Source organism: Rattus norvegicus, chromosome 1 (assembly GCF_021556685.1).
Source record: "Rattus norvegicus strain SHRSP/BbbUtx chromosome 1, alternate assembly SHRSP_T2T, whole genome shotgun sequence".
Taxonomy (NCBI): Eukaryota; Metazoa; Chordata; class Mammalia; order Rodentia; family Muridae; genus Rattus; species Rattus norvegicus.
The window spans coordinates 165,450,211-165,594,389 of record NC_141534.1 but is presented as its reverse complement, the minus strand read 5'-3'; the positions used below and the strand labels follow the sequence as shown (position 1 = coordinate 165,594,389).

The following is a 144,179-nucleotide window of genomic DNA, read 5'->3' as shown; positions in this document are numbered from 1 at the left end:
TCCAGAAAAAAGAATGAAAATCCGAAGAACCATTAAAAACCAAGTTCTTAAGGTCTAGGTCTATAAGACCACCAAAAATTATATAGCATCACTGAGAAAACATCTGTGGTGGTTTGAACAGTAATGGCTCCCACAGATCCATATGTTTGAATGCTTGGCCATAGGGAGTGCCACTATTAGGAGGTATAGCTTTATTGCAGTGGGTGCGGCCTTACTGGAGGAAATTTGTCACTGTAGGGTGGGGACTTTGAGGTAGCATAGCATGACAGTTCCCTTCTGCTGCCCGTGGATCGAAGTGCAGAATGGGCTCCTCCAGCATCATGTCTGCGTGCATGCTGCCTATCTCTCTGCCATGATGACTAAACCAGCCCCAACTACGAGTTGTTGTGATCATGGTGTCTCTTCACAGATATGAACTCTAACTACGACAACAGCTGAACAGGAGGTTGCATTTGACAATGACGTGAATATGGAGGACACAGCAGGGAAGGACAGCAGGTAGCTAGTGCACACACTCCAGTCAGAGCACTAAGGTGGCAGAGACAAGCAGGCTCCCTGATACAGAGCAAAGTCTAGTGACTGGGACTGCGCAAGCAAGCTGCTTCTAGGCATCCCAGGCTCTCAGAGCTCAGCAGGGCTCAGGGAGTCCAGGGAAGATTCCTCCTCTAGCTTTCCTCTCTCATACGCACCCAGAAAGAAAGAAGTTAACCTGGATGCCTGCCTTCCTTTTTGTCCTTACCTCCCCTCTGTCCTCCCTTACTCCACTTCCAATCAACTGAGCAAGTTCTGAACACTGTGCTCACTCCTCTGGGTTCATCTGAGACCTTAGGCTCTCAGAGTCCCTAAGAACATCTAGATGAATGGGGTTCTTTCTATCCAGCAGCTTGTTTTATACTACTCTATGCTTGTGTAGAACAGCTTTCCTGCCTGTCTTTGCTGAGTTTGTTTCCCATCGATAACAAAGGAAAACAGCATTACTTATCATGGAGCTACTGTGAAAGTTAAATAAAAGTACCAGAAGGATAGAATGGCATCAAAACTCATGTCTGCAGTAGCAAGAGAAGCTAAAGGAGAAATGGGGGCAACTGGTAAGAACAGAAACGACTTTCAGCCTCACCTTTTAATGGCCCACTTTACACATCAGCACCTACAGATTCTGTAACCATGACACCCAATGTACCAACTGTCTCCACAGCATTTTTCCCTTAAGCCAAGAGATAATTATGGACCACAAGGTACATGGGTGTAATTGGACTGGCTGGCTTTATTGGAGCCTTTCCTTCCCTACTGGAACACTCTGTGGTCTGCCACTACTACCACACTGAGAGCACCTTGAGGGCAGAAGGCGCTCCCTCTGTGCTCTGTAACAGCAATGCATAGGCAAAGGCAGAATGAACTAAAACTGTAGTCTCTAATAATTCCAGGCTGCAGGGTAGAGCCAACCACTCCTTTACATTCACTTTCAAGGGAGGCTGTGGAAATAAAACATATTTAGTTGTTCTTACCAGGTCAAGGCCTTCTTAAAAGGCCTTGAGAAGCTGAGTCATTAACACTATCACTTACTTTTTTTCTGTTTCAGAGTCCTGATTTCATCTTCACTCTAAAAAAGAAGAAAACATTTTGAGAAAATCATTTCTAGTAAATCATCTTAAACTTAAAAAAAAAAAAAGGCTGTTTTGAGAAAAAAATCTCATTCAAGAGTTTGAGGGGTACTGTTACTGTTCTTGTTTAAGGGAAGTGTCTCATGTATTCCAGGCAGGTCTTGAACTAAGTAACTGAGGGTGACCTTGAACTTCTGATCCTCTTGCCTTCATCTCTCAGGTGTTGGTTTCTGTGGTGCTAGGAATCGAACCCAGGACATCATGCTTGTATACAAGCACTTTAATCAACTAATCATTATCCTTAGCTCCAAAGAGCATCAATTCTTCATATGGAACAAACTCTTCAAACAGATGATAGGAAACCAAAACTGTGTAATGTGCTCATGATTACAAGCTAAAGTAAAGTACCAGAAGAGAAAGCACATGCTCTTTAACATGCTTTCTCCCTGAGTATCCTAACTAGACAAACATGTATTAAGTAATAAATGGGACGAAGGTACACCACACATAGCACTTAGTATAGAATTCAAGAGGACGCAGCAGACTCTTCTTCCAAATCTAGACTTAAGGACGTCACAAAACAAGAAGCCCCCTGCATCACAGAACCTACAAAAAACCAATGACAAGTGCCTAGGAAGCAGACAGCGACAGCGTCAGCTCAGACAAGAAATAAACACACAGAGTCTACGTACTCTATGCACCCCAAGCCTACAGTCACGGGTAGACCGGGGAAGGACTCCAGCTTTGTCTTTTACTCTCCTCTCAAGCAAGGCTCTCTCATGTTTGTATTACACTACTACTAACCGTGGCAGGAAAACAACAGTACCAAGGAGAGCCTCAGACAGCACAGACCTGGAGGCAGCTCTGGACACTGCTACTAATAAGAAACATTAGCAGGCTGGTTAGCGGGAACAGTTCCTCCTCATCCAGAGGGCACGCCACATGGAAGTTGCCTGCTATGAAAGGCAGAGTTAGGGATCCAACGGCTGCAAACACAGAGGCTGAGCTCTTCACCGTGGGACAGAGCACTCAGAAGAAAAGGGGTGCAGAGGACTGCCATGCAAGGCTCAGCACTCACCTACAACAAACGCCAGAGAAAGGTAGGAAAGTCAGGAAGCAAAACTAAGTGACGGCTTAAGTCACAAGATGGTAAAATGGTCAACAGACTGGATAATAAAGGAAACGAAGATACACTACAGCACTTGTTACTTTAAAAAAAAAAGGGTTGGTGGTGCTTGGGATCGAAGCCAATGCCAGGCAACTGCCAGGCAAGCACTGGACCAGACCAATCTCTGGCCCTGTTCAATAAAATGTTAATGTCCACAATAAGAAACTTTAGGAAGCCTTTAGGAAGACGAGAATCGGGACAGCACCAGACTTCAAGGACAATGGAGACTTACAAGATCCTCTAGGCATCACGTAACGTTTGGAAAAAAAAATATGAGGACTTTTTAAAAACAAAACAATAGTCGTAGTTAAAGAGCTAGGAGGAATTACAAAATACTGCCAGCTAAGCAGGGAGAACATCACACCTTCAAACTGGCTTGGGGTAGATATATGTGAGGCAAAACGTTCAGAAAGCCAAAAACGACAGACAAAGCAAAAGACAAACCAAACAAACAAGACAAAAAACCTTAAAAAGAAGTACAACCCCCTAAATCAAGAGAACACCAGTAAAATAAATAAATATGGTGGGTGCTGATTAACTACCCAGGTCAAAGCACTGCTGAAGGAGCTTCAGGAACAGAGAAAGCAAAGCACTAAAACATTCTAGAGGAAGATCACAAATTTTTGAAAACAAAATTAAACCACAAGAAGAGAGAGGAAAGGGAGAAACTGGGCAAGCAAAGAAAACCTCCCCACACCCATTCCAAGACCTGAGGACTTCGATGAGTCTCATCTAACTTCCAGGAGCAATATCTACAACATGCAAGTTTTTCTTGAACCAAATCAAACCAAACCAAACCGAACCAAACCAACAACAACCCCCCCCCCCTCAAAAAACACAAAGTAACTCAACCCAAGCCAAACCAACAACTCCCACCTCTCAAAAAGACCAAACCAAACCAAGCAACCCTCTGAAGAGCTAATTGGGTCTTGTCTTCAAAACCAGGTAAGGGGAGCTGAGCCAGCTTAGCAGGTAATGGCTCATGGCTTACACACAAATCACCGGGCTCCCAAGGAAGGAAAACCAATTCCTAAAACGTGTCCTCTGGTTTCCATACACATGGCCTGGCATATGTGTGTGCACACTAATAATTACATAAATTGAACCAAATTGAACAAAAAGGGTCTTGATAGTGGCAATGTGTCAGTAATTGTGTTCACCCAAGGTCGACATAAGCTAGGTCTATTTCTGCTATCAAGTCTAAAAGGTAGCAGAAGATTATAAAAGCACACAGGAGTCAAGCACACAACATGAAAAACTTTTAAACTTTTTCTACAACTTGTCAAAAATCAGTGAAATCCTGATCTCTAAAACAGTCCAGATCTCCAGTTCTAATACTTTCCTTTTCTTTACTCCTTTGTGCTAGATTCTGGAAACATGGCAGTTTTGTTCTCCTTGCTACCAAGCCCAGAAAAGCTATGAGCTAGGGACTGGCAATTAACAGCATACATCTACCCCAACTCAACAACTATCAACTGGCTATATTTAGAGCTTTTTCAGTTTAACCAATAGTAAGACAGACCGACTCTTAATAAGCATAGCATCATTTCCTAGCATGCCACCTGTGAGACAAAAGAACTTGCTTCCACACTTGTTTAACAGGATTATGGGAAGGGAAGGCCAGAGAGCCAGACATACCAATTCTTTTATTCGTTTTCTGTGTCTGCTATGTGGATTGTTCAAATGACTGGTAAGATCAAATATTGTGGGTATTGCATTATCTCGAAGAACTGTGCGATAAGGACTCTGAAAAAGAAAATATATCAATTCAGAGATGGTCTTTCAAAACAACAACAACAACAACAAAAAAAGGAAACAAAGTTCTATGCTGACTCCCCATTACTTCTTTACCTGTCCCCAAAGTACACACTTGAAAAGTTCGATCAATGCCCTTCTGGAGATCTTGGCTTTTCTGCTCTTCCTTGAGCTGCCAAATCTACAGGACTCAGGTCTCCCAAATTACCTATCCCCTTCTGTATTCAGTCACAATGCTCCCTCCTTACCTGCTGTTCACTCCACTGCTGTTGTTAGTACCGGGAAATATCAAAACACAGGAAAAATAAATAACATTAACTTGACCAATGACTAAGGGGCTCTAGTTAAATTAACTTACTTTTTAGGCCCCAGTTTCTTTTTCTAAATAGGAGGTTAAGTTCAACATTTTCCAAAATGAAATTATTAACAAACTAAGGATAACTAAATACATAATCATAAATCTACCACCATTCAACCAGGCATTTCTAAACTCCCTTCTTGTCCCAATGCTCTAATCACTGGAGAAGACACTTCTGCCCTACTACTTGTGCCTTGCTGGAAGCAGGACTCAAACCTACATAGTAACAGTCTTCCACAGTGAGCCAAGAGTAGCTGGACAACAAGAAATTAATTAAGGAGAGTAACTGATAAATAACCATTATTCCTGCTCTCTAATCCAAAGAGACAGTGGCTTTTATTTCTCCCTCTAGTTACAATGGAAAACACAGAGCACACTTTGAGAAAACTTTTGGTACTAGTGAAACTATGATCTCTTTAAATTTTTTCTCCTTGGTAAGGGAGATTGGGAAGATAGCACAGAAAAATATATCTATGTGGAACATACTCTTTGGGTTCCATTTAGAGATGCTGAAAACACTCAGGGAGAACTGCTACTCAGAGGCAGTGTTTTCTAACTCAATTCCATGCCAGAAGTTTGGGTTGAGATTGGTTATGGACAAAGCTACAGAGGAAAGCAAACTCTGATTCCCCAAGTTTCTCCACTTTCTCACTAAGCCAAAGTCTCAAAATAAACACAGTCAACACCAAATAGCTGGGTGATTGGGGAGGGATAAGACATTCTAAAAAATTTAAAAATTTTAAAAGTAGCAGACAAAGGAAACATCAGAAAAACTAGAATGTGAATGAAAAATGGGACATTCTATATTCATTTATAAATACATGTGTCTAACTTATGTGAAAAATTTTAACTCCATATCAAGGTTTACTCTCTGGTAATATAAAGGAACTACACTGATCTTACTCTAGCATCAAAGATAATAAAAATTGTGGTTTTGGCAGAACTACTCATGTATGTTAGTTAACAACATCTTAAATGCCAAACAAATGATGCCAAAGGGCTTACATATTTTAATACAATTATCGTACAAGCTGGCTTTCAGCAGCTGCTTGCTCTACATATACAGAAAAAAAAAATTTCTCACATTTGGGTTGATTTAAGATGAAAGAATCCTTTGGGATTTTTAAAAAAGCAAAACTAGCTAGTCTTTCTGATATAAACGCTGAATTATGTCAGCTACATTAGTGAGCTATATTTTAAAAATTTCAAATTTTTATCACTGAAATTATACAGTTAGATATTGACTAGACTTAAATAAAAAAGGCAAGTCTTGTATATTTCTAAATAATTTGTGATATTTTTTAATGAATGTCAAGAACACAAAAGTAGTTTGCCTTTTACACATATGAAACTTTTTGGCTGATGAGTATTAAACTTGTAATAAAACAAGGCAAAAAAAAAAAAAAGAAAGAAAAGAAAAGAAAAATCCCTCAAGTATTTGTGATTAAATTGTTGAACCAGAATTGGCTCACCTCCCAATGACTTCATAAGTATCTGCTTCAATTAATATTGAGAAATAAAATAACCCAATCATTCTTTAGTTTTCTGATGCCTCTGCAAAATGCATCTGAAAAAAAATACCAAAATAAATTGCCATAGTGATACACAGTGTACCCTCAAGTCAAGTTTGCTTCTCGAGCAAACCTAACACAGAACGTTAGCTCTATACAAGCATAACACTGCGGATCCAAAAGCTCTTCCTTTCTAGCTTCTACAGTGGTTCATACATGTCAATCCAATCTGTCTCTGGCTTTTATGAGTCACAGCAGTAACAGAACCCTAGAACATTAGAAATATTAAGATTTCAAAAAGGCTACTTGATCTGCTATCTTTAGAATCAGGGCCAAGAAAGGAAAAGTCAGGGTAGAACTATTTTTCACGCTCCTTGTGTGACACTGACTCTCAAAAATAAATAGTGGAAACAAAGTAAGTGCTGTTCCTTAAGAGGACATTCAAATGAACACAAAGACCGTGGTCTGGATGAAACTGTCATTCACAGGAAAGCTCTGAGAGGGGCAGGGACTGACTTGGTGGTAGAGTACTTGCCTGATAAATAAAAAACTCAGTTCTACCACTAGAACCACACTAAAGAAACAAAACTCTAGAAAAACTGCCTGAGATACATACACATAGTATCATACCCTTTTACACTGTAGGAGAGAAAGAGGCCAAGCTGATTACTTACAGTTCTACAGATCATAGAGGTCTCAAAGTGTTTGGCACATAGTCGATAATGTTTATTGAGTTGATCAGGTGTTTTATCTTCTAAGTCTGCTCTCCTACAATTTTCAACCCACTTCTGGCATCTGTAAAGAAAACCAAATATAATTATGATATATAAACTTAAACTTTACATGTTAGCATATGGGTTGGTCATAGTGGCACACACCTATACTCTTGGTATTCGGGAGGTTGAGGCAGGCAGACTCTGGATTTAAGACCAGTGTAAACTATATAGAAGAGTCTGTTTCAAAACATAATTTATGCCAGGCATGGTAGTACATGCCTTTAATCCCAGTACCTGGAAAGCAGGAGGAAGATCCCAATGAGTTCCAAGCCAGGCAAGGTCACACAGTGAGACCTCAAAACTCCAAATTTAGTTTTAAGGCAAATATGTTAAGAATGGATTCCTGAGGGGCTGGGGGTTTAGCTCAGTGGTAGAGCGCTTACCTAGGAAGCGCAAGGCCCTGGGTTCGGTCCCCAGCTCCGAAAAAAAGAACAAAAAAAAAAAAAAAAAAGAATGGATTCCTGAGCCAAGTGTGGTGGCACACGCCTTTAATCCCAGCACTTGAGAGGCAGAAGCAGGTGGATCTCTGAGTTCCAGGCCAGCCTGGTTGGTCTACAGAGTGAGTTCCAGGATAGCCAGGGCTACATACACAGAAACCCTGTCTCAAAGACAACGAAGACAAAGGAGACAAAGAAGGAGGAGGAGGGAAGGAGGAGGGATAGGAGAAAGAGGATGAAGAATGGATTCTTGCTATATGGATCTATAACACAATTTGGAGAAGTTGATTAATAATACAATCAGAAGAAAGAAACATTTGAAGACACTTAGACTAAACCCTTCAAACTAAAAAGTTAGGAAGTAACTTGCTCAGGCAAGACATCTACAAGTCAGTGAGAATTCAACTGGTGGCAGCACAGAGAGCTCATCAGCATCAGGGCCAACAGCCTGACAAACAGCTCTTCACTATTTCCCTCGAGCTAAGGAAACACCACCAGCAGGCAGAGAGGTAGCAAGTACATGTTCTACAAACAACTACCGTACCTCATATAAGCATGAAGGTCATAAGCACTTGCCTTATAACAATCATGATTTAGTTCACATAAAATATATGTACAAATGCAAAAGCAAGTTCCAAGAGAGACAGGATCTGCACACTCCACTATATTGAAAAGTATTGAAGATGCTAATCAAGGTAAACACAGTTTAGTGCTTAATTTCAGAAAAACAAATAACTATGTTTACTAAGCACTTATTAAGGGCCCAAGTCTTTCCAGAGATGAGTACAGATCAAGAAATAAAGAATTAAGATGTTTAAGTAATTCCCTGACCGTTAAGACTAGATCTTTCGGGTTGGGGATTTAGCTCAGTGGTAGAGCGCTTACCTAGGAAGCGCAAGGCCCTGGGTTCAGTCCCCAGCTCCGAAAAAAAGAACCAAAAAAAAAAAAGACTAAATCTTTCCTTCATTCCAGGATAAGAAAAATAAAAATTCTGCCATGGAAAAAGTATCACAAGTTTGAAAGCAAATTTATGTTCTACTTACATATTACACTGTATTATAAAACAGATATAATATTGTTACTAGTATAACATTATCAGCATACTCGTATTTATCCTCTTGGGTCTTTTATTTTTGAAACAGGGTCTCATTAAGTATCCCTGCCTGGCCTTGAACTCAGAGATAAACTACCTCTGCTTCCAGGAGTGCCAGGACTAAAGATGTGCAGCACCACACCCAGCTCTTCTTATGTCTTACTACTTTAAGCCTGGTAATTCCACTCTTAAATATGTGAACCACAGTGACTGTTATGATCTTCATACCTAAAACTAAAACGGCATACCTAAATTATATACCATTCCATTTAGCTAAGTATTATACTACTTAGTAACTATGACCAAGGTATCCATACTTTAACATTTTACAGTTATAAATTATGATTATAAACATTCTGCTTCAAAAATAAAATATTAGCCATAAAAATATCTTACTATGAAGCAGTTTACCAAAGTGCTACAGCTACATTTTTAAATTACTAATCTCTGGAGATCCCCCACACTCACTGCTGTCCACAGAATCTCTAAGGTAAAAGTGTTTTGATACCAATAGCAACCCAGGAACTGTCCATGTGATTAATCCTATACATTTCCATACCAGACATTAGGAATCAATACTGGGAAAGACGTTTAAGGTCTCTCTTAAAGACAAACAGAGGCACAAACTGATTTACTGATTCAATTGAATCCACAAAACAAAAAAACTTTTAAAAAACAAACAAAAAAACCCAAAGTAGCTTTGAACAGCAGTAAAGATATATTTTTTCCTTTAAACAATCAGTGCTGAGTAAGATATCTTTATGAAAAAACTAAGTCTTCACTAGTAATCTCACAACATAGACAAAACAAGCTAGGAATGGTGGTTCACGTCTCTAATTCCAGCACTTAGGAGACTGAAGCAGGAGGAATGCAGCTAGTTCAAGGCAAGAATAGTGGATTCTAGGCTAGACTGAATGAGAACTTGCCTCCAATAAATAAATTAATAAAATAAACATATTTTAAATAGGCAAAGATTTTGTTTAAAAGGCCACCAACCACACATACAAGATTGATTCAAATATATAAACATATTTGTAAAGAGACTTAAAACAGAAATCTATGCCAAACATGGCGGCACATGCCTTTCATTTCAGGACTTAGGAGACAGAAGCAGGCAGATCTCTGAGTCTACAGAGTAAGTTCCAGGACAGCCAGGGCTACATAAAGAAACACCTTGAGAAACAAACAAACAAACAAAAGACAAATATTGATGACGATGTAGAAAAAGAGAAAACAGTCATTTGAAAATTCATCTCCATATGAAATATTTATAATTCCTCCAGTATAGGGGATAGAACCTAGAACCTCACGCATGCTAATCAAGTTCTGTAGTGCTGAACCCCACCCTCTGGCTGAAGACACCTCTGAAATATGCCTGCCCAAGCCTATCAGATACCACATTATAAATCAAACCTATAACATCTTCGGAACAAACTAAGACTCCAATCTTTCTTATATCAGTGACTGTTTTATGTTACAAACCTCAGGAGTCTAGGGGAGATGGCTAAGCCAGAGAACACTCATTGTGCAGGTGCCTGGAACTCCAACACTTTGGGGAGTGGAGATTGCTGGGGTTGGCTGAACCTGCCTATAGGTTCAGTCAGACCCTTTCTTAAAGGAGTAGGGAGTAATAGAGCAAGACACTAGATGACCTCTGGCCTCCACACATACATGTACACATACACACATACCCCATTCCCATATATAATCTCAGAAGTTAACCTTGACCCTTTTATAACCTACATCCAAACTATTAGTAAATCCTGTTGGCTTCGTCTTCAGACCTTATCTAAATGCATCAGTTTACCTCTTCATCCTCTTCTACTGATCTGAATTATTCCAACAGTCTTTCTTTGGTCTTCCTGCTTGCTCTTTGCTTCCCTATAACTAACACTGTTGAGAACAGAAATACTGTTGAGAACCCTCGAAGCTCTAAACTCTCCCACTTCACTCAGAATAAACGCCAGAATGTCTTCCAGGGGCAACAATTTCCTAAACAATTTTTGTCTCCCATATACACCTCATTAGCAAGCATGCCTTGACTTCATTCTTAATGTTTCCAGATGTTTTTCCAACATGGCTGTCCCCTTCCCTAATTTTTTTTTTTTGTTCAGATTCACTGTGGTGAGACTTTTTTTTTTTTTCTGTTTAAAATAGAAATCATGCCTCCCTTTTTATAGGTTTAAAAAAAAAAAAAAAAAGGATCCTGAGACAAGATTGCCTATAGCCCTAGCTGGCCTGGAACTTACTTTAACCCGAGCCAGATTCAAAACTCAATTCTCCCTGCCTCCTCAGCTCTGGGATTATATAGATCATGTCCCAGTGCTCAGCTCCCTAGCTATACTTTTTATTTTTTAAATCTGCTTCTTTATATGCACAAGAGTTTTGCATTTCGCGTATACCTGGTACACATGAAGGCCAGAAGAGTCTCTGTAATCCCCTGAAACCGAAGTTAGAGGTGGTTAAGTCACCTCATGTGGGTACAGAATCCAGGTCTTCTGCGAGTGCAAGTGTTTGTTCTTCAGCACTGAGCTATCTTTCCACCTGCTTCCTGGCTTAAAGCCCTTCCGACCTCTGTTGTATTTTTCTTCGGGATATTTTTCATTATTGGACACGCCATTATAAATATTCTACTTGCCAATTTCCCAAGACTTGATCGTAACCTCTGAGAGGAGGGATTTTCATTGATTCATGTTACCTACTCTCGTACTCAGACCAATTTCTACCAATTGTCGACTTTCAATAAATATTTGTTCAACTAATTAATATCATGCTATATTCAACGCCCATTGATAGGTCTGTTCTCTCCGTGCTTTTTGCGGTCCGTGACAAAATTCACTCGAGTCACCAGCACCTGACATGAGTACTCCAAACATGGTTAAGCATTGATTTTTTTAAATGAATGAACCAACAGGAGAGCCCTGAGAACCACCTACAGCACATCACATTAAGTCACTATGATTCTCAAAGTACGACCCAGATTATAAACTACCTCAAGGAAAAGTGAAGTTGCAATACCTATTCCCACGCCTTCACACGCATCCTCTGTGGTCCCCACAATAACCAAAGGAGACAATGAGTAACGGTCGGCATTTGAACATTGTGATGACAAGTCCGAAGGAAGTAGCAGTTGTGACCTGATTTAAGATCAAAGAATGCGGCTCCAAACAGAAACACTGTCCTAGAAGAGACCGGTAACGCGGGGGAAGGCAGGGCCCCCGGGAACACAGCCCTGGAGCCTAACCCTTCTTTGACAGCTAAAGAACCGCGTCGGACGACCGAAGGCGCTGAGTGCCCACTTCATTCGCCTTTGCGCCCCCGGGCGGCACCCACCCGGCCGGGTGCTCGCGAGCGCACGTGTGCCGAAGTCTCCGCAGCCTTCACGCCCCACTCACCTGGCCGGGTCCCGCGGGAATCTGAAGAAGGCCAGGTCAGACTGCGTGCTCTTCCGTGTGCAGTTGGGGGCAGCGCAGAAGTTCGGCATGGTCCTCCGGCCGCCGGCCGGTCCAGCCCTCCCCTCCCCGCCTTGTCAGGGCAGCGCGGCCGCCCCGCGGGGCCGGGGAGGGGAGCTGGGCCGGCCGGCCGGCTCCGCAAGGCCGCGCGCGGAGGAGGGGCTGGCGCGCGAAGCCGCGAGGGGCAGGAGGGGCGCGCGGGCCGAGGCTGGGCTGGGGCCGCGGCTCCACAGTGCTGTGTGCGGCCGGGAGGATTTACCGCCGCCGCCGCCGCTGCTGCACCTCCAGCCCGCCCGGGACGCTGCCGCCTCCTTCCCACAATGCACCCGGGCGCTGAAGGGTGCCCTCTCTTCCCTCAGCCCTCCTCCCCCGCCCTCCCCGCAGGCGGGCATGCGCACCCGAGAGCGTCTGGCCGGCTGCGGTGTCTCTATGCGCACGCGCACAACTCAACCCGCGCAAGGAAGGAATTGCGCATGCGATGTAGTCTCCCGGGACTCTAGAGCACAACCCTGGGTTACTCTGGTAGGTTTGTTGTGTGCTGGTTTCTGTAGGTCCGGGGCGATCTTCACCGTTACTTCACGGCTGCGTCTTCCCTGCTTGTTTAAGTTGTCACAGTTCATGCATCCATTGCATGAGTCGCCGTAGACTCTTAAAGGCAACAGATTCGAGACGACTCTAGGAACTGCTTTGAAACTCCACGCACGGATTGGACGCACACATGGGTTGCAGAGGATTTATTTTTATTTTTATTTTTTTACCGGTTTTGCCTTTCGATTACTCTGTGACCGGGTTAGTGCTAGAATTCCAGCCACACACCTCGACTAGACGCTAAGGGCAAGAGCTCAGAAAAGCAATACCTTCCCTGGTGGCTTCCAGAGGGGCAGGAACAGTGAAATGATTAGGCCAGCAGCACCCTAGAGATTTTTACTTCAGGCTTCTCACAGTCGTGGCCTGATAACGTTCCTGTATGGTTTAGTGCCAAAAGGAGTGACTGCTATTTAGAACAAAGAATTAGTATCAAATTTTGCGTGAAATTGAACAAGTCTGCAAGTAAGACCCACCATCTTTTGAAAGAAGCTTATGGGGATAAAGGTGATGTCCAGGGCTTGAGTTTTTGAGTTTTAAGAAAGAGTGGGGGGGCTGGGGATTTAGCTCAGTGGTAGAGCGCTTACCTAGGAAGCGCAAGGCCCTGGGTTCGGTCCCCAGCTCCGGAAAAAAAAAGAACAAAAAAAAAAAAAAAAAAAAAAAAAAGAAAGAGTGGGAAGATGTTCGAGGTGATGCTTGAAGTAGCTGTCCATTCACCCACAGAATGGATGCAAATATCGGGAAGGTCAAGGACTTTGTTCGAACAGGCAGTTAATGGTGAGAATGATGGCTGAAGAATTAAATTTAGGTAATGAAACCGTTAGACTCATTCTGAAAGAAACCTGAACATGAGAAAAATGCCCAAATTACAGCAAGTATTTTGAAATATCATCCTAAACTTGGGAAATTTGAATGCCCAACTAGTCATTCAAAGGAAATTAGGAACACTAGCTTATGTGAGGAGAAAGCTAACAAGTTCTGAGACTTGGAGTTAACTGCAGCAGAGAGCTGCTGGGGAAATGTCTCTGCCTGCGTAGAATCCCAGAAGCCACTCCCCTGCCAGCCTGCTGCAGGATCCATCCTCAGAAGCATCGCCCCCAAGGTTGCTGAGGGTTAGTTCACATCCTGGTGTAATGAGCCTGAGGTAGTGAGAACCTGGCCGGGGGAACTGTCCTCAGATGCTTTTCATCTGTTTTATGCTCCTCCTTCAGACTTGGCAGTGTGAACTACTGAACTATGGGGTCCTCTTCCTTGCTGTTCTCCACCATTTTGGAGGGCTGTGGCTGTTGACCTCTGGTTCTAGCTTCTTCTTGATTTCTTTGGCTTAACAAGTTTGACTCTTGTCAGTGTCTGTGCTTGTGCTGCCCCAGAGGATCATGCCAGTGAGAAGCAGGATAGGAGTATTTCTGTCCCCCGGGAGTCATACTCTTCTGAGAGGACCCCAAAAGAAGTCTGACATAGTCAGCCTGCTTCATAGTCAGGGCCTGAGAAGTATGTTACAGAAGGCACAGGTGTGCTGATTTATTGAGTAGTGTGATCTAGCCCAAATGACTTGGGCTTGGCCACCAATACTTACCTTACAGAGTTCCTCAGACAGGAGAGCTAGGTTTGTTCCATTCCCCCTCACTTCAGACCACCACTCTTTTGGGTGTTCCTTAGCCATGAGACTAAGACCATGAAATCACATGAAGTGATCAGGTGATTCCTTAGCCCCTACATTAAGGGAGTCAGTGCCCATCCACACGTACATTTATTGACTGAGGCCCCAGTACTATCAGGTGTTTTGAGCATCAACAATGCAAAACTCCAAGTGAGATTTCTGGGTGTGGGTTGACTTTATGGAGGAGGTGGGGTTTTTTTTTGTTTTGTTTTGTTTTGTTTTTAAAAACCATGTCCATGAAGAAACGTGAGACAAAGATCTGGGAGATTAGAGAATGTTTCCCAGGGGTGGTACCGCATGAGGCTTGGGACCTGTATAAATAGAAAATGATGGCACTTTCAGCTAAAATTGCTAAGGCTACACAGGAGGGCAATGGTGTTGCAGATGAATACCTCGAAATATTTTGCTGCTTCTCTTCTGCCCTTAATTTTATGCCAGTCATTTATAAATTGCTATCCTGATGTCTACAGATAGATTTATAATAATGCACTTGTAAGAGTAGTTAATTTCCCATTACCCCCCACCCCACCTCTACCTTCCAAGCAGGCTGTACAAATTGAAACAGTCTCTTCCTACCTCCCTGCCAGAGTTCATGGGATGAAAGTTGTCATGGGTGGGTGGCAGGTACTCAGTACAGATTCAGTATCTCCAGGGTGCCTAAAAGAGAGGAGAGGAGAGGAAAGGGAGGCAGTAGCATCTCACAGCTCTGGCTAGCATCTGCCTTACCCAAAGGTTCTAACACTTGATGCCTCCTTATTCATAAAGAAGTGAATAATACTGGCTGATGGTCTTGCCTATCACTGGTTGTGATGGTTGGCATATGCTTGGCCCAGGGAGTGGCACTATTAGAAGGTGTGGCCTTATTGGAGTAGAGGTGTCACTGTGGGGGTGGGCTTGGAGACCCTCAGCCTAGCTGCCTGAGGATGCTTAGTTTGTTCCTGGCTTCCTTTGGAACAAGATGCAAAATTCTTAGCTCCTCTTGTACCATGCCTGCCTGGATGCTGCCATGCTCCCACCTTGATGATAATGGACTGAACCTGTAAGCCAGCCCCAATTAAATGATGTCCTTTATAAAACTTGCATTGGTCATGGTGTCTGTTCACAGCAATAAAACCCTAAGACAAGGGGTTGGGGATTTAGCTCAGTGGTAGAGCGCTTGCCTAGCAAGTGCAAGGCCCTGGGTTTGGTCCCCAGCTCCGAAAAAAAGAAAAGAAAAGAAAAGAAAAAACAAAACCATAAGACACTGATCAATGTAGTTCTTCTCTTTACTGTCTCTCTGGCTTTCAAGGTCGAGCATGGTAGCACATACCTTTAATTCCAGCACTTGGAAAGCAGACAAGGGATCTCTGAGTTTAATACCCATCAGTTTGGAAGTTCCTTGAAAACTAGATCTTGTCTCACAAAGACATTATCTTTTAAAAGGGGACTGGAGAGATGGCTCATCGGATAAGAGCACTGGCTGTTCTTCCAGAGGACCCATGTTCAATTCCCAGCAACCATATGGTAGCTCACCACTGTAACGCCAGTTCAAGAGGATCCAACATCCTCACACAGGCACACATTCGGGCAAAACATCAATGCACATGAGATAAAAGTAAATAAATTGAATATATATATTTCAAAACAAAACAAAAAAAAACCTCTTAAAACAAGGAGCAACTTATAGACTTTCTACTTGCTTAGTTTCAAGACACTCTATTAGACCATTAAATCTTCCTATGAGGTGAATCCTGGATCCTCCACAAGTGCTTGCCACCGAGGGAACCACGTTTTTAGAATGAAGTTACCACTATTGCAGCGTTGTTGATACATTTACTGATCTTTGCTCTGGTCTTTGTTGTAAACATTGCTGAATTGTGTGTTCTTGGGCACAGGCCAGGATCCCACAACCACCACTTCAGGTCTTCTATCCATCTTATTTTGTTTTACTATACTATTTTGAGACAGTAGCACCAGCTGACCTGAAACTCACAAAGATCCACTTGTCTTGGCCTCCCAAATGCTGGGATTAAAGGCGTGTGCTCTGACTCCCAGCTCTCACTTATTATAAGACAGGTCCTGAGAGAACTTCTTTCTGTGTTTATTTCATCCTGTAAATAGGGCTGGAGTGGACCTGGCATCAGTGAGTAAAATGGTCTCATTACAGTGTAGACCTAGAATACCCAGCATACCCAGAAGTGGGTAATTGGTAGTGTGGATTCAGATTGTTCCAAGTGGTTTCAAGAAAAGGGATGTACTTTATCACCTGAAGTCATGTCCCAAGAAGCTGTCAGTTTGAACTGCCATTTCAGCCCATTACTGCTTTGAAAGGCTTTCCCAGAAATAGTTAGCAGCAGCAGGGTGTCTCAGGTTTGAGGGAAGTGGAATTGCTACCCTAACTTAGTCAGGAGGAGCAAAGCATTTTGAAATGACTGTGTCTCGTCACTGAACTGACATAGTGGCCTAGGTACCAGAAGAGTTCCCACCTAACAGTGTTCCTGAAGTTCTTACCTGCTGTCCTGTCCTGCACCTTACTTCAAAGCTGTCTTGGGTTCCTAATCTGGTAAACTCAGATTGAGCCATGATCCCATATCAGTGTTTTCTCACTGTCCCTGCAGACACTCATTTTACTCCTGGCTAGCTTGTTCTTGGTTCTCAGATTCCCGGATGTTGTTCATTTTCTGATTCTGGGCCACCCCTCCAGGTGTGTCTGCTTTGGGCCTTTGGTGCGCAGTTCCACTCACACGACTCTCCTTTCTGACTTTTTGGCCCTTCTTCCTGCCCATGACTTAAGCTGTGCTCCAATTGGAGCAGAGAGTTCTTCAGCTCTGGCTCCAAATTGTCTTCCTATACTCAGAAACGGGATAGGCGGGGATGGCATGGGGGCTGGTGGCCAAGCCCAGCAGCCACTGTTAGCAAGCCAAATATAACCAGTATTACCAGTTCCTCAGGACTTAGTTACCTCTAGAACCTGAGTCAGGAAGCCTTTCCGAATTGCAACATCTATATAACAGCTGTATTTTTCCCTAGCGTGAGATCAATCGGGCCTGGCTGTCTGAGGTTGTCAAGAGAGCTGGCCATCTGCATACCTTGACTCTCCTCACGCTTGCTAATCTGAATTTCCAGTTGATCTTACTCCCCATCTTCACCTCCACTCCTATTCATGTAGTCTCCTGTGCCTCTGCTAACAGTCTAGGAGGAATAGATCCTGTTCAGGAAAGACCATCTATTTCTGGTCCTATCTGCTTTTCTCATCTTCCATCACCTCATCTTGCTCCCTATGCTCCCCACAATAAAGACCAAAAAACAAACAGACAAACAAAACAAAAACAAAACAACAACAAAAAAACCCCACCTCTTTACCAAATCTGTGACTTGGAAAAAACACAAAGATCATTCTGTAGTCTCCTGAACTTTATCCCTGGCCGAGTGATTGAAATGGCAACATCAAGATGAACACGGCAGTGCACGCCTGCAGTCCTAGCACTAAGAGGCTGAGGCAGAAGCATGGGTTTGAATCCATCCTGGAAAACATAGTAAAGACCCTGTTTCAAAAAAGAAAGAAGGGAGAAAAGGAAGCCCTCTCATTTAGGGAGAAAGGTTGTAGCCCACATCCTGTTTTCTAGAGGATTCCTTTTAGACCCATTTCCTGTTCTTAGTCCACATTTGCTATGGAGATTCCTGGAAGGATCTGGATGGAAAATGTCTTGAAGACACTTAGGAGAGGAGCAGAGTGCTGCTGGGGAGCTGCCACTGTGCTGCACACACTGCTCGGGCTGCCTGCGGTTTCCACACGTGTCGCCAGCATGTCTCGCTAGGCTCTGGGGACAGAGTCTCACCAGGTCCCAGGTCTTAGCTTTTGAAATGTGTGCCTGCTCACACTGCGGTCTCCAGATGAAGCTTCAGTTTGATCAGCCATCCTCGATTTTCTAGGCTCTCGAATCTCGTCCCAGGCAGCCATGCATTGTTCTGTGGTCCTAGTCAAGTGGGGCAGCTTGTATCACACTTCATCCCATATTAATATCTACAACCAAACCTGATGGGGGCCTTCCAAGGATCCACTTGGGCCTAGTGCAGTTGTCAGCAGACTATGTAGAGGGAACACTATATTTTGTGAGCCATCCAGTCTCTTAGTACAAAAGCAGACAGAGCTCATATGGAAACAGATGAGTGTGGCCGCGTTCCAGTGAAACTATAAATGGATCTTGGAATTGGAATTTCATAGTTTTCATAAAATATTTTGATTTCCTCCCCTAAGTCATTTTTAAATGTAAAAAAGAAAAAAATTAAGTGGGAACCAGAGGAAAAGAGTGGTAAAGCACATTGGCCCGTGGACCATGGTTTTCATGTCCTTGTCTAGTGTGCATAAAGTACATATCTAAGAATGACAAGTGAGTGATTGTTGTCTGTTAATAACACTGTCCATGCCGAGTCAGGCTGGCGGTCTCACAGCTTCCTCTCTAGAAAATATGGCCCATTGGAAAGAGTATGTGACCAGGAGACCCCAGGCTTGCCCACATTCAGAGTCACAAAATGAATTTTATTCTGTTTTTCACTAAAAATGGTATTAAACAGGCTACCATCTACATTATTCCTGTGTTTTATCTCCAAACCTATTTGGCAATGCCGAAAGTGATGTCATGTTGTAATGGGCAGCAAGAAAGAGAACTTTAGTCATTCCAGAAATGCCTTGACCATGGGCAGCATTAGAATACATTGATGTCATCACCTATTGAAGCATGTGCTGTAGAGGCGACATTACACCACGGTATATTTTTTGCAAACAAATTAAAAGAAACCCAACTGTATAAATACTTGTGACCAGTCTAGGGCGCGCCTTTATAGATGAGTCTGTTTGTGTTTATCCTAAGTAGAGCTTTACTGTGTTGCATTCATTGAAACTGTTTTTCCATTGCTGTGGTAGACTTTCAGGATTGAGCAGACCTTTACAAGATTGCTTCGTCAGAAAGTCAGTGTTCCCCAGGAACCAGAAGTGACCAAACCCTCTGGCAGCCATCTGAAAGAAGATTCTGTGTTAATTCACTCAGCAGATGTGTTCTGAGCGGTGCGTATGCCAGGCACTGCCCTCGAAGTGGAATACAGCAGTGGCAGAAGTGCGTCCAGCCTTAGACTTGGCCATATGACATCTGATTGTCTCCCCGCTGAAGTCTGCTGTCTTGAGTGCTCACACTAACTCACTGTTAACTGCATACCTGGAAATAGAGATGACCCCTGTCACAGGTCTCTGTGCCAGAAGTCACTGTGCCTCTCCAACTTCATTAATAACCCAAGGACTGTATGTCCCACTTAAATTTTATTATCCTTTACACAGATCCATATTGGTAGAGGGAAAAAAAACCATGCTGGCAATGCTGGAAGTGTAAATTGGCAACAGCTTTCTGAAAGGCAGTTTGGCAGTATCTGTGGGGAACTTTAGAGAGTTTGTGTCCCCTGATCCTCTAAGTCCACTTCTGGGAATCAGTCCTAAGGAAACAGTCTAAAAATCGGGCAAAATTTATGCTTAATAATCTGAAAGTCTAACAGTGGAAATTGGTTAAATAAATTACTGCCTGACTATAATAGGCTAGCATGCTGTCATGCTAATGAAGAGTATTCAGCAACATAGTGGAAATGCCTGTGATGCTTTAAAAGAGGTGAAACAATTATATGCATAAATCCAAAACAGTCGGGGTGTCTTGTTTTTAAAGATTCATTTAATTAACATGTGTGAGTGCTCTGTCTGCCAGTACACCTGTGTGCCCGAAGAAGGCGTCAGATCCCATTACAGATGGTCATGAGCCACTGTGTGGTTGCTGGGAATTGAACTCAACCTCTGGAAGAGCAGTCGGTGCTCTTAACCACTGAGCCATCTCTCCAGACGCCCCCACCCACACCCCTACCACCAACACCACACATATATAAAAATTTTAAATGCCTAGGAAGGATTTGTTAACCCTTGAGTTGTTGAAGGTTTTTGTTGTTTATAGGCTTTTAAAAGATATTTCTCTAACATGAGTACAACAGTTAAAATAGCATCAAAACTTGGCAGCTGAGAGATTGAGGCTCCACCGCTAGTTTGATTCATGAATAATTAACCGGCTTGGTCACATGGAGGCTGCATGGAGGTGTGGTGGCAGCCAGAGTGGGACAGAAAGGAAAAGGGCCCACGCCCTGAAAGGGTGTGACAGGGACCTCTCAAAAAGCCAAAGTAGTTATGAAGACACGAGGGTACAAGTGGCCCTGAAGAGGAAAGTCTCTGAGCCTCTCCCAGATCATCTTTAGTGCTAAGAATAGCTTTCAATGTGCTAATAAGTCTGCTGCCACCCTTAGGACGTGCAGGTAACATAGCTTTGAGCTGCGCATATGAGTATGGGTGCCTGTGACAGACAGGGTGTAAGGCCGAAAGGGAGGTCAGATTCTCTGGAGCTGGAGTTGTGAACAGGTGCTTGTGAACTGCGTGCAGTGGGTGCTGGAAACGGAACTCAGGCTCTCTGTGAGAGCAGCAAGCACTCTTCACCAGGGAGCTATCTCTTCAGCCCCTAGGCTGTAGAATTTTAAGTGACAAATTATGTAGCTAATGTCTGCCCAGGGATGAAATTAAATGTGCCCTTTGTCATCGCTCCAGTAAATACTTGTTATATCAACTTAGTGAACTTCCAAGCCTTAAAGGAGCACACAGCATAGAGCACTGTGATTTAGAGTTCTGCAGGTTATAGGTCCCGTGAACTGTATCAGTTCCTCACTGCCTAAGTATCAATCCTGCTGTGTCTAGAAAGAGCAAGGGTGGGGCTCAGGCTTTGATTCCGGCTCCTCAGCCGGCCCTGGACTGAATGTTTTATCTGCACCCAGAGTGCCTCAGTTACTCATTTGTGAGGGAAAGAATGCCATATATCTTAGGGCATTGTCCATTTCTCCCATTCAGCAAATACTCATGCTCATACGAACCTGACACTGTGCTAGGCAGGCATATGGTAATACACACACACACAAAAAAATATGTATGTGCATACATTTAAGCGAGGAAAATGAGTCAAAAATATAGCATCTTCATGGTTATTAGATGGGACTTTTAGGCTGAATAACACAGGAGGTGCAGGGCAGAAGACCTGGCATGTAGCTAAGTGCTCCATTGTCTTACAGCTCCTAGAAAGCAGCACAAAGTGTGACCCATTCATTACCACATTCAGTCTCTGGCTAGTTAGTACCTAACCCAGATTTGCCCAAGACAAATCCTTACATGCCCCATGATTCTGACTGTACTTCTAGAGTGACAGATGAATCCACGTGGGACCCGAGTCCCTAAAGGTGACCTTTTCTGGAGCTAGTTGTTAGGAGTCTTTGCATGGAACTAGATGGCAGGTGTTAGGTCCACAGATGCAGTGCTGTTGTCCTTTGAGCACAACCTATACAATAATTTTAATGATTGTTCTTTTTAAGAAAAACTATACTCTAGACACTGGAGAAGCAAGCAGTACTTACAATGCTAGAAGAACCGACTACTGTGTTATTTATGGGAGACAAGGGTGTTGACAGAAAGCCAGGAAAAAGATTTTAACATGTGCTTTGTTGATATTTTTGCTTGTTGAAAATTTAGAAAGGTAAGAAATGCTTACGGAAACAGAAGTTTGCCCCCTAGCACTGGGGGCCTTCATCAGCCCCATAACTGCCTCAGCTTCCTCCCTTCAAATTATCTAGCAGAGAGCCACTTACTGAATCTCTTTGGGCCTGGTCTGTAGACACAGACACTATAGCCCCTGCCCTTGGCTACTGCCTAGTTTTGTGGGATGGAGGAAAATGACCAACTGCGGCAAGATGTACCCACTGTGGGCTCTTGCCTTAGAAGACTAATCTTTCCCAGAGCACAATTATAAGAACCTAACTTTTATACTGCAGAAAACGGAAAGTTGGAATCGTCACATTTAAAGCGATTGTATAAATAAGAAAATGGATGTGAAGAGGCAGAGTACGCAGTGAGATGACAATAGTTAGGCTCATGCCGTTACTAGTTCCTCTTAAGTAGAACAGCCCCCAAGCACTGGCCACAAGGAACTGGTTTATAATATTACCTCCTGGAAGAAACTGGACATAGGCCTCACTTTAAGAACCTAGGAAGTGGTGCTGATGAGAGGTAAAGGGGCCTGTTGCCAAGCCTGATGACCTGAGGTCAATCCCTGGATCCCTGGAACTCCCATGATGGAAATACAGATCCAACCCCACAATGTATCCTCTGACTCTATATGTGGGCCATAGCACACAAAAGAACTTAATAAGTAACTTCAGAATTGAAGCCCAGGTTCGATGAGGAATAGAGCCAGGGGGATTGGACGACGTGTTGACACACACACCTGCCTGATGGCAGGCAGGGCTGGGATAACAACAAAGGATCCTGAACTTACCTAACTCCAGCCAAGCCAGTGAGGTGACTTTTGTTTGGTTCTGTTTTGTTTTTCCTATTGTGCCCTTGGTAATAATTCTCTTACTAAAATGTTTGTTCTTTAGGTACCTTGCATTGAATGTCTAATAAGAATGATTCATAGACAGTTTTTAAGGAATATGGTCACCACCCAGAACATAGTACAGATGTTTCCCACATTCCTCTGGGTGTCCAGGTCCCTAGTCCTTTCACAGATGTGTATTTATGAGGCCATGCTGGCATTCTGTCATCCGCCTTTTCCATAGGTCTTCCCAAGTTGTATGTTGCATTTTTGTGGTTTTAATATTTCTCATGGACATGCCCATGAAAAATTTAAAACCCGGGCACATAAATCTTGTAAAGTGCCCACTTATCTCTTCAGCGCTGGCTCATGTTTCCATGTTAGTACTTATGACACAGTATGTGAAGTCATGAATACTGTCACATAATTTTAGCTTTTATCCCCTGAATGCCAACATTGCACTTCTGCAGGTTCTAAAAATTCTTAACACTTCACTTATAAACCCCACTATATCGTGCCACAATGTTTCTATAGTAACATGTTTCAAACAGAAAAACAGGAAGCTGAGAGAGAGAGAGGGAGAGGGAGAGGGAGTGGGGAGAGGGAAGGGGGAGAGGGAGGGAGGCAGTCAGTATGAGGTGGTGTTGGGGCACAGTCTGTGGAGTGAATATTCTGCTCTAGTTAGAAGGCTCCTGAGTAGAGTGACCAGCCTGCTTACCACCGGGAGTTTGGGTGCAGAGATCAGTGTTTTCCTCAATTACTACCTTGAATTTTGAAACAAAGTCTCTCACTGATCCTGGAGGTCACTGACTGGCTCCCAGAGATTGGCATTTGACCGTCCTGGAGCTCACAATGTAGACCAGGCTAGTCTCAAATTCACAGAGATCTTCCTGCCCCTGCCCCTCTGAATTCTGGGATTGAAGGTGTGTGCCACCATACCTGGCTTACATACTATTTTAAAATTGCATTTACTCTGTGTGTGTGCACACACACTCTACAGTATGCATGTGGAGTTAAGAAGACAGCTTGTAAAAGTAGGTTCTCTTCCTTCACCATGTGATTCCTGAGGACCAAACACAGGTAGTTAGGTTTGACAAGCACCTCTGTACCCTAGAGGCATCTAGCTGACCCTATGTACACTATTTTTATTGTAACTATGAATATTACTTTTCTAATGAGACATTTGTGCATAATAAACACTACAATTACTTTCTTAGAAAAAAATGCACATTTTATGACAGGAAAAGTGATCTGCCTCCAAGGAGCTGGTGACTTAACCGGAGGGTGACATACACACACAAATAAGTTTCTTACAAGGCAATAAGGATGATAATGGAAATTTTACCAAGTGTGGGTGGAAGGATCAACTCACTCTGCCTGGGAGAGCTGTCCTTTGGTAAAATGAGGTGACATCCGCACAGACTCGTAAGGATGAATAGAGTTCTCTGGAGCTTTGTAAATGGTTAAGCACCCTATAAATGTAAGTTGGTCCTTGGTCTTCGGTTATTGCTGTCAAGTTTACCTCATAGAAAGCTCTCTTTCCTGTCTCTTTCCCATGCTCCCCAAAGCCCAGGATCCCTGGGCCAGGAAACAGCCACAGTTAAGCAGTCACACATCAATGCTGTAGCAAGTGAACTGAGGTGCATCCAGAAGATGCAGATTCAGAACCAGAGGCTATAAAATCACCTGGGAGCTGAGCCAGGAAGCTATGAGTGGGAAGCAGTTGCCCCCAGCCCCCAGCCCCCACCCCTCCCAACGCCACCCTGTGGAAAGGCCTCCACCCTGATTGATGTAGACATCTATACCTGGGGGATGGTAAAAACTAAGAACAAGTATCACACATCAGTCTGTGTTTTACCCTGGCGGGAAATGACGCATTAGATGTCTTAGGGCCTCCAGACAGGGCAGAGTGGAGAGCAGAGTATGAGCCAGGGACAGGATGGGTGGCTACAGATTAACATTTTCTAATCAAATCCTCCTGGTCCCCTCCCTGGGGTCCCCATCATGTCACACTCTTCTGCCTCAGGGTGAAGATTAGAGCCCTTCTAATAACCTTCACTTCAATTCCTCTATGGGAAAATAGAGCACCCTCTGTGTCGGTGACAGGACACATTAGCCTCTTGATTACAGTGTGGCTTCCTTTTTACTCACATAAACACATACTGGACACTCAAAATACGTTGTAGAAGATATGTTCTAGGTGTAGAAATGAAGAAAAAGATGGCCATGACTTCAGACTCCCATGGACTGGACTGGGCATTTATTTTATTTAGTGTTTTGTTTTGTTTTGTTTTATTTCAAGACAGGATTTCTCTCTGTAGCCCTGGCTGACCCGGAACTCACTCTGTAGACCAGACTGGCCTTGAACCCACAGATCACCTGTCTCTGCCTCCCAGTGCTGAGATTCAAGGTGTCTGTACTCTTCTTGGCTTTATTTGGTTTTTTGAAACAGTCTCATGTTGCCCAGGTTGGCCTCAAAGATTCCAAATAGCTGAGGCTGATCTTTTGTTCTTATTTCCCCTAACTTTTAAAGATTTACTTTTGTTTTATGTATATATTTGCCCTCATCTACCTGAGGGCACCATGCTTGTCTGGTATGAGCAGAAGCCAGATGGAGGCATCAGATCCCCTTGAGCTGTACTTATAGATGCTCATGAGCTGACCTCAGATCCCCTACAAGAGCAGCACTTGCTCTTAACTACCAAGCCATCTCTTCAGCCCCCTGAGCTACTGATCTCTTGATTCTTTTACTTCTGCCTTCCAAGTCCTAGAATTACAGTCATACTCCACTAAGCCTAGCTGGACCAGTGACTTTTGTTATGAGAAATATAGAATTAAATTAAAAAATAAGAAAATATCAGCTCATAAACACCAAGAAGGAGACAATAGGTCACTATTATTATTTCTGTGTTAGGGTTCAAACCCAAGACCTTAGGGAATGCTACACAAATACTCTTGGTATTTGAGCTGCTAGCCTCATCTCTTAAAGGTGTACCACCTCTAAATACATCCACACTAAGGGCTAAGTTTTTACCATGGGAACCTTTGGGGACCCAAAAACTCCAGCTACAGCAGAAGGGAACTGTGTGGTCATGCATGGGGTGCCTTTCTTTCTTTGAAATTACCGTATTCTCATATTTCAACTTTGGCTCAAGCACCACCTCTTCAGGAAAGTCTGTCCTGATTTCCCAGATGAAATACCTTTGTTTTTCCTCCTTGTTAACCCTGTATAGACTTGTGGCTATAGGCCTGTAATAATTTGCCATTATTTTTACTGACTGGCTGATTTTGAGACTGTCCCAGTGCGTACGTAGCCTCGGCTGGTTCCACACCTACCTCATGCTGGCCTTGAACTTGAATCTTCCTGTCTTGGTGCTGGAATTAGAGCACCATCACCACCATGCTCACCTTACTTTACTCACTGTGCTAGGTCACCACTATTCCCCAACAGGCAGGAGTCTCATTCAAGGGTGGCCTGAGGGTCCCATGTGTCTTAGTTAGGGTTTTGATTGCTGTAAAGAGATACCATGGCCAAAGCAATTCTTATAAAGAAGGCATTTACTTGGGGCTGACTTACAGTTTCAGAGGTTTGGTCCATTATCATCATGGCAAGAAGCATGGCAGCACACAGGCAGACATGGTGCTAGAGAAGAAGCTGAGTTAACATCTTAATCCATAGGCAGCGAGGAGGAAACATCACACACTGGGAAGACTCCCACAGTGACACACTTCCTCCAACAACGCCATATCTCCTAACAGGGCTACTCCCTATGGGCCAAGCTTTCAAACACATGAATCTATGGGAGCCAAACCTATTCAAAGCACCACATTCCACTCTCTGCTCCCCACAGGGCTGTAGCCATAACATAATGCAAAAATGCAGTTAGTCCAGCTTCAAAAGTCCCCATAGTCTGTCACAGTCTCAACAAATGTTTAAAAGTCCAAAGTTCGAAGTCTCTTCTGAGATTCATGGAATCTCTTAACTGTAATCCCCTATAAAATCAAAAAAGCAGATCACATACTTCCAAACGTATTATGGCACAGGATACACATTACTGTTCTAAAATGAAGGGAAAGGAGCATAGTGAAGAAATACTGGCCCAAAGCAAGACTGAAAATCAGCAGGGCAAACTCCAAACCCTGCATCCCCATGTTTGACGTCATGCTCTTCAGATCTCCAACTCCTTTCAGCTTTGTGAAATGCAGTACGTTTTCCCCTTGGGCTGGTTCTACTTTCTGTGAGCAGATTTCCATGGCAGGGATCCTACTGCTCTGTCATTTCTAACATCTTGGGTCTCCAAGATAATCCGGGTTTCACCTTCACAACTTTAGGCAGTGACCTCTCTAGGCCTTCATGCCTAGCATCAGCTGTTTTCCTTAGTCTCCAAGGGAAATTTCATCACCTTTTTCACTCAGTGACTCTCTAGACCTCTAAGCAGGGACCCCCCTGATACATCTCTGGCCTCAGCAGCTTTCCTAAGCCACAGAGGGAAATTCCATCCTTGATTCTAAAGCCAGTACCACATGGCCAGAGCTACCACGTTCTGCTGCTTGCTGGGGCCCTCATATAGTCCCCTTGTTCAATTACATCTTCCCCAGCTTTCTGTTTTCAATGGTTTCCTTCACTGCCTAAGGTTGACTGTTCTGGAACTTGCCCTGTAGACTGATCTTGAACTCAGAGATCTGTGTGCCTCTGTCTCCTGAGTGCTAGGATCAAAGGTATACGCCACCATGCTTGAACATAAGCTTTTCTTTAAGTCTTTTTCATTATAGATCTTTATAAGCACCACTAAGCCTCAAGGTCTGGATTAAAGGTGTGTATGGATCTAGATCAAAAGCCTCTGTCTTCCAGCCTCAAGATTGGGATCAGGGCTGGAGAGATGACTCAGCGGTTAAGAGCACTGACTGCTCTTCCAGAGGTCCTGAGTTCAATTCCCAGCAACCACATGGTAGCTTACAACCATCTGTAATGGGATGCTCTCTTCTGGTATGACTAAAAAACAGCTACAGTGTACTCATATAAATAAAATAAATAAATGTTTAAAAAAAGATAGCTTTACTCAGGAAAGCCAGAATTAACCTTGGAATATAAAAATAAGACCTTTAAAAAAGAAAAGATTCGGATCAAAGGCATGTTGCTCTCCTGCCTCAAGATCATGTGATCAGATGTGCACCCCATTTCTGATTTGCAGTTCAGTCAGATATAGTCAAGTCGACAACCATCTTCACCCATTATCAACACGGCTGACACACAATCATCTCCTATGTCTAAATGAAGACAAGAACCAGGTCATAATAACGCAGAGCTTGGTATAACTATCCCTCCTCTAACCACACACATTGGAAAGTCACAGTAGGTGACAATGCCCCATGGGGAGTAAACTTTTCACAAGATGGAAGCTTAACTGGGTAAGATCTTGGCCTGAAGTCATCACTTCCTTAATTCCATTTAATATCTTTAATCTGTTTATCTCCTTGGACACAGGATTTAGGTCCATTCCACTTCCTACTGCCATTTTGATCCTTGGGCCAAAATACTCTTCTTAAGAGTGAACCATAAAACAGAGTCAATGCTTGGCTGTTTTGAGATTTCCTTTGTCAACGGAATTAATCTTCGTCTTAGCTTTAAGCAGACTCTTTGTACAAGGGCCGAAAGCAGCCACGTTCGTTCTTCACCAAAATGTCACAAGAACGATCTCTAGGCAACATACTAACATTCTCCTCTGAAACCTCACGATGAGCCAGGCCTCCACAGTTCAAATCACCCTCAGCACCTCTGTCTTCCATGCGTCTCCTAGGATGGCCCATTCAGCTGTACTTAAAGCATTCTGTTGCTTTTCTAACCCCAGATCCCAGAATCGCACTCCTTCAAACCAAAACGTGACCCAGCCTATCAGAGCAAATACCCCAGACCCTGGTAAGAACTTTTGCCTTAGTTAGGGTTTCCATTGCTGTGGAGAGATACTATGGCCAAGGCAATTGTTGTAAGGGGCTGGTTCACACTTTCAGAGGTTTAGGCCATTATCCTCAGAGCAGGAAGCGTGGCAGCATGCAGATACACATGGTGCTGAAGAAGGAGCTCAGAGTTCTTGGTCCGCAGGCAGTAAGGAGGAACTGTCTCACATGGGGGGTAGCTTAAGCACAGGAGACAACAAAGCCACACTTCTCCACACTGATTTCAACAAGGCCACACCTACTCTAACAAGGCCAGACTTCCTAACAGTGCCACTCCCTATGTGCCAATCATTCAAACACGAGAATCTATGGGGGCCAAACCTTATTCAAATCACCACACCATAGAAGTGTCCAGTGTCTAAAACAGAGGCTAGCATAGGGCCTCTGATTGGTGCTTATTAGTTTCCTATCAGAACTTTACAGTTGGCAATTTTATTTAATTTTACATGTATTTTACATGCTTTACCTTTGGTATGTATGTGCATGATATGTGTGCCTGGTAATCACAGAGGTCAGAAGTGAGCACCAGGTCCACTGGGGCTGGGGTTATGGGTGATTGTAAGGCATGTGGGTGCTGGAAACTGAGCCCAGGTCTTGTGAAGAACAGCAAGTGCTCTTAACTATTGAGCCAACTTCCTGGTGTGTGATGGTTTGTGTATGCCTGGCCCAGGGAGTGGTACTATTGGGAGGTGTGGCCTTGTTGGAGTAGGGGTGTCGCTGTGTGTGTGAGCTTAAGACTCTCATCCTAGCTGCCTAATTCTGCTAGCAGCTCCTCCTGTACCAGTCCTGCCTGGATGCTGCCATGCTCCCACCTTAATGATAATGGACTGAACCCCTGAACCTACAAGCCAGCCCCAATTAAATGCTGTCCTTATAAGAGTTGCCTTGGTCATGGTGCCTGTTCACAGCAGTTTTTAAAAGCCTATCTAAGACATGGTGCTTATTTAATTTAGACCTGATCAGTGCTGAGCCTTGTGCTATGTACTTTCCAGCCTGCTAACTTTCCTGGACTTCACAATTGCCACATACAGGACCATATAATATACTATCATTAAAATTCAGTCAAGGGAAGGTCATAAATACAAATGAGAGACTTTAAAAATTCTTTTGTTTTTATTCATTTTTATTTTATGTCTATGGATTATGGGTGATGTGCCTGCAGAGGGAATCCTAGAACCAGAGTTACAGATGGGTGTGAGCTACTGTGTGGGTTCTTAGAATCGAACCCGAGTCTTCTGGAAGAACAGCAGTGCTCTTAGATGCTATGCCATTTCTCCAGCCATCTGAGATTAACAAGTAAAATGTTTTAAGATGTGTTTTTCTTTTTTAGTTATGTGCTCGCATATTTGCCTGTGTGTTACACATGCATATGTGCAGGCACCCAAGGATGCCAGGAGAGCCCACCAGATCTCCTGGAACCTGAGCTACAGGTGGCGTGAGCTTCCAAGTGTGGGTGCTGGGATTAGAACTCTTGCCTTGTTGAGACAAGAGCAGCAAGTGCTCTTGTCTGCTCAACTATCTCTCCTGCCTCTGAAAGCTGAGATTTAAACCCAAATCCTCCTGATACCATATTCTGATGCTTTGACTTCTATGTGATTTGAAGCTATTAGCTACATATCAGTTCCTTTTGTGGACCCACCGTCTTTTCTCCTGCCACTCCCCAGGGGAAGGCTCTATTTGACCTCGTACTCTATTTTCTATGGTACCAGAGCAATGCTTGCTATGTGGGATCTCTCTCTCTCTCTCTCTCTCTCTCTCTCTCTCTCTCTCTCTCTCTCTCTCTCTCTCTCTCTCTCTCTCTTGAGACAGGTTTCACTATGTAGCCATGGCTGGTTTGGAACTAACTGTGTAGACCAGGCTGGCCTTAAAATTCTGGAGTGCTGGGGTTAAAGCTGTGTCCATAATACAGGCAGCAGCTCTCTAGATGCTGAGATTAAAGGCATATGTCCCCATGCTTGGCTCACTCCATGTATCTTGAATTGAAAAGAGTAGATACTTCTGACATCAGTCCACAGGGCAGTGATAGGCTGGAGGCAGGGAGATTTTGAGGGTGGGTACCTTCCCTGTTATCTCCAGGTTTCTTCCTTTGGATGAGGAAGCCTGAGGATGCTCTCAGTGCCAAGGAACTTTTAGAACTTACATCTTTCGCTCAGCTGTATGCCTCAGTAGACAGGCATGCAGGCGGGTCGGACACAGGGGAACATGCCTGGTTTGCAGTGAGTTGGGAAAAAGAGGTTTTGATTCAGGTAATTATTTGTGTTTTCTGGGTCTGCATGGTCAATAAATGTCCAACGAGCAGTGATTCTGTCCCTCATCTTTCATCGCTTTATGGGACCTCAGGGAACGAAAGCATAACATCCTGCCTTCCCATAAGTTCCCTGGTCACTACCCTGGCACCGATCAAAGGCATGTCTATGTGATTAATCAAAACCCGGTGTGGAAGCACTCTGGCGCTGCGCCTCCGATGTGCTGCTGCTCAGTATACAGTAGTCCCTCAGCCTCCGTGGTGGAGCCAGCACATAGGGGCTTTTGATGAACTGGCTATGCCTTCCCCATGTGTTAACTATGTCATCTGACATGACTAATGAGGCTCTGGATTTGATTTGTGCAGAGCGGCCCTGCCGTCTAGAGGAGGCTTGGGTTCCACAGCCAGCCTGGGAAGAGGCTGCAGTGTTGGCTACACACCTCATCATGTCAGCTGGAGTCTGGGAGGCCTCTAGTGTTGGAGCCGGGAGTTGTCCACCAGGAGGGTGAGAGAAATGCTGTCCCGGAGTGAATGTGACTTCTAGCTCAGCCTCTGTTTACTGAAGTGAAACCAAGACCCAGTAAAAGTGAGGGGCTTGCAAGAGTCCTGAGCTTTGGACAGAGAAATAAAGGAGCGGACACAGGTAAACATGCATGATGTTAATGAGTGGGGCCCAGAGCAAACACTTATGAAAAGTTCTAGTCTAGCCTGCTTTCCTTCATTAGCAAAGTGTTATGGGAGGGGGATTAGGCAGAGTCTCTGTGACCCCCGTAGTTCCAGGGAAGGGGATGTGAAGTCAACAGAGCTGGGTTGAGACGATTTAATATTGCTTCATTTTTTTCTGAGGTTGGGTTTCCTCAGCTGCAACAGCCATATACTTCTTCCTGGGATACTTCCTAGAGCTTCGTGAGACTTGGCAGGGTTAATGGAGGTGAGAGAGGGAGCGCCTGCGGGTGTCAGTTATTATTCCTGTTATTTCCCCCTCTCAGGAGCACTGGCAGAACTCTGCAGAATATGGACCCACAGATACCTTTAACTCTTTTCCTTTTCCTGCTTCTTCCAGAATGCACAGGAAAGCAAGGTACATAAAACCAACTGCTCACTTGCCTAAAATCTCAATACTCTCCCCAGAAAGCCCATGACCTATAAAGAGGAAGAATACTCCCATTGTCGCCTAGTGACTGAGCACATACACATGCCAGACACGGCCATGCTGTGTGGGGAATTAGAGTTGGATAAAAGAAGTTCCTTGGCCACCTAGAGAAGCCCAGCACTCAGTGAAAGAACCAGACATGGACATGAATAACTATAATACATGGCAGAAAATACAACCATCACGAGAAAAATGCAAACCAAGAGCTTTTGGAGACAGAGGAGGGAAGAAGCGACTTATTCCCCAAAGGGAGGCTGGAGAAAGGAGCTGAACTGTGGCAGGAGGCAGGGGATTAGCCCTGTTGGTGGTGCTCACCTAACCTCGGAACCCTGCTTTCTACCCACAGTCCCACATAAACTGCCGTGGTGGTGTGGACCCACAGTCTGACTACTCTGGATGGAAGCAGGAAAACTGGAAGCTGAAGGCCAACCTGAGTTCCACAAAACCCTGCATTAAAAAAAAAAGAAAGAAAGAAAGCAAAAGGATGGGGCTGGGGATTTAGCTCAGTGGTAGAGCGCTTGCCTAGGAAGCGCAAGGCCCTGGGTTCGGTCCCCAGCTCCAAAAAAAAGAACCAAAAAAAAAAAAAAAAAAAAAAGAAATAAAGAAAAAAAAAGAAAGCAAAAGGATGAGGCATTGTAGTACAGGCAGAGGTTAGCTGTGTCAGGAACCACAAGAAAGAATACTCCAGGTAGAGGGAAGGGTGTGAGGATGGACAGCATCTGGAAAGTGTTGGTAACTGAATAAACATAGTTAAAACCGAGGGGCTTACGACACACAGGTGTTGCTGTAGTTTCCGTGTCTGCTGGCTGGGGCCACCTTGGTCCCTGTCCTTCAGTCATCTCACACAGGCCTTCCTCTAGCAGGGTCACACTGGAGCCCCCGCCAGGAAGATCCAGCAACAAATGACCAGGGAACAGCAACCACCATCAAGTGTAAAAACCCCTAGGGAGGTGCTAGGTCACAGCTGAACTTCCCAGCCCAGGTCAGAACTTCTCATTGGCTGTGGCAACCATTTAGACCATGGCAACTCACAACCCAATCCTCCCAGCCTGGACCACATGGTAACCTTTTCTCCTCTCTTTGTCTGGAAGCAGCTTCTTTTACAAAAGTGCTGCTGTCAGGATGGCTCCGGAAGATGGGTCTAATGCTTGACTCCAGGCATGCCATGTAGGAACTCATGTGTCCCCACACTTTCCATGAATTGTTCTTATTGTGCAAATAACACAGTGGTGAGAAAGAAAACTCAACTCACAAACGAAAGAAGAGCAGCCGCTCGTGTGTGTGTGTGTGTGTGTGTGTGTGTGTGTGTGTGTGAGCACATGCGTCTGCATGCATGTGCGAGTGTGAGTCTGTATGTGTGTGTGTGTGTTCCTCTTTGCCCTCCACCGTCCAGGAATAGCTTCTGCTTTCACTTGTGGCACTTGCACACTTGCACACTCTATGTTCTCTTTTTATTGCCCAGCATCATATCAATGTGGCCTCTCTTAGTTTTCTATCCACTGCTATCCACACAAGTTTTCCCTGAGACCACACCAGGCATTAATCCCACCACTTAGGAAGCTGAAGCAGGAGGGTGGCTAGATTGAAGCCAGACTAGCCTACATAATAGGGCACTGTCTCAAAAAAATAAAACAAAACATAATGTGAAGCTAGAAGAGGGATATGAAGGAGTGGCCTGGAAGAAATCGGAGCAATCATAATATGTGTATGAAAATCCTCCAAGAATAAACAGATGTATTAAGAAGACGTCCCACAGGGCTGGAGAGATGGCTCAGCGGTTAAGAGCACCGACTGTTCTTCCAGAGGTCCTGAGTTCAATTCCCAGCAACCACATGGTGGCTCACAACCATCTGTAATGGGATCTGATGCCCTCTTCTGGTGTATCTGAAGACAGCTACAGTGTACTTATATATAATAAATGAATAAATCTTAAAAAAAAAAAAAGAAGACGTACCACAGATGTATGTTATGGTTTGGGTGTGACATGACTCTATGCCCCCCCCCAAAAAAAACCCTAATTTATTGAATGACTGGTCTAGATGGTAGTCCTATTTTGACAGATGCTGGAAACTTTAGGAAGCGGACATAGATTTTTTTAAAAAGTTACTATGCTAGGGTCCTTGGGGGATCTTGTCCATGGTCTCTTATCTCTTTGCTTCCTGTCCATCAGGAAGTGAATGGTTTCCTCCTTCACATGTTCCCAGGGTCATGACGCTCAGCCTACCTCAGCTCCTAAGGGAGCCAGTTGACCACAGACTGAAAATAACCTGGTTCTCTCTTGACACTGGTTTCACGTATTTTGGTAATAACCCTGAAAGTTCACAGACATACACAATCTTCAATGTTGACAACATTATGTCACAGAGGCAAAACACTGCTCTGCCTTCACGCTAACTTGAGTCGGGATCTCAGCGTCTCTCTTCTGAGGCCAGCTGTTTCTAAGCAGATCATGCCATCTCTCGGAGTCTCTGGCCCCTATTTGTAAAAGGAGAACGGTATTAGTACCACCACCATGGGATTGCTGTGTCAGTCCTGACATCAGAAGGGGAGTGCTGGGGTTGGGGATTTCGCTCAGTGGTAGAGCGCTTGCCTAGGAGCGCAAGGCCCTGGGTTCGGTCCCCAGCTCCGGGGGGGGGGGGTGGGGGGGAGTGCTGGGGCTGGAGTGATGGCTCAATGCTTGAGAGCAGTCATTGCTCTCGTTGAGGAGTCCAGTTCAAGTCCCTCAACCCACATCTGGCAGCTCACGTTGGCCTCTAACTTCATCTCCCTCAGAATCCCACGCCCTCTTCTGGCTTGCACCGGTGCTGCACTCATGTTCGCACATGCACATAGTTAAAACTAAAAAGTTAAGTCTCCTAGGTGCTCCTCTACACATTGTCTTCTCTCCAGCCTCAACCAGTGCCCTGCCTGAAGCCTAGCCTCGTCATGCTGGCTGTTGGCCTCTCTTACTCACCACAGCCATACACTTCCAAGCTTCCTACAAGTAACCTCTACCCCAAGCTCTGCCTCCGTTGTCCAATCAACATGGCTGTTCTCATGGGTCACGTGACACGGGTGAGTTTGATGTTAGCCGGAAGACACCTAAACAAGCCAGACAGATACCTGGAGATTGAATAAAGGACTGAACCTACTCGTTGGCTGTGATCTGGTTCTCAAGTCCCAAATCACTGATGATACTTGGCAGGCATTCTGGAAGCATAATGATTTTGCTAGTCCTGCTTGCATTCTGGAGTTTGTTAAGGACAAATAAGACCTCATAAGGAAATCTACCTCTCTGGAACTGTGCCTACGAACAATAAAAGCCCCCTTGGTGGGCTTCTAAAGCCTCTATTGCCATTGGTATTAGATGGAAGCAACCACCTGGAAATGTTTTATTTGAACAAAATTGCCTTTGAGAATCAGACCGTGTAATAGTAAGTTGGACTTTAATAAAGGGAAAATAAGTTTGAATGGAAAAATACCCTTTAATTGGAAATGCTCAGTAAATGGGAACTCCCCTTGATGGGACTAAGAGTCCCCTGGGGTTTTTTCCTTCTTGCCTGACTTGAATTTTTCTCTTCACCACTAAGCTCAGCAGGTCTCCTGTGTGAGTCTGCCTAAACTCTGACTGGCTTAATGGTCATACTCATCGGTAAGCGTGCCATCTCTCACTGAAGTATTCCCTGATGGAAATTGTGTTGTTTCTTAGTGTTTTAGTGTTTCTAATAACGGTGCAGGAAATACCTTCAGGACCTGGCCCAGCAGTTAAGAGTGTTTGCTGTTCTTGCACAGGACACTGTGTTCCGCTCACAGTGCTCATGTTGAACAGCTCACGACTGCCTGTAACTAGCTCTAGGAGATCTGACATCCTCTTCCATACTTAGCGGGCACTCACATGCACATACCACCTGCCAACACATATACACAGAATTTTAAAATATTTCCTTAAAAAAGCAATATCTTAAGTGCAGTCCTTGCCAGGGCTCCAGAGCTCTGCCCACGAGGCCAGCATCTGTTTAGCTGTCAGCCGTTGCCAATCCCCAGCCTCTACAGTTTCTTTGGGGCTCTTGCCTTTGGCTCCTGCAGAAGGCTTTCTATTAGCTTTGCTTGCTACACCCACCTGTCCAGGTATCCTGTTTGGATACCGCTCAGGGCTTCTTTAGGCCCAGGAGCCGATAGCCAGCCTATCTCACCTCACATATATCAGGCTCTGTCCCTATGTGTCTCTCCTGCCCAGCAGGGCCAAGTGCAAGACCTTATAAGGAGACAGAGCCCTGGGCTGGGGATTTAGCTCAGTGGTAGAGCGCTTACCTAGGAAGCGCAAGGCCCTGGGTTCGGTCCCCAGCTCCAAAAAAAAGAACCAAAAAAAAAAAAAAAAAAAAAAAAGGAGACAGAGCCCTGGGAAGGATGATGGCATCTTAGAGGGCAAATACTTTCAATGATTATCCTTATTATAATATTTAAGTACTGTTTATGACTTAACTCAAAATGTGATATAATTATAGATCTAATTATATCGGCAGATAGAGGAGAAGGTGGTATCAGAAGAATCATTGTTCAAAGTCAGTAAATAATGTTTGAATTAAAATTAAGGAATAGTGTGCATATCTCATTTGGAAAATGAAATTACATATCAAAAGACAGCTGAAGAGATCAAAAAGTGGTTCAGTGTCTCTAGGATGGTGGGAGCCTGCTATTTACTATTATTGTTGTTGTTGTTGTTATTTGTAATAGTAGCAGTAGTAGTAGTAGTAGCAGTAGCAGTAGCAGCAGCAGCAGCAGCAGCAGCAGTAGTAGTAGCAGCAGCAGCAGCAGCAGCAACAGCAGTAGTAGTAGTAGTAGCAGCAGTAGCAGTAGCAGTAGTAGTAGTATTTTATAAGCCTTAGAATTTGACAGCTGGAAAGTATTATTAGTATCATTATTACTATTATTTATTTTAGGAGACTGCTGCAGGAATCCTGATAAGAGGTGTTGGTCAAAGGTAATGATTAAGACATTGCTGATCAGAGCTAAAGATATCCAGGAGATTGTATTAGTTATTTTTCTCATGGCTGTGACTGATTACCCTGACAAAATGGAGGAAAGAATGGTTAATTTATTTCAGTTTATAGTTCTACAGAATATAGTCCACCATTGAGGACAGGAGCAGGAGGTGGCTGGTCACACCTTCCCCTCAGTCAGGCAGTGGGAGGCAGCGAATGCCTGTGCTCTTCTGTTTAGGACCAGACCCATGCCCACGAGATGGTGCTGCGCACATTTAAGGTTGCTCTTCCTACTTCAACTAACCCAGTTGAAACAATCTCCACGCCCCTCCCACCCCGATGTAGTCCCAGACTTGTTTCTGTGGCAATTCCACCAAATTGACAATCAAGATTAACACTCGCAGAGATTAACTGATCAACCAGGTGGGGCAAAAGGGTAATGGAAGATGAAGAGAAAGAGAATCATAGAGACTGGTGCACATAACTCGGGTTAGAGGTGATTGCCCCTTAGTGAGGATTTGGACACCAAGAGTTCCCCTAGGTACCACCCACAGCAAGGATGACTAACCCTCCTCGGGAGGAGTTCATGAAGAGAGAGTGTCTGAACCGACTTCTGGACAAACGTGCCCAGTTCCACAGGGCTGAGCTCTATGGTGAGAGGAGAGCTTAACCGCAGGGAATTTGTGGGAAAGGTTGGTAGTAGGAAGTATAGCAGCACAGAGAATGTGAGAACGATGCTGTAGAGGGAGGGGAGGAAGTTGTTCCGAGTAGTCTGGGCGCTTGAAAGGCATGGGAGGAGAGGATGGCCGTGGGAAACGACGCAGAGACAAGAGTGTGTCACTAGATCCCAGAGGCAAGTAGTTCATGCAGTCCAGCTGCTCCTCTCTCTTGAACTGGTGCGAACCTTGTGAAGGAGCCATGAAGAGGACTCTAACCCATCTAAAGAGTCCCTTTCCAGAGATTGTTTCTGACAGGTGAGTTTTTAGAAGATCAGCGATATACACTGAGCTATTCTCTATGTGTTTAGAGGCCGTGTTACTATGTAACCTCGGCTGCATGGAGCTTGCTATGTAGACAGGCTGGCCTCACATTCTCAAGAGAAGCATCTGCCTCTGTATCCTGAGTGCTGAAATGAAAAGTGTGCCTCGGGTTCTTTAGTTACTGAGTCTGGAAGTTCTGAGATACAGAATCAGGGATACTCAGGTGAGGGAGCTTTGGGTAGCCACTAACTAACCAGAGAGACAGCTACTCCAGTTCTTTAACTAGCACAGCCTCACGTAATTAGCAGTCAAGCTGTGTGGAGCTGTATGATTTCAGTTCCATTCTTGTTTGGATTTTAGTTTTTCCTGGAGGTGATTATGTCTTGTTTTCTTTTGCTTAGTTTCTGTGTACCCATCACTAAACCTTTTTTTTTTTTTTTTTTTTTGACCGTCTGACGGGACAATGTACTGATTGAATCTGTCAGGTAGTTTATTATGTTCAGTTAATATTGCAAGTACTGTGCTGTGCTGGCTCTGGGGGATTTACCTAGAAACAAGACAGACAGGATCCCTGCTTTCACTGAGTTTATTGTGTAGCAAGGGGTAAGTACAAACTATTCCTTTGGTATCCGTGAGGGATTGGTTCTAGAACACCCCTGCCTCCCTAAGCAGTCACCCAGACCCACAGATGCTAAGACCACTTACTTAATATGGAATAATATTTACACATAGCTCATACACATCCTCCCACACAGTCCAGATTCTATCTAGAGTGCTTACAGTGCCTACCACATACAAGTGCAGTGTAAACACTTTTTACTGTGCTGCTTAGGGACTAATGACAAGAAGACCATGTCTGTACATTTTCAGTGCAGATGTTGCTTTGTTCCCTGTCTGTTTTCAGTCCTTGATTGGCTGAACCCGTAGGGGTAGAAATTATAAACCTATAATGTGAGTAAAAACAGAGACCATGTCTGTCTTGCTCATAGCTGAATTCCCAGTACCAGCCTTACATCTGACTGGAAATGATAAATTGCCCAACAGTTTCGGTCACCGTGTTGTTCTGTCAGAGGGCCAACTGTAATTGTAATTAAGTGTTATAATGAGAGAATGTGTGGTCCTCTGGGGACTCGAAGCAGAAACCCCTCACCCAGGGAGACAGGAAAGAGTGTGCATAATTGAAGAGTAGATGGAAACAATGTTTTCAGGCACTCCAGTTATCAAGGACCACTCTGAATGCTGAGAATACAGCACTTAGCAATACAAGGCAGCAAGCTGCCTGCTTTTTCCGAGCTTGCATTCTAGCGAGGGGAGAAGGAAAAGAAACATAGAAGATGATTTCCAATAGAAACAAAACGAGGAAAATCAACAGTGGTGTCGCCGGGAAGGGTGAGCAGGAAGTGCAGCGGGAGGCTATTTTAGGCATACTGGCAAGGTCAGGTCATGAAATGTCTTTCTGAGAAGAGAATGCTGAACATGTGATCTGGAACATGGAAGCAGCTAGCCCCAAGAAGAGAAGGAACAAGGAGTGCAAGATCCTCTGGAGGCAGGGCACGGTGAAAAGGTAAGAACATTCAGGGCCAAGGTAAGCGGTAGTGGCTACCACTGAGGAGATGGACAGAAGCTCCAAGTTGCCTGTCCTACAGTGTCACAGATAAACCCCTCCGCTGTTGGCTATTTGCCCACTTATTATACGGTTCATTCCCCATCCTTCCCAGAGGAGCTACTGGCAATGATGATTGCTGGGGGTGGGTGGTGCAGAAGGGTCATTTCTCTAGTGGTGTAACCGCTAGACTGGATGTTTGCTTATGTCCACACAAGTAACCCTAGATGAACTCACGGGCCAGAGAGAGAGGCATGGAGGGAGAGGTTCGGAAGAAAAAGTTCATTGGAAGTGGGAGGGGAGTGTGAAAGGGTAATGGGGTGAATATGATAAAGATACACTGTGTGCCTGAAGTTATCAAAGAATAGAAATACTGAAAACAAAAGAAAAATTCCTTTCCACTCTGTATCATAGGCAATGAGGAAAACTTGCAAATGATAATGTTCCTCCTCATCCTCTTGTAGACTATGCTTGTCAGGATACAAAAAGGCATATGGACAGAGAGGCTCTTGTCTTGACCTGTGTTTTGGTGGCATTTCTGGAAATAGCAGCAGCAGCAGCAGCAGCAGCAGCAGCAGCAGCAGCAGCAGCAGCAGCAGCAGCCCTGGGTTTCTCCTAAGATAGTGTGTTAGGAGTGGTGACCAGTGTTACTGGAGGCTGGCTGGATAGATGGATGGGCAGGTGGATGAATGATGGCTGCACCTGCCCCTTTCACTCTTTTCTAGCCCAGCTAAGTGCAACCCCCCTTTGGCTCCTCCTATACATCCAACATCTTTGCAAACTAGTTCCTGAACTAATTAATCTACAGCAGTGTTACCCAATAGAATGCTTTGTGGTAGTAGAAATAGCCTAACTGCTGACCAATACACTGCACCCTAGCCAGATGCAGACTGGGCTCTTGGAATACTGAGTTAGTATAAGGTACTAGCATTTCAGTTTCCTTTAGTAATTTCAAGGTGAGCAGCCACAATGGCTGCCATATTGGAAAACAGTCTACAGTGATTCATTGAGACAGACACTGGGTAGATAAAGCACAGGTGATGATCTTACCCTCAGAGATAGGACTCTGAGAGCGTGCCTGGTTGGTCTGGTCTTCAGAGACGATACCCTGCCAATGTAAGATGAAATGGTGGTTTGGGGAGGAGTCTCCAGTCTGTGAAGACACCATGGCCCTCAGCACACTGACAGTTTGATGGAGAAACTTTCCTCTGCAGCACAGTAGCCAGCAGGGCCACAGCCTGGTGGAGCAGTTTCACTGCCTGAAAGTCTTAGGGGCCAAGTCAATGGCTGGGATGGCAGCTCCCCAGGCAGTGTGGGAGTGCTGAGGTGCCCGGGGCCAAGAGCTTAGAAGCTTTTATGGTAAGCAATCAATTAGCCCGTTTCCTTCCTCTGTGGGAGTGAACTGTTGACATAGAAGCAATGCTATGGTGCCTTTGACCTGCCCCATTCCTTTATGACTAACTATAGAAGTGAGTCAGGTATAGCGAATGGCTAATTCCTACCCAGCTGGCATACTTGACAGGCTGCATACAGCAAACTTGGGACTCTTTTGGATGGCATCTCTCAACAGCTAATGCTCAAGCAACAGGAAAGACTTGCTTAACTACCTCTCCTGAGTACCTGGATGCTCACTGCAGACGAGCCTTTGGGAGACCAAGTGATGGCTGGAAGGGACTTTAAAGATAGGAACTGTAATTAATTATGGTGTATTGGGGGAGGAGTCTCCACTCTGTAAAGGATTTTAAGGTGGATTGACTTCTGACTGTTGAAGGTTTCACTAGGATAATATTAGAAGCTTACAGTTCTAAAATCCAACTTCTAGACACATTCTGAGAGCCAGAGTTTTATTAGTAGCTCTGAGTTCTCTCTCTCTCTCTCTCTCTCTCTCTCTCTCTCTCTCTCTCTCTCTGTGTGTGTGTGTGTGTGTGTGTGTGTGTGTGAGAGAGAGAGAGAGAGAGAGACAGAGACAGACAGACAGACAGACAGACACTGGGGTTGAACCCATGGCCCTTGTTCATAGTAGACAAGCTCTCTACCACTGAGCCACAAGCCTAACTCCAACCCAACTAGTAGTAGTATAATTAAACGCATACTAAACCTTGATCCTGCTGGCACAGAGTTATTAAGACCAGCAGAGCCACCAGATGCCTCAGGCTTCTCATGTGAAAGGACACGGGATGGAGAAGAATGGCTCCCAACATTTTAAAAGGAAGGCATTTAGTTCAACTCAGCCAAACAAGCATCTGGAAAGTTTAAATCCTAGGAGGAAAAAGCATTTAATTCATTTTTGGGCTTTAGGAAGCATGAGAGTATGATCTTTTTTTTTTTTTAAGATTTATTTATTTATGTATATGAGTCCACTGTAGCTGTATTCAAACACCAGAAGAGGGCATTGGATCCCCTTTACAGATGGTTGTGAGCCACCATGTGGCTGCTGGGAATTGAACTCAGGACCTACAGAAGAGCAGTCAGTGCTCTTAACTGCTGAGCCATCTCTCCAGCCCGAGTATGATCTTTTAAAAACATGTGGGCATACAGACATCCAAAACGTGGGGTCTGCATGTATATAAAGAATGAATGCGAGTCCGAGAACGATGTCGGGTGTTGGTCCTCAGGTACCTTCTACCTTTTGTTTGAGACAATCTCTCCGTGGCCTGGGATTTCACTGCGGTCACTATTTCCACCTCTCTCTCCATCTCCCGTCTCCCATGGCTAGGATTACAGGCACACACCACCATGCCGGGCTTTAGATGATGAATCCCCGGGCTAGGGATGTAACAGGTCCTCAGACTTGCAAAGCAAGCTCTTTATCCACTGATCATCAAATGATGAATCCCTGCATATTGGGACGGGGCAGAGGTGGGGGATGGGGGCACGCGTACATTCTAGTAACTGCAACTCTAAAAGGTCCTTGGAATGCACAAACTCAGAATTCTTTCCAAGGAAAATGAATATAGGTGCCCTACTTCCTCCAAATCATTCTGGCACTGTGTCCTGTCCTGTCTGCTAACTGGTCCGGAGCAGGCAGGGCCATGTGTAAACAAAATTCCTGGTCATAAATCTCTGGCTTTGAATGTCTTTCTTCTCAGCTTCTTGCCAAGTCGGATTCCATCCATGCTCCTCCTGGGGCCCTACATTTCCCCTCCCATTTGTTCTACGCTTTTATTATTTGTTTATTGAAATGCTCCGTTTGCTGGGATAGTCTTTCCAGGAAGGAAGTCGTCATGCTATCTCGCCGTGGTTGGATTCCAGGGATGACGCTTGGGGGCTCCACAAGCGTGCAGGGCAACTTCACTAGCAATGCAGAGTCTTGATGTACTGAGACGATCTCACCGCAGTGACAGCACTTTGGTCACTCCTGACCCACCTGAGAGTGAAGTGGTGCCCATGTGTTGAAGGATGACCTTGTTCTCAGCTCAAGGTCTCACTATCTAGAGGTGAAGACAAGAGTTAGAGAGAGTCACAGTCCTAGGAGACCATTGCAAAGTTAGAAACAAGAGCATGGTCTTTTAGGGTCCTTGTGCTGTGGAAAGGAGGCTGTGGAAAGGAGGTAACGGAAGAAGACCTTAACCCAGGAGAGGATGGGGTGGGGTTGACACTGATCTTTCAAAAGGAGATGGACAGTTGTGCAGGAGTAACCTGTCATTCCAAGTCACCACAGGCTGAGTATGAGAGAAAGCAAAGAAAGGTAAGGCTTCTTCCCATCTTGCAGGTATGGTAAAAGCTATTTATAGACTAGTAAAATGCTTCGCTTAACGTCACACAGATCATAAGCAGTGGAGATGGACCGGTCACAGGATCTTAACCCTGACATAGTGGTGGCTGCTGCGGAGGAGCAAAGAAAACAAAAAATGCTTTCTGCCCTCCAAAAATGAGATCTCCTCCCAGGATGGTTGGAGTTACTGGCCTTGGGCTATCAGAGGCTTCTGTAGGGGAAGCAAGATTGCTTTTCATGCTGTCTAGGGGCAAAGGCATCATGACAGTGGAGCCCTCTCACAAAGAGAAAACTATTGGGTATACAGGGTTGTGCTTACAGTATTACATGCTGACAAATTAACATGCAGAATTGCAGTTAGAGAATGCTAAGTATAAACTGTTCCTAGTGATCATTGAGTTTTGCAGACAGGGACCAACCCTAGGAACCTTTATAAGAGCTTAAGTATCCAGGCAATAATTAGATACAACTATTAAGTAGGTCTTTATTAAGCACTGATGGCTTTATATGTTATCTAATTTAATCTTTTTTATTTTATTTTTAATTTGTTTGTTTGTTTTTTCATGACAGGGTTCCTCTGTGTAGTCTTAGCTGTCTGGAACTAGCTCTGTAAGCCAGGTTGACCTTGAATTCACAGAGACCCACCTGCCTCTGCCTCCCTCATGCTGGGATTAAAGTCATGTGCTACCATCGTCCATCCCTGTTTTTTTTTTTTGTTTTGTTTTTGTTTTTTTGTTTTTTTTTTTTTTTATTTTGAGGCAGGGTCTCATGTAGTCCAGGCTGGCCTTTAACTTAATCTGTAGCTGAGGATAACCTTGAACTCCTGCCCCTCCTGTTTGCACTTTTTAAGTGCTGAGATTAGGGTGTGTTCCACTATTGCCAAACCAGATAATTACATCCCCATCCTTCAGGAGAAGAAACTGGGGCCTTGGATTTATCACCAATAAGTTCACGTAGTAAACTTACATATCCAGAATAATGTTTATCACACAACTACACATGTACCAGACACCGTTGGGTTCTTTCCCAATATCCACCCTACCCCTTCTCTGCTAAATGAATTCTGTTGTTCCAATATCTATCTCTTGGGCAATAAACTTGATCTCCACTATGATTAATCATGGTGATCCTAATCTCCCTTGTCAGCTGTTGGGTTAAAGCATGAGTTGTTACTCAGGTCTGGTCAAAGATGTGAGGGCAAGAATCAGTGAGGGGCTTCTAGGAAAGATTCTCTCACTCTCATTAAATGAGACAGAGCGCGCTGTGCTCTCTCTTCTGCTGCTGTGTAGTAGAGGTTGTGAATGTGATTCCTTGAACTGTGGGAATCCTGCCTAGCCAAGCTTCATGCTGAGGATAGCAGAGAATGGAAATAGCCTGGGTCCTTTAGGAACTCACCAATCCCGAAACTCCTCTACTTCTGGACTTCTTGTTAGGTAAGCTTATAAAATTCCCACCATGGTGGTAGCCATTTTGGGTCCTTGTTTATCACTAGAAGCTGAAGACTCCCTACCCGATGCCTGTGCATTTTCTTATTTGTCATAAACCAGTGAAACCACTGGCATTCTTTCTTTTACATACTATAAAACGAAGTCTCAGAGAAGTTGGGTGTTTTAGCCAAAGTAACGAAGATAGGGAATTACAGAATGCCATTCAGAATCTGTTCTTAGCCAGACAATGGAAATTGCACTCCCCACCTGGCTGGCTCCAAAGACCATGAACTTTATTTACATTTCATCTTCTCCCCCTTTCTGGGGTAAAATGGCCAGATTCCTGGATCTTTATATGTGGTGCTTAGAATGCCCCTCCCCTATGAGAATGAAAAGGGGCAGACATAGGATGCAGTGTAGAATGGTGACAAGTGACACACAGTGTCATGACCTTGGTCCCTTATTACCAGCAAGCTGAGCTTTTGTTACTTGGGCTTGAGAACACAGTGGGCAGAAAGGAAAATCTGTGCCATAAAGAGAGAAGCTGTTGCCTGGAGAGATGGCTCAGCGGTTTAGAGCACCCGACTACTCTTCCAGAGGTCCTGAGTTCAATTCCCAGCAACCACATGGGCTCACAACCATCTGTAAAGAGATCCGATGCCCTCTTCTGGTGTATCTGAAGACAGCTACAGTGTACTTATATATAATAAATGAATAAATCTCTAACAGAGAGAGAGAGAGAGAGAGAGAGAGAGAGAGAGAGAGAGAGAGAGAGAGAGAGAGAGAGAAGCTGTGGTATCTTGGCATGGGAAATTCATCTCTTGGTACAGGCATTGACTTCAACCTGGATGGGCCTGGCCACTTTCCCAGCTGTTCCTGTGGGAAATCACTTGGCACCATGTCCTCACCAGGGACACTCTAAAGAGATTCTTGTCATCAAACACAAGAATGGACAGAATGACACTTAAAAACCATTCCTATGCTGAAGAGTCTAAGATCGCAAGAGATACCAGGAAGACCTTTTTCTAAATCTACCAAATAATATGGCAGGATGGAGGGGGCAATCATTCTTATAAACATTTCTGAACATCTTTACCAGGCCTTGGTGTTTGTTATAGATGTTACTTGATTTCTGTGATCTAGTTTCTAAAGCACATGGCCAAATATTTAATAGATGATACCTAGGTATTATGTGTATATATGTGTGTGTGTCTGCCTCTCCCTCTCGCTCTCCCTCTTCCTCCCTCCCCCTCTCTGTATTGTTATATGTGCAGGTGGAAGCCATAGTTCAACATTAAGTATCTGTCTCTATCAATCTCCACATTATTTATTGGGGCAGAGTCTCTCACCAAACCTGGAGCCATGGATTCAGCTAGACTAGCTGGCCAGCTAGGCCCAGAAATCCACCTGTCTCTTCCTCTCTAGCCTTGGAATTACAGACTCACAGGATTATGCCTGGCAAGAGAGGAGGAAGGAGAGAGACAGGACAAGCTCCTTGTCTGAAAACCATAGCATGCACCATTCCAGATGGAGCATTTGTTGTTCATAGTGGTGGGAGTGGAGAAAGCCAATCAAAAGCATTTGGGGATTTTCTTGGGGAAGGTACCACAGGCTAACACAAATAGCTTGCTTTGAATTTTGTAGAAAAGGGGAAGCCACAGAAGAATTTTGAAATATGACACACAGCATTGCGCTGTTATACATATTAATTCTGCAGGCATAAGCAGAATGGTTGTGGGAGACGATGTCGAGCAGGGATGTCAATCTGAAGGCTTAGGGGAGCTCTTCTCCATGATCCCCCAGTGAAAGCATCGTTTCTAAGACTAGTAGGTCCCAGGCGGCTGGCTTTCTGCTGAAAGGCAGTCTGTGTGAGTTGGGAGGAAACTCACACTTCATTGAGGGTTGCCGCCCAGCTGGGGGCTCACACATGTCATAGTGTACACAGAAGAGGTGCTGACAGAACCAGAGGACTGGGATCAGTTACACGGGGAGAGGAGGCCAGACTGCCAGAGCTGCGCTGCGGAGAATCATCACTGAAGACAGGAGGTCCCCATGGGGCTGAGGCAGCCTCCTCTGCACAGCTGTTCAGAGCTCAAAAGCCGAATCTAAGACTCTAGGAGAACTGAAGGGTTCAGATACTTAGACGGGAAGGGCAGTGCTAGGATGTGAGGAGAGATGGCTAGCATGTGAATGGCTGGATCTAGTGACCATCTTGCTGAACAGCTAGCTAGGCCAGCTTTCAAGCCCCTGCGTTTAAAGTGCACTTCAGTCTTTTGGCCCTAGATAGGGGTGTGGGCGGATCTGCTCTTACATCTCCCCTGTGACTTTACTGGCTGCAGAGAACTCTGGCCATTAGCAGCCTTTGGGGTCCGGACAAACCCTTTCTCTGTGTCCTTTTGATTTCTTCCTATTTGATTCATTGCTTACTTGAGGCACTTAGAGTCAGTGTTGGCCTCTCTTCCACCGGCCCTGGCCAGACATGTTTTCTACACCTTTAAAACTAGCCCACCCTGCACATTCCTTCCTGATGCCCTGTGAGCACTAAGAGATTTAATGAAAGTGAGGTGGCCCCATGAAGTCATCATGCTTTACACAGCAAACCCTGCGGATGACAAACAAGCAAAGGGAACAGGCGTAGGAGAAATCTGCTCTCTCCCTGGGGACAAACTTCATTTCTTCCTTACAGAGGCCTGCTGTTCCCCATTTCCTGAAATGCCAATGGTGATGGTTTGACCTCTGTGTCAACCACAGTGAGACACTGATACTAGGAAATATATTTCTTTTTAACAACCGAGAACACGAGCACATGACAGAAGGGTGTGGCGAGTCTGTGGTCACAAAACACTTGTGCATAGCACGTAGGACAAACAGCCCTCAGTATAACCCGAATGAGAGCCTGAGGTGGCCAGGCCCGGATCTGAAATGTCAGCAAAACAAACCATTTAAAACCTGTTTGGGGGGCAAGCAAAGAGCATACGCTGAAGCGTGAGGATAACCTACAGCCTCTGTCCTCCTGGGTCAGTCTAAGCTCTTAGCTTGGAGCTGAAGGCTTTCACATTCTGATTCTGACTGCTCCTATCTTTGCCCTCAGCATTGCTGGTCTCTGTAGTAGAGCCTGTCTGCCCAGGAACCTCCTGTACCATCTCATGGACCCAGGCCACACTCTTCCTTCTGGTACGCGCCCTGCCCTCTGCAAGGTTAGGTCTTCTTTATGCGTTCTCGGTTCATACAATACTCTGGATCTACTTCATCCAGATACCCTGGGCTCATCCTTAGCTTCTGTCACGAACCATTCACAATATTGAACCCATCTGGATCGTCCTGGCTCCAGGCCTGTCACTGGTAACTCATTAGCTGCCCTCACTCCTACTGCTTCAAATCCCCAAGCTCCATCTCTGCCTTATTGCCTGACTGTCTTGACCTGCAAGCTTCAGAAAAACGACGTGGAGATCTTTTATTATTTATGAGTGCGTAGGCCTTATAGTTCAGGCCCGTTCCCACTAGCTCGTATAACGTAATATCCTGCTTATACTAATTCATCTTAGCCATATGGCCTGTTACCTCTACTTCAGTCCCCATTCATCCGACTCCAACTTCCTCCATGTCTGGCTGGCAAATCCCCTGTGCCTGGTTCTTTCCCAGAGTTCCTATCTCTGCCTGGAAGTCCCACCTTATCCTTTCCTGCCTGGCTTTAGGCTCTTTGTTAAACCAAGTCAAGGTGTCTTAGGCAGGTGAGGAAGGACAGGGTCACACCTTCACGCACTGTACGAGATTATCCCAACACTCTCTAGTCTGCGTTCCCATTTTCCCCACCAATCACACTACTTTTACTTTGCTGGCATATTTCCTATCTATGTTTTCAGGACAGAGGCTATGAAAAGTCACTCCTCTCTGGGAGCCTCAGGTTGGTGAGTGAGAAGGAATTCACAAGTTTCAGATCTGTGAGAGAGGTGTGGCGCCTGCGGAAGGAAGGGCTTCTCCTGACCCACCGAGGCCCACAAATGACCCAAGTGATCACACATCTGGCTAAGAACAGAACCTGGGGTAGAACCTAGGCATTGCTCTGCTTAGGGGTGTCCCATCCCTGTAATCTTAGCTCTCAGGAGGCTGGGATGGATCGACCTGAGTCTGAGGCCAGCCTAGGCTACATAGTGAGACCCAGTCTTAACAAACAAAAAATAGCAGGGCTATATGGGGGGGGGGGTGTCTTCTGATCATTAGTGGCTTTCAGACAGATGCCAGACATTTAGCTGTCAACCTACAGTTTTTTTTTTAAGTAATCTCCACCAATTTGCCTATTGAGACCCCTTTTATGCAATGTGGGTACTCTTGAATTCCGCTGGTACGTCTGTCTGGGGGCTCCATTGATATGGGCTTCCCTCTACCTTTGGATCAGCATTTCCTTAGCTGTAACCACAACTGTGGATGTCTGGATTCTTTGTTGTTGCTAAAGTTTTACTCATTTTTAAAATGAATGTGTGTCTTTGTGTATAGACTTGCTCATGTGACAGCAGGTGCCCTTGAGGACGGAAGAGTGTCGGATCCCCTAGAGTTGGACTTATGGCAGTTGTGAGTCATCCAACTTGGGTGTTGGGGACAAAACTTGGGCCATCTATAAGAGCAGGACACATTGTTAACTGTTGAGCCTTCTCTTCTGAGCCTTCTCTTCAGCCCCAAAGTCCGAATTCCTAAAATAATTCCATACATCTTAAGTCACAGTTGTTTTGTGTCCATAGCTGAACATTATGATTTTTCCCAATAACAGAGCTCAGAACGATAGACAAAAAGTCTGGTTTCACCAGTATCTCTGTAACCCCAGTGCCCTGAATTTGGATTTCAAAGAGTGGTGGACGAATTATATTGAGGTTTTAGATTACTTCCAATTCTGAACTGTTACAAAAGACACAGGCTATAGTGGCTTCTTAGATTTCCTTACTGATGTGTGCGCGCACTCATATGTGCACTTGAGTGTGTGTGTAAATCAGAGTGCATTCTCTGGTGCCAGTCCACCTTCCACCTTGTTTGAGGCAGAGTCTCCCTGTTGCTTGCCGTTGTGTATCTTTAGAAGATTCTCATCTCTCTGCCTCTAATCTTGCCATAGGGTTGTTGGGATTACAGATGTGAATGCAACTCTGTCCTGCTTTTATGTGGATTCTGGGAATTTGAACTCAGGTCCTCATGCGTGCACAGTAAATTTACCCACTGAGTCATCTATTTCCTCAGTCCTTCATCTATTTTCTTGGTTCTGTTTCCTTTCCAAGGATCAATTCAAGGATGTAGATAGTCTGCTATGGCGTAGGCTCTAAGGTTTTAAACCTAGGACATCTGTTATGTCGACTACATGTGTTCTTCATTGACTACAGTACAACAGGTTTTTTTCCTTCTGGCTTTGGTTTTTCTCACTTTCTAGAGCCTTCTATACTTGGGGGGGGGGCAGGGAAAAAGAGAGAAAAGAAAACTTCACTTGTGCATTTTTTCCAAGGAAAGCATTTTACTCTGTAATCAGATCAGCAGAAAAAGATATATCAGGTTACACTTTTGGGAATAAGAATGTTCTCATGGGATTATAGGAATGTTCTCTGGTCTGACTAGGCTGGAAGTGGAACAAAGACATCTGGAATTAGAGGCTCTGAGCATTTGGGCTGGATGGACAGCGATCAACTGCGAACCACTTAATTGTAGGGAAGTTTATTCCTTGCTGTTGCCACCATTCAGCACTATGCTGCAGGAAGATAAAACATGTTCGTCTGTCTCCTGGAAAGCAGGATTAAGTGTTATTTCAATTAGACAATCGATCAGGAGATGCCTTCCCTAAAACAATCCCTAGCTAGGCTTGTTTGAGATGATCCCTTGAGACATTTTCCTCTTACATAAGGGGATGAGTTAGAGGAGCAGTTGCCCTGGAGAAGTCGGAGGGGGTTCTGGATGACTCAGTGTTTGCTGCACAAACATGAGGACTCCAGTTCTGTCCCCAACATGCGCATTAAAAAGTGAATCATGGGTTGGGGATTTAGCTCAGTGGTAGTGCACTTGCCTAGCAAGCGCAAGGCTCTGGATTCGGTCCCCAGCTCCGAAAAAAAAAAAAAAAAAAGTGAATCATGGTGGCACATGTGTGTAATCCTGGAACTGGGGAGAGAGGCAGAGACAGGGGAATCTCTGGGGCTTGTGGACCAGTCAGTCTATCTGAATTGGTGGGCTCCAGGCTCAGTGAGAGAGTTGGTTTCAAATTAAGATGGGGAGTGGTACAGAAAGACAAGTGGTATCAACTCTGGCTTTCACCTGCCGGGATACACACACGTCTAAAGACCTAGGGAAAAGGCACAAGGCTGTATGGAATTAAAGTAGCTAAAGTTATGGAATGAAGGAAAGAAATAAGAGAGACGAAGAATGGACAGGGAGGGAGATGGACACTTACTAAGCTGGATTTCATAGATCGGTGAATAAATCAACACTTCCCCATGAATAATCTACCTTGTACCAATTACTGAGGTAGGAATTTTACATGGTTTGTCACGGGATATCATTTTATCCTTTTAAATCCCATATGGGGTGTTATGCGACACCATTCCTGAGGAGACATGAACAAATGTTTACTTACCTCAGGTAAAGAGCTGATGGCAGACCAAAGTAAGGGTAACATCAAAGTCCAACGTCATGAATCACTAAGTTTTATTGGTTACTTACAAAAATATGGCTGAGGGTTAGCCTACAGGGACAGGAGTGACGGTATCACCCTTGCCCACCCATGCATGGGCAACAGTTTAAAAAGCTGGAGACCCAGAGTGTACTATACAACTACAGGCACTGTGAGCCTCTTCTAGATAGCTTGGTTGGATTTTGTTTCTTTTGTCAATTCTGTTGTTCTCTACTCTTTCAGGGTGTTAGTCCAGTCTCTGCTTCCTCTAGGTGGTTTGGACTTAGCTGAGAGTCCATTTGGAGCTTGGCCTATCTGAGAGTCCCTCTTAGCAGTCTTTACTGCTTATATACTCTTAGGGAAGAAGGAGCCTAGTGAATTTGGTCAGTTTCAGGGACTTCCTGAAGTTATTTTGAGTTGCTACATTTCATCTCTGTAGGAAGGAATATTTTACCTCTTCTTAGAACATCCTGTTGTTTTACCTCCTTGGAAACATCTTGTCATAAAATATCATTTAACTTTCCTTTACATCCTATGTCAAGAAGTTGCCCTCTAAGATGGAATGTTTAAATTTCGGAAGAAACATCTACCCATCAGGAGGGCAGGCACTGTGTAATTCAGTGGTCTAGTTTTAGCTTCAATGAATATGATCCCAGCACAGAAAATTTCATATGGAGGAAAGTAAGGCACAAGAGAGGTGATAGAACTTTAAAAAAGCCTTCAAAATGGAAGGATTTGGATCCAAATTCAGATCTCTTTTGATTTCCACAACCATTTCCTACTCCTCATTTGTGCTTAGAAAACTGTGTTCAGTGACTGGAGAGATGACTCAGTGTTTAAGAGTACTTGCTGTTCTTGCAGAGGACCTGAGTTTGGTTCTCAGTGCCCACACTGGGTGCCTCACAACCCTCTGGAATGCCAGTTTCAGGGGGATCTAATGTCCTCTTTTGACCTGTCGGTACTGCATGTACATGGTGCAAAAAGAATTTCAAAGTGAGCAGACCAGTGCATATCCAGGCTAGCAAGTACACTTGGGACAGGAAGGTCACCCAGCTTTGAGTCTGATGCAGGTGATGACTCTGTCTTTTTCCCCACTGGCTGGGCTCTGACCTTGGAGTCTTTTGGTTCCTTTTAAAAGAACCAGTGCAAAGAAAATGAGGGAAGTGGGTAGGCCACTTACTTATTTCATATAAACGAAAGATTTATTGTGTGTGAGAAACATTTCCATGGAAGTCTTACAAGGTGGAAGAGATAAAATGATTTGAACACCTTGTCAGTACGTTTTACTCTGTAAGATGGGAAAGACTAATATGTGATGTTTCTTACACTTAGAAAGATAAGGGCTTGGGAGGAGGGAAAGGACAAAGGTACTGCTGGTGGAGTAAGAACGAGCGGGGAGGTGCAAGGCCTGCTGTAGAAAGCAGAGGTGGGTTCTGTGTTGAAATGCCCATGCTATGCTTTCTCAGATTCAACTTGCCCCTTGCAATGATTCATTGTTCAGAACAGATTCCAAGCTCCCAAGGTCATAGGCTCCGCTGTCAATCTCATTGTGATCTGCTGAATCAAAGAACTGCTTACCACTGATTGCCTCGTGATGTGTCAGGCCATGTGTGCACGCACATATGTGTGTGTTTGCACATGCTCAATTGAACATTATGTGGTTCATTTCCTTCCCACAACCAAGTCTCAATACACACTCCCTGGGCTCACCATAAGCCTGTGTTCCTTTATTACCGTAACCTTCAGTGAGACATGGATTTGAACCACTGACCTTAAAGTGACAAGCTTAAAGCCCATGGTATCACAACAAAGCCCTTTCAACCCAAGTGGGGCCTGACCTGATCTTCACTAGTGCACTCAGGAAACAACAGTGTACTCTGGGATTTGCCAGGGAAAGACCTTAATTGGAACTGACAAGAAAAAGGACACCTTCTATATTTCTCTGCAGACTTCACAAGTTCTCAGCACTTCTTGAAAGAGAATATGCCTCCAAGCCCTTCCTCCAGCTGGCTCCAGTGGAGTCTTTTTTTTTCATTTCATCTCTGGCAAAGTCACAGCAGAACGCCACGAGCAGCTGGAAACTCTCTGAGGTGAAGACAAGCTGGATAGTATGTTTGGATTTATCGTCCCCTCCCCCATGGTAGCTGATTTCTACATCTGACAGGGTTATTATTTCCATCTTTAGGAACCACCTTGGACCTCGCCTTGGATAATTGCAGACTATCATCAGTCCCTCACCTGAGGCATTTTAGCACTTGTGAGAACCTCAAAAAAATCCTTTTTCTTTTTTCCCCCAAAATGGAGTAAGGTAAAAAACTGAATGTGTGAGACTATGTCTTTGTTTCTATTTTCATTTGCAATCCTCCTAGGTTGTCGGATAATCGAGCCATTCATCAGTGTCAAGTCATGGTCTAGAGCACAGACAGTGCTTTGCCACTTGGCGTCCACTGTGGCTTAAATGGCAATGATTCGTGTTACTAAGTCTGGTACTCTGTCATGAGGTACAGTGGGAGTCACAGACCTAGAAACTGTTAGGGCAGAGACACCACCTTGGTGACCATCTAAGGCTTTCCTCCATGGTTGTTCATCTGCTTTCTGACATTCCAGAATGTTCTCCATGTTATTCTGACCAGCACTCCCAGTGAGGACTACTAAGATTTAGCGTCCCCAACTTTGCTTTTTGAGGTTGCTAATATTTATGTCCTTTTCCTCGAGACCTTGTGTATTTGGGGGCTGGTGGGTAGCTTAGTTAGTACAGTGCTTGCCTAGTATGCATGACGTCCTGAGTTGGATCTCCACTATCCCATAAAGCTGATGGCACTGTGGCATAAGTGTAATATCACTCAGGAAGTAGAAACAGGAAGACCAGTGGTTCAAGGTCATCCTCACCTTTGTAGTAAGGCCAAAGCTAGATGGGCTAAATGAGACCCTATCTTAAAACCCAAACAAAATGAAACTGTATGACTGCAAGCCAAGGATGGTGGCCCAAGCAGCCTGCAGTCAGTATTCAACAGGCAGGGCGACCAGGGGTTCAAGATTATTGATTATGTAGACCAGGCTGTCCTGGAACTCAGAGATCAACGTGCCTCAGCCTCCCGAGGATAAGGCGTAAACTCTTGTGCACAGCCTCAGCAGATTTTGTTTTTAATGGAGCTGTGGCCGCTCCATTACGTGGTTTGCTTTCATATTCGTCCCTTCTCCTTTAACTCTTCTGCACACCGATCATTGTGGGTTTTAAATTTAATACTCATCCATCTTGGACAACAGTATCATACTGATACAGTAAGAAAAGCATTTGTTTTAAGAGTTGGAACTGAGTTTAAATTTGGGTGTGATCATAACAATTTGTTCTTTCTAACTATGGCTAATGTTCCTGCCAAGTCCTACTCACATTGCAGATTCATGAGTGAAAATAAATCTTACTGTTTTTAGCCAGAAGTTTTTGTGGTGATGTTATGTAGTAGTTGATCAGCAGGTCAAATTTTGGGATTCAGAGTAGGATGCTATACCAGAATTTTAAGTGCGTTTTGGGGACTGGTGTTAGTGCTGATCTAACAGGCTTCAAAAGGGCTGTCAGCAGAAGCCTGAGGTTTCTACAGCATCTGTGAGAGCATAGAGGAAATGAAGAAAATCTTACTGGAAGTGGGATGAATGTGAATCTTAAATACATAGCAGAAGAAATTTTAGTGCTTACCAGGGATGTCAGGGAAACTAAAAAGGTACCTAATATGTTCCCTAGTGTTTTCCAAGCAGCGTTACAAGCAAGACCTGGCTTTTTGAAAAAGTAAAGAACCACCCATCAAGACCAAGAGACCTGGACTAAGATAATTTTGAAAATAATGGGGCTGGGGATTTAGCTCAGTGGTAGAGCGCCTACCTAGGAAGTGCAAGGCCCTGGGTTCGGTCCCCAGCTCCGAAAAAAAGAACCAAAAAAAAAAAAAAAGAAAGAAAATAAAAAGGTTTTGTTTTTCATCCCTAGTTTTTGCAGGTGCCAAATAATGTTAAAATCAAACAGCTTGCAGATAGAGGTGAAACTTGGCCTCTATCAGGTAACAAAGTCTAAAGACAAAGTTAAAGGTGACTATAAAACCCTTTATAAAGAGCTCAGATTCACCATGGTGCAAACAGACAACAGTTCCTTTAAACATCCCAACAGTATACTTCAACATCTTTAAAAGCAATAGAAGCTCAGGGTGGTGGAGCATACCAGGAAATAGGGAGATAGAGGCAGGCCGATCAGGAGTTCAAGGTCACACTTGGCCTCATCAACCAGCTGAAGGCTAGCCTGAATTAGATAGGACCCTTGTTCTCAATAAGTAAATATAAATCTGGGAGTATTAAGTTGATTACCCCACAGCAAACCTTTCTAACAGAAAGACTACAACAGGGAAGGGTTTCCTTGGATAAAGCTTGCTGATGTGGCTTTTAATTAATCAAACATATAAGGGAGAATACAATACTTTAGAAACTTTTAAACATTTAAAAAAAATCATGGGGCTGGACAGATGTCTCTTAATCCAGGTTCAATTCCCAGCCCCCACATGATAGCTCACAACTGTCTGTAACAGCTGTTCCGGGGGATCTGACTTCCTCATACAGACAGACATGCAGTCAAAACACCAACACACATGAAATAGAAATAAATTAAGAATCATATATTACAAATTTAGATGAAAAGAAACAGGATGGTTTAAATGAAAATAGGCCTTTGGACTCCTGAGCTTTGATGAGTAGGAACCAAGTGAAAAATTATTTGGCTTGAAAATGATTTTGTTTTGTTTTAAACTAGAAAAGAATGGGCAGGAAAGCAGATTCAGAGTCCTGAGGGTGGGGTCAGGGGCTAAGATCAAACACCCGAGCCTCGGTCAGAGAAATAATTTGAGGGCTGGTGCATGGCAATCCTAATTTGGTTTTCCTCCGGTTGTATTATGGCTTGTGCCATTGGTCTTCATTTTTTCCCCAGTTTGGAACGGAAGTTTGTGGTTGCCATTCTAAACCTGTTGCTGTCATTGACCATTAGACATACAGGGAGAACAATTTGCTACCTTGAGAGTAAATGTAGCTAGATCAGATTAGGATGACAAAATGTGGTCAAGAGTAAGGCTGGGCTGGCAAGATGGCTCAGAGGGTAACAACATGTTCTACATATGGCCAAGGAACTTTGTTTGACCCCCAGAACTCAGGGTGAAGAGTTACTCCCAAAAGTTGTGAGTATATCTCCACATGCCAGTACATGTGTGTGAATATGGTGCTCATGTGTGCACACACAGGCAAACACACACACACATACATGAAGTTCATTTATTTATTTAATTGAAAAGAGAGGGGAAAAAAAAAAAGGAACCAAACACAGAAACCTGTTTCTATAATGAAGAGAAGCTGGAAATTTTGAGTGGAGGAATGAGGCGTGTGGGAGGGATGTGAGTTGTTTTGACTGGTAACCAGGATGTAAATAGTTATGGACCATGGAAGTTGGGTATTTTCAAAAATGGCCAGTGATCACCCAGCTGCCAGTTTTGTGCCTGTAATCAGGCCACTTGAGGCTGAAGAAGGAAGACTGCCAAAAGATTTAGGCTAGCCTGGCTGTGTAGTGGGTTCGAGGCAAGCCTGCAGTATAAGAATGAGACCCTTTCTCAACCTTGCCCTTCCCCTCTCCCCCCAAAAATCACCCAGCTAAGTAACTTGTGACTCTTTTAGAAACTAAAAGTTGAATTAAAACAACATATTTATTGTTCAAGACTGGGCTTTGTGAGAATTCATTAAGCACTAATGGTTAACAAACTGGTGAAAAGTATGTAAGGCTGTCTCTGGTGGACAGGACAGAGACAAATGGAAGCTGGCGAGAAGACTGAGCTTGAAATGAGTGATGTGTAGTTCAGGGTAGACAGTCAAAACAGGAGAAGGAAGCAGAATCAAACTGGAAGCCTGCAAATGTCACTGAAGTTGAACAGGTTTGGTGAGGGCGAAGGAATAAGAAACCTGAGAACGTGGAATAGCTTGGTCTCTGGTTTCAGTGAAATAGCTTGGAAGAATGAAGTGGAAGATATGGTCACAGAAGTGAGGACCTGGCCAGCAGCAATGACAAAAGGCTTTTACAATGGTGCAAGAGAAGAGGAGACAATGGGATGGATGAAGCCAATGACAGTAGACTGACCATCAAAGATCTTCCTCAGAGTGGCAGACTGGACAGGGCAGCTTTGCTTGACGGTGAAAGCTAGGGCCTGACGAAGCTTCTGGACATGTGGATGAACGCTGGCTGTTACTTAGTTCTAGAGAAGGGAGAAGGGACTTCAAGGGAGGCAGTACACTTGAGCTAAGGGCTAGACAGACATTAAGACAGGGCAAGAGGTGGCGTAGTCTAGAAGATGTTAGAATTGTAACTTATCTGGTCTGCTTGCAAGCAACTGGAGCTTTTAGTGGTAACTTCAACAAAATGTTGGCCACTCTAGATTGTTTGAAGATGTTGGATACTATTTGATCCCAGGAATGTTAATTATAATTATCAATTATCTTGTTTCCTTTCTTTTCAGTCCCCAAAGCTACTTACCTTGATCTATTATCCCATAGTTTACTTATTTTGTTTTGGTCTCAATAGTCCAGTTTCCAGTATATCTCTTGGCTGCATTAGAGTGGCAAACATCAAGGTAAGGATCTAAGGGCAGCATTGCAGTGAAAAGTACAGTAACCAGAAGGCCCGGTCCTGGCATTACTTCTTTGGACTCTTTTCTCCTTAAATGCAGAAGTGAGCCATGTTGGGGTTGGAGAGATGGCTCAACATTTAAGTGTTTGCTCTTGCAGGGGACCAGAATTCAGTTTCCTTGCTCCTTGTCTGATAGTTTACAACTACCTGTAACTCCAGCTCCAAGGGGCTCTGTGCCCTCTGCTGGTCTCCACTGGTACCGCACTCATGTAAAAAACCCACAGAGTCACACACACACACATAATTAAAAAGACAATTCTCCCCATTTTAGATTAATTTACTTTGTGTTTGAGTGCTTTGCCTGCATGCACGTACATGAATCACGTGTGTCTGGTGCCTAGGGTCAGAAAAGCATATCAGATTTTCCAGATCTGGAGTTATAGATAGCTGTGAGCCACCACATGGGTACTGGGAATCAAACCGTGGTCTTCTACAAGAGTAGCAAGTGCTCTAAGCTTCTGAGCTCCATGTCTAGCCTCATGGTAGGCCTCTTACCTTGATGAAGTCAGCTTTGATACTTAGCTGCTTAGTTAAGCAAGGGATAGTGAAGGCAGGTATTTTATCTACCCCTAGGCATTCTCCCAGACTAGGTCATTATGATCACTAAGGTCTAGCAGGTCTTGTTTCTCCCTTGGAAGTTACTTCATCTGAAATCATAGCTTTGCTGCTTTACTAATCTGTTATCTTATGCATGGTATCGAACTTGTGCCTTGTTCTCTTCATCCACAAACATGGCTTCTTGATGGCTATTCCTGGTTGTCAACTTCACTATGTCTGGAATTAACTAAAACCCAAGTGGCTTGGTACGCCTGTGAAGGATTTTTTTTTTTTTCTTAACCAGATCACTGGAAGTGGGAAGAGTCACTTTTAATCTGGAGGTTAAGTAATAGCTATATTAACTATATTAATACAATAGCTATATTTACTGTGGGAAGTGCTACCTTTAACCTGGGCCACACCATCCGCTAGCAGCTTATACAAAGGACAGAAAGAAGGAAGCTTGCTCCTTTCCCTGCCTGCTCTTCTAGCAAGTCTATTCCTTCACTGGCATTACAGCCTACTTCCTCAGGATTTTAGAGTATACTGAAGACATCCACATTTTAAAGTAGTCCAGCTGAGACATCCACACTGAACCATGACCGGATTCCTGGATCTTCTGTCGGAAGATAGCCATTGTTGGAGTAGTTGGACCACAAACTGTAAGCCACTCTAATAAATCCCATCTATATAAATATATACATTTATTTATTCATTCTATCAGTTCTGTTCCTCTAAAGAACAATGAGTAATAGTTACTACATACTATCGGTAATTGTATAGATTATGGAAAAGGATACACGGAAAAGCAACTAGAATAGAAAAAGCCACGTGTATGTCTTAGCAATTATTTTTAATATAGCTATTATTTTGTGTACCAGACACACACAAAAAAATGAATATATCTGGTTGGCTCCTCTCCATAGAGAGCTTGTTTTCTAGCCTGGGAATTTTCAAATGACCGTAACTTGGGTTTTTTTTTTGTTTTTTGTTTTTTTTGTTTTTTTCTGTATAACACAGTTAAGTGTGGGAACAGACACGGGACTGGTAGGGCCAGGATTTCACGTGATATAGGGGAGAACTGTAGTTTGAGCTTGATCCTTAAGAGAGGTCATTAGGGACTTTGGTTCATACCTGTAATCCTCAGGAGGCTGAGGCAGTAGGATCTCAATTTTGAGGCTAGCCTAGGATACATGATGAGACCTTGACTCCAAACAACAGCAACAAACAAAAACCCCACTAATGAAAGTGGCAAGGAGAAAGGGGAAGTTGTAACATGGTATGTGGTGCCAGCAGCGTTGGGACTTGGGAATTCCTTAGAAACAGGAACTGGTGCTATCCCTAAACTACAGAACCAACAATTTGCATTCTACCAGGACCTCTCTCCACTTGTTCCTGCTAACATTAAAGCTTGTGAGATACTGCTGGCTGAAGGTAGACTCTAGGACTGAGCTGCCCTCATTTCTAGGAAGTAAAGAATTTCCTCATTGTGTGTGCATACAAGCTAGAGGTCAGAGGTCACTTTTGTGAAGCCAGTTCTCCCGCTATCACTCCAGATTGAATTTAGGTCACAGGGCTTGCAAGACACCTGTCTTTACTTGCTGAACTCCAAGCTGCTAGAACTGAAATCCTTCTTTTATCATCTAGTTATGTGGGACCTTAGGGATGCTTTTTAACCTGCATCAGGGACTTATTTTTAACTAGGCTTATACCTGACAGTTGTAAGGACTTACATAAGAAATGGAGAATCAACTCCAACAATTTGTCACTTATTTTTGACTTACTGTAAAAGTCATGTTTTTGTTGTCTTCTTTAAAAGATTTACTTTCTGTGTCTGGGTGTTTTGCCTGTGTGCATGTCTGTGTACTACATATGTCCAGGGCTTAAGGTACTCCTGTAACTGAATTTATGGTTGTGAGCCACATGTGGGTGCTGGGACTAGAACCCAGCTTCTCTGGAAGAGCGATGCCAGTGCTCTTAACCACTGAGCCATTTCTTTTGAGACAGGCTTCTACTATGTGAACTCCTTTCACCAGTTCCTGAACAACTGTGCTTTTCCATCCCTAGAGTGGTAAAGCTTAGTTACACCTGTCTCATGGAGTTGCTGCAAGGATCAAATCAAAGACTGTCTGTTAAATTACAAAGTCTCCTATTGAGACTTAATTTACCAGTCAGGTGGTAGTGGTGCACACCTTTGATCCCTGTCTTGAGAAAACATAATTTACCACCTTATAAGGTATTCTTCAGAAACTGACCTTAAAATAGGGTGTCCAATAGGAGACATGTGTAGGAAATGGTCTGTTTTATTTCTGACTAACCTACAGCTCCATTTAGGAGCACAAATAGACTCACAGTTATGCAGTGGTTCACAACTTATTAAATTTTTAAATTTTTATTTACTTATTTATTTTGTCACAGGGCCTCTTGCAGTCCAGTCTGACCTTGCATTCCTCATCTTCCTTCTTCCACTTCCCCACTGCTGGGATTATAAATGTAATTCATTGTGAACTAGGAAAAGAGCTTTCATCCACACTGTCTATCAAAAAACGGGGTAGTTTTTTCGTGTGTCCATCCCACACTCCTTAGTGAATCAAATTCAGGGCTTCAGGTTTTGCCCATATTGTACAAGCAATCTATCATTGAGCTAGATGTCCTTTCATTGGTTACCCTAGTTTTCACGGGAATTTGCTAACAGCAGAATACATACTAACAGTTCCTTTAGATTTGTACACTTTCATTGCATCTGATGCTACCAGAGTTCTTCATTTAGAGGGAGGACACCACAAAATTTGATGAGATTTACAATACTAGAAATTGGGTCCCTACCGATCTGTAAAATAGGGGGACAAGACCTCCACAACATTGTGTGGTTAAATAATAACAAAGGCCGAGCGTGAGCCTACCAAGTCGTAGTGCCTCAAGTAAATCCCTCTTCCCTTTGACAGATATAACACGAGACAGCACTACTTTCCTACTTCATACAGGCGTAACCCCAAGCGGAGGCCGCTCGGATTCCTTTCCTCGACTTGCAACTCCTAACACTGAGAATGGTGTACCGGCCACTGTGAGGTCTTCTCTCTCCGTAGTGGAAAGCCTCTCTTGAGTTGTCGTTTGGGTGGCTGAAGGACGTTGATGACTGCTCCCAAGCGTCTAAGGAACCAGATCTTAATCCTCAACCGGGCATCGGGTACCAAGCTGTGTTCTTTTCATCCCTTGATAAAGGTCGAAGCTCAGATCCTATTACTGACGCCATCTTGCCGGCTACGTGTGACGCTACACGTATAGCTGAAAGAGCAGCTGATTGGCTGGGAAAGGCCGGAGGATAGGCGCGCGAAGCTAGAGACTGGAGGGTAATGTAGAAGCCTAAAGGAACTACACTCCCAGACTTCTTTGCGCATGTGACCAGCAAGCAGTGAAAGAGGAGCGAGGTTGAACTAGGACTACAACTCCCAACAGGCCCCGCGCCATCCGCCCTTTCCTTTCAAAACGCGGAGCTGAAGAGACCGAACGAATGGAGGCTTTTGAGTGCTCGTTTCTCAAAAGGCGGGAAAGGCGAACTACACCTCCCGTCGAGCCGCGCGCGCTTGCGCCTGCGCTCTCGTATCTGTCGCCATCTTGCCCCTTCTGAGGCACCGCAAACAAACCTAATTCCTGGTGTCCCCTAGTCTTGGCGGAGGAGCCTTTTAGATGAGCCCCGAAAGGCCGGGCAGGTGGGTGTCTCTCAGGCAGGGTCCTGGGAAAAGCTGGCAGGCTATCCAGGGTAGGGGAGCGCTTGGCCAGGCATGGGGAGCCTGGCTTGAGGCGGTCAGCCCCATCCTCCGTTGTTTCCTAACGGGATCGCGGGGCTCCCTCAAGTGGACTGAGGGGTACTCCGGCACGCCTGGTGATGGGACACCGGAGGTTGAGGTCTAGGAGCCCCGAGGCGACTCTGGACCGTCTGGCTATCTGTCCGCGCTCCTGCTTTTTCTCCGTTGTCCTCTCTGCTGAGGAGTGCGCGAGGCGCGGACGCTGGCCAGGGTTCCCGAGACCGGCTGCTGGCCGCGGGGGCGCGGGCTTGACATTGGAACCAGCTCTGAGCCGCGCGGGCGAGGAGCCGGGCGGGCTGCTCTTGTTGTGGTGCTGTGAGTGCGTGTTTAGAGAGGGGGCGGGGCAGGCTGCCTGCTGACACTTGAGCGGGGGACATAGTCGGTGCGACCCCAGTTCCCAGAGCATGCTCCGGTTGCTGTCGCCCGGCTTTCCATTGCTGTGCGGCCCCGCCGTGGGCTTCCTTGGAGGGGATGCTTTGGGATGCCGTGACGTGGTGCCTGATTCGGGCAGTCGCCGGCCGCCTCCGAGATTTTACCGGGAGGCGGGGACTGGCTTGGGGAGCCAGCGGATTCCTTTGGCTCTGCCCCTTCCTCCTCTCCACCCCCTTTCTTTATGTCATCCTGCCAGCTGGGGCGCGCCGTCCTGTTCGGCTTGCTCAGGGTTGGTTCTGAGCTCAGAGGACGATGGGAAGTAGGGGGAAGGGGGCTCCACTTGAGGCCAAGAGTTGGAGTTAGCAACCCAGAGCCTGGAACTCAATAGAAGAGTTATGTCGATTTAGTGTTTGACTCTTAGGCTGGCCCATTCATTCATTCATTCTACTCTCCTGCTGACCATCCATTTATCAGTTTAGCAGATGTTAAGGAAAATCTACTGAGTTCTCAACCTGTAGTGTGAGAACTACAGGTTCTGTGTGACCAAGGAATTCACAGTGAGAAATTTCAGGCTTTTAGACTTTTGGTAACTGGTGGATATGACTTTTACTGCCAAAACTTGAGAAAAGAGTTATTGAGTTCCATTTATCCAAATAACATGCTCTACCCTTTGCTTATTTTATATTGTAACTTATTAAGGAAACTGTCAAGTCACTTGTCCAAGGTTGCATAGGTGGTAGAATCTGTTTGGCAAGTCATATGCCAGCCACTATGAAAGAACTTGGCATCCCCTGTTCTCGAATACTTATAACAAATTGGGTGGGATTACTTTCTTTTTAAATAAAGGTATCAAATTGGGTTCAGACAGGCCAATTCACTAGGATGAAACAACTAACTATGTTGAAAAGCTGGAACTGGAACCAAGAAGTGTTTGATTTTAAAACCCATTCTCCCCTGTTAATATGAGCTGGATCAGCGTGTTCTCAAGTTGTGGTTTGTTTCGTTTGTCAGGAGCTGGAGTGTGAAAATGCTAATGAGTTGTCTTTTCAATCCCTGTAGCCAAGCGAAGGATTTCCAGATCCTTGCATATATCATTGGCAATTCAATTTGTTTCTCTTCTCGCAGTGAGAACAAGCTCTTTGGGGCTACCAAACAGAAGCACCAATGCCTGTTGTGTGGCCAACCCTTTTGGATCTCAGCAGGGATGAATGCAAACGGATTCTTCGAAAATTGGGTATGGTTTTTGTTGCTTTTGTTCTGAGACAGGCTCTTACCATGTAGCCCAGGCTCTCCTTCCCTCAGCTTCCCAAGTGCTAGGACCACAGGTGTGTTTTGCCATGCCTGCCTGTTTTATTTTTGATGTTTTATATTTCTCTTTGACCCTTTTCTTCTGTGAGGGTCATGATTGTTGGTGGCATAGTCCTCATCTTTCCCACTGTGTCCCAGGACCTAGCACGATTTGTACATGATATGGAGGAATGATGACTCAAAGAGCCATGACGAATGAGAAACCTTCTCTTATACTGTACACATGACACTCAGGCCCCAAAGCAATTGCTTTGCTTTGTTTTGCTTTGGTTTGGTCCCCTTTTTGCATATGAACTTTAAACCTAAGACAGTACTCACAGTAAATCACGTAGTCAGTATTTGACTTCTAGCATAGTGCTTCTCAACCTAATGCTGTGACGCTTAAATACAGCTCCTCACATTGTGGTGACCCCCCAACCATAAAATTATTTTGTTGCTGCTTCCTAACTAATTTTGCTCCTGTTATGAATCTTAATGTAAATATCTGTGTCTTAGGCAACCCCTGTAAAAGGTCATTTGCCCTCTAAAGGGGTTGTGGTCACAGGTTGAAAACTGCTGCTCTATGCAATGTTGGGTTTGTTTTTGTTTTTTGTTTTTTGCATATGTTGGGATAGTACTAACTGGGTGTGTGTGAAACATGCCTTTTTTGGATTAAGTTAAGGCAAGCTGCCTAGTTAGTTCTTATTGTAATTGGTAAGATACCCTTTATATTTAAGTTTGATTAATGCTTCTTTTTCCCCCCATAGCAGCTCTTGTCAACAAGCATTTAGAGAGAGAAGCAAGCCCTAATGCTAAGGCATATTAGGAAGGAACTAATGTCTTCCCCATGTGTGTAGGGTGGTGTTAGCCACATCCATTCTTGGGAATATTGAGAAAAAGAGTTACTCTAATCATTTGAATCTTTGGTTTCAAATGAATATTCATGAATATGCGGTTTTAGACCATAAGGGCCCTGGCTTATTTATTACCGTAGCCTGAGGCTGCTGCACTAAATGAAAGAAGTGACAGATAATTTGGAAAGGATCATCAGTGTCTTGGTTATGAATATTAATTAAGTAAAAAGCCTCTCGTTGTGGCTGATGTCTGATGATGCAGTGTTTAAAGCAGTTTCTTCCAGACATATTTGTAGGCCACTAGTATTTTCCTTCAGAGGAAATCTTTGCAAATTCTTATATGTAGATCAGATAAAATTGTAGCTACTGTGGATCTGTTGCTAATAACCCATTGAGGATTTCAAACTATGTAAACTTGTCTTAGATATTTGAAGAGGGTTCTTTGAGGGGGATAATCTTTAAAGCTTACATGTAAACTTTTATCACTATTTTGAAGTTGTCCACATGCACTAATGTAACTTGCTCTTGGTTATCAAGTTGAACTCCATTTCTCTCAGAGTTAAAAATATTAGATAAATAGATCACAAAGACAGTAGATTGGACTGAGGTTTCTGGGTTTTGGGAGCCTTGACTCAAGGGTTTATGTTATAATATAAAGTTAGTAACTTTATCTCTAGCTTTTCCCATAAGTGATTTGAGGTGATGTATGGAAATGACTTGACCCTAAAATCCTATAAAATCACACACATCAAGAGGTTAAAGTTTTAGCGTTCAAGAATGAAAGCACATGAAACAGCCCAAGCCACCAAGGTTATGTCTGAAGAGCTATCAGCTACCCAGAAGATGCCACTTTATAAAAGCAATGCGTGCCATTGTGTTGTTACCATGATGGGGCTAATATATTCTCAGGCCAAGCAGTGGGTCTGGTTGCAGCAACCATAGCTCAAAGAGTGCTAACATCATTTAAAATGTAGAGAGTAATTCTTAACCCTTGGATTTACATGCAGATTCTCAGTTACTGACTATATTCAGATAAACAGGTGAACTACCTAAGATGTGTTGGTGGACTTTCAGAACTCAGGGTCAGATTGACCCATATATTAGGGTTCCCCTTGCCCCAAACATGTGATTGACTCACTGAAGAGAATCAAATTGTTCTTAACTTAGAAGAGGAGGTTGCATAGAAAAAGATACCCTAGAAGAAACTGAAGAAATAAAGACTTAGGGTGTGGGAAAAAAGTAATAAATAACTAGCAATAAATGTGTCTGTAGTTTAAGGTAGACTGTGTGGGAGATGCTGGGTACTGCTTCTGTGCTAAAGAAAATAGCCACTGCCTATGCCCTGCTTCTCCAGTAGCACTTATGAAGGTGGACCTTGACAGCAATTTGACAAAAGATTTCTTTCACTCATTGGGTTACTATCATGACTTTGAGGTTCAAAGTCTAGAGAAGATGCCATCTTTAAGAATTGTTAGCTGGAAGAGTGGTTCTCAACCTTCCTAATACTGTCACCCTTTAATACAGTTCCTCATGTTGTGGTGATCCTGGAACCATAATTTTTTCATTGTTACTTTATAGCTCTAAGTTTGCTACTGTTACAAATCATAATGTAAAATTGATGTTTAGGATATCTGATATTCTACCCAAAGGGGTCTTGACCCACTAGCTTAAGGGCTCTCCAGAGCTCTGCAGTCAGGTCAGGCCAGTTACAACTACTTGTAACTCCAGTGCCAAGTATCTCATGCCTCTTCTGGCCTCTTTGGACATCTGCACTCACATGGCATTGGTACCTCATTCTCTCTCTCTCTCTCTCTCTCTCTCCCTCCCTCCCTCCCTCCCTCCCTCCCTCCCTCCCTCTCTCCCTCCCTCTCCCTCTCCCGCCCCCCCCCAACATGCACACTCTTTTTAAAAAGTGTCATTAGCTTAAAACTTGGTTGCTTTAGAAACAACTATAAATTGTTTCAATCTGAGATGTCAAACATTTCAATTATCAGGAAATTAGGGGACTAGAGAGATGGCCGCTCTTTTAGAGAACCCAGGTTCAGTTTCCAGCACCCACATGGCAGCCCTGGGGAATCCATGCTCTCTTCTAGCACCAGGCACACACATTGTGTTTAAGGCATACATTCAAGCAAAATATTCACATATAGTAAAAAAAAGAAATTGGTCTAGACAGTCTATAATATACTTATAGTACTAGTAGTAGGCAAGTGCTTGATACTTTTTGGCTGCCCCTTCCTTGCCTTATTTTTATGACTTTTGAGCTCTAACTTAACTGACTTGTGTGGGATTTATGGCTAAAGTATAATATGATTTTTTTTTCTTTTTTCCGGAGCTGGGGACCAAACCCAGGGCCTTGCGCTTCCTAGGCAAGTGCTTTACCACTGAGCTAAATCCCCAACCCCAATATGATTTTTTAAAATGGACCTAGTTTAGAGTTTTATAAAAGTAGTGTGATACATCTTTTGTTTTCTGTGGCATTCATGTGAATTTATCATTTTTTTAAAATTTTTTTTTGTTTTTGAGACATAGTTTCTCTGTGTAGTCTTGGCTGTTTTGGAATTTGCAATAGCTTTTTAGTTTGGCTTCAAATAAAACTTGAAATGTCAGAAATATTTGTCATATTAAATTTTTTTACTGCATTTTAGCCAGGTGTGGTGACACCTGCCTTTAATCCCAGCATTCAAGAGGCAGGGGCAGGTGGTTCTCTTGAGTTCGAGGCCAGCCTTTCTATGTAGGAAGTTCTAGGTCAGCCAGGGCTACATGGTAAGACCCTGTCTTAAAAAGAGAAAAAAAGAGATCGCGTTTTAAATAAATTTGTTTTATTTTATTTGCGTGTGTGCCTGTGCACGAAAGATCTTGCCCACATGCTCTGGGGCATGCGAGGAAGTCAGGCCACAGCTTTCAGGAGTCAAGTTTTCTCTTTCTTCTGCGTGGGTTCTTGGGATTGAGGCCAGACTACGGTGCTTGGTGGCAAGTTCCTTTACTTGCTGAGACCGCTTGTCCAGCTCTGTCATGTTTCCTCAGTTAATTATGTTTTCTTTGTAATTCTTTGTAAGTCAGGCATGGTAGCACATGTCATCTCAGCACTAAGGAGGTGGAGGCAAAAGGGTCAGGATTTAAACTAGTCTCAAAACAAGGTTCATGTCTCAGAAGCATACAGTAAAACTTGAAATGCAAATAGTGTCTTTTTCTCAAGCCACCCTTTCCCTCTTATCTTTTGTTTCTTTCTATGGCATTGGCATTCTCTTAAGCATTTTGCAGAATCTTTCTACAATCAATTACTGAGTTTTAGCAAATAACTCTTTAGGTTAGGGTTATGATTTCCTTAGTCTGACCCCAGACTGCTTCTGTCTCCCCTTTACTCAGTTTTCTTACATGTGTGAAGTAAAGCCTTCAGGATATAGCTGTCTACTCAATCATCTAGCTAACCTACACATATCCTTTGTAGACTTTGATTTTAATCATTTTGAGAATAGGGACTTTGTTTTATACCTACAAATATTTATATAGTTTCCTTGGTATTCTGTGTTATATTCTGTTAATTTGGTTTGAATTAGTGACTATTCAACTAAAGATAATTTGACTACCTTTAATGTAAAACTCCTAAAAGTAGTTATTGTTACTGGAAGTGACTGAAGTACTGAGAGACGTCTTCAGTTCTCTTGCTCTCTATTCCTTTTGCAGGAGTTCATCCTCCACTGTCTATATAGACACTTCTTTTCTTGATTAAAGCTTGTTTTTCCAAACCAGATGATGTGTTTTTTCCTGTTCCTCTATCACTATATGCAAACCATCATAATTGCCTGAAGACATTTGCAGTTAAATACTTGAGGGCAGAACTTAACACTCTTCAGTGTATGTGTATTAGGATTCAACATTGATTTGTTGAATAGAATACTTCATAAATAGTTTATTGGGGCATAAACATTTAATATACTGGATTCTTAGATGGATATTCCTAGTACCGTTTTTGTAATCTTGGCTGATCATACTTGAAATGTATTTCTTGGAACTGAGTTTTTGCCTTTGGAGAATCAGAGCTTTGTCTTTTGAGATACTTTGCATGGTGTCCAGGGCATACACACTCGATACACAGGATGTTCACACTCAGGCTATTTCAGTGGAACTATACATTTCTGCTTCATTTACTCAGCCTTCTGTATAAGGCTTCCTTAAAAAATAAGATCTTATTTTTATTTTATATGTATGGATGTTTTGCCTGTGTGATGTTTATGCACCATGTGTGCATGGTGGTCAGGGAAGCCAGGAGAGAATGTTGGTTTTCGGGAAACTGGAGTTACAGATACTTCTGGACCATTATGTATGTATTGGTATTTAAGCCTAGGTCCTTTGGAAGAGCAGCAAGTACTCTTAACTGTTGAGCCATCTCTTTGTCGCCTAATGCCTCCCTTTAACAGAGGACACTATGAATCACATGGTACTACTGCTTATGTATTGGGTAGTTTGAAGTTTGCAGGCTTAACATCTCATTAGTTAGCCCACATTTACTGAGTTTTTGCTTGTATCTTTTTGCATTCATGTGTGTGTGTGTGTATTTGTACATTCCTTGACATGTATGCATAAAACAGAACAACGTCAAATGTTGTTCCTCTGGCATCATCTATTTAAAAAAAATTCTGTTTTTTAGATAACTCTTTATTTGGGTAAGGTCTGTCACCTAGAGTTTATTCAGTTCAGTAGGCTGGGCCGGCTTAATGACTCGCAAGCCTAGGGGAGTCCTCTTGTCTGCCTCCTTCAACACTGGGGTGACAACTATATACTACCATATCTCCTTTTTTTCATCTTTTTTTGTTTTTCAAGACAGGGCTTTACTGTATAGCCCTGGCTCTCCAGAACTTATTCTATAGACCAGGCTGACCTTGAACTCACAAACCTGAGATTACCTCTGCTTCCTGAGTTCTGGGATTAATGAGTGTGCCACCACCTGCCAGCTTTCTCTTTTATTTTGTTAAGTAGATTTTGGGGATCAAACTCAGGGCTGAGTCACTGCTCCCACCTATGTTTCTTTGAGTCAGTTTCTTGCTCTGTGTCTCAGTCTGTCCTCGAACTCCCCATATTTCTGCCTCAGCCTTGTGTATGCTGGAATTAGAGGCACGCACACTAGACTAATTAGTTATTTTGATGGCAGATTTTTGTGTTTTATTTTCTTGGATGGTAGTTTTTGTAGATGTAAAGATCTACCATTCCTGGCTAGATTAAATGTTCTTCAGTAATATGTTAGAGATTTTCTTTCCTAAGCATTTTATACCCTTGACTTCCCTGAGACATTGTATAACAAAGCAATATAAATGATGAACTTGACACTTTAATCTTTTTAGTTGATAACATTTTTGAAAGGAATTTTAAATTTTGCATTTGGTTGATTTGGGATTTCTTACCCTAAAGCTTAATATTGCAGAGCCACATTATTCAAAATTAAAGGCTTATCTTGATAAAATAATTTTCTTTTTCTAGAATTGGAGGCATATGCTGGAGTTATCAGTGCACTTCGGGCACAAGGGGACCTCACCAAGGAAAAGAAAGATCTTCTTGGAGAACTCTCAAAAGTCCTTAGGTAATTTGTCATGAAAGTTTCGATGATGTGACTAGAAGTCTCAATTTGTGGGGTTTACTTCTTTTCACTCTCAAGTTGAAGACCAGTTTGTTGGGTACTAGAGGTTCTATTCCAGTTGTTCGATTGCTGCTGTAGGAAATGGGGAAACTTAGTCTCTGTCATACAAGCCAATCGAAGGGCTTGAGGTAGATGTTACCTGGTGGGAGGACCTTTGACATAGAAGAAAGAAAGAGGAGCCAGTGCAGCTGAGTATCAGGATATAGAGTGGCATTTAATGGGAGGAAAAGAGGAGTGGAGGCCAGATGCCTCACCGTGTGAGTGGGTGCTACAGGATGGAGTCCCTGCCTGAAATCACTGACTCCTTTATCTGAGCTAGGGTGGAGCTTGAGTTCACCCAGCAACTCTAGAGAAAGAGATTCCTCGGTGCTTTGTCTGGATCCATTTTTATATCTTGTGCTTTCTCAAAAAATGATCTGCTTAACTCAAGTTTGCTTTCTACATTTGAAGTAATTTTGTTTTATTTTTAGAAGTTAAAATAATGGAAGAGGCTCTTAATAATTAATATTAATATAGGAGTGTAACTAAGTAGATTCTCAGTCTTTTTTATTTTTTGTTATTTATGTTTCCTCATAAATTCTGCTTTTAGTTCTTAAGTGTTGTGATCCATGCTATAAATTTAGCGTTAAGTACTAAAGAATGTAAGAAGAGTGGTATTTACTTTATTGGATATTTATAAATATAATGGATGTCTTTAAAATTGTTTCATTGATCAGTGTTTAAGATATGTACATTTTTACCATTGGTAACCTAACGTAGAAGGCACGTAGCTAAGGTTGAGTCACGTTTCATTGCATGTACTCACAAGAAACATTATCTGGCCACTCTTACTGCTTTTATTATATTCATTGAACATAAAATTACTAGACTCTTAAGCCTTAGGAACAGACCTTAGAAGACTTTCTTCTAAGTGCTCAGTCTTCCTGCTGCTGGCAGTCCTGAGATAAGGAGCTCCTTGAGCACCTGTTTCCATGCTACTTAACAGGAAGTGCTACCTGTTCTTTCACAGACGGGAAAATCTGCATATCGGGCTGCATTTGTCTTTCTGGGATTTATAGATACATAATCCTCAGTTACACAGAATCAATATGAAATCTTTCCTATGAATTTGAAACATTTGAAGCTACACATTAGGCAAAGTAGTCCTCAGCCCCAAAAAGATGTTGACTTAAACATTAATAAAAGTGTAGAGAAGAGCTGCCTGCTTGGCAGAGTTCTATAATGGCTATTTTTTCTCATAGCATCTCAACAGAGCGCCACCGTGCTGAAGTTCGGAGAGCAGTAAACGATGAACGGTTAACAACAATTGCACATAAGTAAGCCATTAGTCTACCACCCCTGATTTTTTAAATGATGTAGTATAAAGTAGTTTTGAGACAGTCTTCCTTTTGTGTGGCAGGTCCCTGAGTCTTTTATCTTAATATCTCTACACTCAGAGACCCTGCCCATAGCAATTACTGTTTATTCTATTGATTACTTTTTGTTTTTGTTTTGCATTTTGTTAGGGAAGCTTAAAGTACTTAGGTCAAATCCTATTACAAGGTAATCTCTGTATAATCAAAGACTATAGGAAGCACAACTCAGTAATGAAGTTTACCTCTAAAATTGAAAGGTGCTTAGAGGTTTCTTGTAATGGTATTTGATATGGATATTGCTTTATAAATAGGCATTATAATTTTTATATGGCTCAGATATTTCAAGACTTAGAAAAATTATAAAATATGTTCTTTTAAAGAAGTATAAATATAACTTAACGTACTTTAAAAAACAAACACAATAAAATATAAAGGCTTCTTATGAGATTGTTTTCAGATCACCGTAACTGGTAGATTGGGCACAGGGTGGTAGAGGACTTCGAGCAGAACGAGGCATTAGCTAGAGAGGGAGTGCCTGCCTCCTGAAGAACAGAAAGGACCAGGGAGGAATCCTTTCAGTGATAATAGAAATAGTTCATGAAATGCTAAAGTATCCTCCATTTGTTTTAACTTTTACATTTTAATATGATATAAAACTAAAGGAAAAAGAACTTAGTGCATTACCATAATGTGATGGCATAAGGCATTTGATAGAATTTGAATTGATTACACAGTCTGTTGGCTTCTTGTACTTCACTGTTCCTCATTTTACTTAACACACAGAATGGGGCACTCACCTCTTTAACAGCATAGTTTGAGATTCTTCAGTGGTAGACTTGTACGGTAGAAACCTAGACGTTCTCTATAGAGATGGCAAGTATTTCACTGTCAGCTTAGCATAGATGAAACCTTCAAATTTAATTTGTCCCTTTTTGAATTTGCTTCAGACTTTTGAATCAGAATACTTTAAACTGGGTCCGCACTCTAACTTGGGGGCTGTCATAGGAAACTGCGATAGATGATAAAGTAGACAATGAATACCTTAGATGCATTCAAATTGTATTATGGGGCAATGAGTTGTAAGTTGATGCGTCAGTGTCATTCTTAAAGGATAACATTTATTTAGTCTCCTTTTCCTTTTTTCCCCTTTTAAGAATGAATTTATCCTTATATTTGGGTGAAAGACCAAGTTACAGGTATGCAAATAGGTTATTATTATTTCAGGCTTTTTCTTGTATTTATTTCCAAATTGACGCTCTCAATTATTCAGGGGCACATACTCCATTTATGAATTAACCATGCCCCTTGCTTTTTCTCTTCCCCCTCACCTTCCTAATACTGCCCAACCTTTAGCCATTTTTGCTGCTTGGGAGTATCTCTAGTCAGAGGGTGGGAAGGGAGAGGAGGTGAAAGTCCGTATAACTCATCTCACAACTTGTTAGTTGGCCTGAAAAAAAATGGGTACAAGAATTTACTAGTATTTGCTAAAATATTTTTTGGATAATATGTGGATTTCTTTAATCTGTGTGACCTCTCCCTTTCCTTCCTCTCTCCATTAGCATGGATAATTGAGAGTTGGCTTCTATTCACCTATTTCTCTGCCCTCCCCTTTCTTTCTGATACCTTTAATATATTAATTGCCTTTTTTGAAAAGAATTTACTTCAGTATATAATTTTTAAAAAAGCTTCTTAGGTCTTTCTCTACTCCAATTTTAATATTTCATATTGTGGTTTTAGTTTGACTAGCTACTATATTTATTTGTTGAGCCAAAAGTTAGGGAATGGGGATTGGTGACACTTTCTTGCCCTAAGATATAGCAGTGGAGCCTAGACTTAAAGATGACCTATGGGGGGTTTAGTCTGTGAAAACGGCTAGAGGAATGCCTCTGAGTTGACTGCAGTCCCTCCTCCTGCCTCTCTCCCGCACTTGAGATTGCTTTGTGGCTTGGAAAGGGATATACCTGAAAGGTGGTGGGAAAGCTGAGAGGATGGAGCAGGAAAGAAGGGGAACAAGAGGAATAAGGGACCTGGACCAAGAGAACCGTGCTAAAGGCCTTCCTCTCTAAGGCTTCATTGGGAGGGTGCTTGTCCTTCGTTACTCTAACCTGAGTTATTAGTTACATCAATATTAATGCTTCACATGCTTTGCTTAGCCCAGTCCTCATGTCTCTACAATTAGACTAAAACGGTGATCTGGAATATCAGATCTTGGCACTTCTGCCAACTGTCAGGCATTCCCAGGATGCTGTGTTGCTGTGTGAGGATGCAGCTTTTCTTAACTGCTGCCTGTTGAAGCTCATTAGTATGTGGCTTTCTCAGAGCAGGGAGCAGAGTAGGGTCTGCACCTTCCATGTGGTCTTTGGATGACTAGAGAGCCAGGAAAGTGTGCAAACTGAGGGGACTTGTGAAACCGTCAGGTACAATACTTAATTTCTAAATTCACTTAGATGGCTTGTTCAGCTAACAGATGTTTACAACCGTATCACTAAAGCAAAAGGAACTTTTGACCTAATTCTAACATGATACTTCATTTCTCATTCACTTAATATTTGAGCATGCTTGCATGAGTGGACATTTGGAAGACATAATTCTTCCTAAAAGTTGCAGTTGTGTCTTTTTGCACTGCAAGCTTCATCTTTTCAGTAGCATATGTCCATGAGCTTCATATTTTTGATTTTATAATATCTGCCACCATTTAAACAGTACACCAGGTAAGTGTAGAAGTCACTTTAAGTGTGTGGTAAACTCATACCAAACAGGTTATCAGTGATAGTCCAATAAAATGATATCAGAATAGGGGTTTAACAAGAACATACTGGCTTTTGGGAAGTTTTCATTTCAGTTAGTAATAATGCTTCTGTCTCTATCCTGTTTGTGCTGTTCCTTGTTTCTGAGCTGGTACTAAGATGGAGCTCATGTAACATTTGTGAGGTCACTGCTGCCTCAGGAAGTCCACCTTTCCTTCTCTTATGTAGGACTTGCTTTAAATTACAAAAGAATTTATAGATATTTTTATAGTAATCCAATTGGATTCTTCAACTTGAATCCTTTTTCTTCTTCCTTCTTTTATTTCTTTCTTTTTTGAGACAATATTTTGTTTCAACGTTTTGAGAAAGGGTTTTACTATATAGCCTTAGCTGGCCTGGAATTAACTGTGTCATCCAGGCTGACCTTTAACTCACTGAGATTTACAAGATTGCTTGCTTTTGCCAAGGGGTGCTGGGATTAAAGGCTAAAGGCCTGTGCTATCATGCCTGTTTTAAGTCCTTTTTAAGTTGTAATTGATTCTCTTCAGCAAAAATTGGCAGTAATTAGGCAATAATACTCAATTGCTATAAAGTAAACCTGCCCATAAAATCCACCAGGAAACTTTTATTCTTTCTGTTTATGTTATGACAGATAATTACAGAATCATGATGCATACTTGTTGAAGGAAACGTTTATTAAGCAAGTTACATAACTTCAGTGTGATTCGGTTTCTCATTCTAGAAAATGGAGATGCTAATGCTATCAACTTCATAGGACTGTTGAGAGGACTGACTTAACACAGTGAGAGATGGGGTCAGTGCCTAACGTTACCATGCCCACCGCAGTTGACGTTTAAGCACGTCACTGTCAGCGTCAGAAGTACTTCACTGCCCTCTGAATCTGCACAATCACAGGATACAGTCATGAGCGCTAGGCTGGGCTATAGAATCTGTGGTTCCACAAAACTTGTATTTCTAATTTAGTGAAGAAAGTCAGTTGTGTTTTAGACTAATTTTAAACCTTAACATGAAACATTAGGATATTTCATGAAGCCAAGTGAGAGATATGGCTGCTCTCTTTGGTATTTTAACCTCTGGTCTGATTTCTGAAACAAAATATTCTCAAGAAGTTTAAGGAAGAGAGACTATTTAATAATGTCTTAGAGAGGGTTCAGTTGCCACAAGTGCCTTTTAGAGGGCAGGGTGAACCAGACAAATAAAGTGAAAGAGTGGTAGATCTCTTTTAGCATCCTCAGATCTACTCTTAAAAAACAAAAAACCCCAGGAAGGGTAAGAATATAACACCACAGTGAATATTGTCAGTGACACCTGCTGCTGTATACAGCTGTTTTCCGTCTTACTAACTCCTCTCGTTTACTGCCTCAGTTTAACATGTTTGAAAGCCTTTAGAATCTCTGGCCATGCGGGCAGTTAGGAAAATTTCCAAAGATTCATTGAACTCCATCTTTTATTGTAAAGTGAAATCTGATTCTTAACATTCTTAATGCTTTTAGTTTCTTGAAATAATTACAAAATTAAGTTTTAAAAGTTAGTAGAAATATTTGTTTTCATTCATGAAACCCAACTTCATAAATCAATATCAGTTTTTATTTTTAAAGTATAGAAAAATTGTCTTCATTATAGGATTCAGGTTATGGAATAAAGTGTGTAAGCACTTTAGTGCTTTCAGTGTGTGGCATTCCTTGAATTTAAATGTTTCTAAGTTGATCTTGCTTGCTTAAAAGAGAAGCCTCTCCAGAATTCAGGATACTTCTGATCATTTAAAAAGCTGTGTTTGTTTGACTCATTTTTTAGCAACTGTGAACCCTTGTAGCAGCATTTTTTCTTTTGTCTAGTATGTCTGGACCTAATAGTTCTTCAGAGTGGTCCATCGAAGGGCGTAGATTGGTACCACTGATGCCCAGGCTGGTTCCCCAGACTGCCTTCACTGTGACAGCGAATGCTGTGGCCAATGCAGCTGTCCAGCACAATGCATCTCTTCCTGTGCCTGCAGAGACAGCAAGCAAAGAAGGTGAGTAGGAGCACTGCTGTTAAAGGGGATTCCTCTCAGGGCTTTTCCTCTATGTAGAGTAAGTGCTTAAAATTATCAGATTGGTATGTTTTTGATTCTCAAACTAGAAACTGCCAGGCTTTCAGTAACCATCAAAATCAATTTTCTTTACTTAAAAGAGAAATTATTTTAATTACAGAATTGCAAAAAGCTTTGTCAGGCTGAATTTCTGACATTGGTATGTAACTTTTGTTTTATTTTGTTTTGTTACTTAATCTAGTAATTGACCTGCTTTAAAAGTCTTTGTGTTCTCTTACCAATGGTGATACTAAAGTGCTTTGTCTTGTCTAGTAGTGGGCTTGAATAGAGTGAGACACTCTCCACGCTTGTCTAGGTTTGGCTTTATGCCTAAGGAACTACTTTTCAGGGGAGCAGTTATCTGTGCATACTTAGCCCCTACTGGATTCCTGCTTTCTTTGTTGTTAGCAGTTATATTTCTTTTCTCCCTGCTTTTACCTTTTCTTCTTGTTGGCTACTAGAATGGGAAGAAAGTCGGGTTTCTATTAGTGAAATCAGTGTTTGGATCTAAGTTTGTCATTTCCTACCCTTGTGACCTTTGCATGTCTTAGCATCTGTATTCTGTGGATTCCTTATCTTTAAAACAGGGTATAGTGTGAGCATTGGTGACAGTGGAAAAATTTAATGTAGTACCGGGTGTAACTAACTCTAGGCTATTTCTTGGTGCTCCCAAGTTGTGTCCTTTCACTGAATGATAAGGAGGTTGGAATTTGATGTCATTTTTTAGTTATTGTTGTACCACTTGGTTGGCAAATGACAGATGAATTAGTTTATTTAAACAGACTAGCATGGTTCTCCTTCTATATAAGCCCTTTGGAAATCACTGAAATTAAAAAGAGATTATATTCCCCCATGATTGGTGCTGCTGTTGTTATTAAAAATACTGCAGGTTTGTGCCTGGTGTCCAGTTCCTGCCATTATGAGAAATTATTTCCCTTTTTCTCAATAAAGTTTTAAACTTGGGTGCTTTGTACCTCCATTCTCCACTTGCCATTACCTCTTGAGAAGCCCGTAAATACTTGGGAAAGACAATTAAGTGATGATTTTCAAAATAGCCTTAACCTTTGAGTGTAGTACTTTGTATTAGCTTTTAGCTTCTGATCATATGAAAATGATAAAGTTGTCCTGCAGTAAAAGTAATTTCTCTGTATGTCTGGACAGATGTGGGGAACGTTAACAGCAGACTTTTTTTTATCATTCCTTCAGTAGTGGTTTGCTATTCCTACACAAGTACCACGTCTACCCCAACCTCTACCCCTGTTCCAAGTGGCAGCATAGCAACGGTTAAGTCTCCAAGACCTGCCAGTCCTGCCTCCAGTGTAGTTGTCTTGCCAAGTGGAAGTACTGTATATGTCAAAAGTAAGTGATGTCTCAGTGTTACCAGGACCCTGTTGACCAAATGCAGCAGTCCGAGCTCTGAGTAGATCTGTTTTTCTGGAATAAATCATAGAGCCACAAGCTCTTTTCAGTGATTGGCTTTTGATGGTTCTGAAGACTTCTCATCTGTATATTTGACTAGGTATTTGCTTTTTCATCAGCTTTGGGATTTGAGAAATGCCATCATTTTTTGCTCTGTATGAGAAATCTGCCTTTGAACAGTGCTGTCCATTAGGCATTCACATCTTTGATTCCTGTGGAACACAGACATGAATAGGTACTGAAGGCATGTGCTTATTTGACATTTTCTCAGAATTCCAATCTTTGCAGTATTTTCTTGGATTACCCCGCATATCCTCCAGCTCTTATGTATAGTGACTCGTTCTCGAGGCTACTTTTATATTTCTACTTGGTGATCTTCAAAAGTTTTTTATTTGCATTTTTAAACTTCTGAGTCTATTCTGCTCTATACAATAGTCTGTCTGTCTGTCTTTTGTCTGTTGAGACAATCTGTGTAGCCGAGGCTGGCCTCAGATCTGTGATCTTCTGCTTCAGCCTCCCAAGTGCTCGGCTCACTGGTGTCACTGCCATACTTGGCTCTATAAAACAGTCTGGTGTCCAGTTTTTCTTATATTAATGTCTCTTAATTTTATTTTAAAAAATTATTTTAAAATTGTTTCATATTTTATTTTTGTTTGCTATGGTTTTAATCATTAGTATTTAATCTTAATTGGTCTTACTCTAGTAATAAGAGATTTTCATGTAGATTTTAAAGGTGGCATTTCCCTTTTTTAAGACAGGTTTCTAGGTCATTGCCAGTTCTTCATAGAGTCTAACAATTGAAGCTGTAAAGACTTATATTTTATTACCAATTTCATGAGTCATGCTATGTAACTTTATATATGCTCTGAAGAAATTCCCCATTTACATTGCTGTATTTGTCATGTGAATTTTATAAAATCTATAAAAGAATTGAGTTTTAGACTACAAAAATGTTAAGAGTCATATGGACTGTTAAATTTATTTCAGGTTTCTGTAGATTTAACCAAAGTGGTCTTTAGAAATGACACTGAAGACCTGTTTTTTTACAATTATTTTTAAAACTGCTCTTAGTAAAGAAACTATTTCACAAGCTAATGCACTTTCAAATAACAAGAACTGTATCCGTTTGTATAAAGACATTGCTAGTTTTATTAGTCATTCACCAACTTTGTGCAAGTCACCATACCAGGGAGACAAAACAGTTGGACTTAGTCTTTTTTTGTGTAAAGGTTTACTGATATGGAGATGTGTAGACAGTTACACTGTCATGGGGTAAGTGGTACAGAAGAGGATGTACAACGTGCTTGCTCAGAGGAGAGGTGGACTAGCTTTGCAGCAAAGAAGGGAAGGCTTCACTGAGGAGTGGCTTGCAGGATGATAGCAGGGTGTAGAAGATAAGAGGGGGCTGAAGTATCTTTGGACAATGGTGAGAAATTCAGTTTGTCAAGATTTTAGAGGGGGACAGGGTCAGGGTGATGGTATTGTGTGCCTGGAAAGATAGGGGTCCTTGAGTTTTGGTCCAGTGAGGATTTTGGGAGGATAGCAAACTACAGATTTAGGGAATTTTAGGCTGTGCAGTTAAGAAATTTCCAGGCTTGCTGTAGTAGGAGTGTAGAGTAGATGGAGATAGATGCAGGAGTATCTTCTCAGAGGTTATTGATAAAATGCAGGCAAGAGGCCAGGAGCCCCAACTAGAGAGTCGTTTAAGAAAAGTTGGTGGGGAGCTGGGGATTTAGCTCAGTGGTAGAGCGCTCACCTAGGAAGCGCAAGGCCCTGGGTTCGGTCCCCAGCTCCGAAAAAAAGAACCAAAAAAAAAAAAAGAAAAAGAAAAGTTGGTGGGTATTCAGAGAGATAACTTTGCTGAGGGAAAATTGTCAGGGCTTAGTGACAGATTGGGTATAAAAGAAAAGTAAAGGCCAAGGATGACACAGGCATTTAAAAAAAGGAAGCAGAAGAGGCAATGCTAGTTTTGTGTAAGTAGAAATATTGTTGTTGTCTTTCAGGTGTTAGCTGCTCAGATGAAGATGAAAAACCCAGAAAACGCAGGCGAACAAACTCTTCTAGCTCCTCCCCTGTTGTCCTGAAGGAAGTTCCAAAGGCTGTTGTTCCGGTCTCAAAGACTATCACTGTGCCCGTGAGCGGAAGTCCCAAGATGAGCAACATTATGCAGAGCATTGCCAACTCCTTACCACCCCACATGTCACCTGTGAAAATAACTTTCACCAAGCCATCAACACAGACAACAAACACCACAACACAGAAGGTAGGTGGTGGGGGGGAGTCTCAGTCCTTCTGTCTTTGTCACATACACAGCGTGATTTAGAGTTGACAGTTGTGTGCTGAGGGCTTACTGTGTACTTGGCGTTATGCTGGGAATGCTCACATTTCTTGTATAATTCTGCATGTAAAATATCTGGGTAGATGTTGTTATTTCCTTTTTAAAATGAGGCTCAGGTGCCAGATGATGTGCTCAAGATGACAGCTAGCAGATCTACGTCTAGACTTACGTTGTGTTTGGTAATTTTGAAACAAACTAGAAAACTTTTAGTCTTTATTTATGTGGCCTTATGTTTAGGAAGTCACTTTTTGCTTTGCTAGTAGAGTTGAGTGTATTTTAGGAGAAAAAGGGAGTATGGGTAAATGAATAATTGTTAAAATCTTCCTTTTTATTTTTTGTATGGTATTGTGCGTTCATTTTGACTTCAAGTTCTTGGTATTCTGTCAGTTTTATGTTCTTGCAGCCCTCAGTCTTCACACTGATGGATTCTGATGACCTGAGGCTACGTTTACACCTGCATTTCTGGCATTTCCTCTTTAGAGTCTCTGTGCTCTTCCCTTGTCATTAGTTTATGTTGCTAGCGCATGCCTTTCGGTAGTTCCTCATGGATTACATTTCGAGACTGTGTGTGGACAAAGGAAATTTTTTCCTGTGAGTTTTAAAGACATTCTTTTCTTGGCTTTCAGCTTTTGAGATACCCAGTTACATTCTCTTTTTAGTTTCTGGTTTTGTCTTTGGAAACTTTTTAGAGGACTGAAACAGCAAAGACTTCATGACCCTCAGGCTTCTGTCTTTAGAGGATTTTATCCTGTACTTCTGTTCTCAGAAGTTCTTGCTTACCTCTCTGACATTCTGCATTTCCTTTGTGATCCTTGAAAATTTGAAACTTGCTAAAGTGCTCTTTTAATTTTCCTATACCTTTTCATTTCTATTTTCCCGGTTCCCCTTCCTCTCCCTGTACCCTAATGGATTGGGATATGGACTTTGGAAATAGACTTTTAAATTTTGAATTCTAGCTTGCTGCTAGCCTTTTGACTATGAGGAAACTAAATTCTATACCCAGATGTTCTCTGTGAAATACAAGGGGTTGGGGGGATGACAACGACGATGACAACAGCCCAGTGTTTCTGTAAGATCTTTGGGTATTAGAAATAATGTACGTCAAGCTGTTAGAAGAGAGCCTGACATGGTTAAATGTGTCTCACCGTTTTTCGGAATCCTTAGTCAGTATCTTATGTTACTTGCATGGAATTGTTCATGTTTGCTGTCATACTTTATTTTTCTTGAAGGAAGGGTCTCACTATTTAGCTCCTCTGGCCTGGAACTTACTATGTATATAGTCTTGGCTGACCTTGAGTGCTAAGGATCACAGGCATGTAGGTATGAGAATACTGGGCAACCATCGTATTTTAAATTTCTAATAATTCTCCTGTAGATGGTCCTTATTTTTCTTTTTAAAAAAAGAAAAAAAATCATCTGGCTTTTGATAGAATGATTATATTCTTTTATTTGATTATATTTATAAGCCTTTTGGTCCGGCTTTCTTTTCTCATGCTCTGTTAGTTTTTCTTTTCAGACCTTAAGTGTCTGGCAGTCAGCCTACATATGAAATGGGCACATTCACTGCCATGTGCTTCCGCCACTTGTCCTAGGGTTTTCCTGAACTGGTCAGCTTCATCAGGCAAGAATCTTTCTTCTGTTTTCTGTTTTGAGTACTGTGAACCTGCCTGCCAGTCAGTATTTTGGAATAAACTGTGGAAGGGTGCTGTGGTTCCTGAGACGATAAGTGCCTCTAAGTCTTCTCATCTCAGGGAAGAGTGATGTCTGCATCGAGGGTTAAGTGCAGCTGAGTGTTTAAGGTGTGCCATGGAGCATCCACTTAGAAGATGCCAGCTCTTTTGCTTTGCAGAGTATCTTTGGAAGGCAGCATTTTTACTAATTTGCTAATAATAATGAACTGTTCTAAATATGTGAATCCTCTGGTTCACTAAAGCTTATCCATTAACATGTTGAAATTAACTGCTTTTGATGATTTTGCACTTTATTAAGCAAAGTGTTTGCATTTTTACTTGATTTCAAGTAAACATTTTTTTTTTTTTTTTCGGAGCTGGGGACCAAACCCAGGGCCTTGCGCTTGCTAGGCAAGCGGTCTACCACTGAGCTAAATCCCCAACCCCTCAAGTAAACATTTTTGAGTTATTTCTTTTTTTTGGTAGAAAGATTTTAGGTTTTGTTTTGTTTGGTTTTGGTTTTGATGTGAGTGATGCTGGGGATCGAACTCAGGACCTTGTATATACTGGGAAAGTGCTATACTCTGACGTGTACCATCCTTAGCTCTTAGTTTTGCTTTCTGAGCTGGCGTTGACACCAACTGACTAGTGTATAACTATGTTTCTGGTTGTTAAATCTCACTATAATAGTTTTAACTGCTTTCCTTGCTAGATCTTATGGCTATTTCTCTTTTCTTCTTCTTTCATTTACTTAAAAATGATTTTAGCATTCAAGAAATAGCATAGGAGAGCTGTAACTAAAATGTACCTACATGTCGTCCGTATTCTTTTGTTTCTGTTGTATGTTTCGTTTTTATTCACTATGCCTATAAGTATTGATGTTATAAATTACAAGTATCTGGTCATGTTAAACAAGCACTTTCCCATAGGACTGTGTCACTGGCCCTCTGATAACTGCTAATCATCTATTCCTTTTAAAGCAAAAGTAATACTAGTACTTTTAAAAAGTTACCAGAATCAGATGATGTTATTCATTGAGAATGATTATAGTCCATGCAATGTTTAGTAAGTGTCACCTAACATCATTAACTTTCTAATTTACTTTGGTAAACTTACATAAAAATGTTTAGGGTTTGCTGTATTGCTGTAAGTGAAACTTGAATGCTTTGGTTTCTTTCTCTTTTTTCTTTTCCTTACCGACTCTTTTTTTTTTTTTTTTTTTTTACCTTCAGAATTTGAGGTGAGAATATTGGAAGCTGTCAGATTCATGCATTTAAGAGGGCACATCTGTTTCCAAAGTCACATCGTCCTTTTCAGATTCAGAAATTTAGATTTACTTGTGTTTTAAAAATAAATATTTAAGGGAAATAAAAGGACGTATTTATTCCACAAATAACTACTGAGCATCTGCTGTGTTCCAGTTGTAAAACTGTCTTCTCTTCATCCCTCTTCTCTGCCATCTACTTTTAAAAGATTTTTTGGACAACTAGATTATGATTAGGACTAATAAATACATTTCTGTTTTCTTTTCCTTTTGCTGGGTAATTGGATTAAAAATATTTTTATCCAAGGCCATTGTCATAATTGTATTTACCTTGGATTTCTCACAATTTGTATTTAAGTCAACTTAGCAATTAATTGTAGGTAAAGTGACTTTACATTAAGTATAATTGTTTCTGATTTTGTGAACGGTATTCACATATAAATAGGTTGTACATTTTTAGCCTGGATACATTTGCACCTATGTCAATATGCCTCATTTAAAATGACACTGGTACAGCACTCATACAAGCAGAGCAACAGAATATAGCTTTATGCTTTCATGTGCTTGATTGATATTTTTCATTTTGTCCTTAGGGTGCAAGTCCCAGCACTCTTAAGGAGTTTTTGTGAATGCTAGAAGGTCAGTAATTTGAATTATGGCCTGAATAAACACTGTGGTTCACTTGGCTTCAAAACCTTTTTATCTCCCCTCTTGTTTTATTTTGTTTTAAAACAACTTAAAAGTGTTTCTTAATTGCTTTAAAGCAACTTCTCCAGGATAGATCTCTAGTTTGGGAATCCTTTTATAGATCAGAAAATCATTTGTGTACTGAAATCTCAAACTCTGTTTTATCATTTGTATCTGTAATCTAGAATATGGTCCTAAAGACCTGAGATTTATTCATTTTGTAATATTAGAACCCCGCCTCCATACTCTCATTCCAGAATTTCAAATATTTGAACTGTGTACACTTCTCTTTCCCTTCCGTGCCCAACATTGCTTAGTAATTCTGGCTTGCTTTCCTGCCAAGCCTAGTGAATCCTCTGTTGTATGGCAATCATCAGCATTGGGCCTCTTGGAAAGCTGTGGCTGTTGGTTCAGGATTGATAAAAGTCAAACCCAGTTGCCTTTAGTACACTAATTAGTTTGGGTGTGGTAGCCACAAATTCTTTGTACACTCAGTGATAATAGGAAGGAAAGAAAATGTCTCTAATGAAACAAACACAGTAGATTGAATATCTTTCTGAATAGAAGTGGGATGCTTCACTCACATGCATCTAACAGTAAATTGGAAGAGTAAGCTGCTAGTAAGCACCATTTGTTAACTCTCAAATATTGACCACCTGCTATGTGCCTCATGGATGCTTCACATAATCATGCCATCTAATCCTTGTAGTGATTTTGTATGGTCACAATTATTATCCCTATTTTGTTGAAAAAATAAATTGGAGCCTTGAAATTTCAGCATGTCCAGGGTCCTGTCATTTGAAAGTGGCAGAGGCAAGATGATCTAAGTGAGGCTCACTTGACTCTGAAACTTAGGACCCTAATACCATATTGGTCCACCTATCAGTTTGTGTAATAGTTTCTTGTTGTTTTCAATAATACTGCATATTGTTGGCTAATCCAGCCTAGTTGTGATTGTACTGACCAACTCTCCACAAGTGTCTACTGGTCAAGGCATGTATTGATTGTTAAAACAACAGACTCCTTAAAGTAATGGGCAAGTACTAATTTTCAATTCTTTGTTACATTGAAAGTATGTACTAATAGCATAGTTAAAGTTTCCTTGATGTAGATACAGTATATAAAATCACTCAGAAAATTTTTGACTAATTTAACTTTAGACTTTCTTTAGGGGCAGTGTAAAAGGAAAAAGAATTTCTTTCTTAACTTGTTTGGATTTTTTTTTTTCAAACCAATTTGTTCTGTCCTAGGTAGGCACAAGTAATTTTAGTGAAAGAGCGGATATCACTCTAGCACTGCTTACTCACCGCTCAGCAAAACTGTGGTAATACAGCAAGGCATAAGTAATGTTTATGTTCCCGACCGTGAAACGGGGGGGGGGGGGGGGGGGGAGGATAATAGCGCTTGTGTTGTAGGATTCAGGACAATTAGATAACCCACTTACATGTCAGCTCCAGGAGCTCTTCTTGGGTCTGCTCTAGGAACCCTACGGCTATCATTCTTTCTTCTTGTCAGAGTAATTAGAATCTGATTACTTTTCTTTCTTTTTGCGAACACCCCAGCCCAAGAAACTGCTGTCACTTCTTTTTTTTTTTTTTCAGAGCTGGGGACCGAACCCAGGGCCTTGTGCTTGCTAGGCAAGCGCTCTACCACTGAGCTAAATCCCCAACCCCTGCTGTCACTTCTTTTCTGGCTGCTGTAATAGCTTCCACTCTCACCTGTCACATCATGGCAACTAGAACAATCTTTTAAAATATTTATCACATCTTGTTTCTATGCTAAAGTCTTCCCATGGCTTCTTATTCTTCTTAATATGAGATCCATTTACTTTTGGTTGGCTTTCATATTTGATCCAGCTTCTGCTTTTAACCCTCTTTGCTGTAGGCTTTCTGTACTTTATTATTTTCAGGACATTGGGTGATGCTGGCTAGGGTTCTTTTATTCAGTGCAAGCTAACTACAGTTTCTCAGCCTTACTGCATAAACCTTGACTTCTCTCTTTTTTATATCTGTTTTTTTTTTTTTTTTTTGTTCTTTTTTTCGGAGCTGGGGACCGAACCCAGGGCCTTGCGCTTCCTAGGTAAGCGCTCTACCACTGAGCTAAATCCCCAGCCCCATATCTGTTCTTTATATCAGGCTAGGAGCACATACTAGTTCCCCTCTAAGGTGTAACTCACAGCTCCGTGAACACTTGGCTTTTGAGAACTTCTTAATTGATCTTTATTTACCATCACTGCCCTACTGTAGCTTCAGTGTCACACATAGATACTTTAAAAAACAGATTTATATTTACAGGAAATTCATAAGAGTTACATACTTTACACCTCTTCCCTGGCTTTCCTTGGGTTTTACTATCCTTTTCAGTTCCAGGATTCTCACTAGGATTCCACATTCTATTCCCTGTCCTCTCTCCTTAAACACCTTTCAGTGTGAAAGTTTCTCAGATTTTCCTGTTTTGGTTTTTTTTTTTTTTTTTTTTTTTTTTTTTTTTTTGTTGTTGTTTGCTTTTTTTAGGACTGACAGGTCAGGTGTTTTAGTAAGATACCCCATTCCTAGAATTTTCGCGATGGTTTTCTCCTCACTAGGTTAGGGTTATGAGTTTTATGGAGGAAGATCACAGAGAAGTGGTGCCACTTGTATCACGTCATATGAAAGGACACAAAATGTCAGGGCTTTACATCTGGTCCCCGATTACTTCAAAATAGTTGTGTGTCATGCCAATCTGTCCCTTAGCTCTTTAAAGCCTCTTGAGTGAAACAAGCCCCCATGCCACCGAGTGCCCTTCTAGGTGTTAACACCACATGGTTTGTACCCTGTCCTTATTCTGGTTTCTACTCAAATATCCACTTTATACAGAAATCTTCACTGAGTACTATATTTAAAAAAACAAAAACAAAACCAACACTATCATCATCCTTTTTATCTTTAGTCTGGTCTATTGTCTCTTCCGTTCGTTTCTACATGCTGTGTATTTTTATTGCTCTGTCCCCACTAAAATGCAAGCTCTGTGCAAGTAAGTTTTGTTTTTTCTTCTATTCTCAGTATCTACAACCATGCCTGGCACATAGTAGATGCTCAATAAGTATTTACAGGTGAACAGATAGATGTCCACAGTACTTTCTCGTGTAAGGCGAGTCATCCCCAGACTGCGTACAGTGTGCTGGGATGTACAGTGTGCTGGGATGTACAGTGTGCTGGGATGCTTGCAGAGGAACATAATGCACATCGAACACCACCGCTTAAAATACTTGCTGGAAAATGCTGGTTTGCATACTTGCTGCTAAGGAGTCCATAAACTTTTAGTTAATTGTTTATTTTCTCTGTTGAATTGTTTTTCATATTGCAGAGCTTAGTTTTGAATTATATATGAACTTAAATGCACTAATAGTGTATAGTAGGTACATGGAAATAACTTACTTTTCCTCCTTTAGGTGATTATAGTGACCACATCACCGAGTTCAACATTTGTGCCCAACATTCTCTCCAAATCCCATAACTATGCAGCAGTCACTAAGCTTGTACCAACATCAGTCATTGCCTCCACCACTCAGAAGCCACCTGTTGTTATAACTGCATCCCAGGCCTCTCTGGTCACCAGTAGCAGCAATGGCAACAGCAATTCTACGTCATCATCTATTTCTAGTACAGTTGCAGTAACAGCAGTGGTATCTTCCACACCATCCGTGGTCATGTCAACAGTAGCACAAGGTGAGTGGTGCGCCACCAGCCAATTCTGTCCATGTGTGGCAGAATTATGAAGACAACTGAGAGAGGGAGTGTGGAGAGAGGGGGAGAGAGAAAGAGAAGGGGGGGGAGAGAGAGAGAGAGAGAGAGAGAGAGAGAGAGAGAGAGTGAGAGTGTGTGTGTGTGTGTGTGTGTGTGTGTGTGTGTGTGTGTGTGTGTTTGTTCCTGTCTTGGGAACTCCCACATCTTGTCCTGCCCTTTGCTTCTCCAACCCCCATTACTTTCTAAGTTCTTCCATTGGTAAATGTGGAAGCAAATACATACATATTTAAACTTTTCCTTAGGTAAAAGCTAGCAGCATATTGTACATATTGTGCCCTTTAATGTTTGGAAAGGGGAATTTATAATTTGGTATTAAGTCTCATGCTGGTATCATAGAGGTGTAAATTGGTGTGTTTTGCATGTATGTGAAATTAGTTTATTTTTAAGTGACTGTTTCTTATTTGGTTCTTTGCTCAAAATTGGAAGTTGTAAATAACTTTTGACTGTCTAGTTGTCTGTCCTTTTGATTAATCAAAGAACGGGACACTGCTAATTGCTTAGATTGACTGCGTCTTTATTCTACTGCTTCTATTTCTTGCTTAGTAAGAACCTTTTTCTTTCATTTATCCTCTTTCTATATTTTCTATGGACTGCGTGTATTCCTTTCACCATAGTATGACAGTCTTCTGCTGACCGTAGTTCTCCTAGACTGGCTTTGAAGAAATCTCACTCTTCATGAGATGGTCTACGTTTAGCATCTAAGCAGGTTTTTTGTTTGTTGTTTAAGTTTTTAAAGTCAGAAACCAGTGGATTCAGGAGTTTTAAAGAAAAAAAGTAAAACAAGTCCACCAGTTGCCCATAACCCTATTATAATACCCTTCCTGTTTAACATATTGAGCCTTTACCCACACCAGCAGTGTTGTTTTTGTTTATGCAGTAAAAAACTCCTACTCCGTTTACTATGTTTTCTGAAAGTTCAACATCGTTGGCTTTCTTCTACTTTCTATAACTGTCTTAGTTATTATTTAATTCTGTTACTGTTAGACAATTAATTACTCATGTATTATTATTCAGATTATTTCCTGGTTTTGGTATTCTACATTAATATCTGTGTGACTTTTACTAGGTCTCACCATCACTGCAGCAAGAGTTTTCAGTGGGAAAGGGGAGCTTCTGGGAGTTGTCCGTGTGCACACTTTATTTTCTTGAACAATCGTGTTAGATTACTTCACATAGTCTGGCTAATATTAAGTCCTTGTTATTTTTGTTTATAATACAATATAAAATAAAACACAATTATGGGGGATTCTTTCTTTCCTTTTTAAAAGGATTATTTATATTGTGTGTAAATGTGGCTTTGTGTTTATTGTATGGGCATGCTCATTGATGGCACACATGTGAATGTCAGAGGGGATGGCTCTCTCCTCCTACCATGTGGGTCTTAGGAATTGAGTTCAGGTCCGTAGGCATGGAAGCAATCTTTTTATCTGTAAACCCATCACACCAGCCAGGAATAGCTAAGATTTTTTTAAAACTTTGAAACTGTTTAACTAGTATGTTGTCTTCTTCTTGACCCCCCACCACCCCTTTGTTATCTTAAGTACACAAAATATGGCCAGTCCTCTTTCATATATTATCTTTCTTTACGTACACTTTATTTTTAATATTGTGTGTGCGTGCAGGCGTACATGTGTCATGAAGTGTGTGGTGGCCAGGAAAAGACTTTGTAGCGTTAGTCCTCGTCCCCACATTCATGTGTATTGTTTTGAGGATCAGACTCCGATGGTCAGGCTTATACAGCAAATACTTACCATCTCTTTGCCCAAATTTATACTTTTTTATATAAAAAGGTATTTGGGCTTCCTTCTTTCTCTAAGGTTCATGTTACAACTTTTAGCTCTTTTATAGTGTAATCCGTCTATTTTTTATTTGGTACAATGAAGTATTTCATCCTTAAATTTATAATTTAAATTTATAATGAAAAATTTTATTTTGTCTTATGGTTTGAAAATCTAAGATCAAGAACTGCATTTGGTCAGCCTTTCTCGTTTTCAGACCTTTAAGACAGTGTGCAGCTGTTACATGGCAAGAGACAAGGAGCACACATGTACGCTTTCTCTGACTTCCTTTCCACTTAAAAGCCACCGATAACCATGGGCCTCCCTGATTTTTCTGCTGAGTTTTAATCTCCTAGAGAGATTAAACCTTACCTACTTTAAACCGTAATCATTAAGTCAGATGATGTTTCTAGTCTTCATTACATTGGGAACTGAATTTCAACACATGGGCTTTCTATAAACCATAGCACATATTTAGTCAAAATTATCAATGTAGCTTCATCCCTAATGTTTTCAAAGGTAGACTTTGGAAAATATGTTTTGTTTAGTGGTGTTTCCTGTATTCTTTTGAGCATTCACATGTACATGTTATTGTTACATTCACATGTTATTGTTCTAGAGTCTGACTGTTTTACTGTCTAAATCTATTTGAAAAATGTGATGATCGATACAATGAATGACTTTTCATAAATAAGCATTGAATGGCTGACTGGTTTGTAACTGTAAGAAAGTTTATTTTTTCAGAAATCTATCAGACAGAAAGAAGGCTTCAGTTCAGTTAGGTGAATCGTTGGACCATCAAGGAATTTTTTTCCCTCCTTGGGTAACTTCATCGTTGGTTAGATGAGTGCATTGTAAGTATCATAGCCAGTTATGAAAGTACCCAAAGGAAGAAGAGAAAATTCCGTTTTGTGTAGTGCCACCCCTAAAAAAGAGAAAACCTTATGTAGGTGTTCTCTAGGAAAAGATTCTTTCATAGCATGTTGGCTATAATTAGTTTTACTTTATTCCCAGAAAAAATAGTGGTGTGCCATGACAAGCTGGGATTTAAGAATTGCCCTCTAAAGCTGGCATGGAGACCAGCCTCCACAGAAGTGTACACCAGTGCCCAGGAATGAGGATTCTCAAGGGAACAAAAACTGGGGTTTGTTAGGAAGGAAGGAAGGAAGGAAGGAAGGAAAGAAAGAGGAAGGAGGGAAGAAAGAAAGATTGGACTAGCAACCAACAATTCTAATAGAATTAAACAGCAATGAAAATAGCAGGATGGTTAAAGAAAAATTAGAACCTTGTTAATGAAGCAAGACTATAACAAGAGCTTTATAGATTTTTTTACAATAGTTGACTTTTCATTTGACCTTTTGTATTTCTAAGAGAGTACACTGATGGAATGGTTCAAATCCTCCTTGTTTTGAGCTGCCCACCCTCCCCTTTCCTAAATCCTCTTTTCTTTTCTGTAGGTGTATCCACATCAGCAATCAAAGTGGCGTCGACAAGACTCCCTTCCCCCAAAAGCTTAGTGAGCGGCCCTACCCAGATCCTCGCGCAGTTTCCTAAGCAGCATCAGCAGTCTCCGAAGCAGCAGTTACAGCAAGTGCCACCACAGACACCGCAGCCAGGGGCCCAGCCTTCCTCAGTGTCGCAGCAGCAGCAGCAGCAGCAGCAGCAGCAGCAGCAACAACAACAACAGCAGCAGCAGCAGCAGCAACAGCAACAGCAACAGCCTCAGCACTCACCACTGCCACCTGGTATCAAACCCACCATCCAGATCAAACAGGAGTCAGGTAACTGGCCAGTGTGGGTGAGGTCTGCCGGGTATCCTCAGCCTGGTCCTGTGGTCGCGAGCAGAGTGTGTCTTCCCGTTTATTTACATCTTTTTACTTCTTTCTTCAGTTTCTAGTTGGAAGTGTCTGTAGGTGTTTTTTTAAGTTATAGCCCTGAGTGAATTTTGTAAACATGTCCCTGAACTTGTATTCTTATAGCTTGCTGGACTTTATTATTTCTGGGAGTCTCTACATAGAACATAGATTTCTTGAGATTCCTATGTATGTAGGATGTATTTCATTATATCATCTGTAAATAAGGACATGGCTTTTCTTCCTTTCCAATCAGTATTCTTGCCCAGCTGCCTTCCTTCTTTCTTTCCCCCTTTGTCTTATTTCACTAGCTAGAATATATAATAAGCAGGAGGAATTGAGCAGACATTCTTGCCTTGATCCTGGTTTTGGGTAGAAAGCATTGGGTCTTTGAGTGTTGAGTGTGAAGCCTGTTACAGGATTTGTGTATATGCATTTTGAGTTGAAATGGGACATTTCTACTTTCCTAAGGTTTTTCATTATGACTTCATGTTAGGTTCTGTCAGATGTTCTTCTGTGTTCAAGTGATGTGGCCTAATCTTTTTTTTTAATATTTAGCTGCTGATATGGTGAATGACATGTGTTGGTTTTCTATTGAGCCAGTTACATATATGAAATAAGCCCTACTTAGTTATGGTATATAATTCTTTTTTATACAACGTTGGTTTCAGTTTTTATCTCTGTATGAGTTTTTTTTTTTTTTTTTTTCAGAGCTGGGGACTGAACCCAGGGCCTTGTCCTTGCTAGGCAAGCGCTCTACCACTGAGCTAAATCCCCAACCCTGTATGAGTTTTTTTATGTATGTATGTGATAGGCATGTGTATGTGTGTTCACATGTAAGTACGTGTAGACATGCGTGAAGATTTTTGTGCACATGTGTACAAGTGCACATGGAGGCCAGAGGTTACTGCTGGTGTCCATGATCACTTTTTACCTTGTAGGCTGAGGCAGGGATTCTCACTTGAACTCAGTGCTTGCCAGTTTGCTTAGTTCAGTTGATTGGCTTCCTCAGGGATCCCTTGTCTCTACCTCTCACCTCTAGGATGCTGGGATCCAGGCAAGACACCATACTGCCTGGCATTTGTGTAGATCTGGGATTTTGAACTCGGTTCCTCAGATTATCTGAGTTGATGTATACTTATTTTGTAGTGTCTTTGTCTAGTTTGGTTCTATCAAGATACTAGAGGCGTCAGAATGAGTTTGAAGTGTTCCACTTTCTAGAAAAGATGAGAGAGGATTGGTATTAATTCCATAAAATCTTAGCTGACTTCTCCAGTGAGTCAGCTGGGCCCAGAGATCTCTATTTTGGGAGCATGCACATTATGAACTCACTTTTTTTAATGGTTGGAAAACTGGATTAGCTATTTCATCTTTGTTGAACTTTGGTAGTTTATAGTTTTTAAGTTATTCATTTCTAAGTTGTCAAAATGGTTAGTTATCATTATCAGTTCCTTATTGTCCTGTAAATGGCTACAAAGTCTATACTAATGAGCTCTTTCTTTGTCAGGCTTTCTAGGTATTTTCAATTTTACCAAGTTTTTTTATTATAATTATTAAATAGAGTTTTGCTTTATTGTTCCAGACCCAGCTGATTCACTGGAGAAGTAAACTAAATATTTAAGGAATTAATATCAACCTTAATCTCTTCTAGAAAACAAAACACTTCAAACTCATTTTAGGCCCTAGCACCTTGATAACCAAACTAGACAAAGACACTACAGAATAAGACGAGTATACATCAACCCGAAAGTAATCTGAGGAAGTCAATTCAGAGGCCCAGACCATTTTCCAGTTTTAGTCTCATTTTTTCCCATTTTTCTTTGGCTTTCTTTTGCTTTTCTAGCTTCTTGAGAACTGGAATGTGGATTATTGATTAAAGACCTTTTCTTATTTCTGTGCATTTAGCATTTAGTTCTACACTTATAATTGCTTTGATAAATCCTTAGTACTATTTTGCCAGCATCATATGTACTTTGATATGTTGTCATTTTCCCTATAATTTTTGTTCTGAAACCTCCCCTGGGGCTTCCTCATTGACGAGATATATTTAGGATTATGCTGTTTTATTTCCATAATGTTTAGAGATTTGTTTTGTTTTGTTTCAGTAGCCTTTTGGTATTGTTTTCTAGTTGGATTCTGTGGATTAGAAATATTCTCTGTGGTATTTCAGTTGGCACTAAGTAACTATGAGGAGAGTAAGCTGAAGGCCTGTTTTTCCTGAAAAGAATGTCCTCTGGCTAGGAGTTTTGCAGAAGAGTCCTTCCACTCTAGGACTAGCAGTCTGGAGTGGAATCACAACCTTACTGAACTGAAGGAGGGAAAGAAATGGTTTTGGTTCAGCTATCACAGAACTTGACTTAGCTTGGGCACATGTTTCTTGGTTCCCTATTTACCTTAAGACCCCTTTCTAAAGGGTTCTTTTTTATTGCATTTTATTTATATTTTGTGTGGGAATGAATGTGTGTATGTGCACAGGTACTGTGTGAGAGTATGTTTGTGCTTGCATGTGTGCTGTGGTGTACATGTAGAAGTCAGGATGCACTTTACAAGAATAAGTTTTCTTTTCCACCATAAGTCTCTGGTATGGAACTCAGGTAATCAGACATGATGTCAGTAAGTTTCTTTACCCGTGGAGCCATTCTGTGGTACCCAGAGCCTTTTAATGATGCTTGCTTTAACTTTAATTAGTTCCATTGTGTGGTTTTGGAGATTTCTTCCTGCAGTCACACCAGGCTTGGCTCTCCAGAATGTTTTAGGGACATTGGAATGACAGTCCTTTTGAGGGCAACTCTCTGGGCCTGCCACCTGCTGAGAGGGTGTTTTAGAACTTTATTTGATTTGCTCTCTCTTTCATGATCAGTTTTGAGAAATAATGTTTTCTCTTAATGTTATTTATTTGATCCAGATTATCACTTGATTTACTTACGACTGAATAAAATTGTCTCTAGTGATTTTTTTTTTTCTCCCTGTGATGGATATTTCTTGGAGCTTTGTCTCCCCCCCACTCCCCCCCTGGAGCTGAGGAGGAACCCAGGGCCTTGCACTTGCTAGGCAAGTGCTCTACCACTGAGCTAAATCCCCAACCCCTTAGAGCTTCTTTCTGCATGGGAATTATACAGGATCACTAGTGAGACACACTAGAAGTGAGCTTTCTTTATATAACTTCACTGTTTATGGTTTATTATATCCAGAACTATTTCTACAATACTTATTGAATTCTTGACATGTGTTAGATACTTTAAAATTTTATTTAATCCTCAAGAACCCTATGAGATATATATACTAATTAATTTTTATTTTACAGATAAAAATTAGTCATAAAAGTTATTTAAATAATTATGCCCAAATACCATACTTTTAATTTCTTTCTTAGTTAATAGAAGCTTAGAATTATTTAAAGCTATTAAATATGTAGATAGCTCTATTTCTTTCCTTAATATCTCAGCTCAAATCACTACCTGTATTAGTTACTTTCTCGTTGCTGACAAAAGCCATTGGGAAAAGATGGGTTTCCTTTAACTTGACGTTAGAAGATCATGTAGGGAAGTAAGGGTGGCCGAGGCAGCTGGTTGAGTTGAGTCTTCAGTGAGGGAACAGAGAGTAGGCAATGCTTCTATTCAATTCCTGTTGCCTTTCATTCAGTCCAGGATCAGAGCCCATGGAGCGTGTAGATCTTCCCTTCTTAACCTAATCTAGGAAATCCCTCCAGACATGCCCAGAGGTTTGTTTCCATGGTAATTCTAAATTCCATCAACTTGATGATAGTCAAGGTATACCATCATGCCACATCAAAAAATTATAATTCTTAATTTTCTCTAAGAAAATGTCTTCTGGGGTTGGGGATTTAGCTCAGTGGTAGAGCGCTTGCCTAGAAAGCGCAAGGCCCTGGGTTTGGTCCCCAGCTCCAAAAAAAAGAACCAAAAAAAAAAAAAAAAAAGAAGAAGAAAATGTCTTCTTTTAAGTATTTTCTCTAAAGATCAGTGTGGGGAAATGACACTAAGTTTTTCTTCTTTAGTTGCTACTGTTTAAAAGTGTAGTTAAGATATTTGGGAGGTCAGTGTAAACATTGTAGCATTGTAAATAAAATAATTTTTAAAGACCTAACATAACTTCCTTAACAATTTTTATTATATCTTTTGTGTATTGCCTTTGTGTTCTTTTCACATGCATGTTTTATATAGGTGCAATACGATGTGGCCTTTTTGGCGTTCTGTATTTGATAAAGTGAGTTATTAAAATACTTTTATACAGAAAGCTATTTAAGGACTTTGGGATATAGCTTAGTGGTAGAGCCTTGCCTAGCATGAATGAATCCCTGGGTTCAACTATACCAACAACAGATAAAAACAAGAAAGTTTTTGGTTTTTTGTTTTGTTTTGTTTGTTTTTTTAAGCTGGGCATGGTGGTACACATCTGTAATTCTAGCACTCAGGAGGCATAGGCAGTAGAATCTGTAGTTCCAGGCCAGCCTTGGCTACATAATGAGACCCTATCTCAATTCAAAACAATGAAAAATGAGGCAGTCATTAAAAAAACAAACAAAAACTGTTCTTGGGCTGTTAAGTTTTTACCGGTGTATGTCAGTTCACAGAGTCACGAGAAGTCTTTGTAGCTGAGTATCTGGAAGGACTGTGTGGACTGATTTTGATGTCTTATGCTAGTCCTTTCTTCTCAAGTACTTATATAGAGCAGATTATTTGCTTTTGCTAACTGGTTTGAAAGCTCATGCATACCACCATAGATAAAAGTTTAGATTTCGTTTTAAGAAATCAGTTAATGAAATATAGCTGCATTCTTGAATTGGTGGAATTTAGAAAGGAGGAATTTGAATAATGAAAACTTAGAGTTTCTTCAGTATTAAAAAGACATTTCTAGGTTAAGACTCAGTAAATGTGTGTGACTGTTGCCCTATTGGGCTAAGTGACATTTCTTAAAAATTATTTGTACTGAGATTTATCTTTTTTCTTTCAAAGGTGTTAAAATCATCACACAGCAGGTTCAACCAAGTAAAATCTTACCCAAACCAGTGACTGCAACTCTACCCACCAGTAGCAATTCCCCAATTATGGTGGTTAGCAGTAATGGTGCAATTATGACAACTAAACTGGTAACTACTCCTACCGGTAAGTTCCACAAGCATCAGTCCATTCATTCATGCCATCAGTAGCTTCCCACACCAGCCGTGGGTGTCACGTTGCACATAGAGAGATGGAAACAGTTCTACAAAGAAGTCCTTTTTTAAATTTTGTTTAGAGACAGGGTCTGTGGCCTAGAATACTGTGCAGCTGGGGATGACCTTGAACTCCTTCTTGATCCTTCTGCCCCTACCTCCTGAGAGCTGGGATTACAGGTGTGCTCCACCACACAGGTTTATACGGTGCTAGGGTCAAACCAAGGGCCTAGTGCATGTGAGGCAAGCACTCTACCGAGTAGTTTTCAAAAGATCTTTCTTAACTCCCTCTGCTCTGTTCTGACCCTGAAGTTATCACTTTTTTGATATATTTTTTCATAATCCTCTGCAATTTCTATTTATCTAGTTGTTTGTTGTTTTATTCATATTAGACAATAAACTTTATGGGATTAGAGAACAAATCTGTTTAGCCACCATATGTAGGTGCTTGGTTAGGGTTTGTTGGGTAACTGAAAACATACCTAATACACAGGGTATTACTTATGAGGTTAAGAGTTCAGCTCATGTTACATTACAGTGTAGTAAGGGTTGCCTAGACTGGTAGAAGGGCAATTAGCCTGAGCTCGAGGTGGTATCAGTGTAGAGCATTTTAAGTTACCACCCTTTGTAAGTATTTAATGATATCAAGTCAGGAGCTAAGGTGATAGCTCAGTGAGGAAAAACACTTGTTAAGTTAGTGTAAGGACCTGAGTTCAAATCCCCAGAACCTATATAAAAGCCAGACCCATAGTTATTCTGGCTTATATGTCTTGAGTTTATAGTTCAGCAAGTGTTTCTTTTAAATAGTTATAATTCAAAGTATTCAAACTTTATACCCCTATAGCATGTTTACTTTGTCCTGGCCTTTTTTTTTTTTTTTTTTTTTTCCTGGTTCAGATGTATGCTGTGACTAGTCTTAATTCTTCTTAATGTTTTTCTCATGATTGTAGTGGTTATAAGTTTTTAAAGTAAGTAACTTCCTAAAAGCATTTTTTTGCGAGGTGGGTATTTCAGAAATGTCTGTCATAGAGTCTCTGAATGTCATTTCAGTTTTGGCTAATGCTACCTTGTCCTTTCCATGTTTGCTCTTCATTTCACTGAGGCTCTTCCTCCTTTAGGAATGGAGGAGTCTTTCTGAATTTCTGGGTTTATAAGAAACTGTAAAAGACTCATCTGATTAGTTTTCAATATTTCTTTGGAAAAGAGAAAGATCGTCGAAATAGTGGGAAAGGGTATAAAATCCTTTGAGAGAGACATAAAGATAGATTTTTCTATTGGGTCAGTTAAAGTTGAAGAAATATGCAAATAGATAATTTTAGGCTAAAAACTGTTCCTGGCAATTCAACTGTATTGCTAGAAAAACAATGGACTAATCCTTTAAAAGATGGAAGAAATCTCTTTAGAGAACAGTGGGGTACAGAACAGAAATGTTATAAAATTTTAGGTAAATGCCTTGGTGGTGATACTGGGTTTACCTTTGGGACAGCATCGGACAGGGGCCTTAATATTTGTAAGAGAAACACCTACAATGCTTTGGCAGGAGGATGATTACGTTTAAGCTTTGGCATAAAACTAGTGGAGGAAAGATAATGGGAGCAGGGTGAGGGGGTCTCCCTTTCCATAGGCTGGTAATTTGATGCAACACATCACAAAGTTTTATATCTAAATTTAATTTGAATTGACTTGGCATTGGTTCTTGCTATACACATTGAAAACTGGCTATAAAATTGTAAACGAATGCCTTGGCACCTTGCAATTTCATTTTCAAGTTAAAGTGGTATAAACTATTAAACTATAGTGAAATTGTATGATTTTAAGTGTTGACATTTTTTTCTTTTCACTACTTTCTTCCTGTAGGTACTCAGGCAACCTATACCCGGCCAACAGTGAGCCCATCTTTAGGTCGAGTAGCCACAACCCCTGGAGCTGCAACCTATGTGAAAACTACCAGCGGTAGCATCATTACTGTGGTGCCCAAATCATTAGCTACCTTGGGAGGCAAGATAATCAGCAGTAATATTGTTTCTGGTACGTATATCTAGATTATGTTAAAAGCATGGAGCTATCTGGTCAGAAGAAAAGCCATGTTTCTCTACAGCAGGACTCTACTGATATCAGTTTTTGTACCAACTTGAGAGATGTGGATTTAGAGGTCACATAAAGCTGCAAAGAGGAAAATGGAATCCAATTTGCATCCGAATATATTTTAGGAACATAATTGGGATTTTCAGTTGCTAATGTCACTTTAGCTTATTAAACATAAGATATTTGAATATCTATTTGCTTTTCACCATTTATGTTGTTTGCTTTTTTAAAAATATTTTACTGAGATAGTAAAGCTAACCGTCTGCCTGTTTATTAGTATGTTGGAACAGTACCTGGTTTTTATTGCCTCGTTAATCTTTACAGTATTTGGATTTTAGATTCTAAAGTGGAATGTTAATGAGGCATTTGTTTTCACTGATTATTATTTTTAATTAAAATTATGTAAATGATCTGATTAAGCGAGTCTTGTGGATTTGAGCTGCCTACTATGTTGTAGACAAGCCCTGTTTTGTCTGTCCCAGGTGAGCTGCTCTCACACTTTTAAAGTGAAAGGATAAAGTTCCTGGCAGTAATTTGATTTGCTGATAACTCAGAGTGGAAAAAGCAGGGCAGAGCATGGTGCTGGCATGAAGCTCTGTATTCAAAGCTGTTAATTTTGGCTTCACTCTTACATATAAGTGAGAAAACCCAGTGTTTGCCAACCTGAGGAGGAAAGGGATCATTGTACCATAGCTTTTAAGTGGATATTTAAGTAACACAGTTAAAATTCTAATTTATTATTTGATAGTATCTTTAAATAGTATAAACACAGTTCAGAAAGTTGACCTTCATTGGGAGGTAGTTGTTTTATGACCTTAAACAGATTTCTTACATGTATCTGAGTTCATAGTACTATATAGCTTGCAGGTGTGTCTAGATGTCATGAAGCCTTTTTGGGACCTTATTCATGGTGTAGCAGCTCTGAACTGCAGTAGAGTGATGTAAGTATGCACATCCTAGAAGCAGAGATTTGATCTGATACCTAACTATCAATGCACGCGCGCGCGCGCGCACGCACATACATGTACACGTACACACACACTATCACCTCATGGTTAGTTGCTATTTCACATGAGTGGGTGGTTCCAGCACTGTAGGATATATTGACTTAGAGTTAAAACAGTTTAATTTGGTGGCAAATATTTTTAGCTACTTCCTGCTCCATGCTTACCTAACATCTTTCTGGCTCCCGTTTCACAATCTTTACTTAAACAATATAACACTTTTATTTTAAATTCTTGCTGTCCTATGACATTGAGATTATGGTAGAGTAATTTAAAAAGTTTATTCATCATCAGCTTGTAGCAAATTTAGATAAGTTTTTGCTTTCATCTATGAGCAGATGATGGGTTCTGATTTCTCTCTGCCATACAAAAAAGTATTTTTGCTAAAATATTCTCAAACATATGGCTGTAAGAATAGAAGACTTTAAGATAAAAGCCAAAAACAAAAAACAAAAACAAAAACAAAAACAAAACAAATAAAACTTTGGGATTGGGGATTTAGCTCAGTGGTAGAGCGCTTGCCTAGCAAGCGCAAGGCTCTGGGTTCGGTACCCAGCTCTGGGGAAAAAAAAAAGCAAAAAAAAAAAAAAAAAAAAAAATGCTCTCATTGTAGGGACTTTAGAAAGATGCAGGCAAAGCTAAGAATCTATAATGCATTGTGTAAATGTTTACGTGGATATTTTAAATTTTATTTTTTATTAATAACATATATATTTTCCCATATCAGTAAATGCATTTGACCATCATCTCATGGTTATATAACATTCTCTTCTTTACAATAATTTAATCAGATTCTTTTTTTTTTAAAGATTTATTTATTTATTATATATAAGTACACTGTAGCTGTCTTCAGATACACTAGAAGAGGGCATCGGATCTCTTTTACAGATGGTTGTGAGCCACCATGTGGTTGCTGGGAATTGAACTCATGACCTCTGGAAGAGCAGTCGGGTGCTCTTAACCGCTGAGCCATCTCTCCAGCCCAATTTAATCAGATTCTTACTGTTAGATTGTTTACAATATGGGGTTTTTGACTATTAGATTTTTTTCTTGTTTGGTTATTATAAATAATCCTGTTGTAAACATATATAAATTATTTGTGAAGCTCTTTGTATAACACCTTAGAAGGCAGATTAAATTTTCCATAGTACTTTCTAGAAAAGTTGAATTTTTATTTTTTTAAGTGAAACTGTTATTTATGTGCATATATATTAGATAATTTCAGATTTAAACTTTTTTGGGGAATGTTAGTGAGAATTGATTGTAGAAATATACTCATTTTATGCAGAAGTTTGGTTCCTTCAGAGATGAATTCATTGTCTTAACCCTGAAGGCATTTTGAGAATCTGGGGCAAAACTTGATTGTAACTCCTTTAGTCTTTGCAGTGTCTAGGCGAGGAGCTGTTGTTTGTGTGCTTTTTCCCTTATTTATTGCATCGTTCTTTGAACAAAGCAGCATAAAACCTTATTCAGAAAGCAAGACAGAGTGATTGAAGACCTGTGGATAGTAGGACCTAAGCCAATGAATTTGTTAAGTCAGCATACCACAGTGTTCAAACCTTTCCCTTCTTGGGATGCTCAGCCACACTGGGCCACTGAGCAGTGCTCCTCAGAGCTCCTTTCCCCACCATTTAATGTTTTATTTTGAGGCAGGTTCTTGCTGACCTAGAATTTGTGATCCTCCTGCCTTAGTCACTAGAGCAGTATAAGCTTGGCCCACCAAGCCTGGTATAATCGTTTTGATTTGTTTTCATAGTTTGTTGTTACTGTTTGAGACAGACTCTCACTATGTATTCCAGTTTGGCCGCACACTAGCCATATAGCCCAAGCTGCCTTTGAACTTATAGTTAGTTCTTTTGCTTCTGAAGTTTACACGCATCCGAAAAAAAGAAAGAAGAAAAGTCTGTGAAGTGGATTGTCATTATCAGAGCCCATTGTGATCCGCACATGATTGTCATTTGGCCCCACTGAGTTTTCTTCACTCTTAAAGTATAGCATCTGTAGATAGGTTCTCTAAGTGCCAGATTCTGTGTGTGGTGCTGTGGTATCTAAGCATCACGATTCAGTGTGTACCCTAGAGAATGCAAAACGGACTGTGGATGAAGCTCAGAGTTGCAACACTTGCCTAGTATGAGCAAGGCCCTAGACTTGATTCTCAGAACTGCAAAAGGAACAACAAAAACCAGAAAATCACAGATGCTAATCAGCTTTTGCATGGTCTCTTGTACTATGCAAAATGTAGAGCAACTGCAGTGAAAGCTTAGCCAGCTTTTCTTCTTGTTTGAATATGTAGTACTTACTTGGATACATCTCTACCTAGGTGAAACATGTACACTAGAATTTCAGGCATTTAATATTGGTTGTTCTAGCACAATTTTGTTCTATTTTAATATAATTTCTACTTATTTCCTGTTAGTCTTTTTTCCCCATTTCGTACTATTGAACACTCCCCTTTACCCCCATGACCTCAGGTGCCCTCCCTTTTGTTAAACTGGTAGACTTGGTATATGGCTGTCTCCTAAATGAATAGTCCTTTATAGTGGAAAGGAGACATTTTAGATCATATAAATAAAGCCAGTTGTTAAGTTTTATCTAATAAAAAAATGACCTTATATTTTGGTGTTAATTTAAAAGCATAGTTTTTATAGAAACACTTTCTCATCAAATATTTGATAACTTTCTAGTGTCTCTAAAGGCCTATATAGTCATATATGAGGGATTAGAATTACTCAGGTTAAAGTCGGCTTAAGCAAGTAATGAGCAGCTTGGCTCTTATGGTTTATAACAGCTCATCATTCACAGTGTAGTTGAAGGAGAAAGCAGTTGTAAGGCTGGTTGTCAGGTTCAAGTGCTTTCTTAGACACCTTGGACTGATGAGACATTGGGTAGTATTGAGTGTATTGTGAAGATTTATAATGGGATTGCCCCAGTTTAACAGAATTTCTTATTAGTTCTTTTAAAATATTCTCAGATTTATTTTACTTTATGTGTATGAGTGTTTTGCCTGAATATACATACATACATACATACATACATACATACATACATACATACATACATACATGTGCCTGGTGCCTACAGAGGTCCGAAGATCCCTTAGAACTAGACTTATGGATGGTTATGAGTCACCATGTGGGTGCTGGGACATAGCCTCATGTCCTCTGCAAAAGCAGTAAGCCCTTGACCTCAGAGCCATCTCCCTGTCCCCTTCTGAATGAGTCTTAGAACTAGACTCTTCTTATTCTTGATGTAAGATTATTTCATATAATATGTTAATCTGGAATTCTAATAAGGAATATTATTATTTTTCCAATGGAAGATAATACAACTTTACGTAATATTTTGAGACTATATTAGGCATGTTTTTTATTAAGTGCCCATTCTGTACTTAATCATTTGCAGGCCTATTAGAAAAATATGATCTGCCTGCTTTCTTAGGCACAGAAAATTATAGGAGCAAAAAATAGATCCAGGCCTAATCTGCTCAGTATGAAATCAGCACACTGAGGGAACGGTGTGCATTGATGAATCTTAATCTGCAAGAACTCTGGAGGTTCCGTTCAGGAGTTTGGGCTTTGTGGGGTAGGTAGTGGGAAGCCTCATAATTGCCTGCAGTTTTATGCTGTTTCCTGTGAACAGGAGGAACTAATATGGCAAGTTGGTAGATTGAGGGCCTGATCCAGTATAAGCTGCTCTTTTTGTTTGATAGGTTTAATATTTGGGGGTGTGGTAGGGGTGCTGAAGTCGGAGACAACGTGTAGGAGTTGGTTCTCTCCTTCTACCGTGTCGGGGCCTAAGGATTGAATTGAGTCACCAGGCATGGTGAGCAAGCAAATGTCTTTCCCTGCTGTGTCATCCTGTCAGCCCACATGTAGGGTTAGGACATTCAAAAGGGAAAGTTAAACTAGGTACAGTGGAGATTAGGAGTACTCTTTAAAACCAGTTTAGCACATTTCAGATTCTTGGTGAGGAAGGTTTCATTCAGGCTGTTGGATTTAGTGTGGAATATCAGAACTGTCAGAGACGCTTGAAATGGAGGGGATAGTAGGAAGCAGAGGAGAGTGGTGCTGACTCCGCTTTCGAGGATATTTCTCTTAAAGAAGATTTATTACTGATGAGCTGAGAGCACTGACATAAACAATTACAAAATAATTGCTACCTTCTGTGCTAAATATTGAGGAGTCAGTGGCTTGAAAAGGTCATATTTTGTTGGCAAGAACAGGGAGTCAAGACAGGGCAGGAACCAAGGTTTGTACCAGGACTTCTAACTTGGATGATTAGAATATGGAACATGAATTTGATAGTAAGTAGATTTGACAGATGGGAGAAAAGCAAGTTATAGGGGAAAGGCCACAAACTGTTCCTGTCAGGGGATATGTACATTTAGAAAGTAGATCTTTTAACTAGCGTATAATAAATTAGGCTTTATTGTGCCACTTTTCAAACAAAGATTATTTTTTATTTTTTCCCTTTACTTGTGCCCCATCCATCCTGTCCCTCCCTTTTCCCCTCCTACTCCCAGTAGCCCCCTTACCACTTACTTCCCACGTGACCTTTTGCTCTTTCTCCTCCCTTTCTTACATCTGCTGCACTCTTACAGACCTTGTTTTCATGTGTATAAACGTTAAATGTGAAGATCCAGACAGGAAGGAAAGCATAAGATGCTTGTTTTTCTGAAGCTGAACTATCTCATCTAATATAAGAAAGTAGATCTTAATTGTTAGCAAGTCTATTTCATCCTTGGAATCTGTAGAGTTCTGCACATTCAGAGGCATACATTGACAGTTACTTGATGTCTACATATCTGTGTTCACTTTGGTCCTTTTTTTTTTTCAACTTTTTAAATTCATTTTGGGTTTTTTAAAGACAGGGTGTCACTCTGTAGCATCAGCTGGCCTAGAGCTCACAGTCTTCCTGCCTTCACCTCTCAAGTGCTGGAGTTACAGATACTCTTGACTTCACATGGCTGTGTATAATTTACAGCTTTTTATACATTTATTTTCTACAATTTAGTGAATTTTGATATTTGCCTCTAATCTTTTTTGAAGAGTTTTTCCATCATGATGGCCACATAAATTTAATATTAGACTTCAAGGAAACAAATGTCACAAAGTAAGATTTTTTTTATTTAATTTTAAACTAGTCAGGAAAGACTGTTGATGGGGAAATGGATGGTAATATTTTTAGATTTGGAATTTGGTGTGTTAGATCTTTAGATTCTCAAAAATTGCTTCAAGACTCAATTCTTGCTGGACGTGGCAGCATATGCCTTTAATCCTAGCACTTGGAAGACAGAGATAGGCAGACAGATCTCTGAGTTCTGTGTCAGGCTGGTGTACATGGTGAATTCCAGGCCATGTAGAGCTATTTAGTGAGATCCTATCTCAAAAAATGTTAAAAAAAAAAAAAAAAAACAAAACAAAACAACAACAAAAAACCAATCCAGTCAGTTCTTAAAATTTATCATTCTGTGATGATTTAGAAGCTACTATCCCAAGTCTTCAATTTTCATCCTTAGGATCACCTAAAGTTGACATTGTTTGGACATGTACTACTTGTATACAGCATAAAAGAAACAACCAAGTATCACCAATCCTGATTTTTGGCCTCCTTTTCTTCCCCCTTCTCTAAGGAACAACTACCAAAATCACTACAATCCCAATGACTTCCAAGCCCAATGTGATTGTTGTACAAAAGACTACAGGAAAAGGAACGACCATTCAAGGCCTCCCTGGCAAAAACGTTGTCACAACATTGCTAAATGCTGGAGTAAGTAAGACTGTAAACACACTCCGTAATCCACTAGGCAGTTTACAGGCCATGTATACAAACATTTCCCTAAAGACATCAGAACCCCATAGTGGATGGAATGGCTTGACTCTGGACTGCTGTGATGTCATCACACTGATGCCATTTTACACAGTAATCCAAAAGCACATTGCTTATAGCTGCTCTTAAAGGGGGTTTGTTACTATGATTCAAGTGTTTAGTTTTCTTTAAATGCTGGCTTAGCTGCAGGAAGACTAAGAGGAATTCTATTCTTGCTTATGATCAGTAACTAAGCGTTTGATTAGGCTGAGTAAAGAGAAATATTTGAATTTAAAGTAAAATTCATAGATGGGGATTTGTTACTTAAGGTTTGTTGTTTATTTTTTATTTTCCCATTTTAGTTTCTGACGGCAATCGTTAAGAGGTTAGAAGTAGACACACTTAGACTTTGTATCTCACTTTTGTAGTTTGACCTCAGGTGACTTTTTTTAACCAGTGTAATATTTCTTCATGTCTACATTGGGTAATGATAGGTGTTTTGAAAGTACTTAGAGCAGTGTCTACCACATGGGAAGTTCTCAGTCATTGGTTTCTTACTGTTCTTGGTATTTGGTACCCAGACGTAGTAGCATCCTTACCTTCCTGACCTCACTAGAAGACAGAGAAAAGCTTATGTGAAACAGTCTTTCATAATGGGAAAGGCTTTTTCTGAATTCACATTAGTAAGTCAACAGCAAAGCTAGGATTCCATAGTATTTGGATTTATAAAAGGCTGTGATCTGCTATGGGAGATCTTAGATCATGTGTGAATTTTTTCTAGTAGATATTTAGCAGTAGTTTGTCAGGCAGTGCTAATAAAGTGAGCAGATCAGCCTATGGGACCATCATCTTCAGCACACAGAGCATGTGTTTATACCCCACCTGCATCCTGTGCAGGCCCACCACACTGAGCTTTCTCAGATGACACTCTGCAAGCTGGCTTTGTTTGGGTCACAGTGCTTGGACAGGCTGTCAAGCCATTTACGGATCAGCAGGATCATTCAGACCTCTTTCTGGGAATGCTGCTGCTACAAACAGTATGTGAGATTGGAGACGCTTTGGTTTGGTTTGCTTTTTTTTTGGATAGTTGTGGTTGATAGTTAGGTTTGTAATTTTTGGACTTGGATTTAAAGCTGAATTCTCAATGGTTGGTTTTTAGACAACTCACTTAATTGCTCTCAGTTTACCAACTGCTAAGTTTCAAAGCTACAGATCTGTGATAATGATAGCTAACAATTAAGAAAATGACAACGTGAAAATTGCCAACTCTTAGTTTTATTGATTTTAATTTAAAAATTAACAATAAAATTAACTATATTTGAATAACTGTGTTGAGATTAAAAATATGACCAGAAAATGATAGGTACTTAAGAATAAAACCTTGGACTAAGGTTATAGATTAGTGGTAGAGCACTTGCTTAGCATTTGTGAGGCCCTGGGTTCAATCTCCAACAACACACACACATGCACGCGCGTGCACGCACGCACAGAGGTAGAGAAAAGACAGACAATAAATCAGGTAAAAATTCAGAAAATGGTGAAAGGTTAATGGGCTTGAATTTATAATAAGTAAAGTAGTATTGGTTAAATACTAGGAAAACATGAGAACTTTACGTTTTCTTCCCCCTTTCTTCCATATAACCTTAGAAAGAATGTTACTATCTCTAATCTTTCCATCTCTCCCATGCTTCTTTATACAAGTATCCTACTGTAGGTCTTTATAATATATGCCTGACTTATTTTGTATATGTATGTTTATCTGTTGATAAACTGCATAGTTTTTTTTTTTATTACATACTCACTTCAGGTATATTAAAAAGAAAAAATGACCTACAATCTCAGACATAGCAATTGTTAACATTTTAGTGTATGTCCTTCCAGAAATTTCTGTTTTAATATAGGTGTTCTATGAATGGGATGGTATAAATTCTTAGATGTTCTTAAATATGGTGATTTCTTTTTTAATTTTTTTTTTTTTTTTTTTTTTGTTCTTTTTTTCGGAGCTGGGGACCAAACCCAGGGCCTTGCGCTTCCTAGGTAAGCGCTCTACCACTGAGCTAAATCCCCAGCCCCGGTGATTTTTTCAAAACATATTCATAAGGAATAATTTCTTTTTTGACTAGAAAGTTGATTATATGACTTGTAATATTATTTCAACAAAGCCCAGGATTTTTTTTTTTTTTTTAAAGCCCAGGATTTTTTTTTTTTTTAAGCCCAGGATTTTTTTTTTTTTTTAAGCCCAGGATTTTTTTTTTTTTTTAAGCCCAGGATTTTTTTTAATCACTTAGAAATCTTGTACTTTGTTGCATAATCTACAGTCCTTTTCCCATCCTGGCAAATTTTTTCTTTGCTTTTTCAATGAAACAGTTATGTTTTTGTTTGTTCTTTTTGTTTTTAATCATTTAAATGCATGTAAGTCTCTTTAATAATTGACTTCAATTTAGGGAGAAAAGACTCTTCAGACAGTGCCAACTGGAGCAAAGCCAGCTATAATTACTGCTACACGACCCATCACCAAAATGATTGTAACACAGCCCAAAGGAATAGGCTCCACAGTTCAGCCAGCAGCTAAAATCATCCCGACAAAAATTGTCTATGGGCAACAAGGGAAAACACAGGTATGTGGTAAGATGTGTTGACTTTTGGCTAATTCCCAGGAAGAAATCCCCTCCCCTCCCCTCCCCTCCCCTCCCCTCCCCTCCCCTCCCCTCCTGCCTCCCTTCCTCCCTTCCTCCCTGCCTCCCTGCCTCCCTGCCTCCCTGCCTCCCTGCTTGCCTTCCTATCTATCTTGTCTGTCTGTTTGTCTGTCGGCAGAGTCTTTCTGTGTAGTCCTGGCTATCTTGGAGTTTTGCTATGTAAACCAGGTTGGCCTCGAACTCAGAGATCAGCTTGCCTCTGATAGGACTAACTATCCTATCTGATAGGACCACTATGCCTAACCTGGTAGAAATGTCAAGGAAAAGATAATAGACTGATAAGAAAAGAAACACGTTTTTTAAAAAAAAAAAAACTAGATTCATGTTATTCTGTTCTCAAAACTTGCCCTTTTTTTTCAATACTTTTAAAAGATATCTGCATATCTGTTACATTATGAGGAAAGGTAAGGAAGAGAATTCTTAGAATACAAGTTTCCTGAAGATATTTCTGACTGTGAAAACTGGGTGGCTGAGGAAGGACAGAACACTGGAAACTAGTTTCTGAGGATAAGGGCATAGTTTCACCTTGGTAGGCGTTCACTTTGTAGGTGCTCTGACTACTTTTCTGAGACTATCACAGGAAGCAATATCAGCTTTGGTCGAGAAACAGAATCCTAGAGTTTTTGTAACAGGCATTAATTTATTTAAACTCATAATTGGCTTTGGGAATCTGTTCTTTCAAAACTATAGCCATTGTTTATATATTTAAAAAATTAGTTTGGCTGTAAGCCAGGATTTAGCAGTAATGATTTCATTTATTTCACTATGGAAAGTGTAGCAAAAACCATTTTTTCAAAATTCGTGGAAATCAGTTACTTAATAAAGCCTCATATATGAGTCAATATTATTATTTTTTGTGGTAATGGTGGTAGTATTGGATATGAATCAGTATTTTTATTCCATGAATCCAATTAAAATTCTAGAATCCAAATTCTGAAGGGTAATGTTTCAGTATGAATTTTTTTTCCTGGTTTGTTTAATGTCTGAGCTTTTTGCAGGAGTTGACCTCTTGCTGCTGTGGATAGCACTCTGTATCAGTTTTCTTCTGTGGCTCCTTGAGCGATGACTTAGATCTCCTTCAGTTTGCTTTGTGCAGGTGTGTCAGGAATTTCATTTGGTTTCTTATTAAAAGAGACTCAGAAAACAGTGGCTTGAACAAATTATGGTCTTGGTTTTATTCTGTTAATACAAGTTGAGAGAGAAAGCTCAGACAGATACTTTGGTTAAAAAATTTCTAATGAGTCTAGCTTATATGCATTTTTATTTTTTTTTTTTAATTCTTTTTTCTAACACTCAGCTTGTGGTTGTTACTGTGATAGGTAGTACTGGAAAACAATTTCTGAAGTTTGATAAGGAAAACCATGAAAATACTTGTCAGAGTCATAGCTTTGGGAGACTAATGGATGGCCCTGTGGTCCTGAGTGCTTGTTCTTGCAGAAGACCAGAGTATCATTCCATGCACACACATTGGGAGGCTTACAACTCTAGCTCCAGAAGATCTAAGACTCTTCTTTGTCCCTGAGGGCACCCACATACATGTGCACATATACATAAAGACACATACATTAAAAAACAAAAGGAATTAGAGCTGTTGTGACCTGGTATATTCCACTTAACATATTGTACACACCTTAGCTCTTGTTCATCTAGTTCATCTTATGCAATTTTAGTTGTTGGTAGCAACTAAAGTACTGTGCCCAGAGCGTAATGCTAAGTTTGCATGCTGGTAATTTGTGTGTCTGGAGAATGACCTGTAAGTTTAGAGTTTGTTTGTTTTTAAGACAGCATTTTATTCTAGCCAAAGTTGGCTTTGAATTAGTGACAGTCTTCCAGTCTGCCTCCCAAGTTCTGGGGTTATAGGTATAAACCACCATGCATGGCTTGTTTAGCATTTAAATGGGGCTATACAATTTCATCTGGGCATGTTTCTGCTTTTCTTCTAGGTTCTCATTAAACCCAAACCAGTGACATTTCAAGCTACAGTTGTTAGTGAACAAACAAGGCAGCTGGTAACAGAAACATTACAGCAAGCATCCAGGGTAGCAGAGGCCGGTAATTCATCTGCTCAGGAAGGAAAAGAAGAACCACAGGGCTACACAGACAGTAGTTCCTCTTCTACAGAGTCCTCCCAGAGTTCCCAAGGTAAGACTTATTGTATTTCTGCTTATGCAAGCAATGATGATGTCATCCCTCAGTTTCTAAACAACTGTTCCTTCTAGGGTTTTCAAATCAAACTCATCTACTGCCAGTTCTTTGGATTGGGTTGGATTGGGGGGTGCTGATTAGTGAGTGAGATGAAATCTTATTTTTGGCATAGCTTACCATTATTACCTTGTTCATGTGTTCATCAAATCATTGGTAGAATTCTTAAATGATCTTTTTTAATATGTAGACAATATCAAACAACTGTAATTTCTAGAAGGTAACTTTTATGTTTTTTCCTGTTTGGTGTGAGTAAGAAGAGGAAGAAATATACAAGAAAAAGGAATGTGTTTTTTAAAAAATGCTTATTGCTGAACCTTGAGGAAAAGTCAAGGTGGCCAGAAGTGAGCTGTAAGGGGGTGACTATACATCCCAGTTTGTAGGGATCTTAGTTTATGTCTGTTGTTCTGGCGTAATTATTAATAACATTTTCTTTAACTCTCAAAAATATTCCAGATGCTAATCACATATGTTATCTCACTTATTAGAAGCTAAAATACCACAGCAGAAGATAATCATCAGTATTGTTGTCAATATGACATTTTTCTAGGATGTCTCTCAAAATAGAAACTCCCAGTCTAAACCGAAACTCTGAGACATATTGTTCATGTAACTCAATTATTCTGACTGCCTTTGTTGTTGGGTGCCATAAGCACTTGGGATGAGAACTGTCTTGGGTTTTAGATTTTGTATTTGTGTGTATGTGAAGGAAAGAGGGGCATCTTACAGATGGGATCCTAGTCTAAATGTGATATTCATGTATGTTCCATATAATAACCCGTATACACTTAGTCTGAGGGTGAGGTCACAGGTTTTGTTTTCCCCCCTGCACCTGTATTTTGAATGACCATCATGTGAGGTTAGGTATGACTGTGATCTTCTGTTAGTAGTGCCACTTTGCTCAGAGAGGTTCAGATATGGAGTACTTTGGGCTAGAGCTGTTCAGCCCGTGTGGTGAGTGTGTGTGTGTGTGTGTGTGTGTGTGTGTGTTTATGCTTATGCAATCTGATGCACATAAGCCAAACTGTTCTTTCTTCCTAGTCCTTGTTGCTCTCTTCCGTCTCTCTGCCTCTGCATTAACCTTGCTCATATGCCTGCTGCTTTTCTAAAAAAGCACTGATAGCACATTTTTCCATATTACACAAACACTTCATTATTTTAATTAATGATGCTGTCACATTAATTTTATATGGTTTACATAGCTGTATGTTATTAACAATAAATTTGTTGGTTTGTAATATTTACTAAGAATTATGTTAGATCTTATTAAAGTTGAGTAAAATGCAGTTCTTGCTTTTTTTCCCCTTAAAGATAGGGTTCCATACAGCCCAGACTGGCTTCCAACTCTGTAGCTGAGAATGGTCTTGAACTTCTAATCCTCCTTCCTTCATCTCCAGGTCCTGGGATTACAGGTGTAAACTACCTCACCTGGCTAATTCTTATATTGTGGGAGCTTAAAATCTAGTCTAGTATATTAGGAAAAAAATGCACATACAGTTGCAGCATACGAATTGTTATCAGTAGTGAACAAAACAAGGCTATAGGCTAAAAGTCCACACTCCAAGAAAAAGAAACATTAATTCACAGGACAAGTAGAAAATAGTATTTGAAAGATTGTTAATTAGAAATAAATAAGCTATTGATTTCAACAAACAATATAGCATTTATTTTAGAAAGTAAATAGTTGTCCTCACCCCACTCTCAGGGATAGTAATAATTTGCAAGTCATTTTGCTAATATGCATTCTATCTTTCTGCTGATTGCAAATCAGTATGTAAACCAGTTACAATGTGTGACTCTTACTGCTGGTCATTCCTACTTGTTTATATTTTGTTATACCCAGTTGGTGGTTTCCTTTTTTTCAATTTTTATTTAGTTTTTATGTGTATGGGTGTATAACAACATACATGCCTGGTTTTGGAAGCGGCCAGAGGAGGGCATCAGGTCCTTAGGGAGCAGAGTTACAGACAGTTGTGGGTTGCCATGTGGCTTCTTGGAATCAAACTTGGGTCCCCTGAAAAAGCAGCCAGTGTTCTTAACCATCGAGCTATCTCTCCAGCCCTAGTTTTATTTTTATATTTTAATTTTTGGTTCTGAGGGTGAAACCTATATATAGCATTATACATGGCTAAACATACACACCGCCACTGAAATACTGAGAGCCTTGCTTTGTTGCTTTTGTCTCTAGTCTCTTTTCTGTTGTATCTATTGTATGTGTGTACAATTTTTAAGTCTTTTAGCCAGTTAAAGGTAGTTGTAGGTATTTTGTGATTTTTATCTCTAAACAGTTATATTTTTTAGGTCTCTAACTTTGTTGGATTGTCCTTTTATAACTAAATTACCATTACCAAAGTCAAGAAATTTAATGTATTAATACTGTTTTCTAATTTGTAATTCATCTAGATATACTGCCAATCGATTATGATGTTCTTTATTGCTTTGTCTCCTAGTCACTTTCCAACTCAAGGTCACACATTACACTCAACTGTATTACAATGCAATTATCACATTATTGTAATCTCTTCTCTTTTCCCCTTCCTCCTTCCTCCTCTTACTGTGTAATCCTGCCTAGCCTGGAACTTGATATGTAGACTAGGCAGGCCAAAATTTAAAATATATATCTGCCTGCCTCTTCCTCACGAGTGCTGAGATTATAGGCCTGGCCCTCCTTTTTGGTTTTTTGAGACAGGATCTCATTTTGTAGTCCAGGCTAGGCTAAAAGTCATGGAGGTCTTTCCGCCTTAGCCTCCCAAGAGCTAGGATTAAGTGTATGAGCTGTCACTTCTGATAGCATCAGCATTCTTTATTCTTTTTTGCCCTAGATAGCCTCTTAACCCTCCCCCCCCCTTTCCCTTTGATTATGATATTTTGAAGAGTTGAGGTCAATTACTTTAGAGATTCTTCTTTGTGATTTAATTCAATAGGAAATGTGCAGGTAAGTGACTTTCAGTCTATTTACTACATTGATGAGATAAACGGTGGTCACTTGGTCAGGATAATTGCTTCTAGCTTTTTCCACTCTGAAGCTAACATATTCCTCTTTGAAATTAGTATCAGTTTTGGAGGAGGTGCTGAGACTGTAAACTTGTTATGTTCCTTGTAAGTCACTGATCCATAAGTTCTAGATCTATAGATAGATGATTTTCTAAAGTCCATTATTCTTTGTTCTGTTCTAAGGAAGAATTGATCTTTTTTTGACCTAAGAGGTTTTTTTTTTTTTAAGTGTTTTTCCTACACATGCTGGATGCTTTATTTCAGAGGAATGCCTTGATTCCACTTGTGGTTTCTAAGTATACCCACCACAAGAAGGCCCCACATTTAATTCTGAGCAGGTAGAGTGGAGAGCCTTCGGCATCTTCCTGATGTGAATCTTGATCACCCTGGCAGGATTTGTCACAGTGTATTATGTTTCTCATACTGCTTTTTTAATGTTAACCATTTTGGTTTTTACTTTTTGTTATTTTTTCTTTTCTGTTGGCATCCCAAGGATAACAATAACAGGGAGTGATTAAGCTTCATGTTTATAAACTCATTTTTATTGCCTCATTCCAAAACATTGTTTCCCCTCTTCATTTTCTCCTAACATTTCTAGGCTTTTGTTTGGATATTGATAGTGAGTTAGCCCAGACTATTGGATCGAGAACATTTTGCCTGGGTCACTCACTGAAAACCAGAAAATATGTTTTCTGAAGCCATTGTGCTTTTTATCTTCCCAAATAGTCTTCTGGTTTTTCTTTCTCATTTGCAAAGGGTATCCTTACTGGTGTTCAAAGATTTTTTTGTTTTTTGTTTTTTTAAAAGATTTATTTATTATGTATTAGTACACTGTAGCTGTCTTCAGACACACCAGAAGAGGGCATCAGATCTCATTACAGATGGTTGTGAGCCACCATGTGGTTGCTGGGATTTGAACTCAGGACCTCTGGAAGAGCAGTCCGTGCTCTTAACCACTGAGCCATCTCTCCAGCCCCAGCTCAGAATTTTTTAAGTATTATTATTTTTTCATTTATGTCCAGCTTTATTTCTAAAAGATTGTGATTTGGTTGGTTGGTTGCTTGCTTGCTTGCTTGGTTTTTTGAGACAGGATTTCTTTAGCTTTGGCTATCCTGGAGCTCACTCTGTAGATCAGGCTAGCCTCAATCTCATAGACCTGCCTGCCTCTGCCTCTCAAGTGCTGGAATCAAAGGTATGAGTCACCACCGCCCGTCTGAAAGGTTTAAGGTGGAGTGATTGCAAGATTACATTAAGCAAACAAGAAGAGAACAAGGAAATGAATTCCGAGATGTAAAGGAACAGAACATGCGTCAAATTTGAAAATAAATGTCATAAAGATATAGTTTTAATTCAGAACCCAGTTTCTGGCATTATTTTTCCTAAAGAATCATTATCTTGGGAGGCCAGAGTGAAGATTTATTTAAAGAAAAAAAAAAAGCAAACATGGATCATGCAAAATGTACTTTTCGCAGAATTTCATTAGCTAATTTTTTAGTAATTTATATTGTTAAAGGTGAAAACTAAGATATCTAATACATAATATAAAATGTTCTACAGTGGTTTTGACTTTTTTCCCCCCAGAAAATGTTGTGGAATTGATGTTGTCTAGAACACGGGATACTAGTTCAGAGGAAAGGTTTACATTGTAGCATAGAAGGAGTATAGACAGCTTGGCTTTCGTTGGAGGAGATGGCTTAGGGAGCTTAGACAGCTGGGAATCATTTTCTGTGAGGAAGGAGTGGGGAAGGAGTGTGTGGTGGTTCTGGGGCTGTTAGTCATGTTGCACTCTGATAGAGATGAAGTGAATTGGTCTTTGTAGGTAAGTGGACAGACAATAGTATTGTTGTACAGATGACAGAAAGATCTATTTCTGTTTTATGTAAGAAAACTTTGTATATCACAGCTGTGCAGGCAATAATGAAAAGAAAGTATTAGAAAGTGGTGGGTTCTCTGATGATCCTGCATGTGGGAGTGGTTGAAGGTGGGGGATGACATTGACCTTTTAAGATTCTGTAATTGAGAAGCCTTATGCCTATGAGAGGATGGCATAGACAGTTTATGATAAAGGCATTTCTTGGGGTTGGGGATTTAGCTCAGTGGTAGAGCGCTTGCCTAGGAAGCGCAAGGCCCTGGGTTCGGTCCCCAGCTCCGAAAAAAAGAACCAAAAAAAAAAAAGGCATTTCTTGCATGCCTGGGTTTGCCTTTGAATATAGCACTAAAGTATGTATTCCTGTTACCTAGCATGTAGCAGACATCCAGTACATAATTGTTAAAGAACCTGGAAGGAAAGTCTGCGGCAGGCCACTATCCTGAAGAAGTAGGTCTCGTTTAGACATGCCAATACCTTTAAGACCACATTGTCATGTTAAACATAAAACATGTTAGCTGGATACCTGAATGCTCACTACAGAAACAGGAGATCAGTTTCCTGGAGTCCTGTGACACTAGGTTTGAGTGTAAACCCACAGAGTAGAAGAGGGAGAGACTGTGGAAAGAATTTTCACTTAGTTCACACTGATTTTGTATCACAGCTGTCTGGATTGCTTGGTGATCATCATCTGCTCTGTGTGGACAGAAAGAGGTGGCAGTTCCTATGGAATGACTTTATTTGGAGAGACGTTATTTGGTTAGCACTCCCGTAGAGACATTTGCAGTTCCTACTCTGACTATTTAGTGTATCTCAGAGATAGGTTGCAGAGACTCAATCTCTTTGAATTTGTTTTTTGAGACAGAGGCCCAGACTGTGAGGTGCTCAGAGTATAGGCTTGTGTTCATCATGAAAATTTATTTTTAAGTTACATAAAATAGTGCCTTTCTAGTATAATCATTTCTCAAATTAAAATTTTGCATATTAGGACATTGGGGGTGTATCTCAGTTGGAAAAACACTTGCATGGTGCACATGAAGACTTGGTTTCAGTCCTCAGCACTGAATAAATCAGACATGGTGGCATATGCCTGCAGACCCAGCACTTGGGAGGTGAAAGCAAGGAGGGGCAGGAGGTTAAGGTCATTTTGGGTACATAGCAAATTTGAAGCTAGCCTGAGTTACATGAGATTCTGTTCCTAAGCAAACAAAATTTTCTACATATCTTATTAGACTATGTAAAGAAAAACTTCAGTATTCTTCACATGGCACTTGGCATTGCAGGCAAACAGCCAGTCCTCCATGTGTGGTTGAAAGCTTAGTAGAAATTGAATGTCTCTGCTGTGATGGTTTCTATTCAGGGCTTTTGTTTGTTTATCTTTGCTTTGGGGGTAATGTGTTTTGTATAGTCCATATAGTCCAATCTGGAATTATAGGCCTGTGCCACCATCACACCTGACCTGTTAGTTTATGATTATTAAATATTATGAACTTTTTGCATACTGATTTTTTTTCTTCCGGAAGATTGTTTCATTAGAATTGTTCCCTTTGCTTCAACATTTTTGGACATCCTCCTGGCTTTAAAAGATGTAATGTTCTTTGAGAGTGAACTTGATTTTTTTTCCTGTATTTTGAGCCACCAGATGGTTTTTGTTCAGATGCTTCAGCTAAGCAGCATGAATAGAAGCAGTCTCTTTTTCTTGTTCTCACCATTTGATATTTATCCCAAAATGTGATGCTATCTATTGGTTATTGTTTCCTGTTACAATCTGGATCTTAACCTCAGGGATCGTGTTTTTTTGCCTCTCCCTTTTCCTAAATAATGACTTAGACAAAGTGGGCCAACCTGCTTGCTCTGTAGAGAACTGTTAGTGAGTGTTGTTTAATCTGATGCATATTTTGTATTTACATGAGCTGAAATTTATTTTCAAATCAACCAAAGATCTTAGAATTGAATTTTCAGCCAAATCCCCAACAGCCTCATTCCTACTGACTTTTATAGTTTATAAAGCTTAGTTATATATGATCACGTAGCTTATACTGATGTTTCAGTCAGTATTGGACTGTATGTGTGCATATATATACATACACATATATGTATATATGGTAACAGTAAAAGGATGTGTGTCCCGTGTGGCCCAGCAAGCTATTTCCTCTGAGTGTGTATGGATACTGTGACAGCAACCACACTGCCCACCATACTTCTCAGAATGTGTTATTGTTGTTCAGCAGCCCAGATTATCTTTGCATTATACCGCCCTTGTTCCTGTTACAGCGAGAGCTAAGACCAAAGAATCAACTTGCTAATAAACAACAGACAGGCTTCCACTTGACTTTGACCGCAGTTATACTTGTCATGTTACGTCATTATGTTTCTAGACTGTCTCTCTTTTCTTACTGTCAATAATTCAGTGTGATATTTCCCCAAGTACTTAGGTTTTAGATAGAAATCTTTTCATGTGCATTGGAAAGCCAGTGTCCTAACTATAGTGTTTTGTTTTTAGTCAACACAAACAAGCACTCACCTATATAGATGCTTACCCATGTAGACTGCAGTTAGCATATTGAATTGTACTTTGTCCTTTTCTATGTTCGTCTCTTCAGACAGACTGTGTGCTTCTTGAGCCTTCTTGGATTGTTCTGTGAGTTCCTTATCTATGGGTCCAATGCACAGGTGTCTAGTGTAAAATAAATGAGTGAGTGAATAAATGAGTTCAGAAGTGAGAGACAGTGTGCCTTCTGGGACCTTCAGTCTTAGAAAAGTCAAGGTTGACGTTTACATTAAATACAAAGATAAACAAAAATATTGCTTTATTTTAAGAGAAACTTTGTTTATAGGGTTTGTTTTTTTTTAACTAATATAAAACAGATTCCCAGCCTGTAGTTCATGTAATTGCTTCCCGGCGTCAGGATTGGTCAGAACATGAGATTGCAATGGAGACTAGCCCCACCATAATATATCAGGATGTATCCAGTGAATCACAATCAGCTACTTCAACAATCAAAGCCCTGTTAGAACTCCAACAGACAACAGGTATGAACTCACATGCTCAGCTGAATGAAGCATGTTTTCTCTAGAGATGGGTTGCTAAAATACACCACTGTTACATAGTTTTTGTAAATTTCTCCCCCTCTGGATGTATCTATAATTACTGGTACAGTTTATTGTTCTTTAAGATGTACATAAGAGTATGAAGCCTAGATGGAGTGCGGTCATTAACACAGAGGTAGAGTAGACAGAAACTTCTCGTTCAAATGGACAGTCCTCTTGCCAGCAGAAGGGAGTGGGTTGTCACTGGTAAGCACAAGTGTAGAACAAGCGTAGGTACCGTTCAGTTGCTGGATCTATTTAGGTATGTTGGGGCACAGATCCAGGGCCCCGCTTTGCTCATAGATACCTCAGATCAATTCTGCACCATAAAACTCCATTAGACTTGCTTATAAACATTCTCATTTGTCCTCATCTTATTTTCAGATTTATTTATTTTTGTTTAGGTTATTTACTAGAGCGTCTGTGTTTAATAGGGTCCTGTCAGTGTTTCTAATTACTAAAAACTTTGATAGATTCTAGGACTACTCTATGTAAGTTATACCGAGTTTGCTGATAATAGGGCAACGATTATGCAGATATTTTATGGGTTGTAGTAATGATCTTATCTAACCCTTTCATGTTTTACGAAGTTAGCTGAGACTGAGAAAGGTTGACTAGTGGTCAGTGAGTGGCAGGATGGTGGCCAGGGCCATGTCTGCTAGATCCCAGCAGGACTCCTTTGTTTGGTTTCTGTGTTTAAAATGATTGTTTTGCTTTTGTCATAGTCTGCGCTTGAGAGCAATCTTTAGGGGACGTAGTGACTTAATACTGTTTATCATAAGTTCTTACATTTGATATAAATGTAGATGATTACTTCTACTAATATGTTTAGCCTTTGGCACTTTTTCAGCTGCTTGTCTTTGAAAAATTCAACAATTTTTATCCATCATTCATGTAGATAGAAATGGTGAGTGAAGAGATTTTGTTGAAGAAGTAGTAAGAAGGTTAAAAACTGCATCTTAACATATACCATTATTTATTGCAGGCTGTTTTATCAGACATTTTAGACATACAGAAGCAGAACACCCATTTTTTCCTAACAGTGAAAAGCTTTATGTTTTATTCTTTAAGGAGTCATAAAGACTTGTAACAGGTTTTTTATTTTATTTTTGGCCGAATCTTAAATTGCCAAGTGTGTATATACACATACCCTGACAGGCTCTCATTTTGGCCTGGATGTAGCCCACTGAACTCAGCACTCCTCCTCCCTCAGTGAAGGTTATGTGAATTTCCTCCCTTATGCTGGGGATCAAACTCAAGACCATGTGTATGCTGGACAAGCACCCAACATCTGTGTAGCATTCCCAGGCCATTGAACTTTTAGTAAGTCAAGTGAACTAATCAGTGGGAGTGATATTCTGGGATGTGCTTTAGAGCAGACCAAGCTGCTGTGAACTGAGTGTGTCAGGGATCACTTTGAATACCAAGGAAATAACATCCTAGGAGGAGTTCATAAAGAGAAACAGCTGGCTGGCCTGGAGTAATAGGGGCTGGAATGTGATTGCGTATGAGTTATTGTAGGCTGCTGCTACACAGTTTGTAGTCTAGACAACCATATAGAGCAGTCTGCAGTTTCCAAGTCATTGTCTTCTTAGCCACTGATGATATGGCACCCCAGAGGTCTGGTTCCTTATTCCCATAGACAGCTCTGGTTTTAGTACTTGTTTATAATAAAAGTAACTTTTCCTCGACTTTTTTATGCAGTAAAGGAAAAATTGGAATCTAAACCAAGACAACCCACTATTGACTTGAGTCAAATGGCAGTACCTATTCAGATGACCCAGGAAAAGAGACATTCTCCTGAGAGTCCGTCCATTGCTGTGGTAGAGTCAGAACTAGTTGCTGAGTACATCACCACGGGTAGGTGCCCTCTTAAGACATAGTGTTAAGGTAGTGCTGCCTTTGCGGGTTTCATGGGTACTCATTTGGGGGAGAACATATCTTTATATTTCTAGCTCTTTTTCTGTTTGTTTTCAGAGCAGGTTGACATCACCTTTGGGGTTTCCCTAACTTTAATAACCCCCCCTCTTATTTCCCTGACTTTAATCTCAATCTCCCTCCCTCCCTCCCTCTCTCTCTCTCTCTCTCTCTCTCTCTCTCTCTCTCTCTCTCACACACACACACACACACACACACACACACACACACACACACACACACACACACAAAGCAGATTAGATATTTAAGTGTGGTCCAGCAACAAAATGTTAATGAGATTTTGGAGATCGTACCCATGGAGAAGTAAAATTTTTCCTCTTACATTCAAGTGAGGCCATACCTGGAATACTGCTTTCTCTTTGGATACTTTATTAATTTGATATCTTAAGGAGTTCAGGGGTAATGATGTGAATAATCCGGGGTGAGAGAGTTGATGTATAAAGCAAGCCCCTGTCTTGTGTTTTATAAGCAGTGACTAAAGGATACTGTAAAGCTTCAGCTATCTGAGAGTTCCAGATGCCATGGAGAAAAAGATTTCTTTAGCATTACTTGAGGAGATACTAGGACTGGTGGATTAAAATTTCCCAGAAAGAAAATCTGATGAAGATAGTAGAAAACAATCGACTTCACAGATATTAGCAGAAAAGCAACAGATGCAGAGGCCAGTCTGCTGAGAAAATGAATGTTAGTCTCCGTAACCTAGACTAGCAGATAGTAAACAGATGAAAAGACCTGTGATTTCTTCCCTTACTTATCCTTTTCAGAGCGCACTGATGAGGGGACAGAGGTTGCTTTCCCCCTTCTAGGTAAGTGGTGTGCATCCATCGGTAGTCTAATGAGAGGTTGGTGCTGACTAGTTGTGGGGACCACTTAATGGATGCGCTCTGCTGCTCTGGTAGAGGGGAGGTAAGCTTCACTAGTGAAGGGAAGGAAAGGTTGTTTTGCAAATAACAACAAAACACACACTTTGCTAGAAAAGTAAAAGAATTGTTTACAGAAATAAATGACTGCTTTGGGGGCTTATGTGGGCCAGCAGAGGTCCATCATCTGTTTCGTGGATATTTTTTCTGTGACCTCCTTCCATAGTCACCACCTCTTACATACCCAGCCATACTGAGTGTCCGCTTTGACTCTAAAGCAAGCTGCTCTAGTCCCTGCTCTGTTCTGCAGTAGACGATAGTTTTCTTAGGTTTCGCTGTTAGTTGCCTACACTCTGGGCATTTGGTATGAAAAAATGTGTAGGATCTTGAAGAATTATTTTTACATGGTGTTATTTGATCTTTTATTAAATACAATTTGTTTTTTTTTTGTTTTGTTTTGTTTTGTTTTTTAATTTAAAAAGTCTTACTGCTTACTGTTGGGGCAGGTAAGAGTGAGTGCTGCTTTTCCAGAGGTCCTGAGTTTGGTTCCCAGTACTCATATTGAGTGGCTCACAATCACCTGTAACTTAAACTCCAAGTTATAAAATTCTTTGGCCTCTATAGGCACTCAGATACATGTGGGGCACATGTGCACACACACCACACACACACAAAAGTAAATGTTAAAGGCTGGAGAGATGGCTCAGCGGTTAGGAGCACTGGCTGCTCTTCCAGAGGTCTTGAGTTCAATTCCTAGCAACCACACGGTGGCTCACAACCATCTGTAATGGGATCCGGTGCCTTCTTCTGTGTGTCTGAAGACAGCTATAGTGTGTTCATATAAATACAATAAATTTTTTTAAAGTAAATATTTAAAAAAAACTTATTGTAATAATTATAAAAGCTAGTATGGGTATCAAAATGGTCTATATAATCTGATAATTATTATTTATCTTTCAGAAATCATTTATTTTTGATGATACTTTTAAAATTTCATTGATTTACTTGCTTGAGTTTAATGTCATAATTAATTTTTCTCCTATTTAGTCCTTCTGTAAATGATTTCAGTAGATGTTAAAATGTAAATCCTGGCTCTTTATTTTCAGTTTCGGTGAGAATATATGGGAGATTTTATTAACTCATAATTTAAAATGCACATAGCAAAGGCATACTGTGAAATGCAGTGAGGTAGTATATCGCAGAATCAAGGGAGTCCAGGTGATACTGACTGATCTCCTGGAGCGGAAGCTGTATTTGTAGTTACAAGCACTGCATTTGTGAGTGTAAAGAAAATGGAATTGCAGTTGGAATTGCAGTTAGAGCTGTAGTTCATCCTTAGACCACCACACAGCTGCTTTGACCTGTAGACGTGGCTTAGTCTTGGGCAGGCAGCTGTTTCTAAGCATGGAGCAGTGCTACTTGAAATAAGTTAACCTGACGATTATGGGACATTGGAGGAGTTTTCAGAATCTCAAAGCCCTTAGCTCATTTACACATTTGGTTTTGTTTTTACCTATCTTTGATTGATGGGTTTTCTTCCCAGTAGCTAACGTTATTTGAGTGTTTCTGTAGGTTTGGATGTGGCAAGTGTTTATATTTCAAAGTTGAAATCAGGGCTGGTAAGAGAGGACACTGATTGGCAGCTATGTGAATGGTTAGTTTGCATGAGTCTTGTGGCAGGAGAGGAGGAAATAGGGTTGATTTCTAGAACTTCACTCTTGCTGGTCTCCTTGAGTTAAAACTGAGGTGACAGAACAACCATTTTTTCTGTTGACCCTTTATTTATTTAAGGACCATTTTCAACCCATTTCTTCATTTGCCTCTTGTAAGAAGAAACAAGTTTCTATTGTCCCATAAACACAGGCAAACAGAATGAGTCTCTGAGCTTTAGTGCTTTCGTAGGAAACAAGTAGCTTCACGTTCCCTGGAACAGTTGGAGCAGAGCAGGAGAGAATTCCTTCTGCACATCATTTTGTCCTGTCTCTGGATCCCTAAGGCTGTGGAGCAGTTTCTCTTCATGTGAACAAAGCACTGCTAGTGTTGGCACTGCATTGTTTTTCCCACTTTCCTTAATGACATGTGTGGGGTTTGTGGAAATGCATTGTTTCCCTGTGACCTCAGTGAGCTAAAAGTCTAGGGAGAAAAGCCAACAGTTCACAAAAGGAGTGTGTCCCTCCTGGATGATGGGCGTTTTCACAGTGCCTCTCCACACATTTCCCTCATCATTACGATACCTCTGTGGCTCCTGTTTTGCAGATGAGGAAGCAGTTTCGTTAGAGACTTTCATTAGAGCCCCACAGTTTCTAGATGCAGGCTCTGGTCTTCTGCCTCTTAGTGTGTAGTACCATTCTGTAGACACAAGCTCATACAGGTGCTTAAAATGACTGCCACTGGTTACAGTTGCTGGACTGATTTCCGGAGAAACATCACCACCTCTTCTATTTTCAGTCAGCCATCGCTCCCAACCCCAACAGCCTTCCCAGCCTCAGCGAACCCTGCTCCAACATGTTGCTCAGTCACAGACTGCGACACAGACGTCAGTGGTAGTCAAGTCCATCCCAGCGTCTTCCCCTGGAGCCGTCACCCACATCATGCAGCAGGTTGTACCTCTTCTTATACTCATAATACTCTATCCCCAAAGTAAGGTTCAGTTTTATCTTCTGTCTGAAAAAGAAGACATCTGAATTGTCGAGTGTGTGTGTAACTCATCCGTCTGTGAGGAGTGAATAGAGACTTAATTAGGGGATGAATAGAGATGAATAGAAACACCAGGAAAGCGGTATTTTTTCTTTTTTCTTTAACATTCTGGAAACAGCATTCAGAAGAGTGGGGTTGTCTGGTTGAATCTCATCAGAATTGGTCACTGTTTGTTTGTCTCTTACTGTTAATACAGATTTACTAACAGAGTAAGATCTTCAAAACAAAATCATATTTGGTTTGTTTATTTGTTTGCTGCTGAGTTTGTTTTTGTCTTTATTTTATACTTTATAATAAATCATTATTACTATTATCATGAGAGCATTATGAACAAGAAGGGAAATAAATAGTTTACTCCTTTAATTATATGTGATCAATAAAAGAAGACTCAACAGGAAGGGAATGAACAAATATCAGCTAGAAATGCCTGGTATGAAGACTAATGAGGAAGAAGAAAGCCTCGTTGTTAGGTTGATTTGCATAAGACTCCATGCTCTGAGCTGTGAGTACATTCAGTGGATTCTGAAGAGTGGGTGCATCATCCCTCTTACTTGCTAGAAAGCCATCTGTCTAAAGATTTCACTGGGTGACAGTCTGTCCTTTATTGGTAGGTCCTGACATTGATATTTCTCAAGACACATAGAGGTCAGACAGGCTGGCTCTTTAACAGTATCACTTAGAATGATTTCTCCTCCCAGTGCTATCTCAGCTGACCCCAGGCAGTCAGTCTCTTCCCACAAAGAGGAATGACTTGTCCCTTGGCTCACTCCCTTCCAGGAACCAGGTCTTTGGGAAGCTGTGGTCCGGTGAGCCTGAGACTCACACACTGTGGTGACACAACCTCTCCTCAGAGAGGCCTGCTGTGGGCATTGGGTTAGACACGTCTCCAGACAGTACATCTGGCCTTTGGGACTGAGGGCGTGCATGCAGCCCAGGTTCTTGGTTCTGCTCTAGATGCCTTACTTCTCAGTTGTTGCCTTCTGTCTTTACACTGGTGAGCATCCCTCAAGCACAGGCTCTAGAGTGCTCCTGAGTGGAGCCTTTCTGTTCTTTCTGAGCTGTAAGGTCACCTTATTCCTCTATTGGTAGGTTCTGGGTTCCCTACAACAGTGAGTAGACTGGATTTTGAAGTACTTACTGTCTGAGAGTTCAAATTACGAGTTTTGATTAAAAACCTGTGAGGCTCTGTGATCTTTTTAGATTCCTAAAACATTGGAATGAACCCCATGTTTTCCATTCAAGAAAGATGTGACTCTATAGGTGTTTTTTCTCATTTCATTCTTACCTGTCTCTCTCTTACCTAGGCATTAAGCAGTCACACTGCTTTTACCAAACACAGTGAGGAACTTGGAACTGAGGAGGGTGAGGTTGAGGAGATGGACACATTGGATCCTCAGACAGGTCTGTTTTACCGATCTGCCCTGACGCAGTCACAGTCAACTAAACAGCAAAAACTTAGCCAGCCCCAGCTGGAACAGACTCAGCTGCAGGTGAAAACCCTGCAGTGCTTCCAGACCAAACAGAAGCAGACCATCCACCTGCAGGCTGACCAGCTCCAGCACAAACTCACACAGATGCCTCAGCTCTCCGTCAGGCATCAGAAACTGACTCCTCTCCAGCAGGAACAAGCACAGCCCAAGCCAGATGCACAGCACACACAGCATACCGTGGTGGCCAAAGACAGGCAGCTTCCTACCTTAATGGCACAGCCCCCGCAGACTGTAGTACAGGTTCTTGCCGTAAAAACCACACAGCAGCTTCCTAAACTACAGCAAGCTCCGAACCAACCAAAAATCTACGTGCAACCCCAAGCTCCCCAGAGCCAAATGGCGCTCCCCACTTCATCAGAGAAACAGCCTGCAAGCCAGGTAACAGAATTTTGATAGCATGCAAAGTTAACTTCTGTGTTCTTGGATTGGGGGTGGGTGAGGTTCTTTTTTTTTTAAAAGGTTTGTCACCACAGCTCTAACATGTCGGCAGTGCTTCTCCCGGCAAGAGGAACCCAAAAGCCTGATTGCACGGGTACTGGTGTCAGGAGAGAGGTACACTGCTAATGCAGAGGAAAGCACAGCTCTGAGCCTGCTTTCTAGGTAGTTTCTAAAGGATCACTTTCTGCAGTACCAGCAGTGCATGAACATGGCAGTTCCATACCTCCATGCTTATAAACTTACCTCTGGGCAGTGATGCTCAGTACACTGCAGTCTTTTAAGGAACGTCATTGACCATCTGTCTCCCTTTCTAGTATACATCTTTACTGTAGTTGACGATCTTACCCTCTACACTTACCATCTAGATAACAGAGGAAGTATATGGGTAATCATAGGAAATTTTACTAACAAAAACTTATTACTCTGGATTGATTATACATGTGTGTGTATGTATATTGCAGACACATAGAGAATATGTTTGTACAGTGTACTTTGAAGCAAAAGACTGAAGAAATCCAACTTACTTTAATTTAAAAAGATTATATTGAAATCATTTGAGCGGGTTGAAGGTGTGCAGGGATGTAAATTGCAAAGGGAATCTAGGCTGCTGTGATTTTTGTTTTGTTTTGTTTTTGTTTTTCCTTTACTGCCTCATAGCTTGGCTGGCTGAACAAAGGTTCTTTCAACCCCTCCTCTTTCCCTAGGTTCCTTAAAAGAAAACAGAACCTTCCCATCCAGCCCTCTTACTAAAACATCGAGCTTCAAATGTCTTCCTAGTATACCGCACGAATGTTTCTTTTACCATATTTTCTGGAGTGTTTGATTAGTTTTTCCTCAAACAGATGTAGCTATAATACACACAACCCCAATTTGTTTTCAGGTGGAGCAGCCAATTATAACCCAAGGATCCTCTGTTACAAAGATAACATTTGAGGGGCGCCAGCCTCCCACAGTTACAAAGATAACTGGTGGCAGTTCTGTTCCTAAGCTGACGTCACCAGTTACAAGCATATCTCCCATTCAGGCCTCTGAGAAGACAGCAGTGTCAGACATTTTGCAAATGTCTTTGATGGAAGCTCAGATTGATACAAATGTAGAACATATGGTAGTGGATCCCCCAAAGAAGGCTCTAGCCACCAGTGTGCTCACTGGTGAGGCAGGAGCTCTACCCTCCACCCATGTGGTGGTGGCAGGGATGACGAAATGTAGAGAGTCCTGTTCAAGTCCATCTGCTGTTGGCCCTCCCCTAACGACCAGAAAAGTGGAAGCAGCAGGAGTGCCTACGACAGGCCAGTTCATGCGTATTCAGAATGTAGGCCAAAAGAAAGCTGAAGAGAGCCCAACAGAAATTATCATCCAGGTAAGAACTGGAAGGAAATGAGACATCTCGGGTAGATGGGGGGCTGTGGGCTTGATCCATTTTGGGATGTCACAGGACTAGTCACTTCAAAGTAGTAACAAAGGACAGAGATTTAAAAACTATTATAATACTCAAGTTTATACTTAGTTTTTGTTGGTGGTGGTCTTTTTGTTTTGAAATAATCATAGAAACTTGGTGGACAAGGTCAGACAGCATAGCATGTGACCATAAGGGCCATGCCTGTGTGTGTCAGTTTTGTTTGATGTCTGTACATACTCGAAGTGTGTTGATTGAGTGAGCTCATCCAAAAGATCAGGGATTTCGTAGGCTCATGTTTTGGACTCCTCAGTCTGACAGACTGGAACATAATTGCTTACACTTCTGTTCAGCTGAATTTCAGGGACACGTTGTAAACAGTTCTTGCTCCTCATCTGAATCTGGTCTCTAGAACAGTGGCACTTCAGTTGACTGGAATGTCTGCAGAAATACCTTCTTCATGTGTGTTTCTAAACTCTGCTGTGTCAGTCAGTTTTTGATCATCTTGTTAAGGTGTTGTCACGATAAAGGGACAGTTTGTCAGCAGCCCACCTTCTTGACCTTTAGCTTCTTTGTTCTAAAAGCCACCAGTCAATCTGTGTTACAAATTAAGGTTGAAAACTAAAACTGAGTACAGACCAGCCCTTTAAAGCTGTGTTTTATTTCTACCTCTTAATGAAAGACATTAAGGGTTTTTTCTTGGTAGTAGCCGTTTTATTTTCCCCAAACTAGTACATAGTTTGGAAGGGATCGGAGCGGCGCATTTAGTTCATTGAATGCCCACTGTGGCCTGGTGGAACTGTCAGAGAGCCACTGTTGTGTCCTGCTGAGGTCATAGAATAAGCTTTCCATTCGCAATGATTCCGAGCTATGAGAGAATACTAATTGACTGCTGTTAAACCAACTGGGACGTAATGAAAGTCAGAGTGGCCATTGACTTGTTCAAGTATTTTGTTTCCATCTGTAAAAGCGAATTTAGTGAATTTTGTTGTGATTGATGGTGTTTTACCTGAAGGCTAGGCTGTTTGGGATTTGCTATTCAGTACTTTGGCTGGACTGCTGACTTCACTCTTCTCAGCCTCCTCATCAGTAGTGGGAGTGAGTTATGCCTGACTTACAGACTCTATGTAATGGTTAGTACAGATAAACGCTGCTTCGATGTTTGTCCAACATATGGTAACTTACTGATTTTACTAAAATGGATTGTGCCAGCTGGAGGTTAGATTGCCATACTCATTTGGAGTGGCTTAGTTGAAAATTATCTTTCTGTGTTGGATTAGGAATGAAAATGTAGTTCATTCATGTTGAGGATTAGGAGCAGAGGTGCCATTTGACTGATGTTCCCTCTTAAAAGGTAGCCATGGTAGTACATGTCGTAACCCCCACACTGGGGAGTGGGAGGTAGAGGAGGGAGAACCTGAAGTGTAAGGTCATCTCAGCTACATAGTCTGTTGAAGGGCCAGCTTGGGATACATGAAACCCTGTCTCTGTGACACACTCCCTCCCCAAAAAAAAGTTTTGAGGAAAAAAGAATCTCATAGGACCATAAGTCTTAGCAAGAGGCACTAATATTCACCTAGTAATATTTTTTTGTTGTTTAAATGGCCGACTTTTGGCATTGTCTTACATTTGAAAATCTTCACTGTTGCTATAAAGGTGATTGTGCTGTGACTAAAGAAATCGTTTCTTCTTTAAACTACCAAAGGGGCTTAAAATACACTGTGTGTCAGCAACCAATCATTTATCTTAGAGATGAGGAACAAAAATATAGTACAATTCAGGCTGGGTGTGATGGTGTACGCTTTTATTCCCAGCAGTAGCAGGTGGATCTCTGCATTCAAGGCCAGCCTGTTGTACAGATGGAGTACCAGACAGCCACGGCTGTCTCTAACAAAAACAAAGCAAAACAAAACAAGAACCAAAGGGAAAAAGCCTACCTTCTGAATTTGGCCTTCTTTGTTAGAAGAGGCCTCCTAAGGGATTAGAAAGACACAGTTTGAGTTGTGTGGGATTTGAGGTTGGATCCAGCATTAACCCTGACAGCTGTGTGACCTTGAGACTGTCCTTACCTCCTGTCTCCTTACTTGTTACACGGAAGTGATAGTTTCCACCCAGCATTGTCATAGCTACAGTAGAATGTCATGGGACAGCTAGCACAGTGCTTGTCATGGAGGTTGTCCAGTACATGTCAGCCTTCTGTTTTCTGTGCTTGTGGTGGGAGGGATACCTTCTCCTGTTGCCTTTTCCACTGTAAGCATTCTCTTGTGCATCTTCTGTTCCAGGCCATTCCCCAGTATGCTATTCCCTGTCACTCCAGCTCCAACGTGGTGGTGGAGCCCAGCGGGCTTCTTGAATTGAACAACTTCACCAGTCAGCAGCTAGACGACGATGAGACAGCTATGGAGCAAGATGTAGACAGCAGCACGGAGGATGGGACTGAGCCCAGCCCCTCTCAGAGCGCTGTAGAGCGGTCCTAGTGTGCAGATGCCACCAGAGTGCACTTTAGAGCCTGCTTGGTTACCTACCACGTGTCCAGGGAAACTTACAATTTGTTATGGTAAAAGAAAAAAGCACTTTGCTCATACTTAGGCTGGGGACCTAGAAACAGTGTTTCACTGAGATGTTGCTGCAGGAGCAGCATTTTAACAGGATTAAACTCACAGAGGAATGTACTTTAAAAAAAAAAATAGAAGAAAAAAAAAAGCAAAGGAAGAGATGCACCCCGTGGAGGCCTGGTCTCTTGTTGGTGCTGGGCAGTGGACAGTTTGTCTGCACTGAAGAGACTTCCTGCGAGTGGCTCTCGGCTGCTTTCCACTGAGCAAATGCCACCAGAGAACATTAAGAGGAAAAGAAAGGAGACTGTGAAGAGTTTGTATTTTTGAAATGATGTATCTGAACAGTTTTTTAAAAATCGTGTTTTGTTTTTGCAAATCCCTGGAAATGTTGATTTGGCTAACATTTTACATTTGCTCAGTTCATGATTAGTTTATGAATACCTAGGAAAGTTCTGGCATTAAAGAGTCCTTGCTGGAGGGTAAACATCAGATTGTTGACCAGGAAGTATTTGGGGTAGCTTGTACATGTGCTCCTTGGTTGTATACTAATTTATTGTGGAGTTCCACACTTGTCTATTTATTTAATGTAAATGTTTTCAAGCAGGCTAAAATCCCTTCTCCTACATGTTCTGGGAAGCTGGATTGCCGGGTCTGGCCACCTCCCCTTTCTCCCCTTTAAGACGACGGATTTGAGAAGGCTTGGTCAGGAAGCAGAGGGGAAGACATTTCTAGCCCAAAGGAAATGTTCAGTGGTGTTAATGAAAGTGAACTCTGCTCGTTTGATGCTTTCTCAACACGGAAGTTGCACATCCATGTTGGACTAAGACTTTGAAAACAACTCTTACTTACTCACTTTGGTTTAAATCCCTTTGAAATGTATGAAAGTGTTCACTTACAATTCTAAATGTAATGTTTTTAATCTTTACTTTTTTAGGGCGCAGTTTGTTTACATGCTGGTTTGGTCTTGTGATTGCTGACACAAGTAGAGTGAAGGGTAAGGGATGGGAGGGTAAGAATTTTGACAAGCTATGGCAAAGGAAACTATACTTTTCATTTTTAAAAAAGTGTAAATAGAAAAAGTTTTTAACGGTTTTATATGAATTTCACTATAAATAAGCATTTTAAGACTGACAAATGTTGAACTGTATATACATTTATCAGCATAACTGCCCAATTTTTGGTGCTGAAGTACTGTAATTAGAATTTATCAGTAGCGTCCTAATTTTGGCAACTACACACGGGGAGAAGCTCTGATGCTGTAGTTAATAAACTCACACTAGCTAGTGTGACACTGAAAGTCTCAGCAGGAGCACCCCTGAGACACTTTGCTCCTGGTGGCCTCTCCATTTCTACTGGGTGAAAGTCACTCACCCATAGGTGGAGCTGTTGGATAGCATTTTACTGTACAAATATATTTCAACCACCTTGTGACTGTCCTAGCTAAGGAAAAAATTAACTTCTCTTGGGTCATAAACATCTTTAAGAATCTGATTAAACTATGAACTCTCTCACCAAAAAAATACACATGCCAGTACCCGTGTTAAGATTTTTGCATACAATTTCAGGGACTTATGGGCTCCCAAGACCATCCATGTACCCCAGGTTAAGCCTTCTGTTATGGTCAATCCTTACTTGCAGTTGTAAGTTTTATTAAATAAACTATCTTTTGAATACACATGGATCAGGAAACAGAACAAACTTGGGTAAGTTATGCTCCATATCCTCTATCAGCATACCATGCTCTGTCTCTGAGAGTTTAGTCTTACTGTGCTTCAGCAGCTTAAATGACAAAGGAGTCTACTGTGGTGCGCGCGCGCGCGCGCACACACACACACACACACACACACACACACACACACACACACAGAATCAAGTAAGAGTTATTTTTTCCTTTGAATGACTCTAATGCTAATTAGAGCATGAATCTATGAGTAAATAATGCTCGTTCCTCTTTTATGGGCCAGGTAAGGCTCTGGCCACCAAGGATATTACAGTGAGGACATGGAAAATCCCACATAGATGGAGCTTACAGACAGGACTTTCTGTTGGGGAAGGAAGTGGGGAACAGCAATTCTGGACTTCTTTCTCCTTTTTAATTGGCACATATTCAGCGTATGTAGTGGTTTTGTCTGTGTGTGTGTAGGATAGAGATCAACCCTGAGTTGGTGCATGGAAGCCATCTTCCTGGTTCCTGGGTGGTTTTTTAATTACATTTTTATATACTTTACTTATGTGTATTAATTATGTCTAAATACGTGTGGAGGCTGGAGGCCAACTTACAGGAGTCGGCTCTTACCAGCTGGGTCATGGGAATTTGACTCAGCTGTCAGGCCTGGCAGCCGGTGGCTTTACCCACTGAGACATCTTGCTAGTCCGCACCTTGTTTGAAACAGGGATCTGGAGCTTGCTGACTAGTATAGACTTGCTGCCTACGTTAATTTGCTGACTGACTAGTAAGTTCCAGGAGCTGCCTGTGTCCACTTCCCCAGCGCTGGGGTTATAAGCACAAGTCATGGCCTGGCTTTTCATGTGAGTGCTGGGTTTTGTGTTTGTGTGGCAAGCACTTAGACATTTTTGTGTAGGCCTGTAATGTTCTTTGACCACGTTCCCCAGGTTCCCCCACAACCCTTGTTTTACATGTTTGAGTGTTGGACTATAATGTCTGGTGCACCATACACATTCAGTACCCATGGATTCCCTGGGACTGGAGTTACAATGTGGGATACCATGTGAGTGCTGGGAATTGAAACCAGGCCCTGTTAGAACAGCTGCCATGGCTCTGGATAACTCGTGTTACTGAGCCATCTCTTCAGTCCCTGTACTAGGTGGATTGACAGTGACAGTGAGGACATGTCTGCACCCATCCCTACACATGCTTTTGCTGAAGTTGGTAGCATTATGTCTTTGTTTTATGTTTAAGTCCATAAATTAAAAGCAATGGTAAGCTCTCTCTGAAGAATATTTAGACATAATGATGCACTTCTACAAAGCCATTAGAATCCTGTTGATCATTGATGATTTGGTTTTGAGTTGGAGATGTGGCTCAGTTAGAATGCTTGCCTAGAATGCACAGACCCGAGTTTGATCCTTAGCACCACAGAAAAACTAGGCAAGGCGGTAGGTAGATGCTTATAATTCCAGTTCTTGGGAGGTAGAGGCAGGAGAATGTGAAGCCATAGTCATTCTCTACCATATTATCTCAAAAGAGATTTGGTTTAAAGTAAACTAATAAATACCTACTATTGCAGGTGTACCTTATGGTGAGTTTTAAAGTCTTTTATTTTTTTTTATTGTTTTTGAGACACATGTAGCTTTGGCTGACCTGGAAATCACTATGTAGACCAGGCTGGCCTTGAACTCACAGATATCCAGTTTTACTGAGTATTCATGCCATGTACTTACTTACACATGTAATGTGTGCGGCTCAATGGTTTCTAGGATTTTTCACAGATAGAGCACCTATTACCAAAATCAGTTTTAGAACATATTCATCAGTCAATAAAAGAAAGTACCTCAGACAGCATCACCACAGCCACTTCTCTAGCCCTAGGGTGTCATTCATGTTTCTGTCCCTCTGGACTTCCTGCTTTGGGTGCCTCGTATGAATGGAATACAGTAAATGGCCTTTTGTGATAGCTTTCACTTGGTGTCATGTCTCAAGACTCATCCTTGTTGGAGCAGGTATCAGTGCTTCCTTATGGCTGTTTCTATGCATGGCTGCATCACTTTAAAAGTCGTCAGCTGATGGACACGTGTTGTTTTACTTCTTGGGTACTATGAGCCTATGTTTCTGCAAATTCTGTGCACAGGTTATGCTTAGGTTTCAATTCTCCTGAATAAACTAATTACCTTTGACCTTTTAAGGAACTGCCAAGATTGTTGGCCACAGAGACCAGGTGTTTTGCATTCAGTGTAACTGTGCATGAGGGCTTCTTGCTAACACTTGCTATTGGCTCTTTTAAAATAGTCTCCCTAGTATCTACAGAGGCACCTCATTGCGGTTATGACACATTTCCCTGATAGCTAGTGATGAGCATCTTGGTCATTGGTTTGTCTTTGGAGAAGTATCTCTTCAGTCCCTTTAGCGGTTTTATAACTTCAAGTGAGAGTGTTAGAGGTATTACTATCATTAGAAGAAAAGTTATTCATTATTAAAGTTTTTTTGAGTCGGCTCTAGTTCTTCCTCTGATGCAGCATTGCTTGACAGTTTTGCTGCACAGTCTTAGAATCGAAAGCTTGCTCTTTGAATGCATTGCTCTCTATGGTTCCCATAGTAGGCTGCTTGGGTGGAAGGCAGCAAGAAACAGTAAGTACAAGGAAAACAGGGCTGCGTTTAACCCTTGGGTCTTCTGGTTATTGAACTTGAGTCAGTCACATTGTCTCTCCATTTCCATAACAGAAAGTCTAACCTCTGGACCCTTAAAGGCTGGGCAAACAGTAACATAAAAATGCCAGGGAAGGAGTTAGGTGTTGGATGTTTTGAGTAATCATGCTGTTCCATTAGTGACCCAGATAACAGGTACTGAGGAGTTAAAGGTAAAAGGACTTACATTGAATGCAAATGGAAGTGTATTGCTTTCTCCGGAAGGGCGTTTGTACCACCTAAGAGGACTGACCTATGGGAGGGCAGAGGATCACGGCTATGTAACTTTCAGCAGCCTTAGGCAGATTCCCACAGAGGTCCTTGATTCAGTGTTTTTTGTTGGTTTTCTGATTTTTTTTTTTTAATGTTTTAAAAATCTGGAAGAGGAGGTATGTGCAAGACCTTGCCCAGAAAAGGCTAGTGAGAAGTTGGCTGCCTCTGCTTTGGTGGTTTGCAAGCTTCTGCGTTGAACCGTATATTGCAAAGAAAAGAAACAGGCACAGATTTGGACTTGTGGGAAAGCTCACTCTGTCTTTGCATGGTTTTTCTTTAAGGCAGGCGAGCCTGGACTTGAGCCCTGATAAGCTGCAAAAGAATGAAGACTGCAGAGGTTAAAGTTCTTGCCCTATAGTACCTGATTCCTTCAAGAAGACTTTGCCATATATGCAAGTTGCCACCCATGGTCCTTTGTAGGATCCTCCATTTCTTTCTCTTCCATGCTCCCTTGGAGATGTTGAGCTTCGACATATCAGCTGAGGGTGGGGGTGCTGCAGACTTCGGGAGTTTCGAGCTAGTAAAGGTTACTCGGGAACCAAAGAACTACAGCTTGATGCAGCGAGTGTAAGAATGATGATGGGGAAACATTGAGTGCCTGAGTGGGGCTGCTGCAGAAACTCCTGCAGAGCCAGGGAACCCGGCTAAAGGATAAGTAAGGAGTTAAGCAAAGAGGAGGAGCCATCCAGGAAAAAGTGGAGGTGGGATTATGTTAATGGCAGTGTGTGTGTGTGTGTGTGTGTGTGTGTGTGTGTGAGAGAGAGAGAGAGAGAGAGAGAGAGAGAGAGAGAGAGAGATTGAGAAATCAAAAGACTCCTAAGTTATCAGAGCTGGCAGTGAACTGATTTGGTCATAATATTGTGTTGGTGTGTAAGAAAATGACATTTCTTGATGTTGCTCTCAGTTCCTTACACATTTTAAAAACCTCTTCAGTGGTTCCCTAAAATAGTCATTTAAATCTGACCCTTGGGGCTCTTAGCCAAAGCCATGACCAGCGTTATAGATTTGTATGCCATTTTGCTACTTCTGTGTTGTGCAGTGGAAGTCTTTCTTCAGTCTCAGTGTTCAGCTGGATTCCTCCTCCTCTTCCTTTCTTTTTGTCTCTGTCAGTAGCTTTTTGTTTGGTGTCTTTACCTGGCTTTGATAGTATAATTGAGCTTCATCAAATGAGTTAGGAAGTTAGTTTTTGGAGCAGCTTGAGAAGAATTAGTGTGGATTTTTTTTTTCTTTAAGTATTTTGTAGAATCTACCAATGATGACATCTGGTCTTAAATTTTTTTGGGGGGGGGGTTGATTAGTGAGTCAAACTCTATAGCTTCCTTAACCTCCCTTCCCCCCATCAATTTCAGTAGTTTGTGTGTTTCTAGAATTTTCCTGTTTGATCTGTAAGAGGTCTGTTGATTGTTCCGAGTATTGTTTTGGTCTATTCAGCTTCTGGAGGATTACAGTAGTGTCTCTACTTTCATTCTTTAAGCTTGGCTTTTTCTGTATCACATAAAATTTGGTATTTTGTGATTTCATTGTCTGTAGGTATTTTTGAGTGTCCTTTGTGATCTATTTGACCTGTTGGTTAAGAGGTTACTGTTGGTTACTGCTTCATCTCCTTATTTTCGGATTTTTTCAATTTTCCTGATAATGACCCCTAACTGAGGTTGTAAGTCTTAGAGAGAAGCACCTTCACCCATTGAGACATTTTTTTCTAGAATATTTAAATGTTTCCTTTTTTATCACTCTGGGAATTATGTTGAATGTTCTAAATATGTAGCAGTCCAGTTTGAATTATTACCAATGTAACTTCAGAAGCCTATGAAACTCCTGTTCCCATATAGCCTCCCCTCTCTATGTTGTCACAAAGTATATTTTTGTGTATCTAATAACAGATTTATAATCATTTTTATACATTTGTATAAATTTTTAAGTCATATAAATCAAGTCATTGAAAATGACCTCGGGTTTCTCTGGGTAGTAGTGTTTGTTCACTTTGGGACTGGTTCTTACTATGTAGACTAGGCTGGCCTTGAGTACATCGAACTCAGGATTTTGGTTTTTGCTGGTTGGCTGTTGAAAGCTGTAGACAATCCATTTGTCTAGTTTCTTTTTCTGCGCTTCTCATGGTTTATTTTCTTCCTTGTGTTGTGGCTACTGAAGTCTTTGTTTCTAGCTGGTGTTCAACTGATATTTAACAGATTTTCTTGGGTCCCAGGAGCTAAACAAACTTCCACAGGACCTAGGGACCCACTCAGGGTGACAATTTGAGGTCTTCTAGGATGAGCTTTTTCAAGTTCCCTCTCCTGGGATGCACTTTGAATATCTGTCTCCCCAGGAAACTCCCCTGCCTTTTCTTCTGAGCTCAGATTGATCTTTGTTAATTCCTGAGCCAGTCTTCTCCTTGGCATCTGTGGGCTGTCCACAGTGTAGTAGGACAGTCTCCTGACTGTAGGACAAAGCAGACAAGTGTGCCTGCCTGGCACCTCTGTTCTGCTGCTTCTAGAGCTGAGACCAGGATTCCATGGTGAGGACATGTGCTAGGCAGTGTCACAAAGTGCCATTATCCCTAGCCCCACCACCACCATGGCAAAATATATATAATCTGAAATTACCCCCTTTTAACTGTTTTAAGAATATAATTCAGTGGCATTTAGTGCATTCACAGTGTTCAACCACCACCACTGTCCATCACTAGAGTTTTTCCAGCAACCCAACTGTAACTGTATCCTTTACACAATGGTCTCCCTCCCATGACCCCCACCTACACACTTATACACATGCATTCGCGTGCGCACACACCAGTTCCTGGTAAGCACTCTGAAGTCTTGAAGTTATCATCTTTACTGAGTACTTGGCCATTGCTGTAAGCCTCAATGTTTTCCTGAACTCTTTTTTTTTTTTTTTTTTTTTTTTTTTTTTTGGTTCTTTTTTTCGGAGCTGGGGACCGAACCCAGGGCCTTGCGCTTCCTAGGTAAGCACTCTACCACTGAGCTAAATCCCCAGCCCCGTTTTCCTGAACTCTTAACAAGGCTGCTTCTCACATTTTCTGTTTGGTTTCCGATGCTTCTCTTGGGGGATGGGAGCATAGAACATTTAACGATGTCACTCAACAACAAAGTATTTGAAACAGCACCTTGGAAGAGTAGAATGACCATTGAAAGGGGAAAGACTGGCTGAGTTCAACATCCATTAAGCTTAAGATGCTTACTGGCCATCAAATAGAGATGCAAGTGGACAGAAGGACAGAGTCTCAATGAATCAACCCTGGGACAATGTAGCACACAAGGTGAGGCAGAACCAGAAAGAAGATGGAAGGCATGACCAGAAGGGTGGGAGGGGAAACTGGGCACTAGCATCCTGGACATAGATAAAGATGCACTTCATTTCAAATTAATTTTATACTTAAACAGAACAGCTTTCAGGAGATGGTCCTCTTCTACCTTGTGGGTTCTGAGGATCAAACAGGCCATCAAGCTTGATGACTTTAACCAGCAGCTAAGCCATCTCACCAGCCCTAGAGGAATTTCTGCAGCCACATCAAATGCAATGATCCTTGGAATTGACCCCGAGAAAGTCATTGGTGACCTTGGGGAAATTAGTTCTGATGAAATTGGGGGCAAAGTCTGTGAGAGAACGGAGAGCCTCGGGGAATGCAGACAATTCCATGGGTGCTGTAAACAAAATAGAGCTTGGAGTGAGGGGGAAGTGCAGTTAAGAAGTTTTGAACAAATTTAGTGACAGTTTCACTAGCCCAGGCTAATCTCAAATACATAATCCCATAAACCCTCTTGAGGGCTAGGGTTGGAGGTGTGTCATACTGTACATAGCTGTTTTAGAGGTGATTGCTTATTCTGAGATACGACCTCACTCTGTTGCCCAGCCTGGTTTTGAACTCTTGGGCTCAATTGATTCTCCTGCCTCAGCCTCAGACTACTGAAACTGTCCCTGGTTCTATTGTTTTTCTCAGTCTTGTTTTGGTGTGAGGAATTGTTCCTGGCAGTCCCCATTCAAGGAGCATTTCTGATGTGAGAGAGATCTACTGATGCGCTGAGCTTGCATGACCAGAGAGGATCTGGCTGGTACTGGACTTTCAAAGATGATTGCTGTATGGGGTTAGTAAATTGCTCAGTAGATGGATTGGGTTCAGTTTTCTGGTAAGATCAACACAACACAGGATGATTTCTGGGAGCAAACCCATTGCCTTGGGGTATTCACAGCTGATATCCTAAAAGTCTTTCTGCCTTAAGCTGTCTTGATCAACTTTCCTTCTAACTTCTTGTTAGTCTCTTACCATAACATCCCATCTGTGCTCAGGTGAAGGGTGGGTATTTGGGGGGGGGTCGAGAAGAAGAACCCCCCCACCCCCCAGAGCTGAGGCAACAGATGCTGTTTCCTGTGTGAACAGAGGTGTGCTAGAGCCAGGGCATGTAAAGGTAAGATGTGAAACTGGGCTTAGATAGGTCCTAGGGAGAGTGGCTTAGAGCAGTCACCTAGAAGCTGTCACACTCCCACCTGCCCACAAAGCATTGTAGGAATCTGGATTTAGCAACATGGTGGATGGGCTGCTTGTTTGGGGTTCTAATTTCATCATGCTGGTGTTATCTTGCTTGAAGAATCTGACAGGACCTTTTCCTCACTTTTCTTCTTCATCTGATGCATCCTTGTTTCATGAGGTGAGATCTCTCACTGGGAACTGGCTTGGCTCTCTGACTAAGCTAAGCTGGCAGGCCAGTGAACTCCAAGGGTCCTCCTTTCTCTGTACCCCATTGCTAGGGTTATAGATGCAGGCCACCACACTGGGCTTTTTCACATGGGTGCTGGGGGTCCAATAGGTTCTCAGCTTGCATGCCAAGCTCTTGGCACCCTCTCCCCAACTCGGCCTCTGCTTGTTGATGGAATCCTCTTTAATCTGCAAGTCACCTCCCAAGACACTTCCTACTCTTACCCCTTAGCCTTCTCATCCACATCTCCTTTCTGGCTGCTTTCTTCCGGGACCACAGCTTTCACCATGAGAATTGAGTTCACTCTCCTGTCCTGAGAGTAGGGCCTGCATAAAGGAAGCACCAACAAGTTTATCAACTGACGATACAAAACCCCACAGATCATCTTGGATTTTGGATTTTTTACAGATGCACCCGCGCTTCCTAACCGAGGGGCACAAGCAAATGGCAGAAATAACATCCTTATTTCAGGTTGTTTTTAGATGAGGATGTTATTGTTGTGAGATGTTTATGTAGCATCCACTGCGGACTGGGGGACAGTGCCCATCTCTGCTGTCATTTGTTCTGTCACTTCAAAGGACAGGAAGAACATGGGTGGTGATTTTAGGATCATATTCAGAATCTCAGGGAATGAGTCATTTGGGGTTTGACGACTTTTCCGGTGACTACAGCACAAATAAACGAAGCAGCAGAACGTTGTTGATGTTGTTGTTGTTGTTCATTTTCACCACAGCCCATAACCTTCAGAAATGCATTCTCATGCTCTCCTGACTGTGAGTCCATCATCTGGTATTTCTTCAGAACTGTTGTGCTGAGCACAGTTCTAATAACATCCTAACTCAGCGATGAGAGCACAGCCTTGTGGGAGGAGGAAGAGGGATGAGAGGGAGGCAGGATTCAAAGCCATCCCCAGAAAAAAAAACCTGGACTATAGTCGACCTAAAGCAGAGGCAGCTGACCCGCCTAGGGACTGGAGGAGTGGGGGGGAGGGGAGGTTGACCCTAACCCTGCTTCAATGTGCTGTGCCTGCTTTTCCTTTTTGCAGACAGGGTATCATACAGTATCATACAGTAGCTCAGGCTGGTGTCAGTCTCACTGTTTAGTTCAGGCTTGCCTCACATTGGAGGTAGTCCTTCAGCTTCAGCCTCATGATGCTTACAGGCACGCGCCACCATGAGTAGCTCTCCATATGCCTTTGAGTCACACAGTATCTTAGTTTACTCATTGTTAGGACAAAATACTTCACATGAGGGACTTGAAGAAGTACCCTTGGTGCTCAGCCGGCTCAGACTTTCTCAAGCACATCAGGCTTCAGGTATGTAACTCCTGGAAACGTTTCCTTAGCTTGTGCCTCCTCTCTGCTGTGCTTTGCATCTTTCATAAGAGTGTTTCCCGGGCGCTCTTCCTGAATGAACAACACACTAGCTTGTCTGGACTTGTCTGGAGGTCTGCTGGGTCACTCCCGTCAACCTGTTGTCTCTCTGAACTCCTTACAGCTGAATGGAAGAAGAGCATCTGCGAAGATCACACTCTGCACCACACATTCCTTCAGCCTGCTCAAGAACTTTTCTCCCAACAGTGTCCCTTTTAAGAAAAATGTATCACTTTTACGTGTATCAGTGTTTCCATGCATGTCGGCCTGTGTACCATGTGCATGCAGTGCCCACACAAGCCAGAAGAAGGCATCAAATCACCAGGACCTGGAGCTAAGGATGGTTGTGAGTTGCTGTTTGGATGCTGGAAACTGAACTAAGGTCTTCTGAAGGTACTTGTAACCACTGAGCCATCTCTCTGCCACCAAATGGTCCCTTTTCAATTTAGCATTGATCACCCCTTTCATTCTCCTCCTCCTCTCTCTCTGTTGATGTCTGCCCCATTCCTTTTTCCTCTCCATCTTCTTTCAAGACCACCATACCTTATAAACATGTCTCAGTATAATCCCCTGGACCCTTCTCCTTCATTTCTGATGAACGCAGAGCAATGGTGTACAGATTTTCTCTTCTGCCCATGCTAACAATGAGTGGCACAGTGGTTTCCAAGACATTGGACATCAAGCAATAGAGGTTTAGAATTAGAATTCTTGACACCTATAATTGCACCAGCATAGGAGAAAGCTTCACTCCACTGTACAAGAACCAGAACCTAGGCAAAGCCTAACAGACCCCATTAATGAAACAGAGAACTGAGTGCAGAGAAATCCAAGGGACCCAGAGCTTCTAAGATCGGTAGACTCCTTAAAAGCTAAGAAGGAAGAAACACCACAAAGGGTAAGAGAAAATCATAACTGGCCAGGTTAGAATGCTTCTTCCTGCCAGTCAGCCAGGAAGCTTCGTGTTTCAGAAGGCATAGGGCTAAAGTGCCAAACAGATCTCAAAAGAATTGAACTGTTTCCAAGTAACCATCCCAGACCAAATTTCTAGTGTGTGTGTGTGTGTGTGTGTGTGTGTGTGTGTGTGTGTGTACATGTGTAACACACAGTAAGATGCTATTTATAATTGTTAGCATTAAATTTTAAAATTGTCAATAGTTGGAAAGATGGCTTGGTGGTTAAGGGGATGGGCTGTTCTTCCAAAGAACCGTGGTTTGATTCCCAGCTCCCACAGGTCAGATCATAATTGTCTATTTCTCCAGGTGTAAGGGATCCGGTGCCCTTTTCTGATAGACCATGCAGGCACGACAATCAAACACATAAAATAAAAATTTAATATCCGTTTTTCAAAGAAGCAAGAAAACACACACACAATGAGAAAAATATATCAAAGCTGACTGCACTGACATGCGAAAGCTGCAGGCAACAGGATGGGAACTGTCACCATAACTGCCTTAGCTATGTCGAAAGTCAAGTAGAGGCGTGGTCAGAATAAAAGGAAGATCCAAATTACACATCGGAGAAGACCTCAACATACAAGCCACATTTGTGTATAAAAATAACAGCAGATGCAGGTTTCAGACTAGTAGGCAAAATAGCATAACAAGAACTATCCAAAATGAGGTAAGAGTATTCTTTGTTATTTAAATGAACAAAGCATTTGTTCACGAGGTGACAAAATCAAGCACCTGGCAGGAGTGTCATTGGATATGTTAGGTAAGTAAAAGATTTGATAAATTATACCAAGATACTTCATAGTCAGCTCAAGGCCAACCATAAAGAGGAAATCTTAAAAGCACTTGAGTTTTCTCTTGGCTGATGTTTTATGAGATACTGTTCATATTTTACTTTTTGTTTGTTAGTTTGAGACAGGGTCTCCTGTTGCTCAGGCTGGCCTTGAATTTGGTATAGCCCAGGATGACCCCGAATTCCTTATTCTTCCTGGTTGCTGGAATTCAGGACACATGCACCCCCACCAGCACACCCAGTCTATGGGGTGCTAGGAATGGAACCCAGGGCGTTGTGTATGGCAGGCAAGCACTACCAACTGAGCTACCTCCCCAGCCTTCTGTCTATGTCTTGCTATGTCTAAAGTGTATTTCTTGTACACAATACATGCTTACATCTTGCTTTTTCATCCAATACGACAACCTCTGTATTGGTTATATATTTAAACTACCCATATATAATGCAGTTATTGATAAGAGTGAGTTTAAGTCTCCCCTTCTTATTTTTGTTTTCATTTGTCAGTCCGAAGTCCATGGCTGGCTAGGTCACAAGTGCTGAGAGAGAGCTAAATGGACACAGTATTGAATTGCCACCTAAGTTCTTTATACATACAGATCACTGCATCTCTAGGCCCTCATCAGAGAAGCTTCTCTTTGCTGTAGATGGTCATTAATACTGAGACCTTCAGCTGGTCATAAGAGACTTCAGAGTGCTCAGCTCTAAATGGGACCTCTATATCACACCTCTTCCTCCTCAGCCTCAAGGCTCGTTAAGGAAGAGGATACAGAAGGACACAGTGACTAAAGCAAAACAATATTTACCTGAAGTAACAAAGCCGTTGCACACATGGACTTGCATTAACTGTGACTGCAGGGACAAGATCTTCACAAGGTCAACCAGCCCAAATCCAAGCAGGAATTAGGCAGGGGCTTGTAAAGTTTCACTCCTAACTGGAAAGTAATTGGCAATTGTCTTTTTGGAAAATATCAGCTGGGTGGTGGTGGCACATACCTTTATTCCTAGCACTTGGGAAGCATAGGCAGGTGGATCTGAGTTCTAGGCCAGCATGACCCAAAGACTGAGTTCTGGGACACAGAGAAACCCTGTCTCAATACACACACACACACACACACACACACACACACACACACACACACATGTATGAGTATTTTGCCTACATGTATACATGTGCCTGCAGTGTTTGTGAAGGTCAGAAAGGGTGTAGGGCCCCCTGGAACTGGGGTTACAGGGGTTACAAGTAGTTGTGAACCCAACATCCAATGTCCTACTCCCTCTAACTTGGCTCCATTTCCTTCAGACTCAATTGCCTCCCAGGGGCACCATTAGCCAGGAGGCCAACTTCTTACCACATGAGCTCTGGGGAGACACTTCAGGTTCAGACAGTAGCACTGTGTAGCACTGGCCCTTCCTTAAGGGCAGCTGTCTACTTCCTGAGCGGTAGCTAACCCCTTCCTGTGTCCTTAGAAAACCATCTACCCTCTTTGCCAGGTCCTTCCTTCTCCTGCCTCACTGTGTCCTGGCTCCAGTCTGTCCTCTCTCCCTTTCAGTTCTCCATCCTCAAAATGAAAGATGCCCTGGCCCGGCATTGCAATACCTGCCGTAAGGGAAAGTTATTCACAACTAAGAAGGAAGAGTTGGTGAAGCCAAGACACCTCCTCTTTGGATAATTTTGTTGGGTCAAATTGTGTCCCTTAGGAGGATGGAGGGATGGCTCAGTGGTTAAGAGTGCTTACTGCTCTTCCAGAGAGCCCAGGTTCGGCTCCCAGC

At 41.6% G+C, this 144,179-nt stretch overlaps 3 protein-coding genes, 2 long non-coding RNA genes and 1 pseudogene across 56 annotated transcripts in view; 5 read left to right on the top strand and 1 right to left on the bottom strand.

Moving 5' to 3' along the window:
* Positions 1–12,315, bottom strand: part of Thap12 (THAP domain containing 12) — a 15,828-nt gene extending 3,513 nt beyond the window's left edge. Inside the window, exons 1-4 of one of the 2 annotated variants that reach the window (XM_087558654.1) lie at positions 12,095–12,315; positions 7,068–7,188; positions 4,408–4,515; positions 1,506–1,600 (exon numbers count right to left, since the gene is read on the bottom strand). Coding sequence is in view for 1 of the 2 variants with exons in the window: in NM_001191630.2 (NP_001178559.1) it covers positions 1,564–1,600; positions 4,408–4,515; positions 7,068–7,188; positions 12,095–12,183 (355 nt within the window). In the remaining variant the exon portion in view is untranslated. 2 annotated transcript variants of the gene reach the window in all.
* LOC147996894 (uncharacterized) lies at positions 12,182–20,058 on the top strand. Its single transcript, XM_087607414.1, has 2 exons — positions 12,182–12,673; positions 19,300–20,058. The coding sequence occupies exons 1-2, from the start codon at positions 12,182–12,184 to the stop codon at positions 19,435–19,437; spliced, it is 630 nt and encodes a 209-aa protein (XP_087463540.1). The 3' UTR covers positions 19,438–20,058.
* On the top strand, positions 13,404–18,956 carry LOC148007761 (protein GVQW3-like; annotated as a pseudogene). Its single transcript, XR_015644098.1, has one exon. The product of XR_015644098.1 is annotated as a protein GVQW3-like (transcript).
* An 11,318-nt stretch (positions 20,059–31,376) lies between the features above and the next one.
* LOC134483759 (uncharacterized) lies at positions 31,377–34,100 on the top strand. The gene is made up of 2 exons (XR_015652020.1): positions 31,377–31,653; positions 32,074–34,100. It is a non-coding gene; the product is annotated as an uncharacterized LOC134483759 (long non-coding RNA).
* Positions 34,101–39,576: 5,476 nt separating this feature from the next.
* On the top strand, positions 39,577–54,921 carry LOC147996893 (uncharacterized). The gene is made up of 3 exons (XR_015652015.1): positions 39,577–39,668; positions 53,432–53,573; positions 53,669–54,921. It is a non-coding gene; the product is annotated as an uncharacterized LOC147996893 (long non-coding RNA).
* Positions 54,922–62,320: 7,399 nt separating this feature from the next.
* Emsy (EMSY transcriptional repressor, BRCA2 interacting) lies at positions 62,321–131,647 on the top strand. 50 transcript variants are annotated; one of them, XM_087570232.1, is made up of 22 exons: positions 62,321–62,430; positions 64,024–64,132; positions 70,518–70,617; positions 71,916–71,990; positions 73,184–73,225; positions 76,633–76,808; positions 78,072–78,224; positions 80,288–80,547; positions 87,674–87,950; positions 91,264–91,587; positions 96,633–96,782; positions 98,687–98,857; positions 105,551–105,687; positions 108,171–108,344; positions 110,366–110,564; positions 118,354–118,518; positions 120,280–120,435; positions 121,278–121,319; positions 123,822–123,973; positions 125,375–125,938; positions 126,879–127,358; positions 129,677–131,647. In XM_087570232.1, exons 2-22 carry the CDS (start codon positions 64,063–64,065, stop codon positions 129,869–129,871), a joined length of 4,062 nt encoding a protein of 1,353 aa, XP_087426358.1. In that variant the 5' UTR covers positions 62,321–62,430; positions 64,024–64,062; the 3' UTR covers positions 129,872–131,647.
* The last annotated feature ends 12,532 nt before the right edge of the window (positions 131,648–144,179 follow it).

Bases quoted from the DNA above. Each gene is read 5' to 3' on its own strand.
- Emsy (XM_087570232.1), top strand. From the start codon at position 64,063: ATGCCTGTTGTGTGGCCAACCCTTTTGGATCTCAGCAGGGATGAATGC. The intron at 76,809-78,071 runs GTGAGTAGGAGC...TCATTCCTTCAG, and splicing joins AGAGACAGCAAGCAAAGAAG to TAGTGGTTTGCTATTCCTAC. The intron at 127,359-129,676 runs GTAAGAACTGGA...CTTCTGTTCCAG, and splicing joins CAACAGAAATTATCATCCAG to GCCATTCCCCAGTATGCTAT.
- LOC147996894 (XM_087607414.1), top strand. From the start codon at position 12,182: ATGGTCCTCCGGCCGCCGGCCGGTCCAGCCCTCCCCTCCCCGCCTTGT. The intron at 12,674-19,299 runs GTAGGTTTGTTG...TTGCTGTGGTAG, and splicing joins CACAACCCTGGGTTACTCTG to ACTTTCAGGATTGAGCAGAC.